We start from the raw sequence: 144,179 nt of genomic DNA, 5'->3' as shown, positions 1-144,179 counted from the left end.
TCTATACCATAGAGCCCAATGCATTTCCGACCAGGATCACATTACCAGTAAACTCAAACACGTACACCAAGCTCTGAAGGCTAATGGTTACTCCGACTACACAATCCGCAAAGCCATCACTCCAGTCATAAAGAAGGATCCTCTTTAGGAACCATTCAAAACCATCACCTTACCCTACATTGCGGGGGTCACAAAAAAGATCTCCAAAATCCTGAATAAACACAAGATCCAGGTCCGATTCAACACAGTACGTAAAATCCGTGATCCAGTTCCATCTGTAAAAGATGTGGTTCCAGACATACAGTACCCGGGCGTTAACAAACTAAAGTGCCTCTGTGGTAGCAGCTACATTGGAGAAACCAAACGACATATCTCGGACCGCATCCGCGAACATAAAGCAGACCTGAAACACGGTAGGACGAACTCCTCAGCCATGGCAGATTACTGTTATAATTCAGTGGGCTCACATGACATTGACTTCTCCAAGATGGAGGTTCTTTGCAAGCTATCCAGCTACCATGAGAGATTCGTTCATGAGGGCATCCATATATACGAACACAGAGACAATTTCAACCGAGAAGATGGATTCTGGCTTAGTAACCATTGGAAAGATGTTTTAAACCATTTCGGTTCTTTATTAATTGTATTTTACGGTGACCTTCAGACCGCAGCCCTTTCGCTGGCATTACCTCTTAATACCTCTCACACCACGGTTAATGGTATGGTTTATAACATGCGGTATAATAATTAATAGTATAACATTGTAATGTTTAACATAACTCTTTGTGTTCTCAGCCCCCTCCCTCCCCCACTCCGGAGGTGGGGCTGGTAACATGCTAATTCAACTCCGCCCACACAGTTTCAAAAGACACAGTCCTTGCTTAACAGCGCTCATTCAAGTTCTGTTTTCTTGATAGACCTGTTTCTTCACCTGAAGAAGGCCACTTGTGTTGTGGCCGAAACGTCGTGAGAATTGTATTTTGTATTACATAGTGTACATAATAAAGGCTTTTGGGTTAGATCGCGTTTATTTATAAATGTGTCGTAACCCTCCACCACCCGACACGGCCAATCAGCAAAAAAAAGTGTCACGTTGACAAAAAGACAAATAATTCACTACTTTAGCCCACCGGTGTGTTGAAGAGTGAATCCACATTTACAGTTTGAGTACGACGTTTCGCTGGTAAATACATCCAGCATCATCGGGCAATTCGCCAGAATGGTAAAGCCCTCGCTTGCTCCCGGTTTTATATAGAGCAGCAGGGTGACGTCATCACTTAACTCATTTCAGGTGCAGTGATTAGAGGCGGAGGGAGCAAGCGAGGGCTTTAGCATTCTGGCGAATTGCCCGATAATGCTGGATGTATTTACCAGCGAAACGTCGTACTCAAACTGTAAATGTGGATTCACTCTTCAACACACCGGTGGGCTAAAGTAGTGAACTATTTGTCTTTATGTCAACGTGACACTTTTTTTTTTGCTGATTGGCCGTGTCGGGTGGTGAAGGGTTACGACACATTTATAAATAAACGCGATCTAACCCAAAAACCTTTATTATGAATAATATTGGTCGCGAAAGCCTACATGTTAAACTTACATAGTGTAATCGTCACCGGTGTTGGTGGCCATGAGCAGGAATCGAACTCAGGTCGTCGGGTTCGTAGCGCTAACCGCTGCGCCACCGCTCCCCCATTCGGTCCTTCACGAGCCTCCACGCAAGCTCAGGTGCGTTACGCAGCAATCATCGCGCCCCGACTGGCAGGCTGATGCCACCCGAGGTCACTCATGCCAAGGAGACTCATCCTGGTCTCTTGGCTTCTTTCCTGCTGAAAGAAACTCACACTCAGTCGTTCGCTTGCTCGCTCACTCATCAACTCAATCAAACTGCACACTTACCCGCAATCTCACTCATTCACTCACCCACTCATTCACTCACTCACCCACTCATTCACTCACTCGCTTATTCACCCAATCTTGCGAATGCGACCCCATCCTGGTCACCCTGAGTTCTCGTCCAGCTAAACAAACCCACGGTTGAACCAAGTGACCGTTGAGGCTTTCAATCAATAAACATTGGTGTAATTAAAGCTCCCTGATTCTAGGAGATGTTAACTCCCTCGCCTGGTATGCAGGAGGGTCGCAGGTTCGATCCCAACCCTGACGCCTGCTGTATATTTGGAGTTTGCGGCATCTCTCTTTCTCTTCCCGTGGTCGCGTGGATTTTTCTCCAGGTCCTCCGTTTTTTCCCTCCACATTTAGAATCAAAATCACGCGTTTAGAGTATTTGACTGCTGCTATAAATCTCCACGTTGACAAGCCACTTTGTTGAGCTGTCATTTGTGATCGTCAGGTCGCTTCCGAAAAAGAGCTACGTCGCTCAGCGGGCCTGACCTGGTGAATAAAAGTTTTTTTTTTGTTTATAGTGTTTTATATTCTTGGTTCTTTCGGTAAAGTCACGTAGAAGGGAAACAATAAAATAATAAAAAATATATTTCTAACCAAGAGTATGAATCCCTGCAGTCACGAAAGCTTTAATCAAAATTTATAGTGTTTTAGTTGAAATGCATCAAGGACCGCTTTTAAAGTCTCACCACCATCATAATCTTCTGAAGTGTTTTTTTTTCCGAATGAGTATAGTTCCTTATACCGGATGAATCCGATGAGCTATAAAGCTCTTTTGACTTATTCCCCTTAGGCCGCCGACGGTCCCCTTCTGGGTGCCTCTCAAATCCCCTCCTCCTCCCCCTCCGCCCCGTGCACACATCTCACACGAGCACAACACTCTCCAGCAGCGATCTTGGTCAGTCTGAGCCTACAGAGCGCCTCCATCCCAATACACGGGTCCCACCGCATAGCAAACTTACGGCGATCATCGCGAGGAGTGGACTACCACTCTCCCCTGCAACTCTCCCCTGCAACTCTCCCCTGCAACTCCCCCCTGCAACTCCCCCCTGCAACTCTCCCCTGCAACTCTCCCCTGCAACTCCCCCCTGCAACTCCCCCCTGCAACTCCCCCCTGCAACACTCCCCTGCAACTCTCCCCTGCAACTCCCCCCTGCAACTCCCCCTGCAACTCCCCCCTGCAACTCCCCCCTGCAACTCTCCCCTGCAACTCTCCCCTGCAACTCCCCCCTGCAACTCTCCCCTGCAACTCCCCCCTGCAACTCTCCCCTGCAACTCTCCCCTCCAACTCCCCCCTGCAACTCCCCCTGCAACTCCCCCCTGGAACTCCACCCTGCAACTCTCCCCTGCAACTTTTCCCTGCAACTCTCCCCTGCAACTCTCCCCTGCAACTCTCCCCTGCAACTCCCCCCTGCAACTCCCCCCTGCAACTCCCCCCTGCAACTCCCTCCTGGAACTCCCCCCTGCAACTCTCCCCTGCAACTCCCCCCTGCAACTCTCCCCTGCAACTCTCCCCTGCAACTCTCCCCTGCAACTCCCCCCTGCAACTCCCCCCTGCAACTCTCCCCTGCAACTCTCCCCTGCAACTCCCCCCTGCAACTCCCCCCTGCAACTCCCCCCTGCAACTCCCCCCTGCAACTCTCCCCTGCAACTCTCCCCTGCAACTCCCCCCTGCAACTCCCCCTGCAACTCCCCCCTGCAACTCCCCCCTGCAACTCTCCCCTGCAACTCTCCCCTGCAACTCCCTCCTGCAACTCTTCCCTGCAACTCCCCCCTGCAACTCTCCCCTGCAACTCTCCCCTCCAACTCCCCCCTGCAACTCCCCCTGCAACTCCCCCCTGGAACTCCACCCTGCAACTCTCCCCTGCAACTTTTCCCTGCAACTCTCCCCTGCAACTCTCCCCTGCAACTCTCCCCTGCAACTCTCCCCTGCAACTCTCCCCTGCAACTCCCCCCTGCAACTCCCCCCTGCAACTCTCCCCTGCAACTCTCCCCTGCAACTCCCCCCTGCAACTCCCCCTGCAACTCTCCCCTGCAACTCTCCCCTGCAACTCCCCCCTGCAAATCCCCCCTGCAACTCTCCCCTGCAACTCTCCCCTGCAACTCCCCCCTGCAACTCCCCCTTGCAACTCTCCCCTGCAACTCCCCCCTGCAACTCCCCCCTGCAACTCTCCCCTGCAACTCCCCCTGCAACTCTCCCCTGCAACTCTCCCCTGCAACTCCCCCCTGCAACTCCCCCCTGCAACTCTCCCCTGCAACTTTTCCCTGCAACTCTCCCCTGCAACTCTCCCCTGCAACTCCCCCCTGCAACTCCCCCCTGCAACTCCCCCCTGCAACTTCCCCCTGGAACTCCCCCCTGCAACTCCCCCCTGCAACTCCCCCCTGCAACTCCCCCCTGCAACTCCCCCCTGCAACTCTCCCCTGCAACTCCCCCTGCAACTCTCCCCTGCAACTCTCCCCTGCAACTCCCCCCTGCAACTCCCCCCTGCAACTCTCCCCTGCAACTCCCCCTGCAACTCTCCCCTGCAACTCTCCCCTGCAACTCCCCCTGCAACTCTCCCCTGCAACTCCCCCTGCAACTCCCCCCTGGAACTCCCCCCTGCAAATCCCCCCTGCAACTCTCCCCTGCAACTCTCCCCTGCAACTCCCCCCTGCAACTCTCCCCTGCAACTCTCCCCTGCAACTCCCCCCTGCAACTCTCCCCTGCAACTCCCCCCTGCAACTCTCCCCTGCAACTCTCCCCTGCAACTCCCCCCTGCAACTCTCCCCTGCAACTCCCCCCTGCAACTCTCCCCTGCAACTCTCCCCTGCAACTCCCCCCTGCAACTCTCCCCTGCAACTCTCCCCTGCAACTCCCCCCTGCAACTCTCCCCTGCAACTCCCCCCTGCAACTCTCCCCTGCAACTCCCCCCTGCAACTCTCCCCTGCAACTCCCCTCTGCAACTCTCCCCTGCAACTCCCCCCTGCAACTCTCCCCTGCAACTCTCCCCTGCAACTCCCCCCTGCAACTCTCCCCTGCAACTCCCCCCTGCAACTCTCCCCTGCAACTCTCCCCTGCAACTCCCCCCTGCAACTCTCCCCTGCAACTCCCCCCTGCAACTCTCCCCTGCAACTCCCCCCTGCAACTCTCCCCTGCAACTCCCCTCTGCAACTCTCCCCTGCAACTCTCCCTTACATACCCCCCCACCCCAGTTCACCCCATCGCCCCACATGCGGCAACTCGTCCCATTAAATACGGAGGTGCGCCTACCAATCGTAAGCGCGTCGTCACATTTATTAAGTAACTTGTTTAAATGGGTTTAACCCGTTTTTCATAAATATGGTGGGGTTTGCCGCTGAGATGATTCAGATGCTGCCTCTACACGCGATACGGAAACACTGATTTCACACCAGCCTACGTAAGTTTACTGAGCGATCAACGATACATATATTTAGTTAGTTACACACTGCTATTGTACGCCAATTAAAACATTTATCTATTAGCGTATTCTGCGGATGATAAGACGCACTTTGTCCACTCCCTCTGCGTCTCATAATCCGATAGGTTTGTGTGCGTGTGTGAGTGTTGTATCATTGTGTGCGAGTGCATGTGTGTGTGTGTTAGCGTGTATGATAGTGTGTGCGACGGTGTCTGAAAATCAGCACTGGGGGAGACAAAGGCGGACGGGCGTGGTGTTGTCCACCCACCCACCATCGTGTGCCGTGCCGGCCTTCATAGGCGATACTCTTTAACAGCACTTGCCCCAACAGCCTGTTGGAGAGGCTACACGAGCAGCCTTTGTAGGTGGACAGATGTATAAAACCAGGCACAGGTTTGACGTGCATCTTACATTCAAGAGCTTCTAATAATTGGGTGGTAAGTGCGTTGTGTTGTCAACCTCCGTCTGGCAAACATCTCGTGGCAAGGACCGGCCCAGGAGGATGGCACCGCAGGGCCCACGTCAATAGCGGGTCTCCGCTTCATTCAGTGCCTCCTGTCCACCACGAGACGGCGCCGTCACGCTCACTGGATCGGCGCCTCTCGAAGTGATCGTCATCCGATGTATAATTTCACTCCTTCAGATCTGACTATTCCAAGCGTGCAAAACGTCAAATTATTTTGTCCAGTCGCTGGTGACCTGGTGGAGACGATTAACTCATCGCGTGAACTCTGGTCATCTGCGCAGCAGCAGCAGCGGCGGCTTTTGGTTAGCCGTCTAAGACGCGGCGCTTTCAGATGCCCTTCTGCGGCCGTCTGGAATGCTCTTCCTTCCGATATTAGGAGACCACTGGACCTCTGCACTTGTAAATAATTGAAATTGACAAATTCATTTCTTTGGAACTGCTTTGTGTTTAGTTTGTTGTCCTTCCCCCGCACCTCCGATTAGCGCAGTTGGCTACGTACGGTGCGAAAGAAGTCCTAGATACATGTATACATACGACTTACTACTGCACTTGAGAAGCCAGTTTAATAACTGGTGACTCAAACCTGGACAAGCAAACAAAACTGTCAACGGTGCTGGCTCAGTGCGCTTGACACGGCCATTATGAACTTTATATGCTAGCCGGCCACCATAATTTGTTGTAAGCGAATCGGCGCCACCACAATCATACAGGGCTCGTTGGATCAGCAGTAGGCACCGCCGGTGGAACTCCAACAAACCACGCACCGATTGGTTCAATAAAGTACGTAGGACAGGTGTGAACCCAGATCAATATATTTAAGTCGCGCGGCATTGTGGGAGTAACCAACCACACAGATCCCACAATACACAGAGCCCTCCATTGGCAATTAAAACATCACTGTGACGCTGACAAGCCACCCAATGCAACCCATCAGCCAGTGGAGTAATCGGGGTACACGAGCAGAAGACGTCTGCGTCCACATATAAGTAAGCCTTGTTGTTTTGAGTTGGTCAACCTTATTGGCTTTGCGAAGCAATATTACCCAGCGGTCACTCATTCTCCTCTGCTGCCCCGCATCGCCTGGAACTTCCTTCCCCCCCCCGCCCCCAGCCAATTGTCCCGTGCTGTCGACTGCCCGTCCCGCCTCTGTTCAAGCCCAGGCCGAGGACCTTCTTTTCTCCTCTGCCTGTGACCGACTGCCTGCCTGCCTCGCTCTGTAAAAAAAAAACAAGCGTACGCGCCCGATGCGTCTGCGCAGAGATGTGGAGGCCACTGAGACGCCCCGTATGTGAATCCACGTTTGCCTTCGAGCGAATCACCCAGAATGCACCCATCTCGCGTGATATTTTCTCAAGCTAAGCAGGTGAATTTTTTTTGTTGAGCCTGGATAGCGTTTGGATGCACAAACAGCTTGCGTGACTGGGCTACGTGGTGGTAAGCAGAGGGCAGTGAAGTCCCTGTTGTACCATACTTCTATGTTCTCGCACCAATGCCCCCCCCCCCCCCCGGCTTCATCAGCCTGCAATGACCGGCGTGGGTGAAGTATGGTCAAATCACCTCTGCGGAATAATTGCTGCTGGGTTATCCAGATGTTATTGGAAAAAGCACTCCCTTCAAAAACTACGCCCCCCCCCCCCCCCGTTCAATGCAATCTCCGATTGTGCCACCAACCCCAACCGGGCTTTTTCAAATATACCACGGCTTAAACGGAATCCCACAACGCCGCGCGGCACAAATACTGTGTACGTGTGTGTACGTCTCACGCTCGGGCAAAAAACATCGAATAAAATATAGTTCACGTTCATTTTAGATTTTATCATTTTTTTACCGTGGTCATAGTCAGGGTCAGCCGACCACCCCTGCAATATAAAGCCCCTGCCCCCCACACCCCACTCCCCCCCCCCCCAATCTCGTGCCACCCCCAAACGAAAACCCTAACGTAGGCACCCACCAGTGTCACCCGAGCCCTGGACACCCCCCCCCCCACCCCCTGCCCCTTTTATTTAAAAATGCGTAACGTATACCGGCTAAATTAATAAATAACAACTGGTTAAAAACTATACATTTCATACAGACAACAACGTTCACACCGCGCAGTGGAACTCCCTCCCCTTTTAACCGCAAAGGCCCCTTTTAGCGTTTGTGGCTCCCCGCTATCCGCGAGGCGGTGCCTGATGCGCCGTTGTTTTATTTTCCGGAGGCGCTTCGAGATCCAGGCGGCAACCCTGCGCTCACCGCTTGCGTTGTGTCGATTGCCAGGAGAATGGGCGCTGTGATGGCTAGATGTTAACTCCTTTGCCTGGTATGCGGGAGGTCGTGGCTTCGATCCCGGCTCTGACATCTGCTGCTTTATATTTGGAGTCTGCGTGTCTCTCTCTCTCTCTTTCTCTCTCCACGTGGTCGCGTCGATTTCTCATCGGGTCCTCCGGTTTTCCCCTCCACATTTAGAATCAACATCACGCGTTCTAGATGATTTCACTGCGGTGCCTTTCCACACAGATGAGCTCACTTCGCCGAGTTGTCATTCGTGATGGCCAGATCGCTTCTCAAGAAGAGCTTCACAGCTCAGTGGGGGCCTCACTTGGTAAAATGTCTAAAAAAGTTTTTGCTTAGTTAAACATTGCGTCGGTAATTATGTTCAGAATAAGAATATCTATACTGGAGGAATCCGATGAGCTATAAAGCTCTTGTTCGCACAGGGACCAGCCGGTCCCCGTGTGACGCTATCCGGGAAAAGTGGAGGCCGTCGCGCGCGGGCGTGGACGTCCAAAAACATTTGCCTGATACCCAAAAGAAGAACGGCGCAAATTCCAAATTGCGGATAACGGGAGCCATGGCGCTAAACTCAAAAATCCGCACAATTGCGCTCTCGCGCAAACCAATATTCATCACGGAGAGCGGGACGGAATCTCGTCGACATCGGCGATTCCGCTCGTCCACGTGCGCGCGCGTGTGTGTACGGATGAGAGGAGTGCCATGTGTCAAGGCCGGTTTGCGGATAAAAGGAGCGGCACTGCACGGGAGTGGGGGGAGGGAGGGAGGGAGGGGAGGGACGCTTCTTTCTCAGGGGCGGCAGGCGTGGTCATGTGATGCGGTCCGTGCGTCGTCCCGGTGAACGCGTGTCGCCTCTGTGACGTCACACGCAGTACTTCCAGAAGCAGGCTGCGAATAACGGGGGGGAAGGGAGGCGGGGCGGGTCACAAACACGCGGCGCGTCACGGCGGAGTTTAGTGCTGCTGTAGATCAGAGCGTGGTCCGGGTGGTGTGAGTGGTGGTTTAAGTGGTGGTGTAAGTGGTGGTGATTGTGATAGTGTAAGTGGTGGTGATTGTGATAGTGTAAGTGGTGGTGATTGTGGTGGTGTAAGTGGTGGTGTAAGTGGTGGTGTAAGTGGTGGTGATTGTGGTGGTGATTGTGATAGTGTAAGTGGTGGTGATTCTGGTAGTGTAAGTGGTGGTTTTGGTGCTTTAAGTGCTAGTTTCAGTGGTGGCTGTGGGGATGTAAGTCGTGGTTTAAGTGGTGGCTGTGGTGGTTTAAGTGGAGATTTTGTGGTTAGACTTGATTGTTATAGTTGTGATGGGTTTTGTGGTTGTAGTGGTGATTCTGGATGTTGTAGTTGTGGTGGGTTTTGTGGTTGTAGTGGTGATTCTGGATGTTGTAGTTGTGGTGAGTTTTGTGGTTGTTGTGGTGATTCTGGATGTTGTAGTTGTGATGAGTTTTGTGGTTGTAGTGGTGATTCTGGATGTTTTAGTCGTGGTGGGTTTTGTGGTTGTAGTGGTGATTCTGGATGTTGTAGTTGTGATGAGTTTTGTGGTTGTAGTGGTAATTCTGGATGTTGTAGTTGTGATGGGTTTTGTGATTGTAGTGGTGATTCTGGATGTTGTAGTTGTGATGGGTTTTGTGGTTGTAGTGGTGATTCTGGATGTTGTAGTTGTGGTGGGTTTTGTGGTTGTAGTGGTGATTCTGGATGTTGTAGTTGTGATGAGTTTTGTGGTTGTAGTGGTAATTCTGGAAGTTGTAGTTGTCATGAGTTTTGTGGTTGTAGTGGTGATTCTGGATGTTGTAGTTGTGATGAGTTTTGTGGTTGTAGTGGTGATTCTGGATGTTGTAGTCGTGGTGGGTTTTGTGGTTGTAGTGGTGATTCTGGATGTTGTAGTTGTGATGAGTTTTGTGGTTGTAGTGGTGATTCTGGATGTTGTAGTTGTGATGAGTTTTGTGGTTGTAGTGGTAATTCTGGATGTTGTAGTTGTGATGGGTTTTGTGGTTGTAGTGGTGATTCTGGATGTTGTAGTTGTGGTGTGTTTTGTGGTTGTAGTGGTGATTCTGGAAGTTGTAGTTGTGGTGGGTTTTGTGGTTGTAGTGGTGATTCTGGATGTTGTAGTTGTGGTGGGTTTTGTGGTTGTAGTGGTGATTCTGGATGTTGTAGTCGTTGTGGATTTTGTGGTTGTAGTGGTGATTCTGGAAGTTGTAGTTGTGGTGGGTTTTGTGGTTGTCGTGGTGATTCTGGATGTTGTAGTTGTGGTGTGGTTTGTGGTTGTAGTGGTGATTCTGGAAGTTGTAGTTGTGGTGGGTTTTGTGGTTGTAGTGGTGAGTCTGGATGTTGTAGTTGTGGTGGGTTTTGTGGTTGTAGTGGTGATTCTGGATGTTGTAGTTGTGGTGTGTTTTGTGGTTGTAGTGGTGATTCTGGATGTTGTAGTTGTGGTGGGTTTTGTGGTTGTAGTGGTGATTCTGGATGTTGTAGTTGTGGTGGGTTTTGTGGTTGTAGTGGTGATTCTGGATGTTGTAGTCGTGGTGGGTTTTGTGGTTGTAGTGGTGATTCTGGATGTTGTAGTTGTGGTGGTTTTTGTGGTTGTAGTGGTGATTCTGGATGTTGTAGTCGTGGTGGGTTTTGTGGTTGTAGTGGTAATTCTGGATGTTGTAGTTGTCATGAGTTTTGTGGTTGTAGTGGTGATTCTGGATGTTGTAGTTGTGATGAGTTTTGTGGTTGTAGTGGTGATTCTGGATGTTGTAGTCGTGGTGGTTTTTGTGGTTGTAGTGGTGATTCTGGATATTGTAGTCGTGGTGGGTTTTGTGGTCGTCACCTCTTTTGAGAGGGGGTCCATGTATTAATCTGACACCAGTCCGGCCAGAACCACCAACCTGAAAGAGACGACGCAAACTCACCACTCACCATTCACTACTCACCACTCGCACTCACCATCCACTACTCACCATGCGCACTCACCACTCACTACTCACCACTCACTACTCACCACTCACCATCCACTACTCACCATCCACTACTCACCACTCGCACTCACCACTCACCATTCACTACTCACCACTCGCACTCACCACTCACCATTCACTACTCACCACTCGCACTCACCACTCACCATTCACTACTCACCACTCGCACTCACCACTCACTACTCACCACTCGCACTCACCACTCACCATTCACTACTCACCACTCGCACTCACCACTCACCATTCACTACTCACCACTCACACTCACCACTCACCATCCACTACTCACCACTCGCACTCACCACTCACCATTCACTACTCACCACTCGCACTCACCACTCACCATCCACTACTCACCACTCACCCACCTCGACACACACCACTCCCACTCATACATCTCCGCTACTCCGTGGGGAGGCCGAGTAACGGAGTTAGCAGCAGCAATCCCACGGCCGAGACACGGGGAGACAGAGACACGGGGAGACAGAGACACGGTGAGACAGAGACACGGTGAGACAGAGACACGGGGAGACAGAGACACGGGGAGACAGAGACACGGTGAGACAGAGACACTGGGAGACAGAGACACGGTGAGACAGAGACACGGTGAGACAGAGACACGGGGAAACGGAGACACGGGGGGACAGAGACACGGAGACGGAGACGCGGGGAGACAGAGACACGGAGACGTGAGGCCGAGACACGGGGAGACGGAGACACGGGGAGACCGAGACACAGAGACGGGAGACAGAGACACGGGGAGACGGAGACACGGGAGGACAGAGACACGGGGAGACAGAGACACTGTGAGACGGAGACACGGGGAGACCCAGACACAGAGACACGGGGAGACAGAGACACGGGGGGACAGAGACACGGGGAGACGGAGACACGGGGATACGGAGACACGGGGAGACGGAGACACGGGGAGACCGAGACACAGAGACACGGGGAGACAGAGACACGGGGGGACAGAGACACGGAGACACGGAGACGGGAGACGGAGACGCGGGGAGACAGAGACACGGAGACGTGAGGCCGAGACACGGGGAGACAGAGACACGGGGAGACAGAGACACGGGGAGACGGAGACACGGGGAGACGGAGACACGGGGAGACAGAGACACGGGGAGACAGAGACACGGGGAGACAGAGACACTGGGAGACAGAGACACGGGGAGACGGAGACACGGGGACACAGCGAGGGAAACACAGGGCTCTCCACGATATACCGTGCATCTCTGTGTCCCTCTATTCTCCGGTGTCTCTGTGTCTCACTGTGTGTCCCTGTGTGTCTCTGTGTCTCACTGTGTGTCCCTGTGTGTCTCTGTGTCTCACTGTGTGTCCCTGTGTGTCCCTGTGTCTCACTGTGTGTACCTGTGTCTCTGTGTGTCTCTGTGTGTCCCTGTGTGTCCTTGTGTCTCACTCTGTGTCTCTGTGTCTCACTGTGTCTCACTGTGTGTCCCTGTGTGTCTCTGTGTCTCACTGTGTCCCTGTGTGTCCCTGTGTCTCACTGTGTGTCCCTGTGTGTCCCTATGTCTCACTGTGTGTCCCTGTGTGTCCCAGTGTCTCTGTGTGTGTGTCTCTCTGTCCTATTGAATCTGTGTGTCCCAGTGTCTCTGTGTGTGTCTCTCTCTCTGTCTTATTGAATCTGTGTGTCCCAGTGTCTCTGTGTGTGTCTCTCTGTCTTATTGAATCTGTGTGTCCCAGTGTCTCTGTGTGTGTCTCTCTGTCTTATTTAATCTGTGTGTCCCAGTGTCTCTGTCTCTCTCTCTGTCTTATTGAATCTATGTGTCGCAGTGTCTCTGTGTGTGTGTCTCTCTCTGTCTTATTGAATGTTTGTCCCAGTGTCTCTGTGTGTGTCTCTCTCTGTCTTATTGAATCTGTGTGTCCCAGTGTCTCTGTCTCTCTCTCTGTCCTATTGAATCTGTGTGTCCCAGTGTCTCTGTGTGTGTCTCTCTCTCTGTCTTATTGAATCTGTGTGTCCCAGTGTCTCTGTCTCTCTCTCTGTCTTATTGAATCTGTGTGTCGCAGTGTCTCTGTGTGTGTCTCTCTCTGTCTTATTGAATCTGTGTGTCCCAGTGTCTCTGTGTGTCTCTCTCTGTCTTATTGAATCTGTGTGTCCCAGTGTCTCTGTCTCTCTCTCTGTCTTATTGAATCTGTGTGTCGCAGTGTCTCTGTGTGTGTCTCTCTCTGTCTTATTGAATCTGTGTGTCCCAGTGTCTCTGTGTGTGTGTCTCTCTGTCTTATTGAATCTGTGTGTCGCAGTGTCTCTGTGTGTGTCTCTCTCTGTCTTATTGAATCTGTGTGTCCCAGTGTCTCTTTGTGTGTCTCTCTGTCTTATTGAATCTGTGTGTCCCAGTGTCTCTGTGTGTGTCTCTCTCTGTCTTATTGAATCTGTGTGTCGCAGTGTCTCTGTCTGTGTCTCTCTTTCTCTGTCTTATTGAATCTGTGTGTCCCAGTGTCTCTGTGTCTCTCTCTCTGTCTTATTGAATCTGTGTGTCCCAGTGTCTCTGTGTGTGTCTCTCTGTCTTATTGAAACTGTGTGTCCTAGTGTCTCTGTGTGTCTCTCTCTGTCCTATTGAATCTGTGTGTCCCAGTGTCTCTGTGTGTGTCTCTCTCTGTCTTATTGAATCTGTGTGTCCCAGTGTCTCTGTGTGTGTCTCTCTGTCTTATTGAATCTGTGTGTCCCAGTGTCTCTGTCTCTCTCTCTGTCTTATTGAATCTGTGTGTCGCAGTGTCTCTGTGTGTCTCTCTCTGTCCTATTGAATCTGTGTGTCCCAGTGTCTCTGTGTGTGTCTCTGTCTTATTGAATCTGTGTGTCCCAGTGTCTCTGTCTCTCTCTCTGTCTTATTGAATCTGTGTGTCCCAGTGTCTCTGTGTCTCTCTGTCTTATTGAATCTGTGTGTCCCAGTGTCTCTGTGTGTGTCTCTCTCTCTGTCTTTTTGAATCTGTGTGTCCCAGTGTCTCTGTGTGTGTCTCTCTGTCTTATTGAATATGTGTGTCCCAGTGTCTCTGTGTGTGTGTCTCTCTCTGTATTATTGAATCTGTGTGTCCCAGTGTCTCTCTGTGTGTCTCTCTGTCTTATTGAATCTGTGTGTCCCAGTGTCTCTGTGTGTGTGTCTCTCTGTCCTATTGAATCTGTGTGTCCCAGTGTCTCTGTGTGTCTCTCTCTCTGTCTTATTGAATATGTGTGTCCCAGTGTCTCTGTGTGTGTCTCTGTCTTATTGAATCTGTGTGTCCCAGTGTCTCTGTGTGTGTCTCTCTCTCTGTCTTATTGAATCTGTGTCCCAGTGTCTCTATGTGTGTCTCTGTTTCTCTGTCTTATTGAATAATCTGTGTCCCAGTGTCTCTGTGTGTGTGTCTCTCTCTCTGTCTTATTGAATATGTGTGTCCCAGTGTCTCTGTGTGTGTCTCTGTTTCTCCGTCTTATTGAATCTGTGTGTCCAGTGTCTCTGTGTGTGTCTCTCTGTTTCTCTGTCTTATTGAATCTATGTGTCCAGTGTCTCTGTGTGTGTGTCTCTCTCTCTGTCTTATTGAATCTATGTGTCCCAGTGTCTCTGTGTGTCTCTCTCTGTCCTATTGAATCTGTGTGTCCCAGTGTCTCTGTGTGTATCTCTCTCTCTCTGTCTTATTGAATCTGTGTGTCCCAGTGTCTCTGTGTGTGTGTCTCTCTCTGTCTTATTGAATCTGTGTGTCCCAGTGTCTCTGTGTGTGTCCCTCTCTCTGTCTTATTGAATCTGTGTGTCCCAGTGTCTCTGTGTGTGTCTCTCTCTGTCTTATTGAATCTGTGTGTCCCAGTGTCTCTGTCTGTGTGTGTCTCTCTCTGTCTTATTGAATCTGTGTGTCCCAGTGTCTCTGTGTGTGTGTCTCTCTGTCTTATTGAATATGTGTGTCCCAGTGTCTCTGTGTGTGTGTCTCTCTCTGTCTTGTTGAATCTGTGTGTCCCAGTGTCTCTGTGTGTGTGTCTCTCTCTGTCTTATTGAATGTTTGTCCCAGTGTCTCTGTGTGTCTCTCTCTGTCCTATTGAATCTGTGTGTCCCAGTGTCTCTGTCTGTGTCTCTCTCTCTGTCTTATTGAATCTGTGTGTCCCAGTGTCTCTGTGTGTGTCTTTGTCTTATTGAATCTGTGTGTCCCAGTGTCTCTGTGTGTGTGTCTCTCTCTGTCTTATTGAATGTTTGTCCCAGTGTCTCTGTGTGTCTCTCTCTGTCCTATTGAATCTGTGTGTCCCAGTGTCTCTGTCTGTGTCTCTCTCTCTGTCCTATTGAATCTGTGTGTCCCAGTGTCTCTGTGTGTGTCTCTCTTTCTCTGTCTTATTGAATCTGTGTGTCCAGTGTCTCTGTGTGTGTCTCTCTCTGTCTTATTGAATCTGTGTGTCCCAGTGTTTCTGTCTGTGTGTGTCTCTCTCTGTCTTATTGAATCTGTGTGTCCCAGTGTCTCTGTGTGTGTGTCTCTCTCTGTCTTATTGAATCTGTGTGTCCCAGTGTCTCTGTGTGTTTCTCTCTCTCCGTCTTATTGAATCTGTGTGTCCCAGTGTCTCTGTGTGTGTCTCTCTCTCTCTGTCTTATTGAATCTGTGTGTTCCAGTGTCTCTGTGTGTCTCTCTCTGTCTTATTGAATCTGTGTGTCCCAGTATCTCTGTGTGTGTCTCTCTCTGTCTTATTGAATCTGTGTGTCCCAGTGTCTCTGTGTGTCTCTCTCTCTGTCTTATTGAATGTGTGTCCCAGTGTCTCTGTGTGTCTCTCTGTCCTATTGAATCTGTGTGTCTCAGTGTCTCTGTGTGTCTCTCTTTCTCTGTCTCATTGAATCTGTGTGTCCCAGTGTCTCTGTGTGTGTCTCTCTCTGTCTTATTGAATATGTGTGTCCCAGTGTCTCTGTCTGTGTCTCTTGCTCTGCCTTATTGAACCTTTGTGTCCCAGTATCTGTGTGTCTCTCTCTGTCTTATTGAATCTGTGTGTCCCAGTGTCTCTGTATGCGGAAAAAATTCCACATTCCCATGGCGGAGATCAGTTTCTACCCTGGATGCCCATTGTAGAGAAAGTAACAGAGCAATGATGCTGCTGCTGCTGATGATGATGCTGCTGCTGATAATGATGCTGCTGCTGATGATGATGCTGAGCTTACCCGATGCGATGGCGCCACGTCGGGGTTGAATGCCACAGGAGGAATATCAGCAGGCCATGCATCTGTATGATGCAACAAAGATTCCCCCACAGAGCTTTCAACAGACTGTTGGGGCAAGCGCTGTGAGCGCGCAAGTAATGACGGCTAGCACGGCACACGAGTGGGTGGGTGACCAGCACCACGCCCGACCGCCTTTGTCTCCCGAGTGGCGATCGCATCAGGTACCCATTTGAGTTTGCGTCGACCCAGGGGTGGCCCAGCACGGGTTCGGATAATCGTCACTGGTGGTGGCCGTGGGCGGGGCTCGGCGGGTTCGCAGTGCCAACCACGACCCCCCGCCCCGCCACGCCACGCACGCGCGCTCGGCTCGCGAGCGAGTCACGTCGCTTGCCTCTCGAGTGGCGAGGAGAAGCGAGGCGGATTACCTTGGCACGTGTCACAACGCAAAGGTGACGACGACGACGATGATGATGATGATATCTATTAATTTAAACTTTAAAAATCCTTTTCCCGATTAACAAAAATCTTCCCGATTGTGCTCTCGGTTTTATTGTTGCCACCTGTCCCTGCCTTGACCGGGACAATCCGAGGCGTTGGTGTCTGGGAAGGGGTAGGGGGGGGCAGGCATCGATTCGTACCGAGATCTGGTACCGGTATTTGTGTTTAACTTCATTGTCCTGTGCAGGACCACCGGTGGAAATCCTACGACTCACTCACCTTACGCACTCATCCACCCACTCACCTCACCCACTGACCCACCCACCTATTCACTCACCCACCCACCAACTCACTCAGCCACTCACCCACTGACCCACCCACCTATTCACTCACCCACCCACCAACTCACTCAGCCACTCACCCACTGACCCACCCACCTATTCACTCACCCACCCACCAACTCACTCAGCCACTCACCCACTGACCCACCCACGTATTCACTCACCCACCCACCAACTCACTCAGCCACTTACCCACTGACCCACCCACCCATTCACTCACCCACCCACCAACTAACTCAGCCACTTAGCCACTGACCCACCCACGTATTCACTCACCCACCCACCCACCAACTCACTCAGCCACTCACCCACTGACCCACCCACCCATTCACTCACCCACCCACCAACTCACTCAGCCACTTAGCCACTGACCCACCCACGTATTCACTCACCCACCCACCCACCAACTCACTCAGCCACTCACCCACTGACCCACCCACCCATTCACTCACCCACTCGGGTTGCACATTTTCCGGGAATTGGCATCATCTCTGTGTTCGGGTGGTAGCAGCAGTTGATTCGGACACCGAGATCCACTACTGATGTCCCCATGTTGACCGTCATCGCAAGATGCTGCATAGTTCTGATGATCATAGACCTTGGTAGTGCTGTTTGCTGAGAAATGTGTGCGAGTTTGGGCTCCATTTGGAAAGGTGACACTCCTATCACTCACTCATTCATTCGCTCTCTAAGGCAATAATCCCCCGTGTAGCCTTCAACAGGCTGTAGGGGCAAGTGCTGTTAATGAGCACCTGTGAAGGCCGGCACGGCACACGAGGGGGTCACATACACAGACACACGATCTTACTTTATCAATCACACACACACTACATACACACACTCACACACACTACATACACACACTACATACACACTACATACACACACTACATACACACACACGCTACATACACACACACTACATACACACACGATCTTACTTTATCAATCACACACACACACTACATACACACACTCACACACACTACATACACACACTACATACACACTACATACACACACACTACATACACACACACGCTACATACACACACACGATCTTACTTTATCAATCACACACACTACATACACACACTACATACACACTACATACACACACTACATACACACACACGCTACATACACACATACACTACATACACACTACATACACACACTACATACACACACACACACTACATACACACACACGATCTTACTTTATCAATCACACACACACTACATACACACACTACATACACACTACATACACACACTACATACACACACACACGCTACATACACACACACTACATACACACTACATACACACACTACATACACACACACACACTACATATACACACACACACTACATACACACACACGATCTTAATTTATCAATCACACACACACACTACATACACACACTACATACACGCACATGCGCTACACACATAGACACTCACTCGTGCATTCATTCACTCACGAGGGGGTGGGTGGCCAGCACCACGCCAGGCCGCCTTTGTCTCCCTCGTGGCGATGTTTACACACCGCACCAGGCACGCATTTTGAGGCTGAGTCGACCTAGGGGAGCCGCAGGTTCGTAGGTTCGTAGCGCAGTGCACTAATCGCGACCGGCTCCTCTGCTGAGAAATGTCGTGTGCGGGTTTGGTCTGCAATGGGACAGGTGACAATCCTGTCCACTCATTCATTCACTCTCTCGCCCACCCACTCACCCACCCACTCGCCCACTCACTCTCACACACTCGCCCACTTACTCGCCCACTCACCCACCCACTCGCCCACCCACTCACCCACTCGCCCACTCACCCACCCACTCGCCCACCCACCCACCCACTCGCCCACTCAGCCACCCACTCGCCCACCCACTCGCCCACCCACTCGCCCACTCACCCACCCACTCGCCCACCCACTCGCCCACTCACCCACCCACTCGCCCACTCACTCTCACACACTCGCCCACTTACTCGCCCTCCCACTTACTCACTCGCCCACTCACCCACCCACTCGCCCACTCGCTCTCACACACTCGCCCACTTACTCGCCCTCCCACTCACTCACTCACTCGCCCACTCACTCACCCACTCGCCCACTCACCCTCACACACTCGCCCACTTACTCACTCACCCACTCGCCCACTCACCCACCCACTCTCACTCACTCACTCCCCCACTCGCCCACCCACTCACCCACTCTCACACACTCGCCCACTTACTCACTCACCCACTCGCCCACTCACCCACCCACTCGCCCACCCACTCACTCACCCGCCCATTCACCCACTCACCCACCCACTCACTCACCCACCCACTCACCCACCCACTCACCCACCCACTCGCCCACCCACCCACCCACTCGCCCACTATCTCCTGAGGGTCGCCACCTGTCCCGGAACGTGGCATCAGTGTTCGGGTGGCAGGAAGACGTCGCCGCCTTTGAACACCGAGCGAGCTCTACGGTTCAGTGGACTTCACGCGGTGACACGCAATCTCTGATCCCGTGCTGAATGCAATCCGGGTTTTCATCTGCAGTAGAATAGCTGGCAGATCCCCTATTGTCGGTGTCGCAATGTCATTCATGATCTAAAATCACGCTTCACGTTAGTTGTTGCGATTGGCCCGTGCAGATTATGATCACGGATAAGCGCTGAAGTTAAACTGAAGGTTCATCCCCAATTGCTGTCTGAAATCTCGCAGAGCATGCACGTGTCGTGTTCACGGTATATGTATGTACGGTATGTGTCCAATTGGGTGTATGTATGTGTGTGACTGTGTATATGTAGTGAAGAGGTCAGCTCGCTGCACTACAAACCCGGTGTGCCGAATTCGATTCCCGCTCACGACCAACACCAGTGAGGATTATCTGAACTGGGCCTCCCCTAGGTCGACTTAGCCGCAAATGAGTACCTAGTGCGATGTGTAAACATCGCCACTCGGGAAACAAAGGAGGCCGGGCGTGGTGCTGGCCACCCACTCTCTCGTGTGCCGTGTCGGCCTTCATAGGTGCTCGCTAACAGCACTTGCCCCAACTGTGTGTCCAGACTATACGGGGGATGTTTTCCTTTGTTGTGTATATGTATGTATGCCCTCTGTGTTATTAGAGAATAGCCCACGGAAGTGTAAATCACAGAGCTATCTCAGAGATCATTTTAACTTCAAGTGACACTGGTCCATGAAGCAGTTATCACAGAGATACCTCTGAGATCCCTTCGACACTGACACATGCCCTCGTCACTGACCCATAGCCTCAGCACTGACCCATGCCCTCGTCACTGACCCATGCCCTCGTCACTGACCCATAGCCTCAACACTGACCCATGCCCTCGTCACTGACCCATAGCCTCAACACTGACCCATGCCCTCGTCACTGACCCATAGCCTCAACACTGACCCATGCCCTCGTCACTGACCCATAGCCTCAGCACTGACCCATGCCCTCGTCACTGAGCCATAGCCTCAACACTGACCCATGCCCTCGTCACTGACCCATGCCCTCGTCACTGACACACGGCCTCGAGACTGACACACGGCCTCGTGCTCGACTCATTCAATAAGGGAAAAGCGACAGCGCTACCTCCTGATAAGGGAGGGGTGGGCGGGCTTGGAGGAGTCGTCACAAAGCGCAATGCCAATCACGTGGGTGCGTGCTCGAGGTTGAGTGGCTGTGGCCGTCTAAGGCCGTATGGTGACTCTGACGAAGTGAGGGAGGGGCTGGGAGGGGCTGCCCACTCACCACGTGTCCTGGTTGAGCCCCTTTCACACCAGACGTTGGGTAGCTCTTGGGATACATCAAGCCTCCTGTGACCCCGACCCCCCCTGCGATACGGCCTATGTCACCGAGTGTCACTCAAGCAAGGCTAGTTGCAGGAAGGTCCCGCACTCACGAATCTCTTCCCGATTCCCCAGTGCAGATTGTAATGGCCCCCGGTCGAGCGGCCCACGTGTTGTGTTTGAGCGCGTCTCAAGGCCTGAACAACGACTCGTCCGTGAAGGGGGTCGGGGGGGTTGCTCACTCACCGTGCCCCACGGCTCCCCCTCGCCACGGCTCCGCCAACAGCAGGCTCCTCCACAGCTCCACGGGCACGGAGTCCTTGCCTAGGCCCAGGCCACCTCCCAGGGCCTCCTCAAGGCCTCCCTGAGACGCCATGATCTGGCTTAGACCCCGGCGAGGTCCCAGGACCTCTGCTAGGCTCGAGCGAGGTCCCAAAACCTCCCCGAGGCGTCGGCCGGGCTGCTCGGCAGTCGCGGCGGCCAGAAAAGCCTCATCAGGGAAGGCGTCGGACTCGGACGATAGGCCGGGCTCGGAGTCTACGACGGCCTGCCTCTCTACAGGGAGACAGGGACACACGTGGACACGCGTGTACAGCAGGGCTCTGAGATGCAGCCGTGGTACAAGTGCCGCCCCCCCCCCTCCCCCCTTTCCGTGGAGATGGAGCCGTGAGAATCGTGTTCGGGAGATAATAATACGAACATTTATACGGCACTTTTCATCAAGGATCTCAAAGCGCTGGACACAGGACGCAGCAGCAGACTTCTCAGCATGAAAATGATTATTAATACATTTGAAGAATCCCATTTACTCTAATGAACTCAACGTTTAGTAAGAGGAAGGGTATATTAAAAAAAAATGCCCACAGGCTCAGAGAGATCACTCTGATGTCTCGTGGGACAGCGATCCGTGGCCTGGGGGCTTCACGGTGACAACGCCTCGGACGGTCACCCACAGAGAGAAGACGCCGTGACCTGGGGACGCAGAGACAACAGCTGCACCCTCACGTGCTAGGGGCCTTGAGGGGGACACGTGGGGGTGCAGCATGGCAATGATGGAGGCCGTGGCAGGATGGTTCACCGCTTTATAAGTTAACAAGTGATGGGGTTGTTTCGTCAGGAGATGGCGAGAATTTGGCTACGGCTTGGCGTGGCCTTCATACCGCTGTGGATAGATCGCGGCTCATGATGTTTTGTAATATAATGCAATGCTGCTAACTGTAACCGTTGTGTTTTTTTGTTACATATCCAATCAAATTCTACGAACACTAAATTAGCGAATTTAGAGTTCATTTATTCTGTAATGCTGCGGTATTTGCTTGAATTTCTATTTGTTTTTTTTTGCTGCGATGTAATTTTGCTTCGTTGGTTTCCCTTGGAATTTTCGTCATGGCCACGTTGGTGTCCCAGGCAAATGAGACCCCAACAATCGTGGTTTCTTCCTCAACAAATAAACTCTCTTCACACAACCCAGCAGGCACTCATGCTAAAGGCTGAGTCGACCTAGGAGGATGGATGCTTAGAACCGGATTTGATATCACTCGCCACTGATGGTTGATCGTGGCAGGGAATCGAACGCAGGTCGCTGGATGTGATAACCGTTGTGTCAACCAGAAACAAAGATCCCCCGTATAGCCTCAACAGACTGTTGGGGCAAGTGCTGTTAGCGAGCAGCACCTATGAAGGCCGGCACGGCACACGAGGGGGTGGTTGGCCAGCACCACGCTCGGCCACCTTTGTCTCCCTGGTGGCGATGTTTACACGTCGCGCAAAGTACTCATTTGGGGCTGAGTCGACCCAGGGGAGGCCCAGTACCGGTATAACCACGCATCTGTACAGACATCTACTGCTGACCTCCGATGTGGTTTTTTAGGGTCGTGCCACGTGTTGTTCGGCACAGTTTCCGACGTTTCGCGTCACGTGCCGGGGAGCCTCTTCAGGACACTGAACCAGTGCGTTCCTTTACAGCCCTAGCATCTGTCGTGATGACAACATACTAAGCAGAGGAATCCTGTATTCAGTTCCTGAAGAAGGGCGCGGAGCGAAACGTCGGACGTCGCGGGGCACGACCCGAAAACACAGCGGAGAGCCACGGCACAGAGTCGAATCTCAGCCGGAGAAGAGGGGAATGATGTTGGCCCAGGCCACATCCACGTCGCCTTTACTTGCTTCTAAAGCTTTTCTTAGCGTTATAGGATTATAGGGGACAATCCTATCGGTTCACCGTGTCGTGGGGTAGACACGCTTTGTACTCCAGTGAGAATCAACGACTACTCCGAGCCAGCCCTTGGCAACGTCCCGAGAGAGTAAAATCAAGCCCTGAATCAACAGATACACAACACTAACCAATAACCATATCCGTAACTCTGACCCATAATGATATCCCCAAATCGAACCCATAACCCTATCCATAACACGAACTCAATCATATCCCTGACCCATAACCCTATCCATAACTCTAACCCATAACTCTAACCCATAACCATAACCCTGACTCTAACCCATAACCATATCCCTGACTCTAACCCATATCCCTGACTCTAACCCATAACCATATCCCTGACTCTAGCCCACAACCCTATCCCTGACTCTAACCCATAACCATATCCCTGACTCTAACCCATAACCATAACCTTGACTCTAACCCATAACCATATCCCTGACTCTAACCCATAACCCTATCCCTGACTCTAACCCATATCCCTGACTCTAACCCATATCCCTGACTCTAACCCATAACCATATCCCTGACTCTAGCCCACAACCCTATCCCTGACTCTAACCCATAACCATATCCCTGACTCTAACCCATAACCATAACCTTGACTCTAACCCATAACCATATCCCTGACTCTAACCCATAACCCTATCCCTGACTCTAACCCATATCCCTGACTCTAACCCATATCCCTGACTCTAACCCACAACCCTATCCCTGACTCTAACCCATAACCATATCCCTGACTCTAACCCATAACCATATCCCTGACTCTAACCCATAACCATATCCCTGACTCTAGCCCATATCCCTGACTCTAACCCACAACCCTATCCCTGACTCTAACCCATAACCATATCCCTGACTCTAACCCATAACCCTATCCCTGACTCTAACCCATATCCCTGACTCTAACCCATATCCCTGACTCTAACCCACAACCCTATCCCTGACTCTAACCCATAACCATATCCCTGACTCTAACCCATAACCATATCCCTGACTCTAACCCATAACCATATCCCTGACTCTAGCCCATATCCCTGACTCTAACCCACAACCCTATCCCTGACTCTAACCCATAACCATATCCCTGACTCTAACCCATAACCATATCCCTGACTCTAGCCCATATCTCTGACTCTAACCCACAACCCTATCCCTGACTCTAACCGATAACCATATCCCTGACTCTAACCCATAACCATATCCCTGACTCTAACCCATATCCCTGACTATAGCCCATATCCCTGACTCTAACCCACAACCCTATCCCTGACTCTGACCCATAACCATATCCCTGACTCTAACCCATAACCATATCCCTGACTCTAACCCATAACCATATCCCTGACTCTAGCCCATATCCCTGACTCTAACCCACAACCCTATCCCTGACTCTAACCCATAACCATATCCCTGACTCTAACCCATAACCATATCCCTGACTCTAACCCATAACCATATCCCTGACTCTAGCCCATATCCCTGACTCTAACCCACAACCCTATCCCTGACTCTAACCCATAACCCTATCCCTGACTCTAACCCATATCCCTGACTCTAGCCCATATCCCTGACTCTAACCCATAACCACATCCCTGACTCTAACCCATAAACATATCCCTGACTCTAACCCACAACCCTATCCCTGACTCTAACCCATAACAATACCCCTGACTTATAACCATATACATAACTACAACCCATGACCGTATCCATAGCTCTCGCTAAGATTGAGGGTTAAATGACGGTTTTGGGTAATGAGGGTTTAGGTAGAGTGATAGGATTAGGGTTTGAGATTTAGAGTCAGAGTTAGGAGCTGCAGGGTTAGATGAAGAGTTATGGTGTAGGGTTATAGTTAGCAGTCAGAGTAATGATTCCATTTAGAAGTTAGGGTTAAATGCAGGGTGAGGAGTTGAGGTTGGAGTTGGCGAGCTGGAATTAGGGTTTATGGGCCGGAGTCAGGGTGAGGGTCAGGGTGTGAGTGAGGGTCAGGGTGTGAGTGAGGGTCAGGGTGTGAGTGAAGGTCAGGGTGTGAGTGAGAGTCAGGGTGAGAGTGAGGGTCAGGGTGTGAGTGAGGGTCAGGATTAGGGTGAGGGTCAGGGTGTGAGTGAGGGTCAGGATTAGGGTGAGGGTCAGGGTGTGAGTGAGGGTCAGGATTAGGGTGAGGGTCGGGGTGTGAGTGAGGGTCAGGATTAGGGTGAGGGTCAGGGTGTGAGAGTCAGGGTGTGAGTGAGGGTCAGGGTGTGAGTGAGGGTCAGGGTGTGAGTGAGGGTCAGGGTGTGAGTGAGGGTCAGGGTGTGAGTGAGGGTCAGGGTGAGAGTGAGGGTCAGGGTGTGAGTGAGGGTCAGGGTGAGAGTGAGGGTCAGGGTGTGAGGGTCAGGGTGAGAGTGAGGGTCAGGATTAGGGTGAGGGTCAGGGTGTGAGTGAGGGTCAGGATTAGGGTGAGGATCGCCTACCTCGCTCCAGCAGTCGCTGTTGCGGAAGAAGCAGAGGATACGCGGACGCAGAGCAGAGGGTCAGGGTCAGGGCCAGGAGCAGGGCGAGCAGGCGCATTGTGGACGAGCTTAAAGCGACGGCCGCGTGCCGGGGCCAAATGCTTCCAAAGGGATCACTGGAGTCGTCTTCAGTTCTTCTCAACTCTCTCTTATCTCTTTATCTCTCCCGTCTCTTATCTCCTCTCTCTCTCTCTGCTCTCGCCTCCCGTCGCGATCCGTTGCGAGCAAAACTGTTCCGAACCTCGGCGACCGGCTCTTACGAACAAATCTATCCGTTACCAAAACAAAATGATCTACCCGTTGCGAACGCGTCTCTGGTGGCTGCTCACAGGAAACCTGATCAAATTAGCAAAAGGACGACGATTTGTTCGGAACAAAACCGATAAAAACCCGCATTCGTTGCGAACAAAAAGGTGATTTGTACTGAACTCGCACTGCAATCCTGACCGTCTTTGTTTTTTTTTTGCAGCAACGCTGTATCTGTTCCGCACTCAGCCACCCCCCCTGCACTTTGTTCCGAACTCGTTCTCGACTGTTCCGAACCGGCTCCTGTTCCACCAACCCGCGGTTGAGTGGAGCCCCGGGGCGGCGAGTTCGTGTTTATATCGAGGGAGAGGGAGGGGTGTGCGATGATGACGTCACAGAGAGGACGAACCACCCCTCCCCCCACAGCCACCATTCCCCAATGACCAACATCCCATACCTAGCCCATCATCATCATCATTGTCACCCTTTGCCTAGCCATCAGCATCATCCACACGGTCACTAACATCATGCACCACCATCAGCAACATCGTCACCCACATCACAACAGTATATACCGACCCCATCACCACTGTCATCCACCCCATGGACAATATCAACATCCACCATCACCAACCCCATCATCATCATCTACCCAACAGCAACATTATCACCCACAGCATCATAAATATCTTCACCCACCTCATCATCCTCTCACCATCAACAACAACACCACCCTATAAAAAACAATCACCTACCTACCTTATCGCCATCACGAATGTTAATAGCCACATCATCATCAACATCATCTATCCAGGAACAACTCCATCATCATAACATCAAACCCAGCCCGTAACACGATCAGCCAGCCATATCTCCAAAATCACGACTCACTGCATCACTTACATCAACATCACCCACCTCGTCATCATTATCATCATCGATAGGCAAGGTGTGTGTGGTGTGTGTGGTGTGTGTGCGGTGTGTGTGGTGTGTGTGGTGTGGTGTGTGTGGTGTGTGTGGTGTGGTGTGTGTGCGGTGTGTGTGTGTGGTGTGTGTGGTGTGTGTGCGGTGTGTGTGTGTGGTGTGTGTGTGGTGTGTGTGTGTGGCGTGTGTGTGGTGTGTGTGGTGTGTGTGTGGTGTGTGTGTGGTGTGTGTGGTGTGTGTGCGGTGTGTGTGTGTGGTGTGTGTGTGTGGCGTGTGTGTGGTGTGTGTGTGGCGTGTGTGTGGTGTGGTGTGTGTGTGTGGTGTGTGTGTGGTGTGTGTGGTGTGTGTGTGGTGTGCGTGCGGTGTGTGTGTGTGGTGTGTGTGGTGTGTGTGCGGTGTGTGTGTGTGTGGTTTGTGTGTGTGGTGTGTGTGGTGTGTGTGTGTGGCGTGTGTGTGGTGTGTGTGGTGTGTGTGTGGTGTGTGTGTGGTGTGTGTGGTGTGTGTGGTGTGTGTGCGGTGTGTGTGGTGTGTGTGTGTGTGGCGTGTGTGTGGTGTGTGTGTGGGTGTGTGGTGTGGTGTGTGTGTGTGGTGTGTGTGTGTGGTGTGTGTGTGGTGTGTCTGGTGTGTGTGTGGTGTGTGTGTGGTGTGTGTGTGGTGTGTGTGGGGTGTGTGCGGTGTGTGTGTGGTGTGTGTGGTGTGTGTGTGTGTGGCGTGTGTGTGGTGTGTGTGTGGCGTGTGTGTGGTGTGGTGTGTGTGGTGTGTGTGTGTGGTGTGTGTGTGGTGTGTGTGGTGTGTGTGTGGTGTGTGTGTGGTGTGTGTGTGTGGTGTGTGTTTGTGTGGCGTGTGTTTGGTGTGTGTGGCGTGTGTGTGGTGTGGTGTGTGTGTGTGGTGTGTGTGTGGTGTGTGTGTGTGGTGTGTGTGTGGCGTGTGTGTGGCGTGTGTGTGGTGTGTGTGTGGTGTGTGTGTGGTGTGTGTGTGGTGTGTGTGGTGTGTGGTGTGTGTGGTGTGTATGTAGTGTGTGTGTATATGTAGTGTGTGTATGTAGTGAGTGTGTATGTAGTGTGTGTGTGTATGTAGTGTGTGTATGTAGTGTGTGTGTATGTAGTGTGTGTATGTAGTGTGTGTGTAGTGTGTGTGTATGTAGTGTGTGTATGTAGTGCGTGTGTGTATGTAGTGTGTGTATGTAGTGTGTGTATGTAGTGTGTGTGTATGTAGTGTGTGTATGTAGTGTGTGTGTATGTAGTGTGTGTATGTAGTGTGTGTATGTAGTGTGTGTATGTAGTGTGTGTGTGTAGTGTGTGTATGTAGTGTGTGTGTGGTGTGTGTAGTGTGTGTATGTAGTGTGTGTATGTAGTGTGTGTATGTAGTGTGAGTGTGTATGTAGTGTGTGTATGTAGTGTGTGTATGTAGTGTGTGTATGTAGTGTGTGTATGTAGTGTGTGTATGTAGTGTGTGTATGTAGTGTGTGTATGTAGTGTGTGTATGTAGTGTGTGTGTATGTAGTGTGTGTATGTAGTGTGTGTGTATGTAGTGTGTGTATGTAGTGTGTGTATGTAGTGTGTGTGTATGTAGTGTGTGTATGTAGTGTGTGTGTATGTAGTGTGTGTATGTAGTGTGTGTGTGTAGTGTGTGTGTGTAGTGTGTGTATGTAGTGTGTGTATGTAGTGTGTGTATGTAGTGTGAGTGTGTATGTAGTGTGTGTATGTAGTGTGTGTATGTAGTGTGTGTATGTAGTGTGTGTATGTAGTGTGTGTATGTAGTGTGTGTGTGTAGTGTGTGTATGTAGTGTGTGTGTGTAGTGTGTGTGTGTAGTGTGTGTATGTAGTGTGTGTATGTAGTGTGTGTATGTAGTGTGTGTGTCACGTGCCGGCCCTTCATAGTTGTTCGCTAACATCACTTATGGGAGCGGGGGATCTCTGTAGGTCGACTCAGCCTTAAAATGGGGAGACAAAGGCGGTCGGCCGTGGTGCTGGCCATCCACCCCCTCGTGAGTGAATGAGTGAATGAATGCACGAGTGAGTGTACGAATGAGTTTGGTGAATGTGTGTTAGTGTATGAATGAGTTTGGTGAGTGAGTGTGATGAGTGAGTGTATGAATGAATTAGTGTGGTGAATGAGTTCGTGGTTGAATGGAATGTTCGTGAGTGCATTAGTGAATGAGTCAGTGGGCGAGTGAGTCTGAGTTTTAATCAATTAAATTGATCCGGGCCAATTAATTAGGCATCCTAAGTGTGGTTTGCTCTTCTCTGCCAAAGCAAGAGACAGAGGGGGAGGAGGAGGGAGCGCTCCTGGTAAGAACTCAAACATGAGCCGCTACTTTACATAATCAAACATCGCCATTTGATATACAAACCACGCCCCACTCCATGCCGTCACGACACACACACACGCGTCATAAACATACACACACACACACACACGTTCATACAGACACGGATACAAACACACACACACGTAGACACGGATACAAACACACACATGTACATACAGACACGGATACAAACACACGTACATACAGACACACACGTACGTACAAAGACAATCACACACACACACGTACATACAGACACGGATACAAACACACACGTACGTACAGACACAAAGACAAACACACACACACACGCGTCATACAGACACGTATACAAATACACACACGTACATACTGACATGTATTCAAACACACACACGTACATACAGACACGGATACAAACACACACATGTACATATAGACACATATACAAACACACACACACGTACGTATAGACACATATACAAACACACACATGTACATACAGACACGTATACAAACACACACATGTACATACAGACACATATACAAACACACACATCTACATACAGACACGTATACAAACACACACATGTACATACAGACACGTATACAAACACACACATGTACATACAGACACATATACAAACACACACATGTACATACAGACATATACAAACACACACATGTACATACAGACACGTATACAAACACACACATGTACATACAGACACATATACAAACACACACATGTACATACAGACACGTATACAAACACACACATGTACATACAGACACGTATACAAACACACACATGTACATACAGACACGTATACAAACACGCACATGTACATACAGACACATATACAAACACACACACGTACATATAGACACGTATACAAACACACACACGTACATACAGACACGTATACAAACACACACATGTACATACAGACACATATACAAACACACACATGTACATACAGACACATATACAAACACACACACACATGTACATACAGACACATATACAAACACACACACGTACATACAGACACGTATACAAACACACACACAAGTACATATAGACACACATGATGACACACATGAAGACACACATGAAGACAAAGATCTCCCGTATAGCCTTAATGGACTGTTGCAGCAAGAGCTGTTAGCGAGTTGCTCCTCGTGAAGGTGAGAAAGGCACGGGATGGGGGTGATTGGCCAACAACACCACGCCCAGCCGCCTTTGTTTCCATAGTGGCGATCGCACCGGGTACTCATTTGAGGCTGGGTCGACCTAGGCGAGGCGCAGGACCGGTTCGGATAATCGCCACTGGTGGTGGCCGTGAACGGGAATCGAACTCGGGTCGCCAGGTTCATAGCGCAGTGCGCGAACCGCTCCACTCCGGCTCACCACACACACGCACAGGCACATGCACAGACAAAGAACCCCCGTGTAGCCTCAACAGACTGTTGGGGCAAGTGCTGTTAGCGAGCACCTATAAAGGCCGGAACGGCGCACGAGGGGGTGGGCGGCCAACACCTCGCCCGGCCGCCTTTGTCTCCCCAATGGCGATGTTTACACACCAGGTACTCATCTGAAGCTGAGTCGACCTAGGGGAGGCCCAAGACCGGTTCACGTAATCGTCACTGGTGGTGGCCGTGAGCACGAATTGAACCTGGGTCGGCGGGTTCGCAGCGCAGTGCGCTAACCGCTACACGGCCGCTCCCCAGGCATCCATACACAGACACAAACACGCACAGACACAAAAACAAACAAAGATCCCCCGTATAGCCTGTAACAGACTGTAGGGGCAAGTGCTGTTAGCGAGCACCTATGAAGGCCGGAACGGTACACGAGGGGGTGGGTGGCCAGCACCACGCCCGACCGCCTTTGTCTCCCTAGTGGAAATGTTTACACACCGCACCAGGTACTCATCTGAGGCTGAGTCGACCTAGGGGAGGCCCGGGACCGGTTCAGATCATCGTCACCTGGTGTTGGCCGTGAGCGGGAATCGAACCCGGGTCGCCAGGTTCATAGCGCAGCGCGCTAACCGCTACACTATCGCTCCCCAAAAACACACACACACACAGACACACACACACATAGACCAAGATCCCCCTATAGCTTCAACACACTATTGAGGCAAGTGCTGTGGGCGAGCACGTGCTTTGTATTCTTCCTTTTAAGGGCATGGGGTTATTGACGAACGTTCTGCGATGTAAATCTCCACAAAGCAGTCATTGACGACCTGAAAGAGTGGCTAGGAGATGTTGACTACCTCGCCTGGTATACAGGAGATCGAGGGTTCCATCCCAACCCTGACGACGCCTGCTCTAGATTGTGAGTTTGCGGTGTCTCTCGCTCTCTCTCTCGCCGTGGTCGCTTGTAATTGTATCCGGGTCCGCCGGTTTTGACCTGCACATTTAGAATCAACAACCAGACGCATTTAGAGCATTTGGCTGCTATACATTTCCACGTAATAAGCCACTTCGTTGCGCTATCATTTGTGATGGCCAGGTCACTTCTTAGAAAAAGCGACCCAGCTCAGTGGAGCCTTACCCGTAAAATAAAAACAGTAGTTTGTTGTCGAGGTATCACGGTGCGACTCCGGAAAGCAGCCCTGGTTAATACTGCGCTGTGGTGGTCACAGCGAACTACTCCACAGCGTTTGCGAATCTAATCGATATCACTATGTAACACAATTTTTGTTCCTGGATAGTAAGTGTTATTTCGTAATTGCTTATGCCTAAAAAGTACAGAAAATGGGAATTATTCCCCAAAAACTTTGCTTTTGTGACCAGGACAGTGATATTTTCAATGAGAAAACGGGCAAATGTGTCTTTTCGTTCACATAAAGTCAGAAAAAAACAACATGAATCAAAATTAACATGTATTTATACTAAACTAAGAAAAAATTACAAAAACAGATTTAGAAGCGAGTAGTTTTTCGAGATTTACGAATCAACCAGTCCGACGTTTGGCAGGGTCCACCATGCAGCGGTAGCGGTTGCTTGAGTGGTCAGTGGGTTCCCGCCAAATTTTTGGGATAGCGAACTTCATGGCTCTCTCTTCCCCTCTGTACCATCCTACAATAATACATTTATTTCACCCGTGACGAATGTGTCAGAGATCCTCGCAACATTTTTTCATATTTTATCTTTTTTCTTCAATAAACATTGAAAATTGTAAAACATTTTAAAATGAAAAACTTTAACAATTTTAACATTTAAATTTTGATTTAAAGCTTTCGTGACTGCAGTAATTCATATTCTTAGTTTTTTCGGTAAAGTCACGTTGAAGAGAAACAACAAAATAACAAAATATATTTAAAAAAAAATCTCACGACGTTTCGACCATAACTCAAACGGTCATCATCAGGTGTGTCGGTTTGCATAAATTTATTTTGAAAACGGCATATTTATTTATTTATATACATAAAAAAAATAACGTTTGCGTCACGCGCAACGATTGCCAGTTTGCCCAGGACTAGTCCATCTATTTTTTGAAAAGAGGAGGGGGGAGACGAAATTTGTTTTTATGTATGCTGTCTGAAAGCCACTGTAAGCGTGAACAATCAATCAAGAACTGAAATGATTTATCAAATCTTTCCAATGATTGCTAAGATAGAATCCATCTTCTCGGTTGAAATTGTCTCTGTGCTTGTATATGTGGATAGCCTCATGAACGAATCTCTCATGGAAGCCAGATGGCTTACAAAGAACCTCCGTCTTGGAAAAGTCAATAGCATGTGAGCCTACTGAATTAGAACAATGATCTGCTACGGCCGAGGTGTTGGTCCTACCGTGTTTAAGGTCTGCTTTATGTTCACGAATGCGGTCCGAGATATGGCGTTTGGTTTCTCCAATGTAACTACTACCACAGAGGCAACTTAGTTTGTAGACACCAGGGTATTGTATGTCTGGAATCACATCTTTTACAGACGGAACCAGATCACGGATTTTATGTAATGTGTTGAAACGGACCTGGATCTTGTGTTTATTCAAGATTTTGGAGATCTTTTTTGTGATCCCAGCAATGTAGGGTAAAGTGATGGTTTTGAAAGGCTCCTCAAGAGGGTTCTTCTTCATGGTTTGAGTGATAGCTTTGTGGATTGTATAGTCGGAGTAACCATTAGCCCTAAGAGCTTGGTGTACGTGCTTGAGTTCACTGCTTATGTGTTCCTGGTCGGATATGCATTGGGCTCTATGATACAGAGTCTTGATGAGAGAATTCTTCTGTGATGGATGGTGGTGGGAATCCGGTTTCAGATAAGCATCCGTATGGGTAGCTTTCCTGTAGACAGAGTGGCTCATTGAACCATCAGGTCTCTTTTTAATTAGGACATCCAAAAAAGGTATCTTGCCATCTATTTCGACTTCCATGGTAAATCTGATGGCTGGGTGTATGGAATTGATGTGGTCGAAGAATTGGTCTAGAGCAGGCCGGCCATGTGGCCAGATGACAAAAGTGTCATCCACGTACCTCTTCCATAAGGTTGGGTGCAGAGTGGCAGTCTGGATGGTGTCAGTCTCAAATTTCTCCATGAAAATGTTAGCTATAACTGGAGAAAGGGGGGAGCCCATTGGGGTGCCCTCAGTTTGTTTGTAGAAAGTTCCATTCCAAGTGAAGTATGTATTGGTTAAACAGTGTCTCACCAGGGGGGGTACCTCAGTGTTTAGTCCTTGATGAACCAAGTCTTCAATGATTGCAATGGTGTCAGGTACAGGAACCTTGGTGAATAAGGAAACTACATCAAAACTGACAAGCAGGTCGTCTGGGGACAGGGAAATACCCTTGATTGTTGATACCAGGTGAGTAGAATTTTGTACCGCAGAGGTGGTCTTTCCAGTGAAAGGACGCAGGATTTCAGACAAAAAACGAGCTAGTTTGTAGGTGGGGGAGCTGATAGTAGAGACTATGGGATGAAGAGGTGTATCAACTTTATGTATTTTTGGTAAGCCGTATAATCTTGGTGGCCTGGCAGCAGAAGGCTTCCATGAGAGATTCGTTCATGAGGCTATCCACATATACAAGCACAGAGACAATTTCAACCGAGAAGATGGATTCTATCTTAGCAATCATTGGAAAGATTTGATAAATCATTTCAGTTCTTGATTGATTGTTCACGCTTACAGTGGCTTTCAGACAGCATACATAAAAACAAATTTCGTCTCCCCCCTCCTCTTTTCAAAAAATAGATGGACTAGTCCTGGGCAAACTGCCAATCGTTGCGCGTGACGCAAACGTTATTTTTTTATATATATATAAATAAATATGCCGTTTTCTAAATAAATTTATGCAAACCGACACACCTGATGATGACCGTTTGAGTTATGGTCGAAACGTCGTGAGAATTTTTTATTGTTTTATATATATTTTTTATTTTGTTGTTTCTCTTCAACGTGACTTTACCGAAAAAACTAAGAATATGAATTACTGCAGTCACGAAAGCTTTAAATCAAAATTTAATCGCCTCTACGGGGAGGGTTTTCACATAACTTTAAGATCCTTCAACAAACTCCGGGATAAGAAAGCTCAGCTGATCGAGTCTCTCACCTTCCTGAAGAGATGCCGCGACTCTGGGGTAATACCAATCGCATTTACACTCACCTCTGCTACTGTAACTTCTTCTAATGCGAAACGAATTCTTTTCAAAACTAGCTTAGCTCTTATCTCAGAAAAAATCAGACTTATACGCACAGAACTAGATCAGTTAGACAAGACACTCTACAAATCACACTTATCATTGACGGCAATAATGTCCACATCGGATTGGGAACATGTAGACAATATGACTGCCTCTTCAGCTGCTACTATGTCGACCAAATGTAAGGAAAACCTGATTTCCAAATTTAACCTCCTCTTCAACAAAAGACCGGACCCACACACCAAAAAGTTAGACGTTAATAAAGTCGTAATTAATCGCAGTAACAGTTCTATTTCCGATGGTCTGAAATCCGTTTTAGCTAAAGGTCTAAACTTTGCAGTCACACCTAAACACATACCAGTTAATGATATAATTGCCCAAGTAGACGTTGCTCTCAGGGGCCTGGGTCACATCGCTGCAGACGTAGCAAGATCTGAAATCGCTGCAACCCTCAAAAACGCTAAGATGCCAGCTAGCAACCTCAGCAAAGATGAGCGTTTTGAATTATATAAATTAAAAAAGAGGAATGATATTGTAGTTCTCTCAGCTGACAAAGGCAATGCTACTGTCATCATGGATAAAATAGAATACAACAACAAAATTAAAGAATTACTCGACGATGGTAGTTATACAAAAATAAAAAGAGATCCCACCAACAGCCTCGTCACACAAACCAACAAAATAATTTCTGATTCAACCGCATTAATTGATCAATCTAAACAGTTTTCGTTGAAACCTTCTGCTGCCAGGCCACCAAGATTATACGGCTTACCAAAAATACATAAAGTTGATACACCTCTTCGTCCCATAGTCTCTACTATCAGCTCCCCCACCTACAAACTAGCTCGTTTTTTGTCTGAAATCCTGCGTCCTTTCACTGGAAAGACCACCTCTGCGGTACAAAATTCTACTCACCTGGTATCAACAATCAAGGGTATTTCCCTGTCCCCAGACGACCTGCTTGTCAATTTTGATGTAGTTTCCTTATTCACCAAGGTTCCTGTACCTGACACCATTGCAATCATTGAAGACTTGGTTCATCAAGGACTAAACACTGAGGTACCCCCCCTGGTGAGACACTGTTTAACCAATACATACTTCACTTGGAATGGAACTTTCTACAAACAAACTGAGGGCACCCCAATGGGCTCCCCCCTTTCTCCAGTTATAGCTAACATTTTCATGGAGAAATTTGAGACTGACGCCATCCAGACTGCCACTCTGCGCCCAACCTTATGGAAGAGGTACGTGGATGACACTTTTGTCATCTGGCCACATGGCCGGCCTGCTCTAGACCAATTCTTCGACCACATCAATTCCATACACCCAGCCATCAGATTTACCATGGAAGTCGAAATAGATGGCAAGATACCTTTTTTGGATGTCCTAATTAAAAAGAAACCTGATGGTTCAATGAGCCACTCTGTCTACAGGAAAGCTACCCATACGGATGCTTATCTGAAACCGGATTCCCACCACCATCCATCACAGAAGAATTCTCTCATCAAGACTCTGTATCATAGAGCCCAATGCATATCCGACCAGGAACACATAAGCAGTGAACTCAAGCACGTACACCAAGCTCTTAGGGCTAATGGTTACTCCGACTATACAATCCGCAAAGCTATCACTCAAACCATGAAGAAGAACCCTCTTGAGGAGCCTTTCAAAACCATCACTTTACCCTACATTGCTGGGATCACAAAAAAGATCTCCAAAATCTTGAATAAACACAAGATCCAGGTCCGTTTCAACACATTACATAAAATCCGTGATCTGGTTCCGTCTGTAAAAGATGTGATTCCAGACATACAATACCCTGGTGTCTACAAACTAAGTTGCCTCTGTGGTAGTAGTTACATTGGAGAAACCAAACGCCATATCTCGGACCGCATTCGTGAACATAAAGCAGACCTTAAACACGGTAGGACCAACACCTCGGCCGTAGCAGATCATTGTTCTAATTCAGTAGGATCACATGCTATTGACTTTTCCAAGACGGAGGTTCTTTGTAAGCCATCTGGCTTCCATGAGAGATTCGTTCATGAGGCTATCCACATATACAAGCACAGAGACAATTTCAACCGAGAAGATGGATTCTATCTTAGCAATCATTGGAAAGATTTGATAAATCATTTCAGTTCTTGATTGATTGTTCACGCTTACAGTGGCTTTCAGACAGCATACATAAAAACAAATTTCGTCTCCCCCCTCCTCTTTTCAAAAAATAGATGGACTAGTCCTGGGCAAACTGCCAATCGTTGCGCGTGACGCAAACGTTATTTTTTTATATATATAAATAAATAAATATGCCGTTTTCAAAATAAATTTATGCAAACCGACACACCTGATGATGACCGTTTGAGTTATGGTCGAAACGTCGTGAGAATTTTTTATTGTTTTATATATATTTTGTTATTTTGTTGTTTCTCTTCAACGTGACTTTACCGAAAAAACTAAGAATATAATTTTAACATTTTTAACAAATTTCATCACGTAAAATTCCGAGCAACAATTTGTCCATCTTACCTTCCAGAGTTTTTGTTGCATTGCTCGCAGGTGAAATGAGGTGCCCAGGGTTTGTCTTGATCCCCGACAGGCATGCCGAAATATGCCTTGTAGGCCTCACACATCTTAGCAGATGCTTCCACAGAGGAATTTTTTAAATCTCTTGTCTTGATAAATTGGCCGCAGACATAGCAATATGCGTCTGCCGGAACGCTTGCAGCCTCTTGATGCCATCTCAGAAAAAAATCAGATATGTATCCACTTAGGCAGCTGGAACTAAACTGAACTGGTGGGCTTAAGGCTCCTGTATTTATACTACTGTTAATATTACTGGAAAGTTCTAGAATGTTCTAGAAGTTGCTCCAAGTTTACTCAGCACTAAATCTATCTGGAATGTCCTGTAAAATAGGTCAATTTCTAAATATCATTGTCCTGGTCACAAAAGTAAAGTTTGTCGAGGATAATAGCCATTTTCTGTACTTTTGAGACATGTGCAATTAGGAAATGACACTTACTATCCAGGAACAAAAGAAATTGTTACACAGTGTATTTATCGAGCACCTTAGCTCAAGGCGCATGACGTGAGCTCACATAACGGGGACAGTGTGAGTCTATGGGCAGTGTTGAGTCTATGGGCAGTGTTGAGTCTATGGGCAGTGTTGAGTCTATGGGTAGTGCTGAGTCTATGGGTAGTGCTGAGTCTATGGGCAGTGTTGAGTCTATGGGTAGTGTTGAGTCTATGGGCAGTGTTGAGTCTATGGGTAGTGTTGAGTCTATGGGTAGTGTTGAGTCTATGAGTAGTGTTGAGTCTATGGGTAGTGTTGAGTCTATGATGCAGTGTTGAGTCTATGGGCAATGTTGAGTCTATGGGCAGTGTTGAGTCTATGGGCAGTGTTGTGTCTATGGGCAGTGTTGAGTCTGGGTAGTGTTGAGTCTATGAGTAGTGTTGAGTCTATGGGTAGTGTTGAGTCTATGGGTAGTGTTGAATCTATGAGTAGTGTGAGTCTATGGTGCAGTGTTGAGTCTATGGTGCAGTGTTGAGTCTATGGGTAGTGTTGCGTATATGGGCAGTGTTGAGTCTATGGTGTAGTGCTGAGTCTATAGGCAGTGTTGAGTCTATGGTGCAGTGTTGATTCTATGGGCAGTGTTAAGTCTATGGTGCAGTGTTAAGTCTATGGACAGTGTTGAGTCTATGGTGCAGTGTTGAGTCTATGGACAGTGTTGAGTCTATGGTGCAGTGTTAAGTCTATGGACAGTGTTGAGTCTATGGTGCAGTGTTGAGTCTATGGTGCAGTGTTGATTCTATGGGCAGTGTTGAGTCTATTGTGTGGTGTTGAGTCTATGGGCAGTGTTGAGTATATGGGCAGTGTTGAGTCTATGGTGCAGTGTTAAGTCTATGGACAGTGTTGAGTCTATGGTGCAGTGTTAAGTCTATGGTGCAGTGTTGAGTCTATGTGCAGTGTTGAGTCTATGGGCAGTTTTGAGTCTATGGGTAGTGTTGAGTCTATGGGCAGTGTTGAGTCTATGGGCAGTGTTGAGTCTATGGGCAGTGTTGAGTCTATGGGTAGTGTTGAGTCTATGGGCAGTGTTGAGTCTATTGTGCGGTGTTGAGTCTATGGGCAGTGTTGAGTATATGGGCAGTGTTGAGTCTATGGTGCAGTGTTAAGTCTATGGACAGTGTTGAGTCTATGGTGCAGTGTTAAGTCTATGGACAGTGTTGAGTCTATGGTGCAGTGTTAAGTCTATGGACAGTGTTGAGTCTATGGTGCAGTGTTGAGTCTATGGTGCAGTGTTGATTCTATGGGCAGTGTTGAGTCTATTGTGCGGTGTTGAGTCTATGGTGTAGTGCTGAGTCTATAGGCAGTGTTGAGTCTATGGTGCAGTGTTGATTCTATGGGCAGTGTTAAGTCTATGGTGCAGTGTTAAGTCTATGGACAGTGTTGAGTCTATGGTGCAGTGTTGAGTCTATGGACAGTGTTGAGTCTATGGTGCAGTGTTAAGTCTATGGACAGTGTTGAGTCTATGGTGCAGTGTTGAGTCTATGGTGCAGTGTTGATTCTATGGGCAGTGTTGAGTCTATTGTGTGGTGTTGAGTCTATGGGCAGTGTTGAGTATATGGGCAGTGTTGAGTCTATGGTGCAGTGTTAAGTCTATGGACAGTGTTGAGTCTATGGTGCAGTGTTAAGTCTATGGTGCAGTGTTGAGTCTATGTGCAGTGTTGAGTCTATGGGCAGTTTTGAGTCTATGGGTAGTGTTGAGTCTATGGGCAGTGTTGAGTCTATGGGCAGTGTTGAGTCTATGGGCAGTGTTGAGTCTATGGGTAGTGTTGAGTCTATGGGCAGTGTTGAGTCTATTGTGCGGTGTTGAGTCTATGGGCAGTGTTGAGTATATGGGCAGTGTTGAGTCTATGGTGCAGTGTTAAGTCTATGGACAGTGTTGAGTCTATGGTGCAGTGTTAAGTCTATGGACAGTGTTGAGTCTATGGTGCAGTGTTAAGTCTATGGACAGTGTTGAGTCTATGGTGCAGTGTTGAGTCTATGGTGCAGTGTTGATTCTATGGGCAGTGTTGAGTCTATTGTGCGGTGTTGAGTCTATGGGCAGTGTTAAGTCTATGGGCAGTGTTGAGTCTATGGGCAGTGTTGAGTCTATGGTGCAGTGTTGAGTCTATGTGCAGTGTTGCGTCTATGGACAGTGTTGAATCTATGGGTAGTGTTGAGTCTATGGGCAGTGTTGAGTCTATGGGCAGTGTTGAGTCTATGGGCAGTGTTGAGTCTATGGGTAGTGTTGAGTCTATGGGCAGTGTTGAGTCTATTGTGCGGTGTTGAGTCTATGGGCAGTGTTTAGTATATGGGCAGTGTTGAGTCTATGGTGTAGTGCTGAGTCTATGGGCAGTGTTGAGTCTATGGTGCAGTGTTGATTCTATGGGCAGTGTTGAGTCTAATGTGCGGTGTTGAGTCTATGGGCAGTGTTGAGTATATGGGTAGTGTTGAGTCTATGGTGCAGTGTTAAGTCTATGGACAGTGTTGAGTCTATGGTGCAGTGTTAAGTCTATGGACAGTGTTGAGTCTATGGTGCAGTGTTGAGTCTATGGTGCAGTGTTGATTCTATGGGCAGTGTTGAGTCTATTGTGCGGTGTTGAGTCTATGGGCAGCGTTCAGTATATGGGCAGTGTTGAGTCTATGGTGCAGTGTTAAGTCTATGGACAGTGTTGAGTCTATGGTGCAGTGTTGAGTCTATGGGCAGTGTTGAGTCTATTGTGCGGTGTTGAGTCTGTGGGCAGTGTTGAGTATATGGGCAGTGTTGAGTCTATGGTGCAGTGTTAAGTCTATGGACAGTGTTGAGTCTATGGTGCAGTGTTGAGTCTATGGTGCAGTGTTGAATCTATGGTGCAGTGTTGGGTCTATGGGCAGTGTTGAGTCTATGGGCAGTGCTGAGTCTATGGTGCAGTGTTAAGTCTATGAGCAGTGTTGAGTCTATGGGCAGTGTTAAGTCTATGGACAGTGTTGAGTCTATGGTGCAGTGTTAAGTCTATGGGCAGTGTTGAGTCTATGGGCAGTGTTGAGTCTATGGGCAGTGTTGAGTCTATGGTGCAGTGTTGAGTCTATGGGTAGTGTTAAGTCTATGGACAGTGTTGAGTCTATCGGTAGTGTTAAGTCTATGTGCAGTGTTGAGTCTATGGGCAGTGTTGAGTCTGATCATTGTACAGGGGGGGAGTTGATTCCAGTGCACTCCTCACGGTGGATGTTAAAGATGCCCTGATGTCATCGACAAGAGTAGACCATCGTGTGCCAGCTTCCGCGTCCCAATTTGCAAAATGCCATCGCAAATGACTCACAGCTGCCGCACCATCGCGTCCTCCTGGCAGACTGATGCTCAAGGTCACGTACGCACGTACGTTTGTATGTACAGAGACTCATCTACTTACGAACACTGGACTGAAGGTCTTTCAGAGATACGAACAAACCTGTCCATACCTCCATTTGCTTGTTTGGACCGAGAGTCATAAGTTCAACCACCGCGCAATAGATGGCAGTGGTGGCATCTACATCTGCAGAACGTGATGAACCAGTGACATCTACATCTGCAGAACGTGATGAACCAGTGGCATCTACATCTGCAGAACGTGAAGAACCAGTGGCATCTACAGGAGATTATACAACTTTTAAAGCCACTCCCCGTGTTTAGTTTACAAGCAGCACAACACGTTTGGAATCGACAGGAGTAAAGTTGCACTTACGAACAAATCGACTTATGAACAGTACCTCTTGAATCTAACTCGTTCGTAAGTAAAGGAGTCCCTGTATGTTGAACTCTGTTTGCACCATACGCAGCCAACCGTGCTAACCACGGTCACAAACGAGGCACGAATTCTGGGCACTTGAGTTCTCTCTCTATCCCTCACCTGGATACTAAACTACAAAAAAAATCAAATCAACGTGAGGCCGAGGGCGATCAGAACAGTTGGAGCAAAACGTCGGCCGCACGTTGGTGTTGAATGCAGAGGCAATAAGTCTCGAGCCACCGGTGAGCAGCAGGAGATCGATCGATCAGAATTTGATCCACGCATTGGGCCACGGAAAATCGCACTGTCTGTGTAAAACGTGGACATTTTTGTCGGGTTTATTTATTATTAATACATGCATCATCATCGTCGTCGTCACAATCTTCATCCCTATCATCATCACTATCATCTACACCAAGATCACCATCGTCAGCACCGCTACCATTCGCCTGGGTATCACCATCATCATAATCATCGTCTCCACCGTTATCATACTCATCATCATCATCACGACCATCACCACCTTCCTGACGCTTGGATCCTAGCTCAGAGACCTGGACACTTTGCTCGCGACCCCAGCAATCATCTCGAGGCTTTCCATGCACGCGGGCAACGGCGCATCCTTGGGATCAGGTGGTCTGACTTTGTCACGAAGGTTTACTGTGACATCCCGCGCTGGTCTCCCCTTCCGTAGAGGACCTCGTCGTCGTCGTCGTCATCATTATCGGCGGTGTCAACAATCAGTCGTTTCGGCGTCACCTCGGCCCGCGCTTGAGCGTCGAGGTCAGATGCGGAAGCAAAGCCGAGCCGGGGCCGAGTCGCCCATCCAAGGGGCAGGGCCACGCTCACCCCCGGTGCTCATCGCGGGCGTGAAGCCTGGGCAGGGGGAGGCCTGGCGGCACGTGGAGGACACGGCGGTCCCATTGGCTGGCGAAGCGACTCCGAGCACCACCTTCATCGTCGTCGCCATCGCTACCCTCTCCCCTTCTCCCTCTCTCCGTGATCCCTCTTCCCTCCTCGCCCACCACCTCCTCGTGCGCACAGCTGTGTCCACGCGAGGTCGCGTGGGACACGGGGATGGAGACGGGGGACAGATCGAGACACAGAGAGAGACAGAGGGGTAGAGACCCGTGGAGACAGGGGGATAGGGAGGAGACAGAGAGAGAGACAGAGGGGTAGAGACCCGTGGAGACAGGGGACTGTGAGGGAGACAGAGAGAGACAGAGGGGTAGAGACCCGTGGAGACAGGGGGACAGGGAGGGAGACAGAGAGAGAGAGACAGAGGGGTGGAGACCTGTGGAGACGGGGGACAGGGAGAGAGACAGAGAGAGAGAGAGACAGAGGGGTAGAGACCCGTGGAGACAGGAGGACAGGGAGGGAGGCACAGACAGAGAGAGACAGAGGGGTAGAGACCTATGGAGACGGGGGACAGGGAGAGAGACAGAGGGTTAGAGACCCGTGGAGACAGGGGGACAGGGAGGGAGACACAGAGAGACAGAGGGTTAGAGACCCGTGGAGACAGGGGGACAGGGAGGGAGACAGGCGTGACGAGGCAGAGACATGGAGAGAAACACGAGGATACAGACACGCGTACGCAGGGACACGGGAAAACAAAGCAGGGAGGGAAAGACACACGAGAGAGACACACAAGAGAGAGAGAGAGACACACGAGAGAGAGAAATAAAATGAGACGGGGAGACAAGAAGGGGAGGTAGAGAGCGAGAGACCGGGACGAGGGAGGGAGGCTGAAATTCCGGGGGGGGGGGGGGGGTGATGCAGAGACAGAATAGCCTTGGAGATGCGGACATAGAGTTAGCGAGCCCCAGGGAGACACAGGGAGAGAGACGGAGGGAAGGAGCCACAGGGAGACAGACAGAAGGGGGAGAGACAAGAGACACGGAGACAGAGGGAGGTAGAGACATGGAGGCTGAGAGACACGGGGAGCTGCACGTGGAGAGGGTGGAGTGAGGGAGTGGAGGCGGGGCGCCTGGGCACAGGTGGTGGAGCCGAGTTGAGTGCCGTGGGATGAGACGGACGCGAGAAGTCTCATCTCCTGCTGGGATAATGGAAGGGGGACGGGGGGTAAGGCTGGAGGAGAAGGAGGTGGAGGAAGATACAAATAAGAGAGGTGGCCCAGCGGGTTCACAATGGTCGTCTCGGGAGACACTGAGACAGGGAGACACTGAGACAGGGAGACACTGAGACAGGGAGACAGTGAGCCACTGAGAAACGGAGACAATGAGACACTGAGACACTGAGACAGACACTGAGACACTGAGACAATGAGACACTGAGACAATGAGACACTGAGACACTAAGACAATGAGACACTGAGACAATGAGACACTGAGAGAATGAGACACTGAGACACTGAGACAGTGAGACACTGAGAAATGGAGACAGGAAGACACTGAGACAGGGCGACAGTGAGACAGTGAGACACTGAGACACTGAGACACTGAGACAGGGAGACAGGGAGACGTTGAGACACTGAGACAGTGAGACACTGAGACAGTAAGACAGACACTGAGACACTGAGACAATGAGACACTGAGACAATGAGACACTGAGACAGTGAGACAGACACTGAGACACTGAGATAGTGAGACACTGAGACAATGAGACACTGAGACACTGAGACAGACACTGAGACACTGAGATAGTGAGACACTGAGACAATGATACACTGAGACAATGAGACACTGAGACAGTGAGACAGACACTGAGACACTGAGATAGTGAGACACTGAGACAATGAGACACTGAGACACTGAGACACTGAGACACTGAGATAGTGAGACACTGAGACACTGAGACACTGAGACACTGAGACACTGAGACAGACACTGAGACACTGAGATAGTGAGACACTGAGACAATGAGACACTGAGACAATGAGACACTGAGACAATGAGACACTGAGACAGACACTGAGACACTGAGATAGTGAGACACTGAGACAATGAGACACTGAGACACTGAGACAGTGAGACACTGAGACACTGAGACAGTGAGACAATGAGACAATGAAACACTGAGACAATGAGACACTGAGACACTGAGACAGGGAGACAGAGAGACAGTGAGACAGGGAGACAGTGAGACACTGAGACAGAGAGACAGTGAGCCACTGAGACAGTGAGACACTGAGACACTGAAACAGTGAGACACTGAGACACTGAGACAGGGAGACAGGAATACACTGAGACAGTGAGCCACTGAAGCAATGAGACACTGAGCCACTGAGACAATGAGACACTGAGACACTGACACAGTGAGACACTGAGACACTGAGACAGTGAGACACTGAGACACTCAGAAATGGAGACAGGGAGACACTGAGACAGTGAGACAGTGAGACAGGGAGACAGTGAGACAGTGAGACAGTGAACCACTGAGACACGGAGACAATGAGACAGGGAGACAGTGAGACACTGATACAGTGAGACACTGAGGCACTGAAGCAATGAGACACTGAGCCACTGAGACAGTGAGACACTGAGACACTGAGACAGTGAGACACTGAGACAGTGAGACACTGAGAAATGGAGACAGGGAGACACTGAGCCACTGAGACAGGGAGACACTGAGACACTGAGACAGTGAGACACTGAGACAGTGAGACACTGAGAAATGGAGACAGGGAGACACTGAGACAAGGAGACAGGGATACAGTGACACACTGCGACAGTGAGACACTGAGACAGTGAGACAGTGAGACACTGAGACACTGAGACAGTGAGACACTAAAACAGTGAGACAGGGAGACAGTGAGGCAATGATACACTGAGACAATGAGACACTGATACAGTGAGATATTGAGACAGTGAGACACTCAGACAGTGAGACACTGAGACTCTGAGCCACTGAGACAGTGAGACACTGAGACACTGAGATACTGAGACAGTAAGACACTGAGACACTTAGACAGGGAGACAGGGAGCCACTGAGCCACTGAGACAGTGAGACAGTGAGACACTGAGACACTGAGAAATGGAGACAGGGAGACACTGAGACACTGAGACAGGGAAACACTGAGACAGGGAGACAGTGATACAGTGAGACACTGAGACAGTGAGACACTGAGACAGTGAGACAGTGAGACACTGAGACAGTGAGACACTGAGACAGTGAGACAGGGAGACACTGAGACAGACACTGAGACACTGATACAATGAGACACTGAGACAGGGAGACAGTGAGGCAATGAGACACTGAGACAGTGAGACACTGAGCCACTGAGAAACAGAGACAATGAGACCCTGTGACAATGAGACACTGAGACACTGAGACAGGGAGACAGTGAGGCAATGAGACACTGAGACAGTGAGACACTGAGCCACTGAGAAACAGAGGCAATGAGACCCTGTGACAATGAGACACTGAGTCACTGAGACAGACACTGCGACACTGAGACAGGGAGACAGTGAGACACTGAGACAATGAGACACTGAAGCAATGAGAGACTGAGACACTGAGACAGTGAGACACTGAGCCACTGAGACACTGAGACAGTGAGACACTGAAGCAATGAGACACTGAGACACTGAGACAGTGAGACACTGAGACACTGAGACAATGAGACAATGAGACACTGAGACAGTGAGACAGGGAGCCACTGAGCCACTGAGACAGTGAGACAGGGAAACAGGGAGCCACTGAGGCAGTGAGACACTGAGACACTGAGAAATGGAGACAGGGAGACACTGAGACAGGGAGACAGTGAACCACTGAGACACTGAGAAACTGAGACAGGGAGACACTGAGAAACTGAGCCACTGAGTCAGTGAGACACTGAACCACTGAGCCAGTGAGACACTGAGACAGTGAACCACTGAGCCAGTGAGACACTTAACCACTGAGACACTGAGAAACTGAGACAGTGAACCACTGAGCCAGTGAGGCATTGAACCACTGAGACACTGAACCATTGAGACAGGGTGACACTGAGACACAGAGACACTGAGACAGGGGGACCCTGAGACAGTGAGACACTGAGACAATGAGACAGAGAGACAGTGAGCCACTCAGACACTGAGACAGAGAGATAGTGAACCACTGAGACACTGAACCACTAAGACACTGAGCTACTGAGACACTGAGCTACTGAGACACTGAGCCACTGAGACAGTGAGACAATGAGACACTGAACCACTGAGACAGTGAGACACTGAACCCCTGAGCCACTGAGACACTGAACCACTGAGACAGTGAACCACTGAGACACTGCGAAACTGAGACAGTGAACCACTGAGACACTGCGAAACTGAGACAGTGAACCAATGAGACACTGAGCCAGTGAGACACTGAACCACTGAGCCACTGAGACAGTGACACACTGAACCACTGAGACTGTGAGACACTGAACCACTGAGCCACTGAGACAGTGAGACACTGAGCCACTGAGACACTGAGACACTGAGCCACTGAGACAGTGAGACAGTGAGACACTGAACCACTGAGACACTGAGACAGTGAAACACTGAACCACTGAGCCACTGAGACACTGAACCACTGAGACAGGGGGACACTGAGACACAGAGACACTGAGACAGGGGGACACTGAGACAGTGAGACACTGAGACACTGAGACACTGAGAAATGGAGACAGGGAGACACTGAGACAGGGAAACAGGGTGACAGTGAACCACTGAGACACTGATAAACTGAGACAGGAAGACACTGAGAAACTGAGCCACTGAGTCAGTGAGACACTGAACCACTGAGGCACTGAGACAGTGAACCGCTGAGCCACTGAGACAGTGAACCACTGAGCCACTGAGAAACTGAGACAGTGAACCACTGAGCCAGTGAGACACTGAACCACTGAGACAGACACTGAACCACTGAGACACTGAGACACTGAACCACTGAGACAGGGTGACACTGATACACAGAGACACTGAGACAGGGGGGCACTGAGACAGTGAGACAATGAGACAGAGAGACAGTGAGCCACTCAGACACTGAGACACTGAGACAGGGGGACACTGAGACACTGAGACAGTGAGACACTGAGCCACTAAGACACTGAGCCACTGAGACAGAGAGACAGTGAACCACTGAGCCAGTGAGACAGTGAAACACTGAGACTCTGCGAAACTAGAACAGTGACCCACTGAGACAGGGGGACACTGAGACACTGAGCCAGTGAGACACTGAACCACTGAGCCACTGAGACAGTGAGACACTGAACCACAGAGACACTGAGACAGTGAGACACTGAACCACTGAGCCACTGAGACACTGAACCACTGAGACAGGGTGACACTGATACACAGAGACACTGAGACAGGGGGACACTGAGACAGTGAGACAATGAGACAGAGAGACAGTGAGCCACTCAGACACTGAGACACTGAGACAGGGGGACACTGAGACAGTGAGACACTGAGCCACTAAGACACTGAGACACTGAAACAATGAGACACTGAGCCACTGAGACAGAGAGACAGTGAACCACTGAGCCAGTGAGACAGTGAAACACTGAGACTTTGCGAAACTGGGACAGTGAACCACTGAGACAGGGGGACACTGAGACACTGAGCCAGTGAGACACTGAGCCACTGAGACAGTGAGACAGTGAACCACTGAGCCAGTGAGACACTGAACCACTGAGACACTGAGACAGTGAGACACTGAACCACTGGGCCACTGAGACAGGGTGACACTGAAACACAGAGACACTGAGACAGGGGGACACTGAGACAGTGAGACAATGAGACAATGAGACAGAGAGACAGTGAGCCACTCAGACACTGAGACACTGAGACAGGGGGACACTGAGATACTGAGACACTGAGCCACTGAGACACTGAGACAGTGAGACACTGAGACACTGAGACAGTGAGACACTGAGACACTGAGCCACTGAGCCTGCACCGCTGAGCCGCAGAGACACGACTCAGTGTTCCATTCCCCGCGTTGTGACCAAACAAGACGGCTGTGAAACGAAGAACCGCGCTTCGCCGTCGGTTGTTGATCCGCTGAGTCTCAAGACTTCATTCTTGAGAAGGAGCCTTGCGAGTTGAGACGCGTGGCATGGCCTCTGTGCGTGCACACGCGCAGCCTACTGCCTCTGTAACTCCACTGCTGGATGAGGGCCCTCCCTACGCCGCACGAGTTGCTGAAGGCGAGGAGGACCTTGAACTTCTTTCGCACCGTACGTAGCTAAGCATGCGATGCGGAGGTGGATGGATACTGGTGCATTGCCCTCCGCTGGCTCGGAGTACAGCACGAACCTCGACACCACCGCTGCCCCAACTGGATGCCAAACACACGAACATCCATCTCTACGTGATCCATCAACCCCACCTTCATATCGCCCGGGTGGCTCAGAGGTCTGAGACACTGAGCTGGCACCGCGCAGATCAATGGCTTCCAATCAGGGTTCCAGTCACAAGTGGTGCAACCGGGTTCTCAAGAGTGGCGAGTTGATGGTCTCAGCCTGGTCACCAATGGCTCATACAGACCCATAGACTCACAGAGACCCAATAAACTAAAATAGAGACTCATATACTCAGACAGACCCACGGACTCACATCGGCCCAATGACTCATATAGAGACCTTTAGACTCACATAGGAGACCCATAGACTCACATAGAGACACATAGACGCACATATAGACCTATAGACTTGCATAGGGATTCATAGACTTACATAGAGACTGTTAGACTCACAAAGAGAACCATATACTCACATAGACTGGGTTGTCATTAAACCGGGTTCTCAAAGCACAAATGGTCTCAGCCTGGTCACCAGTGACTGCACAAAAATCACATTACATAAGATTCGTTTTTTATTCCATTTCATAAAATTAGTTTATGATTTTTTTCATGTAATTTTCCTACAATCCAACTGGGAATTAAAGATATTGCTTTGACTGTGACATTGGGTTGATGGTTGTGTAATGGTTGTCATGCAGAGCGACTGGGAGATTGCTGCTCCCCGCTACTGTGTGGTGGACCAGAGGTCAGGTTAACGAATCTCAGAGGTAGCTCTGTAGCATCGACTTCCACGGACCAGTCTCTAACACTCAGGCTCGGTGCTGGTTCAGTCTCTAACACTCAGGCTCAGTGCTGTCTCAGTCTCTAACACTCAGGCTCGGCTCTGGCTCAGTCTCTAACACTCAGGCTCGGGGCTGGCTCAGTCTCTAACACTCAGGCTCAGTGCTGGCTCAGTCTCTAACACTCAGGCTCAGTGCTGGCTCAGTCTCTAACACTCAGGCTCAGTGCTGGCTCAGTCTCTAACACTCAGGTTCAGTGCTGGCTCAGTCTCTAACACTCAGGCTCAGTGCTGGCTCAGTCTCTAACACTCAAGCTCAGTGCTGTCTCAGTCTCTAACACTCAAGCTCAGTGCTGGCTCAGTCTCTAACACTCAGGCTCAGTGCTGGCTCAGTCTCTAGCACTCAGGCTCAGTGCTGGCTCAGTCTCTAACACTCAGGCTCAGTGCTGGCTCAGTCTCTAACACTCAGGCTCGGGGCTGGTTCAGTCTCTAACACTCAGGCTCAGTGCTGGCTCAGTCTCTAACACTCAGGCTCAGTGCTGGCTCAGTCTCTAACACTCAAGCTCAATGCTGGCTCAGTCTCTAACACTCAAGCTCAGTGCTGGCTCAGTCTCTAACACTCAGGCTCAGTGCTGGCTCAGTCTCTAACACTCAGGCTCAGTGCTGGCTCAGTCTCTAACACTCAGGCTCAGTGCTGGCTCAGTCTCTAACACTCAGGCTCAGTGCTGGTTGAGTCTCTAACACGCAGGCTCGGCTCTGGCTCAAACTTGAGCCGCCCAATGGCTTCCAAAGACTGCGTGAGTGAGCGGCTCAGCGGTGGCTTGGGACTCAGGCTCAGTCTCTATCCCCACTTCTATTTTTATTTTACCAGGTATGGCCCCACCCATTTACGACGCAATTTTTCAGAGGCGACCTTGCTATCACAAATGATAGCTCAACGAAGTGAGCATGAGAGATCTAAGAGAGAGGCATAGAGAGAGAGAGACAGGGTGTCAGAAATAACAGCTGACATAGGCAGGTAGGATGGAAACACAGTCAGTTAAGACTTTACCTGGTTAATAACGTCCTTCCAATGATTGCTCAGTTTGTACCCATCTTGTCGGTTGAAGTTGTGTCTGTGTTTATATATCTGGATGGCTTCATGAACAAATCTCTGAAGGTAGCCGGTAGGTTTGCAGAGTACCTCCGTCTTGGAAATATCAATTTCGTGTGAGCCCCAGCGTAAACACGTCGTGATTGATTTTATTTTATACCTATGCGACTTTACCGAAAGAACCAAATATTATTATTATTATTCATTATTGATATTTTCATGAAATGTCTACATGTTTGTCAGAAGTGTTTCCCAACTTACCAGGCGAGTGACCTGAAACAGCCGTGGCCTGGTGCGTCTCTGAATGCTCGTACAGCGCGTGACAATGAAACTGTGGTTTGTCACTTTGTTGGGTGGTGGAGGGCCTTGCGACATAAATTGGTGGCCATATCATTTACGTGCAGGCTTCATGCCCCACCCCCCGCGAACTCCACCAAAATTAACCCGTTAATAAATGTATTAATTTAAGGATGATGATGTGAATACAAAACAATCGCTGGCTTGCAGATTTAAGAAATCAGACAAAGCCCACTGTGATAAGAGGCTCTTGTCCAGAGGCGACCTGGCCACGCATGATGATAGCTCACCGTCGGCAGTGGCTGATATCATCATCGTTGTTATCACCGCACGTGGGAATTAATGGTAGCAGCCAATCTATCTTAACGCGCGTTGGTGCTAAATGTGGAGATACGCAAAACCGGACGTGGAATTCCAGAAAACGATCCACGCGACCACCACGGGGAGAGAGAGCACGCGGACTTCAAATATACATCAGCAGGCATCGCCAGGGTCCGGGATCGAACCCACGCACCTCCTGGCATAGCAGGCAAAGGAGATCAAATCTCCTTGCCACCATGACTTGGTTCATAATGGTCAACCGCGTGGCTGTCAGGGTCTTCCTATTCCGTTCTGGAGCGGCTGTCGAGCAATGAATTCCCATCAAGGCGAATTAAAATAATTTCATTTATTCAGCCCCTCTTCTGCTTCCTCCCACGTTCACAGACATCGAGAGGCAGCGACGTGCGGGGTAATGTGCGTGGCACAGCGTGGCAGAAAATAACCACGCTCATGAATAATAATACCAGAGACAAAGGTCCCCCATATAGCCTTCGACAGACTGTTGGAGCAAGTGCTGTTAACGAGTAGCAGCAGCACACATACACAGTTACGCATATACATAGATATACACAGTTAAATATACATCCAATTATACGCATATTGCACATACATATGTAACGGTTCGATAGAGGCGCACACACTCGTGTGGAGGCAACACTATTTATTTAACACCTGCAACACACCTGCAGCACACCTGCAACACACCTGCAGCACACCTGCAGCACACCCCAACACACCTCAACACACCTGCAACACACCTGCAACACACCTCAACACACCTCAACACACCTCAACACACCTGCAACACACCTGCAGCACACCTGCAACACACCCCAACACACCTCAACACACCTACAACACACCTCAACACACCTGCAGCACACCTCAACACACCTGCAGCACACCTGCAGCACACCTCAACACACCTGCAGCACACCTCAACACACCTGCAGCACACCTCAACACACCTCAACACACCTACAACACACCTCAACACACCTCAACACACCTACAACACACCTGCAACACACCTACAACACACCTACAACACACCTACAACACACCTCAACACACCTACAACATACCTGCAACACACCTAACACACCTACAACACACCTGCAACACACCTACAACACACCTACAACACACCTACAACACACCTCAACACACCTGCAACACACCTACAACCCACCTACAACACACCTGCAACACACCTACAACACACCTACAACCCACCTGCAACACACCTACAACACACCTCAACACACCTACAACACACCTCAACACACCTACAACACACCTCAACACACCTGCAACACACCTACAGCACACCTGCAACACACCTGCAACACACCTCAACACACCTCAATACACCTGCAACACACCTGCAGCACACCTGCAGCACACCTCAACACACCTGCAACACACCTACAACACACCTACAACACACCTACAACACACCTACAACACACCTGCAACACACCTACAACACAACTGCAACACACCTGCAACACACCTACAACACACCTACAACACACCTGCAGCACACCTCAACACACCTACAACACACCTGCAACACACCTACAACACACCTACAACACACCTACAACACACCTACAACACACCTACAACACACCTACAACACACCTACAACACACCTACAACCCACCTGCAACACACCTACAACACACCTGCAACACACCTACAACCCACCTACAACACACCTACAACACACCTGCAACACACCTACAACACACCTGCAACACACCTACAACACACCTGCAACACACCTACAACACACCTGCAACACACCTACAACACACCTGCAACACACCTACAACACACCTGCAACACACCTCAACACACCTGCAACACACCTACAACCCACCTACAACACACCTGCAACACACCTACAACACACCTACAACCCACCTGCAACACACCTACAACACACCTGCAACACACCTACAACACACCTGCAACACACCCTACACATGAGGTGGTGACCACCGTACTACTCTCGCTAACACTCGGGTGTTAGCGCGTGACCAAGCCAGGAGGGCTTCTGCTTGGCCACGATGACTGGAGGATTCTTCTCTCTTCAGAGTCTTCATGAGACATCTTCATCCCAGGCACCAACAGCCCAGCTCTCTGCGCTGAGCCCGCTTATCAGCCTCTCCGGCGTGGCCGGTCACACCCTGGCCACGCCCCCCCTTCTCGAACCCACGAGAAGGCTCCACTCCCCGACCACGTGACCCCCAGGGTCCCCCAGGGCCCCTGGCCCCCTCCTGGATCCGGTCACGTGTCCAGCCGGGGTCACTCGGAGTTTCACGGCCTGACACAACCCCCGTGGCACCCATCAACAGCCTCCATACCGAACAGGCAGTGACGTCACGCGTACAGACCCAACATAGCAGTGACGTCATGTGCCACTACATCACCCCCCCCCCCCCCCCCCGTAGAACATACAGCCATCCCGGCTGTGACCATATAAAGAACAAAACGTGTGCCTCACAACAAATCAGAATAGCAATAAATAACCGGCGAACGACAGTAAATTACGCGAACAACATATGTATACATCAGAGAGAGAGAGAAAGAAAATAAAAAGAACAACACAACAATAAAAAAATGGTGGAATAACAAAACAACAAGCATGCATGGACAGTCAGCTCACAGGACCCGCTCCATCTCCGGTGCACCCCTGTAAAATCATGCACTCACCGAACAATAAACAACCGGAGTGACAACATACAACGCGTGAGAGAGTCATTTAAAGCACGCGGATTTTGAACGGGTCCATGTGGCTGGACCCCAAGGCGAGGTGGGCCGACGCTCAATGTAAGGTTTTGAGTCTATGGGTGACAGTGTTCAGTCTATGGTGCAGTGTTGAGTCTATGGTGCAGTGTTGAGTCTATGGTGCAGTGTTGAGTCTATGGTGCAGTGTTGAGTCTATGGTGCAGTGTTGAGTCTATGGGCAGTATTGAGTCTATGGTGCAGTTTTGAGTCTATGGTGCAGTGTTGAGTCTATGGTGCAGTGTTGAGTCTATGGTGCAGTGTTGATACTATGGGCAGTGTTGAGTCTATGGGCAGTGTTCAGTCTATGGTGCAGTATTGATACTATGGGCAGTGTTGAGTCTATGGTGCAGTGTTGAGTCTATGGTGCAGTGTTGAGTCTATGGTGCAGTGTTGAGTCTATGGTGCAGTGTTGAGTCTATGGTGCAGTGTTGATACTATGGGCAGTGTTGAGTCTATGGGCAGTGTTGAGTCTATGGGCAGTGTTGAGTCTATGGTGCAGTGTTGATACTATGGGCAGTGTTGAGTCTATGGGCAGTGTTGAGTCTATGGGCAGTGTTGCGTCTATGGGCAGTGTTGAGTCTATGGGCAGTGTTACGTCTATGGGCAGTGTTGAGTCTATGGGCTGTTTTGAATCTATGGGCAGTTTTGAGTCTATGGGCAGTGTTGAGTTTACGGGCAGTGTTGAGTCTATGGGCAGTGTTGAGTCCATGGGCAGTGTTGAATCTATGGGCAGTTTTGAATCTATGGGCAGTGTTTAATCTATGGGTAGTGTTGATTCTATGGGCAGTGTTGAGTCTGTGGGTAGTGTTGAATCTATTAAGAGTGTTGAGTCTATGGGCAGTGTTCAGTCTATGGGCAGTATTGAGTTTATGGTGTAGTGTTGAGTCTATCGGCATTGTAGAGTATATGGGCATTGTGAGGCTATGGGTTGTGTTGAGTTTATGGGCAGTGTTGAGTCCATCGTCAGTTTTGGGTCTATGGGCAGTGTTGAGTCAATGGGCAGTTTTGAGTCTATGGGCAGTTTTGAGTCTATGGGTAGTGTTGACTCTATAGTACAGTGTTGAGTCTATGGGCAATGCGAGTCTATGAGCAGTGTAGGGTCTATGGGCAGTGTGAGTCTATGGGCAGTGTGAGTCGATGGGCAGTGTTGAGTCTATTGGCAGTTTTGAGTCTATGGGCAGTGTTCAGTCTATGGGCAGTGCTGCTCATTGTAAAGGGTGAGTTGATTCCGGTGGAGGGGTGCACTCCTCACGGTGGACGTCAAAGACTCCCGTGTCCCGTGATGTAATCGGCAACGAGTTGGCAATTTGGTGCCAGCGAGACGAACCAAATGCACCAAATGAGAAATAAATGACACCGAAAATGTCAACTGGTGTCGCGCTTAGCAGCAGCAGCTAACAGCATCGCAACCCTGCTTGTAATAATACCACGTTGGCTGCGTCTGTGACAGCGGTGCCTTCCTTCGTCACGTATGCCCCGTTCCACACAGGGACAGCTGCCACCGAGGATGCCCTGGGCGAGACCACACAGCAGCATCGCCCCCTACAGTCGAACTACTGTAGACTGTGTCTGTGACACAGCGGCGCCTCGATGTGTGTTGATGGCCTCGTTCCACACCGCTGCCACTCGGGGTGCCCTAGGCTAGACCACACAGCAGCAGCATCGCCAACTCCTCTGGGCTGTGTCTGTGGAACACAGTGGCGCCTTCCTTCGTCACAAGAGCCTTGCGAATGTCAAATGTGCATTATGTGAGGGCTGACGCCCCCCTCCTCCACTCCCCCTCCTCCTCGGCCCCCCACTCGCTGGGCTGCCGCCGATCGAGTGATCGGCCTCCCCGCACCAGCGTCCTCTCTCTGGGACATGGCTAGTGGCTGGTTCACCACCGCCTGGAGTTATCCCACACACTCCCCACGTACACCACCACAAATGCGGAGGTGGCTGCGTGCACGCGCGTGCCCGTGCAGGTGCACGCTGCTCACCACGGCTCGCGCTAAAAAGTAGCCGTTTTAATATGCACACGCCCCTTCCCCCCTCCTGTGGGGTCGGCTTTAATCCGCTGTGCAAACACGCACGTGGGCACAGGCACGCGGGCAAAATGATGGCCGTATTGATGATAATATACGCGCGCTTCACACGCCCGCACGTACTCACACCACACCTACGCTCTCCCCACCCACACATAAATCACACCACACGGATCCTCTGTGCTAAAGTTTATTAATGGCGCCAATACGCATTACCCGGAGGAGGAATATTTCGCGAGAAAATCCGAGCCTAACTCTGCCTATGAGCCCAGTTACCCAAACGTTCTACCTTGTAGCTGTACGCACGGCGTCGTACGGACGCTGTGAGAGTCGGAGGGAGAAGGACGAGCGAAACCCTCACTGATCATTGCCTCTTAGCAGCACTCACGGGCATCACACGGATGCTGCGAGTGGCTCAAGGAGGCAGGACAGCAGGGAGGGGTCTGGATCGTCCGGAAGTTGAAGACAACTCCCCTCACCGTCCCAGGGCACCAATCTTTATTCTCTGAACTTCAAAGGCCCAGGGTGACGTCATACCGCGCAGCCAATCGGGCGCTTACCCGTGCCCGCCGTCATCGTCCCCCTCCACCGTCTCTACCGTGGCCTAATCCCCTCACTTCAAAGGTCCAGGGTGGCATTGTACTGCGCAGCCAATCGCGTGCTCACCTGCGCCGTCTACATGGAGAGTTACGGGGTCTGCTGCTGCTGCTGCGGCCCCTCACCCATTGTCCTCCCGCGCTCATTAATTCTAACCCACTGGTCTGCCTTTCTGGCCTCTCCCAGTGTCGTGAGTAACTCATTGTAGTTGGTCCAGGGAACCTTTTCGTTCTGTGCCCAATCTTCAGCCAATTTAGGGGCACCACAATGTAACCTGTCCTGTGAGGTTCGGCCAATCTCTTAGCACCCGGGAAAACCGTGGGACGCTCCCTATAGGGGCCCTTTGGATTAAAACCCGATGTGCCAGGCAACCCCCCGTCAGGACACTACGTGGGTGCGCTGTGTGTGGGTGTGTGTTTAGTGCGGGGGCGGGGAGGTGAGTGCGGTGTTTGCGGAGTTTCTCCATGGTCATGGCACCACAATTACTATACGGTCTGTTATATACACATAACACACGCCCATACAAAGGCAAACAATCTAGATTTGAAGCTTTCGTGAGGAATCCATACTCTTTGGTTCTTTTGGTAAAGTCACGTAGGTAGAAACATAATAATAGATCACGACGTTTCGATTGCCACACAAGCAACCGTCTTCAGATGAGAGAGAGAGACAGGCTGCTGAAACAAGTCCTTATATATAGAGCCGAGAGGGGGCAGGGGGGGTTGCCGCATCAGGCAGGAGGGTGGGGGCTAGAGATTGTGCCTAAGCGAGTGGGGAATCCAAAGATGGGAACCGAGATGGGGGGGGGGCAGGGAAGATGACCTCCAAGACGACGACGAGCTGAGGAGGTGGCCATTGTCTTGTGAGAGATTAGCATGTCAATGTAAACGAACCAACGCAACGGCGGCTGTGCTAGTGCGACATCCAGCTCGTTAGAAACGAGGGAAACAAACGAGGGACAACATCACATCGAGGGAAGGAGAGAGAGACACACACTGAGAGGCACACACACACAGACACACACACAACATTACAGCCAGTTATCGTCTGCTAAAAAACGAGAACCACCGCCACATCGAGGGAAAGGGGGCAACGTTGGCTTTGTTAGTGAGACATTTAGCCCATTCATGTAAAGACATTTTACTTGGAAATGTAACTCAGAGAGTCGGAAAAAACTGCTGACAATGGCAGGAAGGATTGAAACATCAACAACCAGTTAAGGCTTTACCTGGTTAATAACGTCCTTGCAATGATTGCTCAATTTGTACCCATCTTCTCGGTTGAAGTTATGTCTGTGTTTATATATCTGGATGGCTTCATGAACAAATCTTTGATGGTAGCCTGAAGGTTTGCAGAGTACCTGGGTCTCGGAAAATACAATGTCGTGTGATCAGCCACGGCAGAGGTATTGGTTCTGCTGTGTTTAAAATTTGCCTTGTGTTCGCAATCGAAATGTCGTGATCTATTATTTTTCTACCTACGTTACGTTATCGAAAGAACCAAAGAGTGAAGGCAAACATCCCCAGGATAACCTGCACAGAATGTTGGGGCAAGTGCTGTTAATGTGCACCTATGAAGGCCGAGGGGGTGGTGTGGCCAGCCCAACCCCCCGGCCGCCTTGGTCACCCAAATGGAGATTTCTTTTTAGACACAGGACCTTGTGCTCATTTAAGGCTGAGTCGATGAAGGCGAGGTCCAAGAATGCTTCAGATATTCGTCACTGATATTGGCCGTGAGCAGGAATCGAATTCGGTTAGTGGCGCAGTGTGCTAATGATTGTGCCACCGCTCACCACACAGCGGTATGCAGAAGGTTGGGGGTTAGATTCCCACCCTGACACCTGTTTCGAGTTTGCATCTTCTCCCCGTGGTCATCCGGGGTTTTCCTCTACATTTAGAAACATGCATTTAGATCGTTGAGATCAGTTAGAGTATTTGGCTGCTATAAATGTGCACGTGACAAGCCATTTCGTTGAGCTATCATTTGTGGCCAGGTCGCTTCCGAAAAACAGCTACATAACTCAGTGGGCCTTACCGGGTAAAATAAAAAGGTATTTTTAAGCGATTTGTTTACCTGTCCCATACTTTGCACTCCTATCGTGTTCTTGTACTGTTTGTTGTTGTAATGTTCTGAACCCCTTGCCACTACTGGACACGTGAAAATAGCTTCATAGCTCATCAGATTCCTCCTGCAGTATAATTATTATCTTTCTGATTCAGCTGTAATTCCTATACTCGGCTCCATGCAGAGTTCAACTGCCTCCAACCCGATTAACGTGGTTGGCTATATACGGCGTGAAATAAGTTCAACATACATCCAGTACATATGTAATCTACTGTTCACCGCAGTGGCAACTGCGGTGGACAGTTAGCACACGCGCCATCGAGCACAGACATGGGTGTGCCAGCAGGGCGGAGGAACTGGGGCAAGGGTCACGGAAGACCTCTTCGGGAGTCCCCTGGAACCTTCTGGTGGGTTCAAGAAGGGAGGCGCGGTTAGGGTGGGGCCAGGTCACGCCGAGTAGAATAAAAGCAGCGGAGAGCGAGAGCTCCGGGCTGACGGTTCTGGGAGTGGACTCGTCGCCGCTGCCGCCTTCGCTCAATAATTGCGCGTCCGGACAGTAGTTGGCTGTCTCGGTCGATGCCGTCGGTGCAACGCGGTCAGGGTCGTGTCTAGGCCGGGCTGTATGGCAGCGTGGTCGAGAGAGAGGAGGCTGGAGTTGGTGGCGTGAACTTAATAAAAGAGAGACGGTGCCTCCTGCGACGACCTCGTCTCCGACTGAGAGTTTGCGCCGCACGCCACCCACACACACACACACGCCTCGAGGGAGCTACGACACGACACATACACACACCTAGGGGAGGCCCAGGATCAGTTCAAATAATCGTCACTGGTGTTGGCCGTGAGCGGGAATCGAACTCGAGTGGCCGGGGTTCAAAGCCAAGTGGGTTTGGCACAATCACACCCGGCGACCCGTATTGCGGTGTGCTAACCACTGCGCCACCGCTCCCCACTTAAACATGCACACACCCACGCTTATACATAATACTCAACCACAGACAAAAATCCTCCATGTAGCCTTTAACTGCTGGGGCAAGTACCGTTAGCGAGCGCCTATTGAGGTCAGCATGGCACACGAGGGTGTGGGTGGCCAGCACCACACCTGACCGCCTTTGTATCCCCAGTGGCGATGTTTACACACCGCAGCAGGTACTAATTTGAGGCTGAGTCGACCTAGGGGAGGACCAGTACTGGTTCAGATAACCATCACTGGTGTTGGTGGCCGTAAGCGGGAATCGAACCCGGGTCGCCAGGTTGAAAGCGCGACTGACTGAGATGACTGGTCAATGCACCACCTGTGCCCCCTACTGTGCCAACTTGATGTGCTTTAGCCACCCAGCGCTCCGCTCGTTGTTGTGAGCGTCGCTCCTCTGCACTCCGTTGTTGCTGGAGGGCAGAGAGTCGGGGACACCGAAAGCACGAAGAACAACCCAGAGCCCAGGCCTACTGATCGTATTTTCGGCCTTGACCAAGTCAATAAAGCAGAGATGTAGGTCTTGTTGGAATTTCCTACACTTCTGTTGTAGCAGACGGACAGAAAATATGGCATCTGTGCAGAACTGCCCTTTCCTGAAACCACATTGAGGCTCCGCAAGCCTCTCCTCAGCGTGGCTGGCAAGGCGATGTTGAATAATCCTTGCCAGGACCTTTCCCGGCAACACTGAGAAGTGAGATGCCCCTGTAGTTGTTACAGTCTGTGCGGTCCCCCTTCTTAAAGATACTCTCTGTCGGGAGCAGCCATTGCAGCTGCATGAGCCACAGTCCCAAACCTCGCCCATTTCCCCTCGACATCAGGAGGAGTGGGGGACGATGTCAACCCCAGTCACAAGTGATGATGAAATTCTCGCTTGCAACTTTCATCATAGGCCACTATGAATTTGAATGGGGTCCTGGGTGTACACCCACCACCGGAGTGCATCTTACAGATGACAAGTCGATGGTCAGTGGGCAGATCAGCTCCACGGTAGGTCCTGGTGTCAAGGACATGGGTCCACATCTGCTGTTCCATCACTATCCATGATGTTGTGTGAATGTTGTGTGAATGCGATGATGCCGGAACGGCATGTTGGTAATTACAAGCCCATGGGCTGTAAAAAAATTTAACAGCCTCCTACCGTTGTTATTGAGCTGATCTGGCTCATGCCTTCCAATCACTCCAGACCAGGTGCCAGCATCATGCTCAACTCGGGCATTAAAGTCACCCAACAAGATGCCTCTATCCCGAGGGACCACTTTAGCTAGCACCTGTGACAGGAGGTCATAGAAGGCATCTGACTCATCAGCCTTGCCTGTGTAGTGGGTAATAAATAAACTGGAGGGAACTTTAACTTGGAGGTCACACGTTTATTACAGCTCACAAGTTACAATACAAGGGGTAATGGCCCATTTCACCAATACTCTCTGTAGCCGGCTAGCTTGCCTCTCTGGCTATCTCTACGGCTACCCTGCCGGAGCTGGAATCTTCTCTGACGTCTTCACTAATTATAAGCTTGGAGCTTCACTGGTACAGCTCCAGCCTCACCCTAGCCAGGGATTCGACTTTGCCCACAGGGCTCTTCTCTTCAGGGCTCCAGGTTGGTCTTCAGTCTTCTGTCTTCAGCCGAACTATACTGAGCTGAGCCGTTCAGGACCCTCGCTTATATACAGGGTCCCGGCTCACTCCACCCCTGGCCACGCCTCCCTTCCAGAACCTTCTCGAAGGCCCTGGATAATGACCTCTCTCTGTCGGGGACCCCAGGCCCCCTCCCAGGGGCCTGGGGTCCCAACCGTTTATCTAGATGCTTCCTCCCAAGGACTGGCTCAGGCCAATTGCCCATCATCACTCTAGAGCAGGTCTGGCCTCCCTTATGCTCTCTACTGGCCTGAGCTAAAACTGCCGGCTATGAGTAGTGGCGATCATGGCCAACCATGCCACTACACCTGCATCCCTCCACGGATGTTCATCTTCGGTGGGGGCATAAGTAACCACGATCACCACTCCTCGCCTCTGGTTGATGGGAAGGCGAGCCCAAAGTAGCCTTGGGCTTACAGCTTCCCACACCTCACCACCACTCTCCCACACCCCCTTCATTTTTTTGTTCAGAAAAAGAGCCACACCCTGTTGTTTGGCAGTCTCCATCCCCGAATAGAGGACTGTCCACCCCTCATGGTGGCAGGAGACAGAGCCGGTCCACCGGACCTCCTGAATACCAAAGAGTCCAGCTCCCGACAGAGGAGTGGCAGACTCTCCTCCGAAGTGAGCGTTCGAACATTCCACGTGGCCACCCGCAGTGGTTTTTTGCTGTTTCTGGAGGAGCCCCGAGGGTAAAGATTCAATCTCCTTGCTCAGCTTAATGGGGTTTGGCTTGGAGACGTGATAGACGCCTGTCCCCCCGGGGACTCCGGCACAAGCTTTTATTAGAGTTTTATTTCGTGGTTTGGTGGTAATTAATTGAAGGTGGAGGGGTTACCAGTCCCTTGCACCCATCCAGAGCCCCTTTTGGCCGCTGTGGTGGCTACAAACGCCATGAGGGGAATGGCCAATGGCAATTTGCCCTCCCCCCATGGCACTGCTCACCACAGCGTTACCGTCCGGCACCAACGAGGAGGTAGCGGGTTGTTTTGCCGGACTCACACACACAAGACACACACACACAGAGACACACACACACATACCCACACACACATACACCAACATACACACATACACCAACACACACACCAACACACATACATACACATATACCCACACACATATACCCACATACACACATACCCAAACACACATATCCACACAGACCCATACCCACACACAACAGCAACAACAGCCGCCATTCACCACTAAGTGGCGGTGATGTCACCACGACGCTTGTGCTAGGCTATGTGCACCCTGAGACCACGTGAAGTGTCGAACGCCCGCTGGCAGGAGGTCACGGGGCAGACCCAGGTGCCACGGGTCGACTGACTGAGATGACTGAGATGACTGGCTGATGCACCACCTGTGCCCCCTATTGTGCCAACCTGCTGTGCTTTAGCCACCCGGCGCTCCGCTCGTTGTTGTGAGCGTCGCTCCTCCGCCCTCCGTTGTTGTTGGAGGGCGACTTCCTCCAACTGCCCAGTAGCGTCCTTCACGAGCCTCCTCCACAGAGGCCGATCTTGACACCGCTGGTACCGGTCATCGGCAAGTCCACTCAGCTCCACGTCCTCCTGTACCACATCACTCCATCTCTTCTCTAGCCCGTGCCGCGCCCGTTTAGCCCCCTCGATCCGGCCGAACAAAAGCTGTTTCGGCATGCGGTGGCTGGGCACATGACCCAGCCATCGCAGCCTTGCCTGCCAGAGGAGCTCACCGATGGAACCTTGCCCAGATCTTTCAAGGATTCGTGAGCTCCTCACGCAATCCAGTCTGGTTAAACCCAGGATGGATCGTAGGCAGGCCAGCCTAAATGTTTCTAACCGGCAAAGATGTTCCATTAGGGGTGTCCACGTTTCACAAGCATAGAGAAGGGAAGGAATGACCGTGGCCGAGAAGACCTGAAGCTTGGTGTGGAGCGACAGACCAGGTAGCTTCCACACAGCGTTACGCAACCGATGAAAATATATTGCTGCTCGACTGATTAGGAATGAGACCTCTGCTGTTAAACTGGAGCCGGTCACCTACACACACAGACACACACACAGACACACACCCGCACACCTACACATACCCACACAAACAAAGATCCCCCATATAGCCTTAACAGACTGTAGGGGCAAGTGCTGTTAGTGAGCACCTATGAAGGCCGGAACGATACACGAGGGGGTGGGTGGCCAGCACCACGCCCGACCGCCTTTGTCTCCCTAGTGGCAATGTTTACACACCACACCACTATCGCTCCCCACACCTAAACATACCCACACACACATATACCCACACACACATACACCAACACACACAGACATACATACATACATACCCACACACACAGACACACACCCACACACCTAAACATACCCACACACACATACCCGCACAAACACACACATACCCACACACACACGCACACACACACATACCCGCACACACACACACACACATACCCACACACACCCACACGTCCAACCCTGGCAACCCAGCACGCGAGACACCTCGCCCTGACGGCGGCCCCTACCCACGATGTCCTTTAGCGCGCATAATCGCTGCCAACCGACATAAAGGAGGCGTAGAGCAGGCGAATTAGCGGCGTAATTAGCAAGAGAATGGATGGATAGGGCAGCTCGGGATTAGGCGCGGAGATAGGGGACTTGGGTATGTCAGTGCGGGAGATAATGTCAGGATGTGCATGCGAGAGGAGGGGGGGGGGAAGAGGATAAGTGATAGCTGGAGTGATGGATCTCACCCGGGTGGATACACGTGAACACCTGCACACCGACACACGTGAACACCTGCACACCGATGCACGTGAACACCTGTACACGTGAACACCTGTACACGTGAACACCTGGTGGTGTTGGAGCACGCACGCACCAAACCGGGCGACTTACAATACTTAACGGTGAGGGTGAGTGTGTCATCCCGGACCAGGCTTCCTGAAGGGAGGGGACTGGGGGGTCTGTGGGAACCCACAGAACCCCGCCCCTCAGTGAGGAATTGTATAAAAGGTGGGACGCGGAGGGCAGAGAGGGCAGTTCGACCAAACCAAGACGAAGAGCCAGTGAAGAGAGAAGACCGCCGAGCCAGACCCTGGAACTCCTCTGACTCGCTGCCCTTTTCAGGGCCGGGCGGAGCAAGCCAGTGGTGCCACCCCAGAGAGCCGCGAGGGCCGATGTCCTAAGGGCCGCAGACTACCTGCTGCTGGATCTCCTCTCCATTTCAAAGAACAGATTTGACCTCAGTTCTTCGCTCATTTACCAGCTTCACATTCCCTATTGCCGTACAAAAACCGGAGGAAGGGCCTTTGCTATTGATGCCCCCAGGGTCTGGAATGCTATTGCCAATAAACTGCAACTTGAATCGCTACCAATGAGATCTTCTCTCAAAACTGCTCTAGAGGAGTTGTACACCCCTAGCTGCCACTGCAATTCATTTGCGCAAAATAAAATAAAATGTTTTCGCTCGGGATGACGCTGCAAAGTATCATCTGTATTGTGATTTAGCGTGCTGATCTTAAAGGTGCATTGAACAATTTGATACTCCGACCGATGCTTCTGTTGTTGTGGAGTAACTCATGCAGCCAGCTATGGCTCTAGGATTTGGTGTTACATGTTATTTATGTAGTTTATTGTAAAAATTCGGTCACAGTCCCTGTGATCACTGTTACATTGCATTTATGACTTTATTTTTTGGTGATTTCGAAAAAGTTTTTTGGTTTGGACGTTTGTTTTGTTGTAGTACGGTGTTAGACTGACGGCCTTAACCTTAGTTGTCTTGTGGTTGTTGTTGTTATTAAAGTTGTTGTGGTTGTTGTTTGACTTGCATCCCACTGGGATTTTTTGCACACAGCGTTGGTGTACGGTGCTTTTTTCAGGAATATTTTGCTGGTTTTTTTTCATGGATTTTCTGTTTGTACAGTCACACATAGTCACTTTAAGATGTTTTTCTTGTTCGTGTTTTTGTTTGTTGTGGTTGCACCCGATTCAAGAGCCGAATGGCTCACAGGGCTATACCAAAATAAATAAACTGAAATAAACTGAAACTGAAAACACTTCCCTCGATAGAACGGGTGAAGAGGCCGTTACCTCTTCAAGTGTCAAGGTCGCTACTGTTTGAAGTATTTGTAATAAATACGTGTTGCCTCAAGTCAACCTTCTCCGTCGTCATAAAGGCCACTACACACCGATACACGTGCACCCCTGTACACGGATACACGTGTGTCCCTGTACATGGATACACGTGAAGCCATGTACACCGATACACGTGTATCCGTGTAGTTCTAGTAGTTCTATGCGGCTGTATATCAGTGGAATTTCCATCCAGTGCCAATACAGTTCGCGGCACGGTGATTAACAACAATGCACCATGGACTTCACCACCCTGAGATTGATCCCCACCCTCCTCCCCCAATCACTGCTAACATCAATGTGGTGTGGACGACTGCGGGAGACAAAGGCGGTCGGACATGGTGCTGGCCACCCACCCCCTCGTGTGCCGTACCGGCCTTCACAGGTGCTGCTACTCGCTACTACCAGCACTTGCCCCAACAGTCTGTTACGGTTACACAGGGGATCTTTTGTCTTTGGTGCTGGCCACCCACCCCCTCGTGTGCCGTGCTGGCCTTCACGGGCGCTGCTCCTCGCGACTCCCACGTGCATCCGCGGGCACGACGGACAAAGACGTCCGCCACGTGCCCCACCCGCCCAGTGTGTGTGCCCTTTAACAGCAACACAATGAAAACCTCACGTTCCGTCAATCACACGCCGTGAAAGCTCAGCCCATTGCTCGGAATGGAGGGCAAGTACTGTATGAAACAACGCGTATATGATAGGCGACGTTTCGGGCAACGGGCCTTCCTCGCAGCGCGTGAAGAATGTGAAAGATTGTGCGGTGAAGGATAAGGGCCATCGACCGAAACGTCGTTTACGTTTTCCTAATAGGGCCACACGACGCGGTGTTCGTTAAGCACGTGGTTTGAACATCTGTCGCGCACCGTATGTAGCCAACCATGACGAATGTGTCACGAGTGTTTTTGTTTGTTTTGCTGCACCACGGCCAATGCAGTGTCACCGTATGAACCTTATGGCGGGACCCCGGGCTCCCGAATAAACGGGAAAAAAAACGCAATTTTTTTTTGGCGACGACTCCGTCCCACCGTGCACATAAACGCCGCGACCCACCTGGCGCGGATCGTTATGTCGTCATGTCGCGTCCAAGCGCAGCAGCAGCAGCAGCAGCGAGAATGAATGCGCACAAGAGCTGAACAAGCGAATGCACTCCATGCTCGGGTATGGGCAGGATCATAACAAGTCTTATCCAAAGCTGCACAAACTGCGTACACGACTTAAGTCCTGTATTTGTAATAACGGTATGCATAATACAGTGAAACTGCTCTCTTATCTTCATTATTATTTGTGACCTACCAATGTGAGCAGCCAGGACCAATCGATGACAATCCTATTACCTGCAGATATGTAACAGATGAGATGCGTTGCACCGTTAATTCCTCCTGTTTGATAATACTTCTCTTCTGCGTATGCATCTGTGCAGATAGGTTGTTTTTGCGGTTAAGCCATAGTCCCCACATAACGCTCGTATCAATGCGGATAAGAGGAGCGGCGACCCACTACTCCGCAGAGTAACAATGGTATAAACGCTTGTTACAATATGAATAGCGCATTGAAAACGTGTACTATTTTATGCACTGTTTACAAAGTTCACAAATCCACACTGAGCAACAAGATGATTGAGGGGTGTTTTTGTTTGAATTGCTTATGCGAGAGCCGGGGGCTTATGGGACACTCGGGGTCCGCCATAAAGTTCATGTAACTTACCCCATTAAGTGCTGTTTGCACCATGGACGACCGCCTTTGTCTCCCGTCTGGCGATGTTTACACATCGCAGCAGGTACTCATTGGAGGCTGAATCGATTTAGGGGAGGCCCATGACCGTTTCAGATCATCGTCACTAGCGTTGGCCATGAGCGGGAATCGAACGCGGGTGACTGGGTACGTGGTGCAGCGTGCTATCCGTGACTCTACCACTCGCACACTTATACACTGGCACACACCACATTCACAAGCTTGGGGGAAGACCAGCACTAACTACAGTGAGGGAAACAGATATTTGATCCCCTGCTGATTTTTTACGTTTGCCCACTGACGAAGAAAGGATCAGTCTATAATTTTAATGGTAGGTTTATTTGAACAGTGAGAGACAGAATAACAAAAATCCAGAAAAACGCATGTCAAAAATGTTATAAATTGATTTGCATTTTAATGAGGGAAATAAGTATTTGACCCCCTCTCAATCAGAAAGATTTCTGGCTACCAGGTGTCTTTTATACAGGTAACGAGCTGAGATTAGGAGCACACTCTTAAAAGGAGTGCTCCTAATCTTTAAGAGTGTGCTCCTAATCTCAGCTCGTTACCTGTATAAAAGACACCTGTCCACAGAAGCAATCAATAAATCAGATTCCAAACTCTCCACCATGGCCAAGACCAAAGAGCTCTCCAAGGACGTCAGGGAAAAGATTGTAGACCTACACAAGGCTGGAATGGGCTACAAGACCATTGCCAAGCAGCTTGGTGAGAAGGTGACAACAGTTGGTGCGATTATTCGCAAATGGAAGAAACACAAGAGAACTGTCAATCTCCCTCGGCCTGAAGCTCCATGCAAGATCTCACCTCGTGGAGTTGCAATGATCATGAGAACGGTGAGGAATCAGCCCAGAACTACACGGGAGGATCTTGTCAATGATCTCAAGGCAGCTGGGACCATAGTCACCAAGAAAACAATTGGTAACACACCACGCCGTGAAGGACTGAAATCCTGCAGCGCCCGCAAGGTCCTCCTGCTCAAGAAAGCACATATACATGCCCGTCTGAAGTTTGCCAATGCACATCTGAATGATTCAGAGGACAACTGGGTGAAAGTGTTGTGGTCAGATGAGACCAAAATGGAGCTCTTTGGCATCAACTCAACTCGCCGTGTTTGGAGGAGGAATGCTGCCTGTGACCCCAATAACACCATCCCCACCGTCAAACATGGAGGTGGAAACATTATGCTTTGGGGGTATATTTCTGCTAAGGGGACAGGACAACTTCACCACATCAAAGGGACGATGGACGGGGCCATGTACCGTCAAATCTTGGGTGAGAACCTCCTTCCCTCAGCCAGGGCATTGAAAATGGGTCGTGGATGGGTATTCCAGCATGACAATGACCCAAAACACATGGCCAAGGCAACAAAGGAGTGGCTCAAGAAGAAGCACATTAAGGTCCTGGAGTGGCCTAGCCAGTCTCCTGACCTTAATCCCATCGAAAATCTGTGGAGGGAGCTGAAGGTTCGAGTTGCCAAACGTCAGCCTCGAAACCTTAATGACTTGGAGAAGCTCTGCAAAGAGGATTGGGACAAAATCCCTCCTGAGATGTGTGCAAACCTGGTGGCCAACAACAAGAAACGTCTGACCTCTGTGATTGCCAACAAGGGTTTTGCCACCAAGTACTAAGCCATGTTTTGCAGAGGGGTCAAATACTTATTTCCCTCATTAAAATGCAAATCAATTTATAACATTTATGACATGCGTTTTTCTGGATTTTTTTATTGTTATTCTGTCTCTCACTGTTCAAATAAACCTACCATTAAAATTATAGACTGATCATTTCTTAGTCAGTGGGCAAACGTACAAAATCAGCAGGGGATCAAATACGTGTTTTCCCTCACTGTATGGTACCAATGGACATTGATGTTAGCAGTGGTTGGGAGATCAAACTCAGGTGGTCATGGTGCAGTGTGCTAACCCCTGTGCCACGACCATATCAGCACCGGACGGAAATTCCACTGATACAGCCATAAAGAACTTCTCGAACTACGTGGTGAAAAAACGATGTTAAATAATGTGGGAGCCAGAGGGCATTCCTGTTGCACCCCAAGGTGAACAGGAAATGGCTCGGACTCCCAGCCAAGCAACTTTACCCGGGCCTGCCCACCATCATGAAGGTCCTTAGTGACTGAGCAGAGGGTCAAATGACTCCAAAAGCACGAAGAATATTTCAAAGCCCTGGCCCCTTGATGGTATCATAGGCCTCGACCAGGTCAATAAAGCAGAGCTGTATGTACGATTGAAATTCCCTACACCTGCATGTATGTTGAACGTCTTTCGCACCGTACGTAGCAAACCTCTGCTGTAGCAGACATGGTATATCTGTGCAGGACCGCCCCGGTTTGAAACCATATCGGGGCTCCGCAAGCCTCTACTCAAAGCGTGCTGCCTGGCAAGGCGATGTCGCATTATCCTTGCCAGCACTTTTCCTGGCACGCCGAGGATGGAGATGCCCTCGTAGTTGTTGCAATAAACGTGATCTACCATCCACCTCACCCCCATCTCCCCAAGGGCATCCTTCCAATCCTGCGGAATCCATCCCGTGGTCCAGAAAGTCGTCATGATGTTACGCAAGGTAGCCTCAAAGCAGTCACCACCCTTCCCCGCTTGAGAGGTCATCTCTCTCGCTTTCAGCAGTCTCTGGGGATGTTGTTTAGTGGCCGTTTTGATGATGGCGGCGGCAGAAAATGCTCTAAGTTGTGCGGGCACCGGATCGATGGTTTGCAGCGCGATGTCTTTATCGGCCTGGAGGGCCGACCGGTTCACCTTCCAGGATGTTCTAGCGAGCAACTGGCTTGGATGTGATCATCAGAATTTGAAGCCCGATGCGGACGACTGCTTGGTCGTCGTTGGCTTCTGGGGAATGGTTCCGAGGATTTTCCTCGTTGCGGACAGCGGGAGGCCATGGTGATCTTTGAACACAAAGCAGAGGTCTGGATTGTACACTCCCGCCCCGCCCCCCGTTTCCATTCAGCAGAGTGGAAACTGCCTACTCTGTTTAGGGTAGCGCGAAATGTTGGACATCATGCCAAACACACGGGTAACAACCCAAAAACACGAATCGAGAGAGCTGCACTTAGCTGCTCTCTTTCTTTCATTTACGATGAAGCGCAGCCATTGGACCGGATCGTTGGCCCACGTGCAGGATGGAGGAGGGGGGCAGGCTACCTCGACGAGCGTGAGGTTGGTGACACAAGGAAGAGCCTCCTAAAAGGACAGGCATCGGCTTTACAACAACAATAACAGAGGCCACGATAGCCTCTTAACCTTGACGGGAAGCCCAGACAACCTGAGGGTCACAAGATGACAAAGTTATTGTGTAGTATTGTTTTAATCAGACTGAAAGGTGCGACGGTCACACGCCACCCCGCCCCCCCTCTTATCAACAACCACGAGCTCCGACCCCGACCCCTACCCCCGAACCAAGGAATGGTACAATCTGCATATTCAAGTCCTTACTATAATTAATATTCATTAGGGTATTCACAGTTTGGTCAGGTGGTGTGCCGTGTTCAATGCATTTCACTCCTAAAATGAAGGTCGTGGGTTCAATTCCCAACATTATTCGGGGGGGCGGCAGGTGGAGATGAACTTCATCCAGCAGTGAATTGCCAAACGGCTGAAAATTATAATTAGCGCAGCATTAATGAACACAAGTATCACCATGTTGTCGGAAGGAACGAATTTGTTGTCACTGCGGATACATATATATACTGCTCATCACCATGGGAATGTGGAATTTCTACCACTGGCTCAGGGATGCAAGCAGGTTAGCGCTAGGTCAGCGTGGGTAGAGGATATTGGTCATTCGGTCAAACTACAGGCTGCTAAAGGTCATCAGCCTCCAAAAAATGAACAAGTAAACAATGCGATTCGGGCCGTACCATTCCACTTGCATAGCGGCAGGGGTCGGGCTAATGGGTAAAGACGTTGTACCCCTTCGAACGTTTCAGGCCTCTCGCCTTAAGAGACGCAAACAAAAGTACACACTCTGCTCTTCGATGGTAACTTCACACCGAGGCCGTCCTCGGCTGCCCCACACACGAGTTTAAAGTCATCCCTTAACAACAAAAGGCTTTTTAAACTTATCTTCGCAAGTGTGCAGAGCCAAATAGAACGGTCCGTATTTGTCTTTGGGTCCGGCCCACCTTTGCGGTTCGGAGCTTTTCCGCCAAACCTCCTCGTCATGAACGCTCCACGACCCGACAACGACCGTCACGCTCTTACAAGGACATTCATCTACGGCGTGCCATTCGCATCGATCGAAATTGTGCCCCGATTACGGCACCACCTCTCCTCCACCGTGGCTCAAGACCTTTCACGACCGAATTCAAACGTCAACAACATCAATCAATGCGGCGCCGACAACCTCCATTGAGCGTGGCAGTCTTGTCGGGTGGTCAGAGGGGTTTAACGGACGCGAACGTTTGGCATTATTCACCTAGCAGCGGCACGTGGCCAAACCACAAATATTTAACAAAGACATTAAACCGACTTTTGCGCATGACCAAAACGCCCCATGCCAGCGACGTCACCAGAGGGTCAATTTAAAGTATTTTTCTTATTACGATTCTTCTACTTCTTCTTCTTACCAATGAGTATTCATATCGGCATCGGGACAGACAAGTTACAGACTATATACGATTCTGTTAGCGATGTGTCTCCATTCCATTAGGACACGACAATGACGGTATTTTTTTATATAAGTATACTTTCTTTTTTTATTCAACAATCCCAATGTGTTCTAAGCACTACGTAATCTCATTCGTTTCAAACAATGAACACTGTGCAACATTGACACGAGCAAGCTTTTTTGTGTAAGTGTGGCGGCGGCTGCCGAGGGAAAAATCCAGCAAAAAAAATAGATATTTGAAAATGTACAAAGCACATCTTACACGACGAATCTGGAAAAATACTTGCGCCCTCCTCCATTACACGAGTTCCTTTGTGAGCGCGACGCGACCGTTTCATTCCGAACCGATTCCTCGTGTTGGCACAAACTGCTTGGCTAGTACGTATGTACCGTACGACTTGTCGGCCGGTGCATTGCAGGTTGACTGTGGGACGTCAAAAGGGGGTGGCGGTCACTGGGTGTACAAACCGGTGAAACAAGTGGCCATTTGGTGGGGGAGGGGGGGAAAGGTAGAAATGGTGGCCATTTTGTGGCAATAGGGAAACAAGAGCACCCATTTTGTGGAAAGCAGGAGACAATTGCGGCCGTTAAGTTGGGGGGGGGGGGGAAGTCCGCCTTGGTGAGAGTGGGGGAAAAGAAAGATTAGGAGGTGATTTGATGGAGACGGATAGAAACGGCCGGCCGTATTTTGACGGTAACGAGCGGGGAAACGGTGGTGACGTTTTGCCGTTTTGCAAAAAAAAAAATGGGTGGAAAACATCCGCGATTTGTATGAAAGTAATTGGGGAAAATGGCGAGCGTTTGGTAAATACGAGAAATGAAGGACCGGACGGCTGCCATGTAATTTGTGCCAACACGAGAAGCGGCGTGCCCTGCATCGGGGGGCGAGTCTAGGGTAAAAGCCACCAATGAACAATCGGTACCTGCCAATGGTTAAGCACAGCAAGTAGGTCTTTACAACATGCTTTGAATGCGCGGTGGTGAGCACTGTAGTGGGTGTTCTCTCGCATGTCTGGGCTTTTCTCCGCGCACTCCCAAATAGAAAGAAAAAAATCGTAAATAATTCTCTAAACCTGCGAGCGAGAAAAGTATCGAGACAGATTTACTGGGTAAATAAAACATAATCTCATCCTTTATTTAACCATGAAGTCAAAGCCCTCGGAAATGCACTCTGCCGATTACTATTCACCTTACTCTTTTGTTGTTGTTTTTTTCGGTAAAGTTACGTAGAAAGAAAATAAATTAAATAATCATTCCCTTTCTACGTCACTTTACCGAAAGAACCAAAGAGTAATTCCTGCAGTCACGAAAGCTTCAAATCTACGATTCACCTTATCTTTTGTGACTAGTGTTGGTTGTTCAACCACATAATGGACCACTGATATCCATTACTTATTACATTTTTTTAAAGTAATTTCAAGAACCAGGTGAGAACCCATTCAAATTGATACTTGTTTTTATTTAACTGATATAGCCGACTTAACCAGGTGAGAGCCATCGAAATTCAGGAAGACATTCAGATGGACAGACACACACGTGCACTTATCTATACCAACATAAAGACAAAGCCTGGCCTACATTGAACAGCGGTGGGTGTGACCAGCACCATGCCCAGATGTATTTATCTATGGGACCTTTTTGCCAGTATCCAAAATTATGAAAAATAATAGTTTTTACCCAGATGTCTTTGTCTCCCCCATCGTAAACTTCACGCAGCACACACACTAATTTCGCATTCACAAATCTACTCCGACAGACACACACTTTAACACGTAGGCTTTCGCGACCAATATTATTCACAATAAAGGTTTTTGAGTTAGATCGCGTTATTTATAAGACACACACTATATATACACACACACAAAACACATACAAGAAACACCCCCATTGTTTAGCCATATAGATCATAGCGGCCAATGCAAAGAGAGCACTTATTAAGGTCCAGGGCCACATCACACGAGGGGGTGCTGTGGCCAGGTTATACAAAAGACAAAGGTCCCCCGTGTAGCCTGTAACAGACTGTTGGTGCAAGTGCTGTTAAGCGAGCACCTATGAAGGCCGACACGGCACACGAGGGGGTGGGTGGTCAACACCGATGTTTACACAGCAGGTACTCATTTGAAGCTGAGTCGACCTAGGGGAGGCCCAGGACTGGTTCAGAGGATCTTCACTGATGTTGGAGGCCATGAGCGGGAACCGAACCCAGGTCTCGAGGTTCGTAGCGCAGCGCGCTAACCACTACACTACCGCTCCCCACGCACACCCACTCGTAACCTCAAAGGAACACGTACACACACACACACGGTCTGTTGTGTCTCTTCTAATCACCTGCATCTCGCTAAGTGAGAGTTGCGCCCTGGACAATCTGAGGGATGACATTCCCTGCACTCAGTGCATTGGAAGCTTGATGAGCCACCATCCATTACACCGGCATTGACACTTTCACTGCTTTGACGCACACACGAGTGAACGCGTGCGTGCGCACCTACAAACATACAAACGCAATGATTCTGCCAAGTAACACCCACCGCACCGCGTAGAGCACTAACAGATTGCTGGGGCAGCTGCCATTAGCGAGCACCTATGAAGGCCATGCACGGCAAATAACGTTTAAATGTTATTTGGTTCACGGCACTCAGCAAAATGTGTTCGAGGGTTGCCAGTGGCCCCCGTGGGCGCAGAGGCCGGAAACCTCGTCTCTAGCCGACAACCTCCAAACAGCCTGCACCACTCTCCGAAACCTTTTGTCGCCCCAGTGCTCGGATTCTTTCACACCGCACCAGGTGCTCATTTTAAATTTGAGACTGGGTCGACCTACGAGAAGCCCCAGGACTGGTTCAGAAATTTTGTAACTGATGTTGACCCGTCAGCAGAAACAGAACGAGTGCACTAACCACTGCACCGTTCAGCCAGTCCACATGAACACACACTCACACATATACATACAAAGACCCCCCCCCCATATACAGTGAGGGAAAAAAGTATTTGATCCCCTGCTGATTTTGTACGTTTGCCCACTGACAAAGAAATGATCAGTCTATAATTTTAATGGTAGGTTTATTTGAACAGTGAGAGACAGAATAACAACAACAAAATCCAGAAAAACGCATGTCAAAAATGTTATAAATTGATTGGCATTTTAATGAGGGAAATAAGTATTTGACCCCCTCTCAATCAAAGATTTCTGGCTCCCAGGTGTCTTATATACAGGTAACAAGCTGAGATTAGGAGCACACTCTTAAAGGGAGTGCTCCTAATCTCAGCTTGTTACCTGTATAAAAGACACCTGTCCACAGAAACAATCAATCAATCAGATTCCAAACTCTCCACCATGGCCAAGACCAAAGAGCTCTGCAAGGATGTCAGGGACTAGATTGTAGACTTACACAAGGCTGGAATGGGCTACAAGACCATTGCCAAGCAGCTTGGTGAGAAGGTGACAACAGTTGGTGCGATTATTCGCAAATGGAAAAAACACAAAAGAACTGTCAATCTCCCTCGGCCTGGGGCTCCATGCAAGATCTCACCTCGTGGAGTTGCAATGATCATGAGAACGGTGAGGAATCAGCCCAGAACTACACGGGAGGATCTTGTCAATGATCTCAAGGCAGCTGGGACCATAGTCACCAAGAAAACAATTGGTAACACACTACGCCGTGAAGGACTGAAATCCTGCAGCGCCCGCAAGGTCCCCCTGCTCAAGAAAGCACATATACATGCCCGTCTGAAGTTTGCCAATTAACATCTGAATGATTCAGAGGACAACTGGGTGAAAGTGTTGTGGTCAGATGAGACCAAAATGGAGCTCTTTGGCATCAACTCAACTCGCCGTGTTTGGAGGAGGAATGCTGCCTATGACCCCAAGAACACCATACCCACCGTCAAACATGGAGGTGGAAACATTATGCTTTGGGGGTGTTTTTCTGCTAAGGGGACAGGACAACTTCACCGCATCAAAGGGACGATGGATGGGGCCATGTATCGTCAAATCTTGGGTGAGAACCTCCTTCCCTCAGTCAGGGCATTGAAAATGGGTCGTGGATGGGTATTCCAGCATGACAATAACCCAAAACATACGGCCAAATTAACAAAGGAGTGGCTCAAGAAGAAGCACATTAAGGTCATGGAGTGGCCTAGCCAGTCTCCAGACCTTAAATCCCATAGAAAATCTGTGGACGGAGCTGAAGGTTCGAGTTGCCAAACGTCAGCCTCGAAACCTTAATGACTTGGAGAAGATCTGCAAAGAGGAGTGGGACAAAATCCCTCCAGAGATGTGTGCAAACCTGGTGTCCAACTACAAGAAACGTCTGACCTCTGTGATTGCCAACAAGGGTTTTGCCTCCAAGTACTAAGTCATGTTTTGCAGAGGGGTCAAATACTTATTTCCCTCATTAAAATGCAAATCAATTTATAACATTTTTGACAAGCGTTTTTCTGGATTTTTTTGTTGTTATTCTGTCTCTCACTGTTCAAATAAACCTACCATTAAAAGTATAGACTGGTCATTTCTTTGTCAGTGGGCAAACGTACAAAATCAGCAGGGGATCAAATACTTTTTTCCCTCACTGTAGCCTTAACAGACTGTTGGGGCAAGTGCTGTTAGTGAGCACCTATGAAGGCCGAGGCGGTGGGTGGCCAGCACCATGCCCAGCCGCCTTTGTCTCCCCAGTGGCAATGTTTTTACACACCGCACCAGGTACTAATTTGAGGCGGAATCGACCTAGAGGAGGCCCAGGACCGATTCAGATAATCATTACTGGTGTTGACCATGAGCGAGAATCGAACTTGGGCCGCCGGATTTATAGCGTGGTGCGCTAAACGTTGCACTAACGCGTCGCATAACATATACACACATACAAAGACCCCCCGTATAGCCTTAACAGACCGTTGGGGCAAGTGCTATTAGCGAGCAGCACCTATGAAGGCCGACATGACACACGAGGGGCTGGGTGCCCAGCACCACGCGCGGCCGTCTTTGTCTCCCCAGTGGCGATGTTTACACTCCGTACCAGGTACTCATTTGAGGTTGAGCCGACACACGTACACACACACACAAACTCGTACACGCATATCCACTCGGACACCTACACACGAATTTTGTGGTAGTTTCACCGTTGTTTTCGTTGTTGTTGCAATGTTATTTGGTTCACGGCGTTCCGCAAAATGTGCGTGAGGGATGTCTGTGGCCCGCGGGTTGCAGAGAGGCCGGGAACCCCTTCCCCTTTAGCCTACACCCCTCCAAGCTAGCAAAGGGACACGGGCACACACGGCCACACACGGCCACACACGGCCACGTCATTCACACTGAGCAACCAGTCTAACCCGGCTCAGTTGCAACGCAGAGATCACTGTTCGTCTCGGCTGCCCGCTCCCCCCTCGCCCCCCACAGGCCCCCCCCCTCCGCCTCCATCCCCTCAACCCACCCGGCGACGTGTGATTTATTCTGTAATCTCCGAGACGTATCGGTGCCTCTGCAGCCGGTTTTTCCATCTCGTTACTGCCCGAGCGTCACCATCGGTTCACAATTCTCGATTAGTTTTTTTTGTTTTGGTCCGAGACGACGGACAGCGAGCCTGAGACTAAGATGATGGGAAGTAGGGAAGATGGATCTTGAACAGAGAACTTCTGGAATGAAGAGGTGGGGGGGGGGGGAGGAATATAGGGAGCAATTGGGACAAAATTAGGGGAGACGGATGGATATGGCGTCGCCAAAATATATCCCGGAACGGCGTTCAGGATTGTTCTGGCTGATATTAACGACTGATTATCATAACACATCCTCTCTCCCTCCTGTCTCTGCCTGTGTGCCGCCCGTGTCTCATCTCCCACATGGCCACCGCACGGCCGTGTAAAACTTCCATCAATAAAGCCGCCGTTGCCACTGGCACCGTGAATGATTCAGCGGAGCAAGGCAAAGCATTTCAGACAATGACTGCAGTCACAACCTCCACACGTCGCCGTGATTTTACTCGCTTGCTCACTCATTCACTCGATCGCTCACTCACTCCCTCCCTGCATCGCTCACTCACTCACTCATGAGAGAATGACTCCAGACAATTACTGCAGTCACCTCCACATGGCGCAGTGATTTTACTCGCTCGCTCGTGCCATTGCTCACTCGTTCACTCATTCTACGGAACACGGTCTGTGTCGCACACCTTTGGACACCTATTGTCTGTTTACATCATTAGTATACGAGCCACCCTATATCTAGTCGATGTTTCTGTAACTTAATTTTGCAATTGTGCTCTGATCAGTCGAAGATATTCTGCAATTTTTGCCAAAAATGACGATAGTCATATAAAAGTAAACATCAAATAAATACAGCAATGAAAAGTAAAACAATGCTTCATGGCTGTACGGTTCTTTGAATCATTATTCTGGTGACCCGGGTCTCAGCCTGGTCTCGTAAAGGTCTCACCCGATGAGACAAACTTGACTTTCCTGTTGGTTTGCCTGCCCATCTGCCTGTAACATGGGGTCCAAATAACTTTGGGAAAGATGATTAAAGACAAACCTCGAGTTTAATGTTACGTTACTCTCAAACGTTGTACCTGTGGCAAAATGCAGGAAGGGGAGTAGAGTGATGCACGGTATCTAGAGAAAGAATGGGAAGGGATGCCGGGATGGAAGTCCTCAGGATGGACAAAAGGGGAGAGGGGGCACGGCTCAAGATATGAACCAGAGAAAAAGGAGCGCTGGGCAGGAAGGGGAGGAGGTTGAGGTAATGACCGGACCAAGATATTGGGGATGATGAGAGTGAAGAGAGGGAGAAGCTCACTTCTGCGAGACGGAAGTGAGCTGCACGGAGCAGTGTCCGTTGTCATAATGGGCGGGGAAAGATTCAAAGTGGGATGGGCACACACAAATCATATGATTTATGAGAGGCTTGAGCGGATTGAAATGTACGGTAGAGATGATTGAAAACAGGACACACGTTCATCAAATGCTAGCCCAAATCCTAGATACACAAAGTGCCAGGGGTTTGCGTCGCCCGTAGGCTGTGCTCCCAGACAAAGGGGGGCACGGTTCCCCTTCAGTGCTGCATTCAAGCGAACGAAACAGTGAGTTTTCTCCACAAATCTGGCTGTCGCCTGATTAAGCTAGTTATACTGGTGGGAAACGTCGTGGACTGGGAAGCCCAACCGGGATTAATTCACAGGAGGCAGGGGATTAATTGTGTATGTCTGTGGATGTCTGTGCACGTGTATCCGGACACCCGGATAAAATAGGAGGGGTGGGGCTGGGTGGAGAGGGGAGGGTGGGGAGGGGCTGGGTGGGGAGGGGCTGGGTGGGAAGGGTGGGGAGGGGCTGGGTGGGGAGGGTGGGGAGGGGCTGGGTGGGGAGGGTGGAGCTGGGTGGGGGGTGGGGAGGGTGGGGCTGATTGGGGGGTGGGAGGGGTGGGGCTGGGTGGAGAGGGGAGGGTGGGGAGGGGTTGGGTGGGGAGGGGGAGGGTGGGGAGGGGCTGGGGAGGGGAGGGGCTGGGTGGGGAGGGTGGGGAGGGGCTGGGTGGGGAGGGTGGGGAGGGGCTGGGTGGGGAGGGTGGAGCTGGGTGGGGGGTGGGGAGGGTGGGGAGGGTGGGGGGTGGGAGGGGTGCGGCTGGGTGGGGAGGGGCTGGTCACCCCGTGGTGCCCTTATAAAACTCAACGTTTAACCTACTCACGCAGGCTTGTGCCCGCGCTCACAGTCGGGCATATTTGCGGAATACACCACGTGGTGCCGCCGTTGTTGACCCTGGCCATTGACCGAGCAACCCAACGTTCCTACCAGCTCCCTCCGCAGGAATGTGTTAATTACTGGTGAAACGTCGTACTCAGATTGTAAATGTTGTGGCTTGGCTCTCCAACACACCGGTGTGCTGTACTAGTGACGAACTGGCCACGTTCTGTTCACGTGACAACCCTTACTAGTTGGCTGTGTAGGGTGGTGGCGGGTTTTAACGACACATTTAAATATTTACGCGATCTAACCCAAAAAACCTCTATTACGGCCACACATCTTGGAAGGGCTGGGAGTTACCCACACTTTACCCCACCACACGCGACCTGCTGATCGACCGCCTGCCGAGTAGACTCATCTACACACTGCCGAGTGGACAGAGCGTGGAGGGATTTGATAAACTAGGCCCCTAATTGTTTCAAATACGACGCTCGAACCTGCAAAGCACTGCATTATTATGCTAACCATCGCACCACCGCGGCAAGTTTCCCTGTAACTGCGTAGGCATTAAACCGTGGTGGTGACCCTGGCCCAGCGGTAACACGTTTGCCGCTTGTCGCGGAGGTTTGCGGTTCGAGTGCGGCAGGCCGCCCTGGTCAACACCGTGTGGGGGTATTATAGGCGTTGAAATAACACCGCGTGCCGGGCCGCTTCCCAGTGGACATCTCAAGGTCCCGCCGCGTCATTGCCAATGGGTGGGGCCACTTGTGCGCCGCCATCGCGGTCCCAAGCTTGCCGAATTGGAAAGATTCCGCCGCAGACTACTCCACTGGGATCGCACGTGCGCACACACACACACACATCCACATGAGCAGCTGAAGCGACATCGCACCCCCCTGCCCTCGCGAAACTTCGGCAGGCCGTGTCCACGAAACATAGCGGTGGCGTCCTTCCTTCGCGGCAACCGCCCTGCGCTATTAAGAAGGACAGCGGCAATGCCAAACATGAACCAAATATATAAAATTGTCAACAAGATCAAATGAAAATGAAAAAGGGTAATTTCCCGAACGGAAGCGCGACCCGGAGTCGTGAGCTGTGATCGGACACCGCGGCTCGATCGTCACCACATGCCCAGCCACCTCCCTCCCGCACGCGCACGGCAATTGTCTTGAGTGCATTCCGGGGGCTCATGGGTTTTCAAATAAAATTCAATCAAACGTAATAAATAAATAAATATTCCCTTCGCCCGCACTGGCAATCATCAGCGCCACATGGCGCAGCTACCCTACTCCGGAACACTATTGCCGAGGTTTTTTTTTTAAACTCCCACATGCTGTGCAGCCTAAATATATATTTGCATGTATTTATATGTTATAATATTTCGGTTTTTCCCTGCCTCAGATGGCACGGCGTACGGAGAGGCGCATTCATCCGACACATGGGGGACACGGGGACAATGCGGGACACGGGGGACAATGTGGAACACGGGGGACACGTGACCAACCTGGAACACACGACCTGAGACACGGGGGGATACCGGGACAAGTGACGTCGGCACACAGGACATCTGACCACAAGGACACACACAGAGTTCGGTGGGACATGGGAATAAACAGCAATCGGTACATTGCAGTGGGGAATAAATACACTGCAAGCACACACGGTGCAGACACGGTTCATACAGAACACTCAGTGAAGGCACTGAACACACCGGCAATGAAGACACTGAACACACAGCACCACTTTTTCGCCGGCACAACTGAGCCAGGGCCGTCGTGTGCCGAGACCAGCCAGCCTGGCAACGGCTCAGGAAGCACCGGGTTTGTTTTTTTTCCACTGCAGGAGCCGAGCCGTGCTGCTGAGGTCACGCGAAATGAACGCGCAACAACTCGAGCGTAACGACTGATGCAAAGTGATGACAACGAATAATAACCTCGCTCCTTGGCCCTGCCGAGCTCCCGAGTCAGATTCAGAGGTCTTGCAAGGCCAGAGTTTCACGGTCAGGCTTTGCGGCAGGGCAAATGGCCAGTGGGAAACCACCCAGTACTGAGGGCCCTGGGCTGGCTTGGATCAGATGTTCCGGTGGAAAAGGTGTATTGGCGAATACACTTGACATAGGACACTTAGTGACAAAGTCACTGTCATGTACACAGGAGACTCACTGAAGACACTTACAGTGAAGACACTGTTATAGTCACAAGGGGACTCCGTAAACACAACACTTACATGTACAGAACATTCGGTGAAGAAACTCCTTACACGCACTTCACACACCGCACACTCACACATTTCACACCACACCAAACCACACGCGCACCCACCCCCCACCTCCTCACACGTACATGTGAATGCGCTTTTGTATGACCTGCCGGCACAGCGGGCACTGCGCCAGGCCCGGTGCGCAGGCCCCGCACGCACCGTGCCCACACAGGAAGACGATGTCGCGGATCTGGTCCATGCACACGGGACACGTGAGCCGGCTCTCCATGTCGCGGCACCGCCGCACCAGCTCTGCCACCTCCTCCGCGCCTGCGCCGCCGCCGGCGCCGGGGTCGCCCACCGCTGGCAACACCGCCGACGGGGCGGGAGCGCCTTCCCCACCCCCCACCATCAGCGGTAGCCCCGACGAGGACGGCGAGAGCGACGACGATGGCGTCGGGGGCGTCTGGAGAGACGCGATGTCGAGCTCCGTGCCGTCTGCTTGGAACAGAGGACAGGCGGACGGATGGACAGACGGATGGATAGTTGCATGGACAGACGGATGGAAAGGACAGTCAGACAAATGGATGGATGGGCAGATGGGCAATGGGATGGATGAACGGACAAGTTACATGGACAAATGGATGGATGGGTGGATAGTCGGAAAAATGGAAACATGGACAGACAAATGGACGGATGGATAAATGGATAAACGTACGGATGGATGACCGGACGGACAGACAGTTGCATGGACAAATGGATGGATGAAGAAATGGATAAACAGACAAATGGATGGATGGGCAGATGGACAAACGTATGGGTGGATGACCGGATGGATGGACGGACAGTTGCATGGACAAATGGATAGAGGGACAGTGGAACAAACGAACAGATGTTCAAGATAGGCCGCACCCATTCGAAAAAAAAAACTTTTAAGGGCAAATGAATGCTGGAAAGCACTACATAAGGTTTTTTAAAAAAACAAGTTGTATATGGCGTCGTTCGTGCCACCTGCATCTCACAAGGAACTGCAGTCGAGCAGGAAGGCAGCAGCCAGGCGGGGAGCCGACTATAGCAGCGCTTCCCCAAGCTCTGCAGTCCCCTATGCATCAAGGTGTTCTCAATCAATTAAGGCACATTCATACATGTGGGAGGAAACTGTAGCCGTGTGAGCGAGGGGGCAACACTCTATCCCACACAGAAGGGTCGCATGATGATAAGCCCGCACTTTGCCGCACTGCCTTCTCCTGGTATGGATACTCCTCGACGCCCACCCGCGGGAAGGCAGTTGCTGTGACATTGAGAGATCCGACAATCCTCGCTGCTTCCATAATGCCGGGTTACACGTGCACGCGAGCGCGTGTGCGTCAACGCCGCCAACGCGTACGCGCGACTTTTTCCTTCCTCGTTTGAAACAAATAAACCAAACATTCCCTTTTTCGCACATTCTATTCCATTCTATTCCATTCGTGCTGTTGTCGGGCGTCGTGATCACAGAGACGCGATGGGGAAGCTATCGCTGGGATCTCGAGCAGCGAGCAGTGCACCACCCTAAGTGGTGGAGGAGGAGCGTAGAGATGTCACCACTCACCTGATCGCAACTTCTTGACAATGGTCACTTGGCACGAAATGCATTTCTTCATCTTCACTGTGCACTCTGTAAGGGTGAGTGCGGTGGGGGGGGGGGGGAGAAGAGCAGGAGTCAGGTTAATGTGGCAAGAACAAAAATCCCCCGTGTAGCCTTAACAGACTGGTGGAGCAAGTGCTGTTAGCGAGCACACACCCACACACCCACACACCCACACACAGGTGAACAAACAAGTGAACGAGCGTGCAAGTGAGTGGGCGGATGAGAGAACAATTAAGAGAGCGAGTGAATGCCTGAGCGAAATTTGTTCGTTCATGAATTAATTCAGTAGGCGAATTAATTCATGAACGAGCAAGCAAGCGAGCAGGGAAGTGCAGCAGCGGGCAACAGAAAAAAAATCGTGAACAAACGAGTGAACAAACAAGCGAGCGCGTGAACAAACGAGCGGGCAAGCGAGCTCGGGGAGCAACATGGCCTCAGCCGCGATGTTGCTGCCGCACCTTCGCACGCGACGCTGTGCTCGCACGGCAAGAAGCGCACCAGCGCCGCCACCTCGTTGCACACCAGGCACTCGGCGTGCTCCGCCACTGCTATCGCCGCCGCCGCCGGCGCCGCCGCCGCCGCCGCCACCGCAACCATCACCGGGGGCTGCTGGGGCGACGGCGTCACCATGGCCAGGTTGGTGACGGTGTTGGGCGGGTTGGGAGGGGGCACGCGGCGCGGGCTGGGCGCGTGGCTCCCGGCGAGACACTGCAGCGGCGGCCCCGCCGACGGCCCCGCCGACGGCCCCGCCGACGGCCCCGCGCCGCCACCGGCGAGCGTGGCCTCCCGCCGAGCCTGCTGGGCCCTGCGCGAGAGAGACGAGCCGCGTGACCGTGCCAGTCGCGGTCCATGCGTGTCTGTGCGCTTGTTGTGTCTTTTGTGTGTGTGTGGCTGTGCCTTTTTCTTCGTAATTAAGGCGGCCGGGCGTGGCGCTGGCCACCCACCCCCTTTGTGTGCAACAGTGGCGATCTTCATCGGTGCTGCTCGCTAACAGCACCCGCCCCTAAAGCCTGTTAAGGCTATAGGGGGATCTTTGTCTGTGTGTGTCCCCGTGTGTCTTTGTGCTGAAAGCGGCTGCGCGTGGTGCTGGCCGCCTACTTGCCCCAAAAGTATGTAAAGGCCACGCACGGGGAATATTTGTTTTTGTGTGCGTCTGTGTGTCTCTGTGTGTGTCCGCGTGTATCTTTGTCTTTAAAGGCTACACAGGGGGGGGGGGGGGCGGGGGGGAACACCTTCGCCCATCGCACCAGTCAGCGAAGTCCTTGAGCAGCTGCGCCAGGCGGGGGTCGTGCACGAGGTCGAGCGGCGCCTTTCCGCGCACGTTGGGCAACGCGATGTCGGCGCCCTCCTGCGCCAGGAAGCAGGCGATGGCGGCGCCCGTCGTCGGGTCCGTGGGGCCCAGCAGCCCCGTGCTCTTCAGCTGCACACAGGGACGGGAGATCCCCCACAACGCTGTAGCCGGGCATTGTTAGCGAACGCCTGTTAAGGCTGGCGCGGCGCACGGACGTGGCGAAGCGGTCGAACGCCACGCTCGGCCACCTTTGTCTTCCCACTGCTGGAGGTCAACACACCGCAACGAGCACTCATTTGTTGAACTGCTTTCCCTCCGTACGTAGCCAAGCGGGCGAATCGGAGGTGCGGGCTAGGGGAGAGGGTGGCCCCAGGACCGGTCCAGACATTCGTCACCGACGTTGGCCGAGAGCGAGAATCAAACTCGGGTCACGCCGGGTTCGCAGCGTGGGGCGCTATCCCTTCCCACGCCCCGCACCTCCAACGAATACGGCATGGGCTACGTACGGTGTGATACAAGTTCAACGTACAACAACAAAAACAAAGATTCCCCGTATAGCCTCAACAGACTGTTGGGGAAAGTGCTGTTAGCGAGCACCTATGAAGGCCGGCATGGCACACGAGGGAAGGGGTGGGCTAGTCCCACAACCCAACCGCCTTTGCTTCCCCAGTGGCGATGTTTACATACCGAACTAGGTACTCATTTGAGGCTGAGTCTACCTAGGGGAGGCCCAGGACCGGTTTAGATATTCGTCACTGATGTTGGCCATGAGCGGGAATTGAACTCGGGTCGCCAGGTTTGTAGCGGTAGCGTAGCGCTAACCGCTACGCCACCGCTCCCGACAACAACAAACACGTGCGCACACACGCACATTGCACAAGCACTAGCGAACGCGCGAGGAAACCCCACGGATCCCCGCAAAGTCACCGTCTTCCCCAGCGGCTCACCCGGTTGACGAGCGAGTCGTTGGCGGCGCGAGTAGAAGACTGGGCGCACTGCCCAGTGCCGGCCGCACCGGCGGCACCGCCGCCGCCGCCGCCGCCGCCGCCCGACCCTCCGGCGACTCCGGCGACCCCTGCGGGCGCCATGGCCGCACGCATGGGGCCCAGCGCGAGGTGCAGCGCCGTGTCGCCGTCCTCGTCACGCGCGTTCACGTCGCAGCGCTCCGCCACCAGCAGCTGCACCAGCTCAACGTGGCCCTGCAGCACGGCGAGCAGCAGCGGCGTCTGCGCCCGGTTCGTCCGCACGTCCACGTCGCACTGGCCCTGGGCGCGCCGCGGCGGGGCGAGGCAACGGGGTGGGGGATCGAGACGATGTGGGCGCGGGCGGAGCCGTCGGTGCCACCGCCGCCACCGCCGCGGAACCTCGTCGCAACACAAACGCGTTCTACGCAACCCCCGCCCCACCCCCGCCAGATCCCCCAGCTGCTGTGCAGGAGACAAGCGGCGACCTCCAAGATCTGCCCCGACCGTATTCATCCTGACCTTAGATAGACTCAGAGACCCACACTCGCACAGAGACCCATAGACTCACGTGGAGACCCACATAGAGACCCACAGACTCACACAGAGACCCACAAACTTACAGAGAGCACCAGAGACTTATATAGAAACCCATAGACTCACATAGAGATGCACAGACTTTTATAAAGACCCACAGACTCACATAGAGAACCACAGACTCACATATAGACCCACAGACTTACACAGAGACCCACAGACTCACACAGAAACCCACATACTTACACAGAGACCCACAGACTCACATAGAGACCCACAGACTCACATAGAGACCCACAGACTCACATAGATACCCACAGACTCACATAGAGCCCCACAGACTCACATAGAGACTCACAGACTCATATGGAGACCCACAGGCACGAAAAAACCCCACAGACTCACAGAGACCTACAAATTCACAAAGACACCCACAAACTCACATAGAGACCCACAAACTGACACAGAGACCCACTAACTCACAGAGGCCCTATAGGTCTGTTCTAACAGCATTCCCACAATCTGGTCTTCGGTATTTTCTTTCCCTCGGTCGTGGAGACCGCTTCAATGTCCAATCTCGGTAAATCGGCTCTCACCCATCCGGCACGTACGTCTCACGCAGCGCTGCTGCGATTGTGCACACGCACGTATGGACGTTGAACTTCTTTCGCACTGTACGTAGCCAACTGTGTTAAATGCACCTGAGGTTGCCTAGCCTTATCTCCAACACTTACCACCCCTGCCCCATTCTCTGCTGCACGTCTGCACTGCTCATCGTATCTTGCCAAGATATTCCTCACATCTGTCTCAGACACCTGCGGTCAAAGGCTTGCTCTCCTTTTTTTCTACAGCAATAACAATTTAAAGTTATAAAGCGCCCTTAAGCAATCGTTCCCAGAGCGCGAGTCGTACAGATGGAGGAAGTGGAAGGTTCACAGTGGCCGTGTCGGAGACAAGCCGGCACAAACCGCCACTAGAGTCCTGCATCACGGCCAGGAGTCGAACCTGCATGACACTTTGGCAATAGGCCACGTGAAGGGATCATGGGGGTTGTCCACCCACCCCACGATGCCTGGGGCTGGGTGTCTCTCATTCTCGCTGAATTGATTCACAATGGCCGTGTCGGCTGACACTCGGCCGACACCAAGCCCACACTCACCGAGGTCGTGTGACGGCCAGAATATCGAAGCTGCGTCATTGAGGCGCGCAGAGGGGCAACCCACCTCTGCAATGAGTAGGCGGGCGACCTCTTGATGGTTGTTGAGGGCGGCGAGGTGTATGGGGGCGAAGCCGTCATCCTTCTTGACGTCCACCAGCTGCCGCGCGCGACCCAGGATCTTGTGCGTGGCTCTGTGGTGCGTGGAGGGTCGGAGGTTCTCAAGTTGATTTTGTTTAACCTAGGGGAGAACTCAAGAGACCAGGTTGTACGAGTGGCATGGCTCAAACGTCAGGGTCAGCAGTCAGGGTCACAAGACGTGCGTGCCACCTGCGTGCAGACGCTCAGCCAATCACACCCAATCACACCCGCTCTCACACAAAGACCAAGATCCCCCGTATAGCCTGTTGGGGCAAGCGGTGTTCGGGTGCACCTATGAAGGCCGGAAAGGGACACGAGGGAGTGGGTGGCCAGCACCACGCCCGGCCGCCTTTGTTTCCCTAGTGTCGATGTTTACTATACACCGCAGCAGGTCCTCATTTGAGGTTGAGTCGACCAAGGGAAAGCCCAGGACCGGTTAAAATTATCTTCAATGGTGTTGGCCGCGAGCGGGAATTGAACTCGGCTCGCTGGGTTCATAGCGTAGCGCGCCTATCGCTAAACTACTGCTCCCCACACACACACGCACGCACACAACAACTGCCATTCGCCACTAAGTGCCATTGACGTCACGGCGCTTGTGCCAGAATATGTGCACGTTAAGGCCCGCTGGCAGGAAGTCACGGGACAGACCCAGATACGACGGGTTGACTGACTGAAATGACTGGCCGATGTACCACCTGTGCCCCCGACTGTGTCAATTTGCTGCGTTGTAGCCGCCTGGCACTCGTCCTGAGCGCCGCTCCTGCGCCCTCCGTTGTTGCTGGAAGGCGACTGCCCCAAACTGCCCAGTAGCGTCATTCTTGAGCCTCCTCCACAGAGGCCGACCTTGACACCGCTGATACCAGTCATCGGCAAGTCCACTCTGCTCCACATCCTCTTGTACCACATCACTTCATCTCTTCTCTAGCCCATGCCACACCCGTTTAGCCCCCTTTATCCCGCCAAACAAAGTATGTTTAGGCATGCTGTGTCTGGGAATGCGGGCTACATGACCCAGCCAACGTCGCCCTGCCTGCCGGAGGAACTGCCCAGGTACGGACAGTGTGCTCATAACATTCGCACGCACAAATACACGCACGCACGCACACAAACGCACTCATGTTCACACACGCACTCCCTCACGCGGCAACTCACATGGCACTGCCCTTAAGTGCCGCCTGGTGGAGCAAGTTGAAGCCGCGGCGGTTGCGCAGGGAGAAGTCAGCGGTGGGCACTGCGCTCAGCTGCTCCACCACGTCACGGTGGTGGCGCGAGATCGCCTCGTGCAGCGGTGTGTCGCCGTCCACGTCCTGGCCGCACCACCGCCGGCGGGTGACAGAGGAGGGGGGGGGGAGGGCACGGGATCACGAAAGGAGTGAGGGGAGTGGGCGTGGGTGGCACAGTGTAGGGACGTAAGGGGCACACGGGTGAGAATTTGGCCAAACCCATAGCTCCATTTACGTTTGCATCCGTTTGTCTTTCCATTCGCTCGTGTTTCCTGTTAGTCTCTCCACCTGTCTCCAATCATCCACCTGTGTATCTGTCCGTCTCTATTCATTCGTCTGTTCACTAACCGGTCCGTCCGTGTGCGTCCGTCTGTCAGGTCTGTCCACTTAGCTGCGCGCATCTGTCCGCCTCCCCGCACGCGCTTGGAGGTCCTTGTCGCTCACCTGCGCGTTGACGTCGGCTCGGTGAGCCAGCAGGGCCATCACCACGTCCGTGTGCCCGATGCTCGCCGCCACGTGCAGCGCGGTGGTGCTCGCTTTGTTGGCCGCGTCCACGTTAGCACCGGCGCCCAGCAGCGCCGTCGCCGCCGCCGCGCGGTTGCTGCGTGGGGGTGAAGGGGAAGGTCATTAACAAGCGCCCATTGAGGCTGGCACCACACAGCACCCTACGACACGAGTGTTGACCTGGCAAGGCCAAATCCAAGCCACGTCGCCACTGCGTGGCGAGCAGCATAGTATCGGACTCAACTGGGACACGCAGTGAGCCGTCAGCTCCTTCCCTGATCTGTCCTGCCCACTGTCATGTAGCCCTGCCCACTCGGTCGCCAGCACCGCCCACTTTGAAGTAGCCCTGCCCACTCGGTCGCCAGCACCGCCCACTTTGACATCGCCCTGCCCACTCGGTCGCCAGCACCGCCTGCTTTAATGTAGCCCTGCCCACTCGGTCTCCAGCACCGCCCACTTTGACATCGCCCTGCCCACTCGGTCGCCAGCACCACCCACTTTGACGTAGCCCTGCCCACTCGGTCGCCAGCACCGCCCACTTTGACGTCGCCCTCCCCACTCGGTCGCCAGCACCGCCCACTTTGATGTAGCCCTGCCCACTCGGTTGCTAGCACCGCCCACTTTGACGTAGCCCTGCCCACTCGGTCGCAAGCACCGCCCACTTTGACGTAACCCTGCCCACTCGGTCACCAGCACCGCCCACTCTGACATAGCCCTTCCCACTCGGTCGCCAGCACTGCCCACTACTCAGGTAGCCCTGCCCACCGCTCAGTCAGCTCCGCCCTTTGCCCAAGTCGTTGCGAGTTGAGCATGAGGTCCAGAACATTTTAAACCGCCAATGAAGGCAGATTTTCACAGGAGCTTCAGGACACCGGGAGAGGTTTACTGAATCCACTGCAACTGTCCCAGCCAAAACGGGACATTTGGTAATTTTTAATTAACCAGGCCCCATCAATCCTAACTTTCCTAATCAGACAGAGTCAGTGGCGCATGTATTACTAGTTATCTGAACTTGGTCTAGTTGAAACCCAAGACAGTCCAAATTTAGAGTATTTGGCTGCTATAAATGTCCACGTGAGGATAAGCCATTTTGTTGAGTTATCATTTGTGATAAACAACGTCGCTTCTGAAAAAGAGCTACATAGCTCAGTGGTCCTTATCTGGTTAAAAAAATAGTTTTAGTTTAGTTTATTCTCAGTAAAGTCAGGTCTTTTTTTCAAATCAGCCCCTGTCAGTCTCCAGGTGTTCCTAAGCAACTGTGAAGCAGTTCTAGGCTCGGCCTCCAACACTCAGGCTCAGCTCTGGCTCGGCCTCCAACACTCAGGCTCAGCTTTCGCTCGCCCTCTAATACTCAGGCTCGGCTGTGGCTCAGCTTCTAACACTCAGGCTCAGCTTTGGTTCAGCCTCTAATACTCAGCTCTGGCCTGAACTGCTCGGTGATTCCCAAAGACTGGGTGAGTGAGCGCCTCGGCTGTGGCTCGGGGCTCATGCTCGTAAGAATCCTGAGCACGGCTGGGACCGTGCTCAGAGCTGGCTCAAGTGAAGCGTGGTGCCTCTGAGCCGACTCACTGCGGCCAGAGCCAATCCTGAGCCGTGCCGCGGCCAAGAATACCGGGGCCGTCCTTCGTCTTCCCGGCGGTGCCGCCATTGCCAACTCCCCCCGCCTGCCGGCCCGCCCACACGTGCCAGTGGGGGTCAGAGCCGGCGGAGCGGCACTCACCCGAAGGCGGCGTAGTGCAGCGCGGCGTCACCCTCGTCGTCGCGCACGTCCGTGCGGGCCCCCGCGCGGAGCAGGGCGTCCAGCAGGGCCCCGTGGCCCGTGAAGGACGCCACCTGCAGTGCAGTCTTTCCCTGGCTCCGTCCGTCCACCTGCAGGAAGACAAAGACCCCCCCGAGTAGCCTTAACAGACTGCTGGGGCAAGTGCTGTTAGCGAGTAGCATCTGTGAAGGCCGGCACTGTGGCAGACGAGGGGGTAGGTGGCAATGTTGAGGCCCAGGACCAGTTTAAATAATGTTGTATTTGGTTTACTCTCTAACACACGACCGGTGTGCTGAATTAGTAACGCACTGGCACACTTTGTTTACGTGACGAACTCCTTACTAAGTAGCTGCGGCGGGTAGTGGTGGGTTTAACGACAATTATATTTGCACAATCTTCAAACTCCTATTGGAATAGTGAGTGGGAGAAGAGGGAGGAAAGAGAGGAGAGGGAGGAGTAGGAGGAGGAATCGAATTCGGGTCGCCGGGTTCGGAGGGCAGCGCGCTAACCGCTGCACTCCTGTTCCCAACATACACACATAAAAGACAAAGATCCCCCGTATAGCCTTAACAGACTGTAGGGGCAAGTGCTGTTCGCGAGCACCGATGAAGGCTGGAACAATACACGAGGGGGTGGGTGGCCAGCACCACGTCCGACCGCCTTTGTCTCCCCAGTGGTGATGTTTACACACTGCACCAGGTACTCATTTGAGGCTGAGTCGACCTAGGGGAGGCCCAGGACCGGTTCAGACACACACACGCACACACATACACAAACAGACACACGTGTACTACTAAAACAACAACAGCAGCCGTTCGTCACCGAGTGGCGGCAATGTCGCTACGGTGCTTGTGCCAGGCTAGGTACACTCTGAGGCCGTTGCGTGATGTGCAGAAGCCTCGTTGGCAGGATGTCACGGGGATGTGACCGAATGAGATGGCTGGCAGATGCATCATCTGTGCCCTCCGCTAAATTGGCGCGGCATGGGCTAGAGAAGAGATGGAGTGATGTGGTACAGGAAGATGTGGAGCTGAGTGGACTTGCCGATGACTGGTACCAGCGGTGTCAAGATCGGCCTCTGTGGAGGAGGCTTGTGAAGGACGCTACTGGGCAGTTGGAGGCAGTCGCCCTCCAACAGCAACGGAGGGCGGAGGAGCGACGCTCACAACGAGCGGAGCGCCGGGTGGCTAAAGCACAGCAAGTTGGCGCAGTAGGGGGCATAGGTGGTGCATCAGCCAGTCATTTCGGTCATCTCAGTCAGTCGACCCGTGGCACCTGGGTTTGCCCCGTGACTTCCTGCCAGCGGGCGTTCGACACTTCACGTGGCCTCAACGTGCACATAGCCTGGCACAGGTGTCATGGTGACGTCACTGCCACTTAGTGGTGAATGGCGGTTGTTGTGTTTTTATTTGTGTTTTTATTTGTGTGTGCGTGTGTGTACGTTTGTGTGGCTCACCTTGTCTGGATATCGCTGCAGAATCTCCACGACCCTGCCCACGTTGCCGAGCGACGCCTCGCTCACCAGCTCCGACACGCCGCTGCTGTCCTCTGTGGCCACTCCGTGCACCGCCATGCCGTCCTTCTGGCACACCATGGCTGCCCCTGCGCCACCGCCACCACGGCACACGTGCACGCCGCTCCTGGTTCGACTCCTTGCCGTGGCTCAAAGCTACACGGTCAAACGATTGAACGATTCCTCCCCACTGAATGTCAGTGCGCGTGTAGGCATGCATGCAAGCATGCGTGTGCGTCTGTTTATATGTATGTGTAATAAACAACTTCCACAACGATCTTTGTCAGAGTGCTTCTTTATTAACTGTGGTACTGCACAGCCTTCGCTCCTTCGGTCTCTGGGTAGTTTCCCTTGCACAACACCATAGACGAGCGTCTCTCTCTCTCTCTGGCCCACCAGCGAAGTTCGCTCCGCTCCCCCGGTCTCGCCGTTGGCTGGCGGCGCACCGGAGAGAAGAGACGAGCCTCGCTGGGGAACCCGCCACGCGGTCAGTGGCGCAGACAGGAGTTGAGGAGCAGCGACCCAAGGCTCCCCACACCGACCACGAGTCCTCCCCTGCCTCTGCTTATATTCACCCCGGCGGAGCTAGGCTCCGCCTCTAGCCACGCCCCCTCGAGGAACCTTCCCGATGGTTCCCGAAGCATCCTTCCCGACTCCGCCCGTCACTTTTGGCCCAGATGTTATTCCCTCTTAGGATTGAATGCCGATTACATAATAGTGCCTGTACCCAGTTACCCTCTGGCACCCACTGGATGGCGCTCTCTCATTACATCACCCCCCCCCCCCCCCCCCCGTAATAAAAAGACTAGCCATCCCGGCTAGAGATAAAACCCATATAAGTGTAGTGGGTAATAAACTGGAGGGAGCTTACTTTGAGGCAACACGTTTATTACAACACCAACAGACTACAACACGAAGGGGTAACGGCCCCTTCCACCCGATGCTCTATGTAGGGAGTCCCCCGGGCTAGCTCGCCTCTTACTGGCTATCACTACGCCTACACTGCTGGGGCTTGAGTCTTCTCTTGAGTCTTCACTGGTTATAAGCTGGAGCTCTCATTGGTACGAGCTCGAGCCGACCCTAACCAGGGGTTCGGCTCTGCCCATTGGGCTCTTCTCTTCAGGGCTCCAGGTGAGGCTCTTCGGTCTTCGGCCGGACGATGACTGAGCTGGACCCCTCGGGGCCCTGGCTTCTATACAGGATCCTGGAGGGGTAACTCCGCCCCTGGCCACGCCTCCCTTCCAGAACATTCTCCAAGGGCCTGGAGAATGACCTCATCCCCCAGCCCCCTGGATACTCGAGCGTGAGCGCGTCTGACAATCGTTCGCAAAGGGCCAAAAACGCCCCATTTAAATCTCTGATTTTTAGCAGTTCACGCAAAATGCGGCACAAACCTACGGTAATAACACAAATCCGACGAAACTGCGCACATCACCCACACACGTGGGGGTCAGCCAAGCACGAACACAGGCCGTTTTTTTCCGGGTCCGTGGCGATGCCCTCGGAGCTGACAATGCGACCCAAATAACGCACCGAATTTTGCAGCAAGTGAGGTTTAGCCGGTTTAAATTTCAAGTTAGCAAAGCGCATTCTATCGAAAACGGAGGGCAACCGCCGAAGATGTTCATCAAAAGTGCGGCTAAAAACTATAACATCGTCTAAGTAAATGAGACAAGTGTCTCACTGTAGGCCGGTCAAGACGAGCTCCATCAGCCGCTGAAAGGTAGCCGCAGCCGAAATCAAGCCCATCGGAAGGCAATTAAATTTAAAGAGTCCAAGGCGTGCGAAACGTGGTTTTCGGCTTAGATGAGTCGTCCAGGGGCAGTTGCCAAAACCCCGAAGACAAATCGAGAGTGGAGAAATATCGCGCCCTGGACAAGGCGTCTAGACAATCGTCCATGCACGGCAGCGGATATGCGTCGGCTACCGAAACTTTGTTCAACTTGCGGAAATCAACGCAAAATCTGAGGTTACCATCCTTCTTCTTGACGAGCACAATGGGCGCGTCCCCAGGGCTGTGAGACGGGAAAATAATATCGGCGGTCAGCATGCCGTTGACCGCTCGTTGCACGCGTTCCTTCTCCACCGGGCTCAACCGGTGCGAATTTTGACGAATAGGGCTGGCCTCACCCGTATCAATGTGGTGAGACAACAGGGATGTACGACCTAGATCGAATTCATTCTTACTAAATACGTCCGAAAACTCGCATATAAGTGAACGCAATCTGTTCCGTTGCTCGGAAGACATAACGCGGCAGCCCATCGATCATCCGCAATGTGACAAGGGTGAGCCGCTCCCACCAATTGCTGCAGCTCAACCTCGTCGCGGTCAAAAAACGCGGTGGTGGCATGAGCCAACACTGTACCAGCGGGAACTACAACAGCGTCCGGGCCCCCGTTAAGAACCTGCAAGAACGGGGCTTGCCCGGAGCGAAGGATGGTCTGTGCACCGACAAGAGCCAGACCCCGGGTCGCAGTATTAGATGGGGTCAGAAGGACCCCAGCCGTCGAATCAACACATCCGATTCCCTTACGATAACGCAACAGCACAAGCATTTGGTATCCCTGTGGAATCTCGACCGTGACATCAACGAGGGCTTGTACAGCAGCGCTCGGTGAAGAAGGCAACAACGGCGATGGCAAAAAAAAAACGTGCGACCCGAGGGCATTTCCAAGCAACCCTGATCTACCAGGATCTTAACGGGCATCATTCTAAGAAAATCAGTACCAAGCAAGCAGGGCACAGCCAACGACCTAGAAATCAGAACCGGTTCCGATACGGCCACATCACCAATGACAATGCGGGCTTCCACCTGCCCAATGATGCCCATGCTACCCCCATTCGCTGCAACACAAGCGCCAATGACCGGGCGGATTTGAGAATAAGGGATCGACAGCAATTGAAGAACAACATCAGAAATAATCGTAGCGGAAGCCCCCGTGTCAACTAAGACGCGAACGTCTACTCCCTGTATCGAACCAGGCAGCGCCGAGGATCCCGCAGCCGCCGCTACAACGCGACGCGCTCATTTCTTCCACTGTGTCACCGAATTAGGCCAACGCCAAGTAACCGAACCCGATTGCATGGCGTCAGCAAACGAATCGTGCTGTGAACGAACGAGTCCCATGTCATAAGATGCAGGGGGTTGCGAAATGGGCCGGGTGTCCAACGTGTACCGACTCGCCTGTGGAGGTGGAGGTTGAGCCGTCGGAGGAGCAGCAGGAGCCGGAGCAGCAGCCAAAGTCGGAGATCGAGGGCGACTCCGGCATTCCCACGAAGTGTCCCAGCCGGCCGCATGGGTAGCAGGTTACGGGCGGCCGTTGAGCCCCCCAGACCTCACGCTGACGTGGTCCCTCGAACCGTTGGCGACGTGCAGTGTCCCCCCGTCTTCGATTCCACAGAGGAACCGCAGCGGCGGATTCACCTTCAGAGGACGTGTCAGCGGGCGGAATGTCGACGACTTTGGTCGGCGACCACCCCTTCAGTTCCCCGTCCCGACTAGGGTCGCCTGTCCATGCCGCCATCTGAGACCACCGCTGCAAGCTCTCGTGAGCGTGAACACACCTGGCGGCCCAACGGGATGATTGTACATCGTGGCCACACGCAGGCAAAACCACCCCCATGACCCTCGCCAGAGCCAGCATACGGTCCATAACAAGCGAGTCGAGGGCTTCTTGTTTCACGTCAGGGTAGGCGGCCGCAGCCAACGCCAACAGCGCACTACGGTCGACGAGAGGTGACTCGGAACTCCCTCGCCTAGGTTGCATAAACTTTCGTCAGGTGGTGGCTCGTAATCTTCTGCCATCTCGGCATACGCACCTTGTAAAGTTGCCTTCTTGTCCGGAGGGATCAACCTGAACACCGCCAGGGCATCGTCATCTAACACAGTCGGTAGAGCGACTAGCGCCTCCCTCTCCGACCAGCGCACCGAACGAAATGCTGCCTCAAACCTCCAAGTGAAGGCGCTCCAGTCGCCGCCGGCCGCGACAAATTCGTTAACATGAGGGAGTCGTCAGGTGCGATCGGCACCGCCTCGTCTCACCTCCGTGGCGGCCCCCGCACCTTGCACACCACGCGGCCCGTCCAAAATGGCGAGCTCCGACCGCGCCTTCGCCGCTCCTTCCAAAATGGCGGCGTCTTGCCGCGTGGCATCCTCGGCGCGTAAAATTGCGGACGTCTCTTCAGCGCCTGTAATGGCGGACGTCGCCTCTATAGGAGAACCTGCCGAGACTCCAGCCTCGGACCTCCTGTCGCCATCCCCGGGCGATGCTTCGGGTGGACGCCCCGACACTGTAGACGTCGCAACGAGCGACAACACCTGAAGGAGAACCGTCCGCAGCGACTCTAGCTGCTCCTCCACCCTCCTCCAGCCGTCTTCGGCTCACTGGGGCGGAGATGCCGCGGCCGCGCCGACCGCCTCCGGTGCAGCAACCTCACCAGCCGTGGTTCCTGTGACCGGGACCGCAGATCCCGGGCTCGGCAGGTCTTGGGTCCCCGCCTCATCGTCGTCGGAAGACGCTGCAGGTGGGTTCTTCTTCTTGAGATGTTTAGACATTGCTCGCGACTGGTAAAATTTATTCTATTGAAGGACCACTTCTGACACCAATGTAATAAATGACTTCCACGACGATCTTTGTCAGAGTGCTTCTTTATTAACTGTGGTACTGCACAGCTCCGCTCCTTCGGTCTCTGGGTAGTTTCCCTTGCACAACATCAGAGACGAGCGTCTCTCTCTCTCTCTCTCTGGCCCACCAGCGAGGTTCGCTCCGCTCCCCCGGTGTCGCCGTTGGCTGGCGGCGCGCCGGAGAGAAGAGACGAGCCTCGCTGGGGAACCCGCCACGCGGTCAGTGGCGCAGACAGGAGTTGAGGAGCAGCGACCCAAGGCTCCCCACACCGACCACGAGTCCTCCCCTGCCTCTGCTTATATTCACCCCGGTGGAGCTAGGCTCCGCCTCTAGCCACGCCCCCTCGAGGAACCTTCCCGATGGTTCCCGAAGCATCCTTCCCGACTCCGCCCGTCACTTTTGGCCCAGATGTTATTCCCTCTTAGGATTGAATGCCGATTACATAATAGTGCCTGTACCCAGTTACCCTCTGGCACCCACTGGATGGCGCTCTCTCATTACATATGAATGGGGAGCGGTAGTGTAGCGGTTAGCACGCTGTGCTACGAACCTGGCGACCCGAGTTCGATTCACGCTCATGGCCAACACCAGTGACAATCATCTGCACTGGTCCTGCACCTCCCCTAGGTCAACTCAGCCTCAAATGAGCACCTGGTGCGCTGTGTAAACATCGCCACTAGGGAGACAAAGGTGGCCAGGCATGGTGCTGGCTGGCCACCCGCCTTGTGTGCCGTTCTGGCGCTCACAAGTGCTCGCTAACACTTATGGGGAATCTTTTGTTTGTTGTTGTGCGTGCACGTGTGCGCACGTGTGCGCACGTGTGTGCGTGTGTGGGCGTGTGTGCACGTGTGTGCGTGTGTGTGCGTGTGGGGGCGTGTGTGTGCACACATGTGCGTGTGTGGGCGTGTATGTGCGTGTGTGGGCGTGTGTGCCCGTGTGTGTGCACGTGTGTGCACGTGTGTGCGCGTGTGCGCGTGTGCGTGGGCGTGTATAGGCGTGTAATGGGCGTGTGTGCACGTGTGTGTGTGCACGTGTGTGTGCACGTGTGTGCGTGTGTGTGTACACGCATGCGTGTGTGCGTGTGTGGGCGTGTGTGCGTGTGTGGGCGTGTGTGTGCCCGTGTGTGCGTGTGTGGGCATGTGTGTGCACGTGTGTGCACGTGTGTGGGCGTGTGTGCACGTGTGTGCGTGTGTGTGCGTGTGTGTGCCCGTGTGTGCGTGTGTGCCCGTGTGTGCCCGTGTGTGCCCGTGCCACCCACCCTCCCTATGCTCCGTGGACATGAGGTTGTTGGCGTCGACGTCTCCGAGTCTCACAGCGCTCACGCACAGCGCATTGAACGTCCACACCTTGTCCCGCACGCACACACGCAGGTCCCCGTCCGTGTACACCTTGACCACCTGTCCCACTTGCCCCACCGCCTGTCGACACACGCACACCAACAAAATAAACGAACCCCAAATAGCTTTCAACAGACTGTTGAGGCGAGTGCTGCTCGCGAGTAGCGCCTATGAAGGGTGGAACGGCGCACGAGGGGGTGGCTGCCGAGCACCACGGTCGGCCGCCTTCGTCTCCACCGTGGCGATGTTCACACATCGCACCAGGTACTCATCATTGAGGCACACACACACACACACATTAGTCACACACTAGTCACACACACACACTAGTCACACACTAGTCACACACACACACACTAGTCACACACTAGTCACACACACACTAGTCACACACTAGTCACACACACACACACTAGTCACACACACACACACGTACAGATCCCCCGTGTCGCCTTTACCAGACTGCAAAGTTACTGCGTTGTTACGGTGATACAACTACGGTGATAGGATGTATCGTAGTATCGCTGTGTTACGGTGATATTACGATACATTGGACAACATAAAAATCCACAATAATGGTACTGTCCATTTAGCAAAGCAATCATGCTTACACAATTCCGACAAAATACAAACAGGCGATTACTCCTGGAGGGATGAACGGGGTTCGCGATCGCGATTACAACGTCCTAACCTCATAACTGCCCGCCGAGTGTGGGGCGGCACTCATTTCCAAAGCCCGTTGGTGGAAATTCCACGTTGCCATGACAGGGGCTGTTGGGAGGAACTGACCGTTCGCATGGCCTCATTCCACTCGCCGTGGCCGACCTGGAGCTGCTTCACGCGATCCTCGTCATCCAGCACGCGCACAAGGTCACCAACGCTGAACGTGTCCACCTGACGGCACGCACGGTGAGGAGACATTGTGTACACACGTGTGTGTGTGTCTGTGCAAGTGTGTGTACGTGTGTGTGTACGTGTGTGTGTACGTGGTGACACAGTAGGGGGCACAGGTGGTGCATCGGCTAGTCATCTCAGTCGACCCGTGGCACCTGGGTCTACCCCGTGACCTCCTACCAGCGGGCGTTGGACACTTCACGTGGCCTCAACAAGAACATAACCTGGCACGGGCGCCGTGGTGACGTCACCGCCACTTAGTGGCAAATGGCGGTTGTTATTATTGTTGTGTACGTGTGTGCGTGTGTGTGTACTTACGTGTGTACACGTGTGTGCACGCCTGTGTGTGTCTGTGCAAGTGTGTGCATGTGTAAGCGTGTGTGCACGTATAGAGGTGTGTGTGCATGTATGTGCACACACACCTCTACAGGGGCATCACTCCTCAGTGTGCTGGGAAAGGTCCTGGCAAGGATTATTCAACATCGCCTTGCTAGGCACGCTTAGGAGAGGCTTGCAGGAGCCCCAATGCGGTTTCAGGAAAGGGCGGTCCTGCACAGATGCCATATTTTCTGTCCGTCTGCTACAGCAGAGGTGTAGGGAATTCCAACAAGACCTACATCTCTGCTTTATTGACCTGGTCAAGGCCTATGATACCATTAGCAGGCCTGGGCTCTAAGTTGTTCTTCGTGCTTTCGGAGTCCCTGACCCTCTGCTCACGATCATTAAGGACCTTCATGATGGTGAGCGGGCCGTGGGTAAAACTACGTGGCCGGGAGTCGAAGCCATTTGCTGTACACCTTCGGATGCAACAGGGATGTCCTCTGGCTCCCACATTATTTAACATCTATTTTAACGATGTAGTTTGTGAGGCCTTCAACAGCTGTACCGGAGGAATTTCCATCTGGTACACATACAATGGGAGACTGATCGATGCCCGAGTGCGGTCAAGGGATGGCTCCCTATTGCTCAACCATGTTATGTATCCCGATGATCTGGTAATCGCTGCTCACTCAGAGGAGGAGTTGGAGGCGCTGCTGCTAAGCCTGGAGCTTGCCACTAAGAGGTGGGGCCTTACCATCAGCCCCACCAAAACTAAGCACCTGCCAGGGTATTTTGTACCATCGAACACTCCACCCCCACAACTCCCAATTGGTGATGGGGCAGTTGTGGAGAGAGTGAAGAATTTCCCATATCTGGGCAGTGTGCTGATGACTGGCTCCAGTTTAACAGGAGAGGTCTCACTCCGAATCAGTCGAGCAGCAACATATTTTCATCGGTTGCGTAACGCTGTGTGGAAGCTACCTGGTCTGTCGCTCTGCACTAAGCTTCAGGTCTTCTCGGCCACGGTCATTCCCTCCCTTCTCTACGGTTGAAAAACGTGGACCCCGCTAATGGAACATCTTCACCGGTTAGAAACATTTAGGCTGGCCTGACTACGATCCATCCTGGGTTTAACCAGGATGGATTGTGTGAGGAGCTCACCATCGGTGAGCTCCTCCGGCAGGCAGTTCAGTTCCATTTATTCAGTTTCCACTTATTTGGTATAGCCCTATGAGCCATTCGGCTCTTGAATCGGGTGCAACCGCAACAAACAAAAAACAAAAACATGAACAAGAAAACATCTTCAAGTGACTATGTGACTGTGCAAACAGAAAATCCAGGAAAAAACATCAAAATATTTCTGAAAAAGCACCGTACACCAACGCTTTGTGCAAAAATCCCAGTGGGATGCAAGTTAAACAACAGCAACCACAAAACTTAGATTAAGGCCATCAGTCTAACTCAATACTACAACAAACAAAAACATGGCCAAACCAAAAAACTTTTCGAAATCACCAAAATAAAGCCATAAATGCAATGTAACAGTGACCGAATTTTTAACAATAGCGAAACATTTTATTTTATTTTAGGCCACTGAATAGCAGTGGCAGCTAGGGGTGTACAACTCCTCTAGAGCAGTTTTGAGTGAAGATCTCATAGGTAGTGATTCAAGTTGCAGTTTATTGGCAATAGCATTCCAGACCCTGGGGGCATCAATAGCAAAGGCCCTTCCTCCGTTTTTGTACGGCAATAGGGAATGTGAAGCTGGTAAATGAGCGAAGACCTGAGGTCAAATTTGTTCTTTGAAACAGAGAGGAGATCCAGCAGGTAGTCTGCGGATTTTTTGCAAGTACATCGTAAATAAATAAGATCTGGTGCACAAGCCGTCGAACATTAAGAGATGTTAAGTTTGACCCAATGTAGAGATCACAGTGGTGAGTCCTATATGGGCAGTTCAATGCAAATCTTAAGGCCGAGTGATAGATGGAATGAAGCTTCTTCAGTACAGTACTTGAGGCTGATTTATACACAGTATCATAGTAATCAAGTAGAGGCAGTATGGTAGCTTTTATCAATTCCAAACGGAACATAGGGGGGAAGCAGTGCTTGTGTCGATACAGAAAACCAATTTTTTTGCCTTTTTACCAATATAATAAATGTGATCTTCAAAATTCAGTTTTGAATCCAGGATGACCCCAAGAAACTTATAGATCTTGACTTGCTCTATTTGATAATTATTTAAGGAATGTAATTGGGGAAGAATAACTTCCTGCTTTAGTCCCGGTGAGAAGCATAGCACCTTGGTTTTGGAGGTATTCAGGACTAATTTAAGAACTAGGTGATGTTGCAGTTTGTTGAAATCACCCTGGAGCTTAGCAATCACGTCATCCGGAGAGCGGCCAGCAGTAATCAGTATCGTGTCATCTGCAAAAAGATTTACCCTGGAATGATCCAGGTCAGTGCCCAAGTCATTGACATAAAGAGAGAACAAGAGGGGGCCAAGGATGGAACCCTGTGGAACCCCTTTTGTTATCTTAACACTGTTTGACCTCCAACCATCTGTGAATACAGTTTGGGTGCGAGAAAAGTGGTAATTTTTTAACCATTTTACTGTGTTTTCGGAAAAACCGAAGCAACTTAGTTTACTAAGCAGGGTGCTGTGGTCTACTGTATCAAAAGCTTTGGACAGGTTAAGAAAAAGACAGGCATATTACTGCTTATTATCAAGGCTACTGTAAATGTGATTCAGAGAGTCTAATGCAGCAGATGTGGTGCTGTATTTTTTTCGGAACCCAGATTATTTTAGATGTAGTAGATTGTTGGTGGACAGGAAACTGCTAATTTGGTAGTTCAATAATTTTTCAAACATTTTCATCAATGGGGACAAAATTGAGATAGGTTGGTAGTTATTGGGATCATCTTTAGGGCCCCCTTTGTGAAGTGGACGGACATAGGAATGTTTCCATTCTAGAGGAACTGATGCTTCTTTGATGGACAGGTTGAAAATATGGGCTATAGGTTTGTATATTAGGTGACCAACAGTTAGTAGAGCAAAGACGGGAATACTATCTGCTCTGGTAGAGGGGGACCCTTTGAGGTAGGACAGTTGTTTCAGAACATTACTTTCGTGGATTGGCTGGAAAATAAATGTGTTTCATGTTTGGACAGGGGTGAAGGAATTTGCATGAGCAGGGGTGACTACCAATACATTATCAAAAAGATTACCAGCTTCAGAAAAATGAAGGTTAAAATTGTCAACTATTTTTTGGGGATCTGAAAAATATTCCCCATTTCGGTTAAGCTCAACGGGCAGATTGTCTGTTTTGGATGCCTTTTCGATACATTTGATTGTTTTCCAAAACATCTTGGCATTTCCATGTGATTCCAGGAGATTGGAGGAAAAGTTGGCCTTTTTTGCATGCCGTATTTTTTTGACGCATTTATTCCTTAAAATCCTGTATTCTAGCCAGTCAATGACCAAATTACTTTTTCTGAGCACATGCCCAAGCCTTGTCCCCAGTTTTCATGAGCTTTGTAATCAAAGGATCATGCCATGGTGGGCGGTTGCCTTTGGTTTTAAATCTAACCAACGGAGCATGTTTGTTAAGAATTTGGAGAAACGTGTACCTGAAAGTCTCCCAAGCCGTAGTCAGGTTGGGGATATCACAGACCTTGTCAATATCCGAGTGAAGCACATCATTAGTAAATGCCTGAGTGCTGAAGTGCCTCAAAGAGTGCTTCTCAACCAATTTAGGGGGGGCTTTGGGTCTGGCTGATGATCTCATCCCAAAAAATGGAGTGGTCACTAAGGTTATTACCCAGAACAGTCAGTGCGAAATTGTGAGGGGCATTTGTCAATAGGACATCAAGCAGAGTTGACTGTCCCGGATTGTTTTAGGTTGGGTCTTGTGGGGACATTTATTAATTGAAACAGGTTAAAATCATCTGTAAAATTTGTGGCCACGGCCGGCGGGTTTAGCCAATTCCAATTTAGATCACCCACTAAAACTATTTCACCTTTAGGGAGGCCCCCAAAAGGCTCTCTCAGTGCAGATGCAGCTTCAACATCCTTCCCACTAGGCGATCTATAGCAGCACACTACCAATATCTGTTGATTATTTGGGAGAGTTATTCTGACAGCCAAACCTTCAAAGCAACATTTTTTAAACAGAGAGTGAGCTGGTGAACATGCAATAGTATTATGAACATAGATAGCAATTCCACCTCCTTTAGATCCTTGGTCAAGCCGAAAAAGGTTGTAGTTGACAATCGTAATCTGCAAGTCATTGATGGCAGGAGTGAGAAATGTTTCTGTTAGGCAAGAAATGTCCGGGTCAAGATTTGCCACTTCTAGTTTTAGCTGACTTAATTTAATCACAAGCACTCTGATGTTGACATGTAGAACACCAACACCTTTTCTGCCAGAAAAATCTACAGAATTATACGAGTTCTTTACATATGGGCTAGGATGAAGCTCAACACCACCCAGAAATAAGAAAAGTAGAATTAATAGTTTGCACAAGTATTTTCTGTGAAAGGATGAAGAGCGGTGAACCATGGACGAATAGCAGCAGCTCGCAGATGGTGTTATTTTTAAGAGCAAAATGAAGTTTGGAAGGAGTGCTGGTGAAGTAATGGGACAAATATAGGGTTTAAAAGGATACAATGATGGAGTGTAGAAGTGTCTATGAGCTTTGATTTAAAGCTTTCGTGACTGCAGGGATTCATATTCTTGGTTCTTTCGGTAAAGTCACGTAGAAGGGAAACAATAAAATAATAAAAATATAAAACAATAAAATTCTCACGACGTTTCGACTGCAACACAAGCAATCGTCATCAGGTGTGAAAACCACAACAAGAAAATTTGAAAAAAGTGTCGCTTTTTTAACGTTAGCACCACAGAGCGATTTGACAGTTTGTTCAGATGGACGAGTCCATCTATGTTCGGAAAAGAGGAGGGGGGAGACGAAAAATAATGGATGCGGTCTGAAAGCCACCTTAAGCGTGATCAATCAATTAAGACCCGAAATGGTTTATCAAATCCTTTCAATGATTGCTAAGCCAGAATCCATCTTCTCGGTTGAAATTGTCTCTGTGTTTGTATATGTACCGAAAGAACCAAGAATATAGATGGACTCGTCCATCTGAACAAACTGTCAAATCGCTATCTGTGGTGCTAACGTTAAAAAAACGCCTTCAAATTTTCTTGTTGTGGTTTTCACACCTGATGATTGCTTGTGTTGCAGTCAAAACGTCGTGAGAATTTTATTGTTTTATATTTTTATTATTTTATTGTTTCCCTTCTACGTGACTTTACCGAAAGAACCGAGAATATGTCTATGAGCTGTTTCATTTGCAGGTGTAGTGGCAATTCGAGCAACAAGTATGGACGCAAAGTAACGACGGTAGCCGTTTGTAGAGTTGAGTGTGGCACTAGATATGGCCGGGAGGGACAGCAGTATGATACACAGCAGGAGAATTGCCATCTTTAAAATATCCGGGGTAAACACAGATTGACACACAAGCGGAAAAGAAAAAAATATATATACTTGTAGGCCGAGCGCGAGAAAAACGTCTTGCCGCACTCGGCACACATGCACGGCTTCTCGCCCATGTGCTTGGGTTGAACAGCCCCCCACCAGACAGGGACAGCAGATTCTTGGCTGTTGTGGGCTCGGCTGAACCGCTTGCACCGCCTCCTTTCTCCGCCACAGGATGGTGCTCGAGCTAGCCCTCCTTGAGCTCAGCCCACAACTGGAATGTCGTTTTTTGGCCTCTCGTGTCTCTGCTGCCCGACCAGACGGCCCCACTGAAGCCCACACAGGGGACTCTTCATTCACGACCCTTGGCCGTCTTGACGATCTCCGTGAAGTTTTCCAGGATGGAGCGCACGTCCGCCTTGAGCCACTTGTTAAACGACTGCAGCAGCGCCTCCTTGCTCTGGGGCAGCGCCCGCGACATCTCGGGGCAGCAGCAGTGGAGAGAGCGTGACTCTCTCTCAGGGCAGCAGTGGACGGAGCACGGCTCTCCCTCAGGGCAGCAGTGGACGGAGCACAACTTTGCCTCAGGGCAACAGTGGAGAGAGAGAGTCTGGCTCCCTCACGGCAGCGGTGGAGATAGCGCGGCTTTCCCTCAAGCGAGTAGTGGAGAGCACGTGGTTCCCTCCGGGCAGCAGTGGACGGGGCACGGCCCTGCCTCAGGGCAGCAGTGGAGAGAGCACGGCTCTCCCTCAGGGCAGCAGCGGAGAGAGCACTACTTTGCCTCAGGGCAGCGGTGGACAGATCATGGCTTTGCCCCAGGGCAGCAGTGGATGGAGCGCGTCTCTCCCTCAAGGCAGCAGTGGACGGAGCACGGCTCTCCCTCAGGGCAGCAATTGAGAGAGCGCGGCTCTCCCTCAGAGCAGCAGTGGACGGAGCACGCACTAGGCCGCTACAGTAACTGGAAGCCTACGGCCTTACCTAGTTATGCCCGCCGGGAAAATGCTCACTAACCACCAAAACACAAAATAAGCGACACCGTTACGCCACAGCAGCAAATCACTAGTGGATAATCAATTTGCCGCAACCACAAAAATACCACCCACTAACAATGGCCCTTACAACACGCAAGCATTATAATCACGTCTCTCTCACATGGCTCACGTCTCACTCTCACACGGCTCACCCTCACCCACACGGCTCACTCAAACACACGGCTCACTCACACACACTCACACGCAGCTCACACACAGCTCATTCTCACTCACATTCTCACGCACAGTTTACACTCACGCAGAACTCACACGCTGCTGCACACGCCACCGCCATCTTGTGTACTGAGGCTGCGTTGGCTGGGCCATGTAGCCCGCATGCCCAGTCGCCGGATGCCTAAACAGCTTTTGTTCGGCCGGATCGAGGGGGCTAAATGAGCACGGGCTAGAGAAGAGATGGAGTGATGTGGTACAGGAGAATGTGGAGCTGAGTGGACTTGCCGATGACTGGTACCAGCGGTGTCAAGATCGGCCTTTGTGGAGGAGGTTTGTGAAGGACGCTACTGGGCAGTTGGAGGAAGTCGCCCTCCAACAACAACGGAGGGCGGAGGAGCGGCGCTCACAACAACGAGCGGAGCGCCGGGTGGCTAATTCACAGCAAGTTGGCACAGTAGGGGGCACAGGTGGTGCATCAGCCAGCCATCTCAGTCAGTCGACCCGTGGCACCTGGGTCTGCCCCGTGACCTCCTGCCAGCGGGCGTTCGACACTTCACGTGGCCTCAAGGTGCACATAGCCTGGCACAAGTGTCATGGTGATGTCACCGCTACTTAATGGCGAATGGCGGATGTTGTTGTTGTTGTGAACTTGTGTATGTGCAAGTGCGTGTTTGCACATGTAGTCCGGCAAAACAACCCCCTACCTCCTCGCGGTGCCGGACGGGCAACTCTGTCGTGGACAGTGCTGTGGGGGGAGGTCCAATTTTGATTGGCTCCTCCCCTCATGGCATATGTGTCCACCACAGGGGCTAAACGGGGGCTCTGGACGGGTGCGAGGGGCTGGTAACCCCTCCACTTTCAATTAATTACCACTAAACCACGAGTTAAACTGAAATATGTAACTAATAAGCTTGTGCCGGAGGCCCTGGGGGGCCAGGCGTCTATGACGTCTCCTTGCCAAAACCCAATTGGCAGAGCCAGGAGATTGAATATCTACACTCGGGGCTCCTCCAGAAACAACGAAAAGCCACTACGGGTGGCCACGTGGAATGTTCGAATGCTCACTGCGGAGGAGAGGCTGCCACTCCTCTGTCGGGAGCTGGACCGGTACCGCCTGGATCTATGCGGCATTCAGGAGGTCCGGTGGACCAGCTCTGGCTCCTGCCACCATGAGGGGTGGACAGTCCTCTACTCGGGTCAGCAGACTGCCAAACAACAGGGTGTGCCTCTTCTTTTGAACAAAAGAATGAAGGGGGCGTGGGAGCGTGGTGGTGAGGTGTGGGAAGCTGTAAGTCCCAGGCTACTTTGGGCTCGCCTTCCCATCAACCGAAGGCGAGGAATGGTGGTCATGGTTACTTATGCCCCCAACGAAGATGAACATCCGTGGAGGGATGCAGGCAAAGCCGATGAGTCAGATGCCTTCTATGACCTTCTGTCACAGGTGCTGGCTAAAGTGGCCCCTCGGGATAGAGTCATCATGTTGGGTGACTTCAATGCCCGAGTTGGTCATAATACTGGCACCTGGTCTGGAGTGACTGGAGGGCATGGGCCAGATCAGCTCAATAACAATGGTAGGAGGCTGCTAGATTTTTGTGCAGCCCATGGGCTTGTAATTACCAACACGCTGTTCCGGCATCGGCGCATCCACACAACATCATGGATGCATGCCGGGTCCAAGCAAGAACATCTGCTGGACTACATAGTGACGGACCAGTGGATGCGAGCCCATGTCCTTGACACCAGGACCTACCGTGGAGCTGATCTGCCCTCTGACCATCGACTAGTCATCTGTAAGATGCGCCTGCCATTCTTCCACTCCGGTAGTGGGTGTACACCCAGGACCCCATTCCAACCTAAAGTGGCCTGGTCTCAGTTATCTGATGAAAGTTGCAAGCGAGAATTTCATCATCGCTTGCAGCTGGGATTGGCATCGTCCCCGACTCCTCCTGATGTCGAGGGTAAATGGGCGAGGTTTAGGACTGTGACTCAAGCAGCTGCAATGGCTGCTTTGGGTACGCGGTCCAAACCTCCCCAGAGACCCTGGCTGACAGAGGAGGTGTTCAGGATGGTTGAGAAAAAGCGACAGGCCCACTGTCATCGGCTACAGAATCCCACGTCAGAGAATGAGGAGGCTTACCACAGCCTTCGCTCGGAGGTTCGGAGAGCCGTGAGGTGCTGCAAGGATGGGTGGTGGTCGCGGGTTGCTGAGGAGATGGAGTCTGCCTCAGTGGCCCGTGATCACAAATCTCTATTTAACTCCATCAAAAAAGTAACCTGCAGCGCCACACCTATTACCATCATTAGGGGAAAAAACGGTGATCCAATCTCCGACCCCAGGAACAGGTTTGCAGATTTGCTGAGCATTTCTGTGAGGTCCTGGGGGAGGGAAAATCCCTCAGCCAGGAAAACATCGTGGCACAAAGTGATGATGACCCTGCTGAAGCTGCGGTGCCTCAAATATTGGAAGAAGTCACCCCCTGTGAGTGGCTGGCTGAGGTGCCATCTGTTGAGGAAGTACTGAAGGCGATCCGGAGTCTGAGACCAGGAAAGGCAGCGGGCAGAGATGATCTCCCAAGCGAAATGCTGAGGGAGGGCGGCGTTTGTGCACAGACTGCCCTATATGACATCATAACAACAGTCTGGACCACTGGACGGGTTCCGCAGGATTGGAAGGATGCCCTGGTGGTCCCCCTTTTTAAGAAGGGGGACCGCACAGACTGTAACAACTACAGGGGCATCTCACTCCTCAGTGTGCCGGGAAAGGTCCTGGCAAGGATTATTCAACATCGCCTTGCCAGGCACGCTGAGGAGAGGCTTGCGGAGCCCCAATGCGGTTTCAGGAAAGGGCGGTCCTGCACAGATGCCATATTTTCTGTCCGTCTGCTACAGCAGAGGTGTAGGGAATTCCAACAAGACCTACATCTCTGCTTTATTGACCTGGTCAAGGCCTATGATACCATCAGTAGGCCTGGGCTCTAGGTTGTTCTTCGTGCTTTTGGAGTACCTGACCCTCTGCTCACGATCATTAAGGACCTTCATGATGGTGAGCGGGCCCGGGTAAAACTACGTGGCCGGGAGTCAGAGCCATTCCCTGTACACCTTGGGGTGCGACAGGGATGTCCTCTGGCTCCCACATTATTTAACATCTATTTTGACCACGTAGTTCGTGAAGCCTTCAATAGCTGTACCGGGGGAATCTCCATATGGTACAGATATAATGGGAGGCTGATCGATGCCCGGGTGCGGTCAAGGGATGGCTACCTATTGCTCAACCACGTTATGTATGCTGATGATTTGGTAATAGCTGCTCATTCAGAGGAGGAGTTGGAGACGCTGCTGCTTAGACTGGAGCGTGCCACTAAGAGGTGGGGCCTTACCATCAGCCCCACCAAAACTAAGCACCTGCCTGGGTATTTTGTACCATCGGACATTCCATCTCCACAACTCCCAATCGGTAATGGGGCAGTTGTGGAGAGAGTGGAGAGTTTCCCATACCTGGGCAGTGTGCTTATGACTGGCTCCAGTTTAACAGCAGAGGTCTCACTCCGAATCAGTCGGGCGGCAATATCTTTTCATCGGTTGTGTAACGCTGTGTGGAAGCTACCTGGTCTGTCGCTCTGCACTAATCTTCAGGTCTTCTCAGCCACGGTCATTCCCTCCCTTCTCTACGCTTGCGAAACATGGACCCCCCTAATGGAACATCTTCGCCGGTTAGAAACATTTAGGCTGGCCTGCCTACGATCCATCCTGGGTTTAACCAGACTGGATTGTGTGAGGAGCTCACAAATCCTTGAAAGATCTGGGCAAGGTCCCATCGGTGAGCTCCTCCGGCGGGGAAGGCTGCAATGGCTGGGTCATGTAGCCCACATGCCCAGCCACCACATGCCGAAACAGCTTTTGTTCGGCCGGATCGAGGGGGCTAAGCGGGCGCAGCATGGGCTAGAAAAGAGATGGAGTGATGTGGTACAGGAGGACGTGGAGCTGAGTGGACTTGCCGATGACTGGTACCAGCGGTGTCAAGATCAGCCTCTGTGGAGGAGGCTCGTGAAGGACGCTACTGGGCAGTTGGAGGTAGTCGCCCTCCAACAACAACGGAGGGCGGAGGAGCGACGCTCAGAACAACGAGCGGAGCGCCGGGTGGCTAATTCACAGCAAGTTGGCACAGTAGGGGGCACAGGTGGTGCATCAGCCAGTCATCTCAGTCAGTCGACCCGTGGCACCTGGGTCTGCCCCGTGACCTCCTGCCAGCGGGCATTCGACACTTCACGTGGCCTCAGGGTGCACATAGCCTGGCACAAGTGTCGTGGTGACGTCACCGCCACTTAGTGGCGAATGGCGGTTGTTGTTGTTGTTGCACGTGTGGGGAGTGAGAGTGTAAGCGGATAACGCGCTGTGCTACGAACCCGATGACCCGGGTTCGATTCCCGCTCACGGCCAACACCAGTGACGATTATCTGAACCAGTCTTGGGCCTTCCCTAGGTCGACTCAGCCTCAAATGAGTACCTGGTGCGATCACCACTAGGGATGTGTAAGTATCGCCACTATGGATACCAACGTGGTTGGGCGTGGTGCTGGCCACTCACCCTCCTGTGTGCCATGCCGGTCTTCATCACGTGAACTCCGGTCATCATTGCAGCGGTATTTGGCGACCCATTGAACAAAGACGGTGACTGCATCGAGCAATTTCAGATCTGCTTCTGCGACCATCTCGAACGCCAATTTAGCTATGCACTTTTAAATTTTGATTGAAAACTCCGATTAAAATGTTTGGCTACGTACGGTGCGAAAGAAGTTCAACATACAAACGTATGTAGTGACATAGAATGGGTTACTAGGGCGCGTAGCTGGTTACTGGTAGAGAGCGAGATTGTGGGTGTAGTAGCCCAGTCTGCCAGCAGGGCAGGTGAAATGTGCCACTGGAGCGTGTAGCGCCGGTTGCTGGCAGAGAAGGGGGATCTGAGGACACGGCAGCTGGTCTGCCAGCAGGGCACATGATAGGCCGGGGTAAGGGATGTAGGGTAAAGGTGACAAGAGGGGACACGTGGGGCGGAGCCCAGAACCTTCTGGTAGGTTCCAGAAGGGGGCGTGGCCGAGGGCGGAGCCAGGCCACGCTGGGGAAGATAAAAAGGAGGTCCCGACGCTGAGTCGGAGCTGTCGTTTGGAATGGAACCCGTCGTCTACGCAAGTCTTCATCCCCATCTTCACCTCCTCGGCGTTGTGGGTCAGGCAGTGTGCCGGCTGTCCTGACCCGTGTGTAGTTATCCCCTGTACTGTGGACGTGTAGAATAAACTTGTGTGCCTCCTACTATTAGTGTCTCTGAAGTAACTACTACACATACATAGGTGGTCGCTAACAGCACTCGCCCCAACAGTCTGTTAAAGCTAAACGGGGGATCTTCGTCTTTGTGTATGTGGTGAGCGGTAGTGTAGCGGGTTAGCGTGCTGAGCTAACGAACCCGTCGACCCGAGTTCAACGGCAGTTACTAATATCAGAACCGTTCCCGGTACGATGTGTAAATATGTAAATATCGTCATTCGTGGTGTTGGCCAACCCACCACCAGTGTGGGGAGTGGTAGTGTAGCGGTTAGCGTGCTGTGCTCCCAACCCGGTGACCCGAGTTTGATTCCCACTCACGGTCAACATGAGTGACAAATATCTGAACAAGTCCTGGACCTCCCCTAGGTCTACTCAGCCTCAAATGAGTACAGAGGATGGTGTGTACTCATCGCCACTGGAGAGACAAAGGTGGCCGAGTGTGGCGCTGACCACCCACCCCCTAGTGTGCAGTGGCAGCCAGAATAGGTGCTCGCTAACAGCACTTGCCCCAACAGTCTGTTAAAGGCGACACGGGGGATCTTTGTCGTTTGTGTGTACCCGCTGTCTCTCACCTTGGTGAGCGCCCCCGAGTGGTAGGTCCACCTCATCTTGGTTCCCCCGTACTCTACGCGCACGTCTCCTCGCTCCGTGATGCGGTGCACCGTGCCGACCTTCCCGATGAACTAGCGCGGAGATGCAGGGACACGCGGGGACACGGGGTAACGGGGCAGGGGGCAACAGTCAACGGGACATGTGAGGACAACTTGGAAACACCCAGGGGGACAGCAGGAGACACACGGGGGCAGGGGGACAAGTCGCACGGCACATGGATATACGCAGGGACAGTTGGAGACACAAACAAAGACAAAGATCCCCGAATAGTTTAACACGTAGGCTTTTGCGACCAATATTTTTCATAATAAAGGTTTTTGGGTTAGATCGCGTTAGTTATAAATGTGTCGTAACCCTCCACCACCCGACACAGCCAATCAGCAAAAAAATGTCACATTGACAAAAGACAAATAGTTCACTACTTTAGCCCACCGGTGTGTTGAAGAGTGAATCCACAACATTTACAGTTTGAGTACGACGTTTCGCGGGTATTTACATCCAGCATCATCGGGCAATTCGCCAGAATGGTAAAGCCCTCACTTGCTCCCGGTCTTAAATAGAGCAGCAGGGTGACGTCATCATTGCGCAGTGATTTGAGGCGGGGGGGGGGGTATTGTAATTATATAATCGATTGGTAATTGGTCAATGGTTATGATTAGTAATGATGACATCACCATGCTGCTCTATTTAAGACCGGGAGCAGGCGAGGGCTTTACCATTCTGGCGAATTGCCCGATGATGCTGGATGTAATTACCAGCGAAACGTCGTACTCAAACTGTAAATGTTGTGGATTCACTCAACACACCGGTGGGCTAAAGTAGTGAATTATTTGTCTTTTGTCAACGTGACACTTTTTTGCTGATTGGCCGTGTCGGGTGGTGGAGAGTTACGACACATTTATAAATAACGCGATCCCCGTATAGACTTAACAGATTGTTGGGGCAGGTGTTGTCAGCGAGACACACACACACACACAGGACGGCAGTCACACCATGAGAAACGCAGAGACGTCCAAAATCATATCGCACACAGTGGAGACAGAACGCTTATTATTAAGTCCGTGCAGTGGACCAGACCATCAGAGACACACAGATACAAATAAACCATCAGTGACACACGGAGAGATACGAAGACCCACGAAGAAATCCAGACCATCAGGGACACACAGAGACACACGAAAATACGCAGAGACACACAAAAGAGATGCGGGAGCCAACCACTGGCCTCCCGGCTTTGTCCACACGAATCCCCCACCTCAGCCATCTTGGGGTTCCAGCCACCGTGTCCGTCCTGCATCTGTCTCAGAATGTCCTCCTCCAGGAGGCACTTCACCTTGTCGCCCACCTGGAAGGCGCGCTCCTCCTGCATCTCCTGGCCCCGCACCTCAGCCGGCTCCCCTGGGCACCGCCACACGCGTGACAACATGCGTGACAACATGCGTGACAACATGCATGACAACATGCGTGACAACATGCGTGACAACATGCGTGACAACATGCGTGACAACATGCGTGACAACATGCATGACGCGCGCGGCACTCGTGTCAGTCATGCCGTCCCCCCCGTGCGTCTCCATGCTGCTGTCCCCACTTCACGCACCACATGCAGCTAGTGCCACCTAAGAAGGCAACGTACTGTAAGCTGCAGGAGATTTGCGGTGGGATGGGTGGTGGTGGTGAGGCGATGCTGCTGCCGTGCATAATCACAGCGATTTGCGGTGTGGTTTTTCAAAGTTGCCAAATGTGGACCATGATGGCAGCACACGATGACCCGCTGCTGCTGCTCGTTTCGAACGACGCTGACGTGCGAGCGAAGCAGGCGGCGCGTCATAGTGCCGTCATCACGGTTAACATGCAGCCGTAGTGTTAACAAGGGCGGCCCGCCGGATTCGAACTGCGAACCTCTGCAACAAGTGCCGACCACGCCACCACCTGGCCATGTATTCCGCCCCTGTTTAATACTGATATTGTTCATGTAACGATTATTATTTATCGATTTATATATCCAGGAGAGCCCCACAGAGTGGGTTGAACTCTATATAACTCGCTGACCCACCCCTGTTGGACATATGTGACCCCCTACTGGACATCTGTAACCCCTACTGGACATCTCTGAAAAAGAGCTTCATAGCACATCGGCACTTCAGGCTAAATAAAGATTCTGATCTTGATTTCAGGAGTGTCCTGCTGCTACATCGGGGATTTTCAGCCAATTAACGATGTTGATTATTACTGTAGTATTATTATTACTGTACATGCGAGGAGGAACCAGAAGAAAACCCTTACATAGTAAAACAATACTAATATATATCATTTTTATTATTATTTTGAACCCAACGTGTGGAAGGCACGACCACTGGGCCGCATCACTGGGGCCAGGGCCCCCCCATCTCCGCCTCATCGGTGGCGAGATGTCAACTACTTCACCTGGTACGCAGGAGGTCGTGGGTTCGATCCTGACCTTGACACCTGCTGCTGTATATTTGGAGTTTGCGGTGTCTCTCTCCCAATGGTCGCGTGGATTTTTCTCCGGGCCCTCCGGTTTTTCCCCTCCACATTTAGCATCAACGTCACACGTGCAGAGCGTCTGGCTGCTGCTATCCATTTCCATGTGATGAATACGAGCCAACTTCGTTGACCTATACACTTGTGACAGGCAGGTCGCTTCTTTAAAAGAGCTACGTGGCTCAGTGGCGCGCCTTACCCTGGGGTCAAATAAATAGCAGCAAATAAATGGTGAGGTGTCGCCGTACCCAGCAGGGGCAGGTGCTCGGCGAAGTAGTATCCCCCGTGGGAGTCGGCGATGCACTTGAGGTCGACCTTGCCCTTGTGCCCGACGCGGTACACGTTGGTGGAGCCGTTGGCCCAGGTGACGCAGGCAACGCTGCGCCACGACTCGGCGTCCCAGCCCCGGATTTCGTTCACCTTGCCGTGCTTCCCATCGCCGCCTGCAGACAAACACAAAGGTCCCGTGCCACCATCACCCCACCCCCCAAATGGCATCGAGCCTGAAAAGACAGCCGGGGCAATTGCTGGCAAACGAGTAGCAGCACCTACGAAGGCCGACATGGCACACGAAGGGGTGGGTGGCCAGCACCAAGCCCGGTTGCCTTTGTATCCCAAAGTGCTGATGTTTACACACCGTACTAATTTGACGGCTGAATCGCCCCAGGGGAGGGCCCAGGACGGGTTCGGATAATCGTCACTAGTGTTGGCCGTGAGCGGGAATCGAACTCGGGTGGCCGGGATTATAGTGCAGTCCGCATACCAACACTAAACCTCCCGATGATGACAACAACAGCCGCCATTCACCACGAAGTGGCAGTGACGTCACCGCTTGAGACAAACACAAGTGCCCTTTGAGGCCAAGTGAAGCGTCGAAGGCTCGCTGACAGGAGGTTATGGGACAGGCTGAGGTGCCTTGCATTGACAGACCGGGATGACTGGCAGATGCACCACCTGTCCTCCCTACCATGCCACCTCACTGCGTTTTAGCCACCTGGAGCTTCGCTCGTTGTTGTGATCGTCATTCCTCTGCCCTCTGTTGTTGCTGGAGGGCAACTACCTCCAACTGCCCAGTAGCATCCTTCATGAGCCTTCTCCATGACAAAGTTAAAAGACTTGGGGTAAGTGCTGTTAGCGAATAGCACCTATGAAGGCAAGCATAGCAAACGAGGCGGTGGGTCACCAGCACCACACCCGGTCGCCTTTTTTTCCCCAGTGGTAATGTTTACACACCAGGTACTCAGTTTGAGGCTGAGTCTACTTAGGCAAGAGCCCATCACCATACTCTTTGGTTCTTTCGGCAAAGTCACGTAGGTATATTATTTATTTTATACTTATGTGACTTTACCGAAGAGTAAGGATTCCTGCAGTCACGAAAGCTTCAAATCTAGATTGGCCCATCACCAGTTCAGATAATCGTCACTGGTGTTGGCCGTGAGCGGGAATCGAACCCGGGTCGCCAGGTTCATAGCGCAGCGTAGCGCTAACCGCTACACTACCGCTCCCCACACGCGTGTGTACACGTGTCCGCAACACGCATAACTTGCATCGTGTAACTTGTCGAGGTGGTAAAGGTGCAGATCCCCCTTGGGGGAGCATGTGAGGGGGAGTGCGGAGGCAGTGACTTCAAAGTCCTCTTTCTCATCAAGCATGAGAAAGAGGACTGGCGTCAGACAGCCCGGGGACGCACGGGCCTGGGCGTGTACACGCACGCACGCACACACGGACACACACGCACGTCCGTTCCTCTAACATGCCTCTTTCTTTCAGATTAATTTACGGGGCGGCAGGGAGGGAGCGGGTGGAGATGGTTGCCAACATAAATTAGCTCTCAATCTCATTGCGCAGTGACGCACGGTGGGGGGGGGGGGGGGGGGGGGCGGCAGGCAGCCAAGCGTCGTTATCGTTGCCCGCTCGGCTGCAATTTACTAAATTGGCGAGCAGGGTGGGCAAGAGGGGAAGTGGGGGACAGGTAGGGGAGGGGAGGGGTTGTGGGGGGAGTACGTGTGACTTTCCTTGCGCCTGTGCCACTAATTAATTGTCACGGGGAAACGGAAGCCAGCGGAGGGGTGATGTTTTACTGGCGGGCTGACCGAGTGGGTGGTGAGCGAGCACGCCGGTGAGTGAGTGGGTGAGCGGACGAGGGAGTGAGTGAGTGAGAATGTGGGTGAATGCGTGGGTGAATAAGTGGTTGAGTGAAAGAGAGTGGGGCGAGAGTAGGACAGTGCACGAGAGACGAGTGAGTGTAAGAGCGTGGAGTGAGTGAGCGGGCAAGTGAGCAAGTGTGAGAGTAAAGAAGGTGGATGCTTTGGGTGAGCGAGCGGGTGGGGGCGAGTGAGCAGGGGAGCGGGAAAGGGGTGCGGTGCGTAGAGCAGAGAAAGTCTGGGGAATCAAGAGGGCAGGAAAAGAAAGGGCATCAAAGTAGGGCAGGGGGGCAAATGGCAATGAGTAGTGGGCAGCACAGCAGTGGGCAGCGCAGCAGTGGGCAGGCAGGGCTGTCCGTACCATCCTGGTTGCCCCAGTCCCAGTCGGGTCCCCGCACGACCTTCGCCCCCTGGAAGAGGCCCCGCAGCTGCACCCGCTCCAGCCCAGCACGGGAGCTCACGGGGACCCTGCAATACACCGCACAGCGTCATACCACGGTGTACTCTACAGCACCGCGTTTATCCACAGTGTTCTCAACAGCACCAAGTGACACCACAGTGTACTCGACAGCACCGCACCACATTATACCATACCACATCCTTTGTAACACACCGCACTACACTACACCACATCCTTTGTAACACACCGCACTACACTACACCACACCTGTTGTAACACACCGCACCACACTACACCACACCCCTTGTAACACACTGCACCACACAACACCACACCTGTTGTAACCCACCGCACCACACGACACCACACACCATGTAACACACTGTACCACACGACACCTATTGTAACACACCGCACCACACTACACCACACCTGTTGTAACACACCGCACCACACTACACCACACACCATGTAACACACCGCACTACACTATACCACACCTGTTGTAACACACCGCACCACACTACACCACACCCCATGAAACACACCGCACCACACTACACCACACCTGTTGTAACACACCGCACCACACGACACCACACACCATGTAACACACCGCACCACACTACACCTGTTGTAACAGTGGCCCACACTACACCACACACCATGTAACACACTGCACCACACTACACCACACCTGTTGTAACACACCGCACCACACTACACCACACCCCTTGTAACACACCGCACCACACGACACCACACCCCTTGTAACACACCGCACCACACTACACCACACACCATGTAACACACTACACCACACCTGTTGTAACACACCGCACCACACTACACCACACACCTTGTAACACACTGCACCACACGACACCTGTTGTAACACACCGCACCACACTACACCACACCTGTTGTAACACACCGCACCACACTACACCACACCTGTTGTAACACACCGCACCACACTACACCACACCTGTTGTAACACACCGCACCACACTACACCACACCTTTTGTAACACACTGCACCACACTACACCACACACCATGTAACACACTACACCACACGACACCACACCCCTTGTAACACACTGCACTACACTACACCACACGACACCTGTTGTAACACTGCACTACACCACACACCATGTAACACACTACACCACACCTGTTGTAACACACCGCACCACACTACACCACACACCATGTAACACACTGCACTACACTACACCACACGACACCTGTTGTAACACTGCACTACACCACACACCATGTAACACACTACACCACACCTGTTGTAACACACCGCACCACACTACACCACACCCCTTGTAACAGAACGTGGGGCGTCCCGGGTCCCCGAATCATCGCTGAGCATGGCCAATGGCGCAGCCGCCGACGCCACACAAACATTCACAGTGCTCACACCGACGGCGCACTCCCCCGACTTCCTGCCAAGGGCAAAATTGAACATTCATCTTCATCCGCTTCCCTCCCCAATTACATTACTATTGTTCCGCTCGCGTTCATTGTTGTCATCTAAAGGAGGACATTTTCATTCAGAACCTCTGCAGTGACATCGCCCCCCCCCCGCCCCCCCGGTGGACCCCGCCGTCCTTCACCCCCTGAAGAAGGCGACCTCTGGAAGTGGATATCACAGAACTCATTTCTGAAGTCCCTGTCATTGGCCTCTTTACCCACACGAAGGGAGAAGGGGGTGGGGAACAATCTTTTTGTACACGCTGCAAGGCGCAGCTGCTTGCCCTATGACAACTGCAGTGGAAGCCGACCGGGATTTAGAAGCCAGCCGGCTTTGGCGATGTTGACGATGTTGCAACAGGGACGTGGACGTGACCGTCCTATCGCTAAACCCGAGAAGCCGGTTTTAGTACTGGTAGGAACCAAGTTGTAAACTGAGTGTACCAGCCTGCAATAGATTAATGTGTCCGTCCGTCCGTCCGTCCCCTTTCAATACTTGAACGAAGTAAAATCTCGTGCTGTTGGGGGTGTATAATTTGTCCGAAGAACCCTCAACGATTTTGAGGGCAAAAAGGTGGGAAGACGCTCGCAATTTGCACAATTTTACGTAATGTCATAAAATTGCGCGAAATTCCAATGTTCCTACCAGCCCACCCTGCAGGGACCTGTTCAGTTCTTGGTCGGTTGGTTGGGTGGCTGAATCCCAGATTGCAACCCAGAATAGGTGCCACGGTGGCTATGAGATGTTAACTGCCCCGCCTGGTATGCAGGAGGTCATGGGTTCGGTCCCGACCCTGACGCCTGTGTTGTTGGCGTTGACGTGAATCTCTCTCCCCGTGGATTTTTCTCCGGGTCCTCCGGTTGTTCCCTCAACATTTCGAAACGTGCATTTAGAGTATTGGACTGCTACGAATGTCTACGTGATGATAAGCCACTTTGTTGAGCTATCATTTGTGGCTAGGTCCACTTCGGACAAAGAGCTACTGCACAACTCCGTGGGCCTTGCCTGGTAAAGTAAAATAAAAAATCTTAACGCCACCGGCTCAGCAACGTCTCTACGTAAATGAAGCGTACCAGCCGAGTTGGCATGTGCCCTCATGTTAGCAATGAAACAGGGGTAGGCAGGGGTGGGTGGCAGACGGGGGGGGGGCTACCTCCTCTGTCTCCGCTCGGTGTCCCTCCCAGCCCCCGGGCCCCAATAACCGGGCCACACCCCCCCCCCCCCCGGTATTCCCCCTCCCCCACCCCTCGTCTCCCACCTCCGCCCCCCCCCCGCCCGTCATTCCGCTGACGATGCGCGAGCGATAGAGAAAGGGGGGGGGGGGGGGGGATGTGCGCATCTCCTCCTCCGTAAAGCGAATTGAAACGTGATTGATGGGCACACGGGCACGGCCCATGTCCACCCCTCGCTGCCTCCTTGTCCGCCCTCTCCTCCTCCTCTTCCGCCCCCTCCTCCTCCTTCTTCTGCTCGCCGTCTGTCTCTGGCACTGACGGTGATGCCCGTGTGCGCCCCCTCCCCCCTGCAGTGGGTGTGTGATGGAGTAAGTCTGAAGTTGCAGGCGTGTGCGCCGAGCGTCTGAATTTATCGGGATGATGGAGCAGTTTGCCAGCCCCCCCCCCCACAGATGGGGACAACAGGGATGAGTGGCGGCAGGAAAGACAAAGGGGGATGAACGGACGGGCGTGACGATGTGGACGCACACGCACGCTCACTCGGGACAAACGGACGCAGAATTACTCATGCACACAAATACTCTCACAAATTTAGCTGCAGGCACACACTCAAACACATGCTTGGATACCCAGAAATGCTCACAGAAACTCAGACGGGCTAACACGAAGATCCCCCGTATAGCCTTTAACAGACTGCTGGGGCAATGCTTTTAGCGAGCACCTGTGAAGATTGGTATGGTCCACGAGGGGGTGGGTGGCCAGCACCACGCCTGGCCGCCTTTGTGTCCCGAGTGATGATGTTTACAGATCGCACCAGGTACTTATTTCAGGCTGAGTCGACCTAGGGATGGCCCAGAATTGGTTCAGATAACCGTCACTGATGTTAGCCGTGAGCAGGAATCAAACTCAGGTGGCCAGGCTCCTAGCGCAGTGCGCTAACCGTGATGCCTACGCTCCCCACACAGGCTAACTTACATACAAAGACAAAAATCCCGATGTTGGTCGTGAACGGGAATCTACCCCAGGTCACCGGGTACTCACTCACATATGTACCCACTCAAACAAGATCTATTCCTATACACACACATACACACAACTCACACTCAGACTCACACGTGTAAAGCCATCTACAAAAGAAAAGGCTTTCCCCATCTAGCAAATACACACGGGTCACAATGTTCTAACAAAAAAGGTCTCTGTCACACTCACACTCACCGTGCAATTCACCAACCCCCCCCCCCCCCACGGCATCCCAAGTTCCACACCGCGGGGGCCTAATTCACCACGACCGGCAGGGTGAGTGTCACCGGGGCCTCACCATCACTGGCAGGGTGAGTGTCACCGGGGTCTTACCACGACCGGCAGGGTGAGTGTCACCGGGGTCTTACCACGACCGCCAGGGTGAGTGTCACCAGGGTCTTACCACAACCGGCAGGGTGTCACCGGGGTTTCACCATGACCTGCAGGGTGAGTGTCATTGGGGTCTCACCATCACCGGCAGGGTGAGTGTCATTGGGGTCTCACCATCACCGGCAGGGTGAGTGTCACCAGGGTTTCACCATCACCGGCAGGGTGAGTGTCACCGGGATGTCACCACGACTGGCAGGGTGTCACCGGGGTCTCACCACAACTGGCAGGGTGAGTGTCATTGGGGTCTCACCATGACCTGCAGGGTGAGTGTCATTGGGGTCTCACCATGACCTGCAGGGTGAGTGTCATTGGGGTCTCACCATGACCTGCAGGGTGAGTGTCATTGGGGTCTCACCATGACCTGCAGGGTGAGTGTTACCGGGATGTCACCACGACTGGCAGGGTGAGTGTCACCAGGGTCTCACCACGACCGGCAGGGTGAGTGTCATTGGGATCTCACCATGACCTGCAGGGTGAGTGTCATTGGGGTCTCACCACAACTGGCAGGGTGAGTGTCACCAGGGTCTCACCACAACTGGCAGGGTGAGTGTCATTGGGGTCTCACCATGACCTGCAGGGTGAGTGTCATTGGGGTCTCACCATGACCTGCAGGGTGAGTGTCACCGGGATGTCACCACGATCGGCAGGGTGCGTGTCACCAGGGCCTCACCACGACTGGCAGGGTGAGTGTCACCAGGGTCTCAGCACGACCGGCAGGGTGAGCGTCATTAGGATCTCACCATGACCGAACGCTCCGCAGACACCACGTTGGCAGTGACGGCCGTTTCGTCAAATCAATTACGGGCGGGGAAATCGCGCCGCACCAAGGCGTGGCGTGATTTAAAATCGTCGGCATTCGAAAAACCGGCGTGGCGAAAACCGCTTTCGCGTACGGGGGAGGCGAGTGACACGGGCGCTGGAGCAGAGGCACAAACGACATTCCACTGCTGGATGATGTCCTCCCTCCGCAAGCCGTGTTGGGTCATTGGGCACGCTGTAACGACTCAATTTACCACCCTGGGCCACACGGGTTGGTCCAGGATCAGTTAATCACTGATGGGGCGCCACGGTGGCTATGAGATGTTAACTACCTCGCCTGGTACACAGGAGGTCATTGGGTTCGATCCCGACGCTGACGCCTGCTGCTGCTCCCGTGGTAGCGTGGATTTTTCTCCGGGTCAACGTCACGCGTTTTTAGAGTATTGGGCTGCTATAAATTTCCATGTGATGATGTCAGCCACTTCGTTGGGCTACCTGTGGCCAAGTCGCTGAAAGAGAAGCTAATAGCTCAGTGGGCTTTTTCTGGTAAAAGTTGTATTTTTCTTCGTAATTTACTTTCCTTACTTATACTTTGCACTCCAATCGTACATAGCTCAGTGGGGCTGAGCTGGTGAAATGAACATAGTTAAAAAATTGGAGTTGGATGCGTGCCGTGGCCACAAACTAACCTGCGTAGACCACGGGGGCCATTTGACCATACTTCACCGTGCCAGGCTCAGTGTGGGTTGGTGAAGCGGAGGGAGCGGGGGATGGGGGGTAAGCCCCGACGATCGAGTCGGATATCGATATTGCTCGCTACAGGTGCGGTGGCCGTGGCTGGGAATGGAACTCGGGTCACCGGTTTCGGAGCGCGACGCGCTAACCACCGCGCCACGAGACGTCCCTGACCGCGACACCGGGGTAAGCGTGAAACCAAATAGAAATGGGTTCTGACACGTCGAGGGATGGTCTCACGATTCTTGCCAGCACCACCTTCCTGTGCTTTCACCTGAGCGCCAGCGTCTGACAGGGGTCAGGTTGGATCCCCCCCTCCTCTCATCCCCCCCCTTCACCCCTCACTGAACAAACAAAGAAAAATTACCGAGTCTGGACCACCGAGAAAAACAAAATAAGGCGAGGGCCGCTTTGGCCGCGATTTGCTATCGATCCGAGTCCTGCCAAGCCAGTGGGTGATGTGTGAGTGAGTGACCGCCGTGGTGTGCGTGAGTGCGTGCGGGTGAGTGCATGCGGGCGTGTAGGTGCGGGCGAGTAGGTGCGGGCGAGTAGGTGCGGGTGAGTAGGTGCGGGTGAGTAGGTGCGGGCGAGTAGGTGCGGGCGAGTAGGTGCGGGCGAGTAGGTGCGGGTGAGTAGGTGCGGGTGAGTAGGTGCGGGTGAGTAGGTGCGGGTGAGTAGGTGCGGGTGAATAGGTGCGGGCGAGTAGGTGCGGGCGAGTAGGTACGGGTGAGTAGGTGCGGGCGAGTAGGTGCGGGTGAGTAGGTGCGGGCGAGTAGGTACGGGTGAGTAGGTGCGGGCGAGTAGGTGCGGGTGAGTAGGTGCGGGCGAGTAGGTGCGGGCGAGTAGGTGCAGGTGAGTAGGTGCGGGTGAGTAGGTGCGGGTGAGTAGGTGCGGGTGAGTAGGTACGGGTGAGTAGGTGCGGGCGAGTAGGTGCGGGCGAGTAGGTGCGGGTGAGTAGGTGCGGGTGAGTAGGTGCGGGCGAGAAGGTACGGGCGAGTAGGTACGGGTGAGTAGGTGCGGGCGAGTAGGTGCGGGTGAGTAGGTGCGGGCGAGTAGGTACGGGTGAGTAGGTGCGGGCGAGTAGGTGCGGGTGAGTAGGTGCGGGCAAGTAGGTGCGGGCGAGTAGGTGCAGGTGAGTAGGTGCGGGTGAGTAGGTGCGGGTGAGTAGGTGCGGGTGAGTAGGTACGGGTGAGTAGGTGCGGGCGAGTAGGTGCGGGCGAGTAGGTGCGGGTGAGTAGGTGCGGGTGAGTAGGTGCGGGCGAGAAGGTACGGGTGAGTAGGTACGGGTGAGTAGGTGCGGGCGAGTAGGTGCGGGTGAGTAGGTGCGGGTGAGTAGGTGCGGGCGAGTAGGTGCGGGTGAGTAGGTGCGGGTGAGTAGGTGCAAGTGAGTAGGTGCGGGTGAGTAGGTGCGGGTGAGTAGGTGCGGACAAGGGCGTGCTGGCCAGCATATGTTGTGCAGCGGTAATGTAGCGGTTATCCGTACTGCGAACCCGGCGACCCAAGTTCGATTCCCGCCTATGGCTACCAACACCGTTGACGATTATCTGAACTGGTGCTGGGCTTCCCCTAGGTCGACTCAGAGCTCAACTGAGTACCTGGAGTGGTGTGTTAACATCGCCACTGGGGAGACAAAGGCGGCCGGGCGTGGTGCTGGCCACCCACCCCTCGTGTTCTGTGTCGGCCTTCATCGGTACTCGCTAACAGTACTTGCTGCTACAGTCTGTTAAGGCTACATGGGGGATCTTTGTCTTTTTTGCGCTGGGGTGACTCACAAAGAACCCCCTGGCCCACGCAGCCGCCCACTCAGCCGCCCACTCAGCCGCCCACTCAGCCGCCCATTCACTCAGCCACCCAACTCGCTCAGCCACCCACTCACTCAGCCACCCACTCACTCAGCCACCCACTCACTCAGCCATCCAGTCTGCTTCATCCTTCGCACCGCTCAACTTCGGAAATTCCCTCCCGTCATCTCTTTTCTCTCCCAAATCTTACAATAACAACATCACTTAACTCAAGAAACATCACACGCTCTCACCGTCATCTACATACGGATGTTGAACTTCCTTCGCGCCGTACGTACACAGCCAACCGTGCTAATCGGAGGTGCGGTACAGTGGTGCTGGTCGTTGCTGGCCGTTCATCACTAACTTTGCGATGCATGCATAGAGCATGCACCACAAACATATTATCAGAGCATGTTTGTATGCATGTTCACCACAAGGACGTGTGGCTAATGCAGACTTGATGCCTTGCAAAATGTATCTATTTGGTATTTGAACATCTAAACACCTGGTTTATTCTTGACTGTTTTATTGCCAGCAAGGGTAAAATAGAATTGTAAATATTGTGGTTTTGATCTCCAACACACCGGTGTGCTGAAGTAGTAACTAATTGGCACGTTTATTTTACGTGACAAACCTTACTAATAGGCTGCGTTAGGTGATGGCAGATTTAACGACGCATTTTCATTTACGTGACCTAACCCAAATAAACCTCTACTGTGGATATTGATCGCGAAAGCGTGCTGCGTATTAAACTGAGGTGCCATACCCACAAGACAGAACTGCACAATAATGTAGACCAACAACATCTGCCCGTTCTGTATGGGACATGTAAACACTCATTCATTGGCTGAAAACATTTCAATATTTAAGATGACCGCAGAGCTTTGGCAACTTTTGGCAGCACCGGCTCACCGCCGTTCGTCTGTGGCTCCTCCCAGCTGCCAATGAGTCGTTCTCTCTCTACGGGAGCGAGCGAGCACAGTTTGGGCTGTGCGTTGCAAGACGACGTTGTTATCGCCATCATTACATTTGGGCCTAACCCAAGAATATATTTAAGAATCGTAATCACTGGCATGCGAAAAACCCTACGTGTTAAGTCATTCCTTCCTCTTCCTCCGACAAGCCTCGTCCTTCTCCTCCGACAATCTTTGGAGTTTCAAGGACAGGAGCTGCCATGGGAGAGCACGCTGGCTAAGCGGGGGGGGGGGGGGGGGGTAGTCACCGAGGCGCCCCGCCGGAGCCGTTACGTCCATCCCAAATGCATCACCACGAACAACAACTATGATCCATCACAAACCCCATTACGGCACGCGCACCCCTCTCTCGCCACAATCCCCCCGGCCACACAAATTAATGTTCCCGGCGTGTGCCGGCCGAGATTTGCCGGGATGATCGATGGTGATTGAAGAGGAATAAGCTTTGATCCGTCAGACTTCCGCTGCTGCCACTGCTGATGCTGCCGGTGACGGTGATACCCTCCGAGTTGTTTTGTTTTTTAAGATGCCCTCCGAATTGGGTGCCCCGGTGTCGAGACGTTAACTACCTCACCTGGTGTGCAGGAGTTTGCGGTTTCTCTCTCCCTCACCGTGGTCATGTGGATTTTTATCCGGGGCCTCCGGTTTTTCCCTCCACATTTAGAATCAACATCGTGCATTTAGAGTATTTGTCTGCTATACATTTCCACGGTGATCAGCCACTTTGTTGTACTATCATGTGGCAAGGTCGCTTCTGAAAAAGAGCTGCATATCTCAGTGGGCCTTACTGGGTAAAATAGAAATCGTTTTTTTTATCTTGATTGGAAGCTTTCGTGACTGCAGGAATCCATACTCTTTGGTTCTTTCGGTAAAGTCACGTAGTTAGAAATAAATTCAATTATCGAAAGAATTAAATTAAATTACCGAAAGAACCAAAAAGTATCGTTTTTTTTAATCACGGTTTTCCAAGTCATTAATTCAAAGGCCCAAAACGTCCTGTGGCCAGCAAACAAAAAGCACTATTGGAGGAGTGATACGTCACGTGCCTTCAGATGCGCTTTCTGCGGCCGTCTGGAATGCTCTTCCTTCCGATATTAGACATCTGCTGGGAGCTATGCACTTTCATCTACATTGACGCACTTATTTCTTTAAAATTGCCTTAATGTTTAGTGTGTTGTCCTTCCCCCTCCGTACCTCCGATAAGCACGGTTGGCTACGTACGGTGCGAAAGACGTTCAACATACTTACAGATACGTACACAACAGAGAAGAGGTGATATGGTTTTGTAATACGTGGGTTTCAATGCTCACCCCCTCCCCTGGGGGACTGCGACCCATGGGTTGAGAACCACCGCTCTATGCCGAAGTGTCTCTGGGACGTGAGCTCGTACGCTGCGCCATGCACTCTGTGCTGTATGTGCCAGGGCAAGGGAAGTTTTTGTTTAATCTGCACGAGGCAGCGCGAGCGCCACGTCGCGGTCGACGCACAACGTGAACACAAAACACGCTCATAACACAATACGAACACAAATGCCTTCCGAACACAACACAAAACTTGCTCCTCATATACAGCACGAACACAAATGCCTAACACAACACATTTGAATGTACACCACGATCACAAATGCCTTACTAAAAGCGTGTTGACTAGAGACGTGGACTCTCTGTGTACTGTGGCCTCAAAAGTCACCTGATGGGCGTGGGGACCCAGTTGCCTTGATTGGGGGGGGGGGGGGGGTGGTTGCCGGGGTACAAAGAGGGTTTGAATGGTCATGTTGCTTTCTCTCGGGAGAGAGTCATTCCTTCCTGAGGGATGATGGCCACAGCAGTGTACGAACGGATTAGCAGCCACACTCGACCTGCAACGCTGAGCGCCACCGGTTCGACCCCATGCACCTGGTGTGGTGCGGCAGTTGAAACAACGGGAGCCGAGTTTCTCTAATCACACCCCACCCAACCGCCCCCTGCCACCGCCCTCGCCAACCGCCTGTGTCCACCCAGCAATGTGAATGGGTACAACCGCAGTGAGTCGATTGGCAGGTCGCGTGCGGTGGGGAAAAGTGTGGGCACTTTCGCCGCTTCAAAAGACATCTGGCCAATGCAAAAGAGCAGGCCTCTTTCGAGCGCCCTCTCTCACGGAGGGTGCTTCCGCCAGCAGGACTGTGAGCAAGCAAATCCTGGGCTGCGCCTTTAGCTATTGTCTTAAAGGGTTACGCTGAGCTATAAATGGATCGCTTCGTATATATAATTTTTTGTGTGCGTGTCTGCGAGACGGGAAAAAAGCGAAATGCAATTACGCGGGATGAATTGCCCCTGCGTGTGCGCGAGCGTGCGTGTGCGCGTGGGTGTGTGCGTGTGTGTGACCCCTGTGCACTCACAAAGATACAGAGACGGTCTCAGGTCGCCAAATCCCAAGGGTGGAGTACAGCGGGGAGCTATCCACGGGGAGGAGCGGTGGGGGGGGGGGCAGGCCAGCGAGAGAGTGGGGCAGTGAGCGTGGAGACAAAGGTAGAGGGGGAAGCCAGAAATCCTACCGACCCCACATGACCTACCGCAGAGGAAACCACGTGGCATCGCACAGCCACCGAGGAGCAGAGTCTAAGGTTAGGATCCGGGGTCTGGGTTAGAGTCAGGGTAAGGAAAATGATTTAGACTCAGCGTTAGAATTAGGACTATGGGTTAGAATCAGCATTAGGGTGAGGGCTATGGTTCTGACAAGGGTTACAGTCAGTTGGCTTCAGTATGAGGAATACGGACACCGCGCCTCCTGTGTAGGGTGTGGCGATACGTAGCCTCATGCAGGTGTCACCCAGGCTCGCAGGGGCCTGGGCTACATTTCGGACACGGGCGCATCCCTGCGTGGAGTGCGCACGTTCTCTAAACCCGGTGCTGTGTGGGTATCCTCCGGTTTCTCCGGTTTCCTCCCATAGAAACATAACAATAATATTCTTAGCTCTTTCGGTAAAGTCACGTTGAAGGGAAACAATAAAATAATAATAAAATATATGTAAAACAATAAAAAAATTCTCACGACGTTTCGACCATAACACAAACGGTCGTCATCAGGTGTGTCGGTTTGCAAAATTGCGGTTGGGCAACCAGGGGGGCAGAGGGGCGGAGGGGCGGGCGGGGGGGTTACTCACGGGCGGGAGAGCGCCGTCTCGTGCCTCTCGAAGGCGTGGCCCAGATCGTGCTTGTTGCCCATGTAGCACTGTGTGCACAGGTCGAAGTCGTAGCACACGCTGCAGCGCCAGCGCATGCCCACGATGCCGTGCTTCTTGCACGAGTCACAGATGATGTTGGGGTGGCGCACGCCTGCTCACGCGGGCAGCGGAAGGGGGCGCGTGCAGGGAGACGAGCACGGAGACGCGTTGAGTTCCGCGCGTGACGGGGCACGAGGATGAGCGCGTTTGCGAGTCACCCCCCTGCGGTGGAAGTAATCAGCTTGGGTTGCCGCGTGCGAGCGAGGATGTGAGCGAGCACGTGAGCAGAGGCACACAGGCATTCGTGGAAACATGCAAGCGGACATGCGGAGACACACGGTGACACAGGCAAACGGCGATAAGGCAGACACACACCCTGCACTCAGATGATGGTAAGAAAAATGGAAACACCCCGCTGCCATCATTGTCCATGATCTATGCAACTGCTGGCTGAAGGCCATTCAGCTCCTGCACACGACCGGATCGTACGCCCTCCGTCTCCGCGGCGGGTGTGCATCTTGAGTGCATTCCCTCCTTTAGCCGCTACTCCGGCATTCATCTCTACCACTGGTCATCATCCCTCCTGGTGACGTGTCCTGCCCAAGCCCCATGTAATTACAGTAGAACCCCTGTTCACGACTAATCGCCTAACGACGGACCTCCAGAGAGCCCAATGTGTAGGGCATAGTGTAGTGGAAAATAGTCTATAGTAGTGTAGTGGATAGTAGTGTAGTGTGTCGCCTATAGCGGTGTAGTGTACAGTAGTCTATAGTGTTGCGTATAATCTTGATTTGAAGCTTTCGTGACTGCAGGAATCCATACTCTTTGGTTCTTTCGGTCAAGTCACGTAGGTAGAAATAAAATAAAATAAATCACGACATTTCGATCGCAACACAAGCAATCTTCATCAGGTGGAACAACCACAGCAGGAAAATGCTGAAGTAGGTGAGAGAGCTGCCGTGGCAAGAGGTTATATAGGTAAGAAAGGGGGGAGGTAAGGGGGGAGAGAGAGAGGGGGGGGGGCAGGGGGGCTGCGTGAGTGCTCGTGGGAGAGGAAGTGAGGCTGGGGAGGGAAGTGGGCGGGGCTTAGAAGTGGGAAGCTGAGTGTAGGACACGGGGGGAAAGTAACTAGGAAAAATGTACTAGTAAACGGCAGGTAGGATGGAAACAACCACAACCAGTTAAGGCTTTACCTGGTTAATAACATCCTTCCAATGATTGCTCAATTTGTATCCATCTTCTCGGTTGAAGTTATGTCTATGTTTATATATCTGGATGGCTTCATGACAAACCTTTGAAAGTTGCCCGAAGGTTTGCAGAGTACCGTGGTCTCTGAAAAAACAATATCATGCAAGCCCACAGCGTTATAACAATGGTCAGCTACGGCGAAGGTATTGGTTCTGCCGTGTTTCAGATCTGCCTTGTGTTTGAGAACACGGTCCGAGACATGTCGTTTCGTTTCCCCAATGTAGCTGCTACTGCAGGTACAACTGAGTTTGTAGACTCCAGGGTATTGCATGTCAGGAATTACCTCCTTCACAGATGGGATTAGATCACGGATTTTGGGTGCTGTTACTCTGATTGATAACATTCTTGTTAACATCTAGCTTTTTAATGTGTGGATCTGGGTTCCCCCTTATCACCAGTGATAGCTAATGTTTTCATGGAGAAATTTGAAACAGATGCCATCCAGACATCCACCCTACGTCCTTCCTTGTGGAAGAGATACGTAGATGACACTTTCGTCATTTGGCCACATGGCCTGCCAGCATTGAACCCATTTCTCAACCACATCAATTCCATTACACCCATCCATCAAATTCACCATGGAAGTGGAGAAGGATGGTAAGCTACCATTCCTGAATGATTTGTTTGAGAAGAGACCTGACGGCTCGTTGCGACACTGTCTACAGGAAAGCCACCCACACAGATTCCTATCTAAAACCTGATTCCCACCACCATCCGGCCCAGAAGAATTCCCTCATCAAAACACTACACCATAGGGCCCATTGCATTTCCGACCAACACCACCTAGACAGTGAACTGGAACACGTGCTCCAGACCCTTAAGATGAATGGGTACTCAGACCGCATTATTTGCAAAGCTGTTTCTCCAACCATGGAGAAACAATCTCCTGAGATTCCATTCAAAACCATCATTTCACCATACATAGCAAGTATTACCAAAAATATTTCCAAAATCTTAAACACAAGATCCAGGTCCGATTCAATACAGTATACAAAATCCGTGATCTAATCCCATCTGTGAAGGAGGTCATTCCTGACATGCAATACCCTGGAGTCTACAAACTCAGTTGTACCTGCGGTAGCAGCTACATTAGGGAAATTAAACGATATGTCTCGGACCGTGTTCGCGAACACAAGGCAGATCTGAAACACGGCAGGACCAATACCTCTGCCGTAGCTGACCATTGTTATAATGCTGTGGGCTCGCATGATATTGTTTTTCCTGAGACCAAGGTACTCTGCAAACCTTCGGGCAACTTTCAAAGGTTTGTTCATGAAGCCATCCAGATAGAAAACAGACATAACTTCAACCGAGAAGATGAATAAAAATTGAGCATTCATTGGAAGGATGTAATTAACCAGGTAAAGCCTTAACTGGTTGTGGTTGTTTCCATCCTACCTGCCGTTTACTAGTACATTTTTCCTAGTTACTTTCCCCCCGTGTCCCACACTCAGCTTCCCACTTCTAGCCCCGCCCACTTCCCCCCACGCCTCACTTCCTCTCCCTCTAGTGTTCACGCAGCCACCCCCCCTTCGCCTGCCCCCCCCCTCTCTCTCCCCCCTTAGCTCCCCCTTTCTTACCTATGTAGGGGTAATCGTCACTCACCACTCTGTGGGCTGGTAGCTTCCCCTTATCGTCAATAGGGGGCGGAAGCGCTATCACGCCAGGGCTAATGTCCATGGCCCAAAAAGGGGCCAACGATAAACCCTAGCAAACGGATCCTGGGAAACATTCCCCGGGGCCCCGGGAGGGGGGAACCGGGGGATGATGTCACCTTCCAGAAAGTTCTAGAAGGGAGGCGTGGCTCGGGTGGAGCAAGCCACGAACCAGTATATAAGCCGGACCTCTCAGAGGTCTGGCTCAGTCATCTGCAAGCTGAAGAACAAAGACCTGGCCTGAAGATAGGACCCTGGACCCCAAGCTCCGTTGTCCTTCTAAGGGCCAGAGCTCAGTGAGGCCCATGGTCAGGACCCACGGACCGGGTACGGTCGGGTCAGATAACCTCCCCTCGGGCCCCAGCCGGAGGACGAAGGGGAATGGGGTACCCAGTGATAGGGCCCGTGTAGTCCGGAGGCCATACCTCCCCAGGGATCGAGTAAAGGGACCGATATACCCTTTGTGTTAGGCACTTGTAAGAAAGACAATAAATATCGTGTTGCCTCATTAGACGTTTATTCGTTAATTTATACCCACTATACCTATATAACCTCTTGCCATTTTCCTGCTGTGGTTGTTCCACTTGATGAAGATTGCTTGTATTGCGATCGAAACGTCGTGATTTGTTTTATTTTATTTCTACCTACGTGACTTTACCGAAAGAACCAAAGAGTCTGTAGTGTATAGTAGTGTAGTGTATAGTGTAGTACAGTAGTGTAGTGTATAGTAGTGTAGTGTATAGTAGTGTAGTGTATAGTGTAGTGTATAGTGTAGTGGCTCCGCCCCTGCTGACCAGCCCCTACTGGACATCTGTGAAAAAGAGCTTTGTAGCTCATAAGATTCCTCCTGCAGTCTAAATAAATATTTAAATATTTCTATTCAATGATTATGATAGCAACGACGACGCTTATGATGGGCTGAGTAAACCCTCGACCCCGAATGATGGGAGGTCGACAGCTTTGACCACAGCGCCACTCTGTGGTCACGAGAGGCAAAGAAAACATGACTGAGGAATGACAAAAACATACAAGACAACAACTTGTAACAAGCTCAGCAGTTTTCATTCACTCTCAAAGAGTGATTCAGAGGCACGGGAAAGGACAGACAGGCCGGAAGGTAACCAGAACTGCCACCACCAACAATCTTCCCAAGCTCCGCAGCCCAATCATTGAGACGTTTGTCAAACTCCGTTGACGAGCGTTTAGACATAATACACAATGTGACGCAGGCCACCGCGTGGACGAAACGACGGAGAGAATATCGGAGAGAATATTCAACTGGTACCTAACAAAGACAAAGACCACGCCCCCCCTCCCCCCCCGAAAAGCCTTAACAGACTGTAGGGACAAGTGCTGTTAGCAAGCACCTATGAAGGCCGGCGCGCCACACGAGGGGGTTGGTGGCCAGCACCACGCCCGGCCGCCTTTGTCTCCCCAGTGGCGGTTTACTCCACATGGCACTGGGTACTCATTTGAGGCTGAGTCGACCTAGGGGAGGCCCAGGACCGCTTCAGATCATCATAAACTGCTACCTAACACACGCACAACTGAAAATAATATTCTACTGCAGCCAAATGGACAAACGCAACAACACATTACTACTGTGCACGTACGGCTGCACACGCGTGCAATGTGAGTGACGTGGGGAGCGGTAGTGTAGCGGTTAGCGCGCTGCGCTAAAAACCCGGCGATCCGAGTTCGATTCCCGCTCACGGCCAACACCAGTGGTCGTGGGCCTCTTCCCCTATGTCGATTCAGCCTCAAATTATTACCCGGTGTGCTGTAAAAATCGCCACTGGGGAGATTAAGGCAGACCGGGCGTGGTGCTGACCACCCACCGCCTCTTGAGCCGTGCCGGCCTTCATAGGTGCTTGCTAACAGCACTTGCCCCTACAAGTCTGGTAAGGCTATACGGGGGATCTTTGTTTGAAGTGACGTCACCGCAGCGTTGCCACCCTGGTTTATACTCTGTGACCCTCGACACTCCAAGGCACTTATTGTGTCATTCGCGGAGCTCAGGGATTCACGCAGGACAGCACAGGGCATACGGAGCCCGCGTGACGTGGCTGTGCGCTGGTGATCTTTTGGCACACGATGTCTGATGTTTCGCTCCAGGAGCTTACTCAAGAAACTGAACTCCGGAACAACATTCAGCAAGCGAGCTGCTGCATTCTGATGCAGCTGCATAGGATGACTGAGAGAACGAGGCCGTCTGAGGCAGAGCGTGCTGCAGTCGTCCAGTCTGGATGAATTTATGGATTGATGAATCTCGCAAGGTCCCTGCGGACTGGCCTTGGCTCAGGAAATGAATTCAGTTTCCTGCGCGAGCTCCGAGGGAGCGGAACGACGCGGGTCGTGCCGCGCGTCCTTCGGCACTATTTCCGACATGTTGCAAAACGCGGTGGGAGATTCCTCTTCAGGAACTGATCCGATATTTGATGAGATCAGAAACTGTTCCAGAAGCAGCTCCCAGGGCGTGTAGGTATGTATAATGTTTAACTTCTTTCGCCAGCATACGTAGCTGACCGTGGTCATCGGAGGTGCGGGGGAAGGACGTGGAATGAAACGTCGGACACTTGTGCCGAAGCACACGTGGTACAACACGAAAAAGCTACGCAGTAGTACAACGCATCATTCTACTGCCACCTAACAGTCAACGCAATCAACCGACGTGCAGAGCGCAGGAATGGACATCGGAGAAACACGCCAAACATGCGGTGCTGGTTGCTGGCATTGTACATCACGGCCGCAAATTGAACCCCGACAGCTGGGATTGTGGCACGGAAATTAACACACACACACACCCACATATTGTTCATGCCCATCCATACACTCGGCGTGTAGAGGTTCGCTCCCTGCACGTCAATGCGTTTCAAACCGGTGCTCATGAAACTGGAACCGAAAATCGGAGAGTTAATTTCTACACGTACAGCCCGATTGTCAATCCACTGCTACATGGAGCAGTGGATTGACATGGGGGTTATTTGATCATACTTCACCGTGCTCGTCACTGCAGGTTGAAGGGGGGCAGCATAGGAGAGGGAGTAAAGATGTACAAAACAGTGGATGTTGCTGCACTGCCCTCTGCTGCCCACGACATGGCCCGGCAAGCCACGTAGCTTGCTTAGCGTGGTGGGAACCCACGTACAGCAACTATCCACACTCGACGCGGCTCATCTCCCGAGAAGTGTTTATTACATGTGGGAGGAAACCGGAGTACCCAGGGAAAACCTATGCGTGTAAGGAGAGTAACACTCTATCCCCATATAGATGGAATGCAGATGGAAATGAATCCTCTTACTGTACTGCCATCATACCCTGGGATGACAGAAGATGTCGACTCCACAAATGTGTACGATCTACCAACCCAGGGCACATGAAGCATCGTCATCAGCGCCTGTTTTGCTTCAATGCGAAGCATCACGTGCTTCGCGGTTAACCACATTTCTGGTTCAGGTCGTGTGGTTTGGGAATCAAAAGAGTGTTGCGAGTATTAAACAACTTGTGTTAAATGGTTTCTGGCCCATGAGGGTGAAGGTTGAATGTAAAAACAATAGTAATAAAAATACACACATCAAACACACACACTACACACTTATACAAACACAAAGACCCCTCTTGTAGTCTTAACAGACTACTGGGGCAAGTGCTGTTAGCGAGTAGCACCGATGAAGGCCGACACGCACACCGACGCACACAACGTCACCACGACGCTTGTGCCAGGCTATGTGCACGTTAAGGTTAAGTGAAGTGTCAAATGCCCGCTGGCAGGGGAGGTCATGGGGCAGACCCAGGTGCCATGGGTCGACTGATGGGATAATTGGCTGATGCACCACCTGTGCCACCTACTGTGCCAACTTGCTGTGTTTTGGTCACCCGGCGCTCCGCTCGTTGCTGTGAGCGTCGCTCCTCTGCCCTCCGTTGTTGTTGGAGGGCGAATGCCTCCAACTGCCCAGTAGCATCTTTCACGAGCCTCCTCCACAGAGGCCGATCTTGACACCGCTGATACCAATCATCGGCAAGTCCACTCAGCTCCACATCCTCTTGTACCACATCACTCCATCTCTTCTCTAGCCCGTGCCACACTCGTTTAATCCCCTCTATCCGGCCAAACAAAAGCTCGTTAGGCATGCAGTGGCTGGGGATGCGGGCTACATGACCCAGCCAATGCAGCCTTGCCTGCCAGAGGAGCTCACCGATCTTTCAAGGATTTGTGAGCTCCTCACACAATCCAGCCTGGTTAAACCCAGGATGAATCGTAGGCAGAAAAGCCTAAATGTTTCTAACCGGCGAAGAAAATCCATTAGGGGGGTCCACGTTTCGCAAGCGTAGAGAAGGGAGGGCATGACCGTGGCCGAGAAAACCCGAAGCTTGGTGTGGAGCGACAGATCAGGTAGCTTCCACACAGCTTTATGCAGCCAATGAAAAGATAATGCCGCTCGACTGATTCTGAGCGAGACCTCTGCTGTCAAACCGGAGCCGATCATGAGCACACTGCCCAGGTATGGAAAATCTCCACTCTCTCCACAAATGCCCCATCACCAATTGTGAGTTGTGGGGATGGAGTGTCTGATGGTACAAAGTACCCAGGCAGGTGCTTAGTATTGGTGGGGCTAATGGTAAGGCCCACCTCTTAGTGGCACGCTCCAGGCTCAGCAGCAGCGCCACCAATTCCTCCTCTGAGTGAGCAGCAATCACTAGATCGTGGTTAATAGGGAGCCATCCCTTGACCGCACCCGGGTATCAATTAGCCTCCCATTGTATCTGTACCAGATGGAAATTCCTCTGGTACAACCATTGAAGCCTTCACGAACTACGTGATCGAAATAAATGTTAAATAATGTCGGAGCCATAGGACATCCCTATCGCACCCCAAGGTGCTCGCTGTGTGTGTCTTTATGTGTGTATCTCTCTGCATGTGTGTCTGCCTATGCTGTTCCCGTGTATGTGTTTAATCATTCATTCTTACCTGATGATGGTTGCTTGTGTTGCAACCGAAACGTCGTACTTTTATTATTTTATTTTATACGTGACTTTACCGAAAGAACCAAGGAGTAATTCCTGCAGTCACGAAAGCTTCGTATCTAGTTTGAAGGTCCTTAATGATCGTGAGCAGAATCAGGGACTCTGAAAGCATGAAGAACAACCCAGAGCCCAGGCCTACTGATGGTATCACAGGCCTTCACCAGGTCAAAGCAGAGATGTAGGTCTTGTTGGAATTCCCTACACCTCTGCTGCAGCAGCCGGACAGAAAATATAGCATCTGTGCAGGACCGCCCACTCCTGGGGCTCTGCAAGCCTCCCCTCAGCGTGCCTGGCAAGGCGATGTTGAATACGTTGCCAGGACCTTTCCCGGCACACTGAGGAGGGAGATGCCCCTGTAGTTGTTACAGTCTGTGCGGTCCCCCTTCTTAAAAAGACAGACCACTTGGGCACCACGCGCACACACAACGCACGCACACACACACACACACGTACGCACACACGTACGCACGCACACACGTACGCACCGATCTGCGCGTTGTCATAGAGCCGCAGGTCGTACGCGCCCTGGTAGCCGGCGCGGTAGTTGGTGCGCACGCCGCCGTCCCACTGCACGACGGCGGTCCGGTCGGGCGTGCAGGCGCTGCCCTGGCGACCGACCTCCACCACGGTGCCCGCGTGGCCCTCACCCTCGTCCTGCGCGGCCCACTTCCAGTCGGGCCCGCGCACCACGCGCATGCCCACCTCCATGGCCGCCGCCACCGCCACCGCTTCGGCCGGCGAGGGGGGGGGGGGTGCCGAGACGGTGCACGTCGTGCGTGGAGGGCACAGGTGGGCAGGGGGATGCTCGCGTCCTAAGGCACGGGTAAAGACGCAGCACAAAGGGGAGGGGGGAGGCGTGGGGGTGGTAGGTGATCGGTTGTTGGGATGGTCAAACGTTATGAAGGTTAGGTAGGTCAACTGTTAAGAGTGTGCAGTTTGGGTAATTTTATGCAACGGCTCTTCTCTCGTGAACAGGGCGTGTGGGAAAGTTCGTAATTCTATGGGTCTCTGTACAAGTGTCTGGGTCAGTCTATATGGGTCTTCATAAGAAGTCTCTGTGCAAGTCCATGGGCCTCCATGTGAGTCTCTACGGGTCTCTGTGTGAGTGTATGCGTCTGACTTGGATTCACAGAGAGTCTTAATGTGCCAGCATCTCAAGATGCTGTACAGAAAGTGAGTACACGGGATTGATTTTATAGAGGCAGTCAGTCACAGGCAGAAGAGAAGGGGAAGGAAGACCTTAATCGTGGACTTTAACCTTAGCAGGGAGTCGACTGCACGGACTACTGGGGGAAGGAAGTTTCAGACTATGGGGGCAGCAGAGGAGCATGAGCAGCCTCCCACTGAGAAAACATTACCTTGAAGCTAATGGAACAAATTAGAAATTAACTCGACAGATGTAACGATATTATACAATAACACGATTTGTATAATGCAAAATACCACTAAAAGCTGTTTAATTAGAATTGTCAAGAAAAGTGTCAGTTTAACTACCACGTCCCCTACGAGTGTAAAAAAAAAATTGTCTGTGAATTATAATTAAAGTTTGTTAACAAGAGTGGGTGGTGTTTGGGCAGGACGCATCACGGCTATAGACAGGATGATGGCCTGTGGTCTTAATAGAGCGGAGAGTAATGAATGGAATGCGTTTTGCGATTGCGAGAGATGGGGGGGGCTTGGGTAATCCATCATCCAGCAGTGGAGTGATCATGGCTGATGAGGATTACATTTCATTCTCTTCACCTATTATGAATATTAAAAACAACATAATTGAACAGAGTGCTTGAAATACTGTGGTATCTCTCTCTGCTTATGTGTCTATGTGTCTCCATGTCTGTGTTTTGTCTCTCTCTCAAATTTAGCAATCTTTGGAAGAACGTAATCAACCAGGTGGGGTGTTGACTTATGTTAGCCGACTCTCTGTGTCGTATTGCATTACATTTCTAAGTTTACTAGGTTTGTTTTATCTTTCATTTGTACCTGATGATGATTGCTTGTGTTGCAATCGAAACGTCGTATGCTATTATTTATTTTATTTCTACGTGACTTTACCGAAAGAACCATATATTATCAGAGCATGTTTTTTTGTTTGCATTCTGACCACAAGCATTGTGGTTAGTGCAGACGTGATTCCTTGTAAAAGGTTTCAGTTTGGTGTTTTAACAACTTAACATCTGTTCTGTTGCCAGACAAAAAGGGGAAAAACCTAGTATCCTATTTGTTTGTGTTTCTACCTTGTGATGGGCCTTTATAGGATGAACGTTGAGAATTATAAGGGCACGGGGTGACCAATAAGGTCTGACTTGGTATGTAGTAAGGTGGGCACTAATAAAGGGTTGACAGGTATGAAACGCGATTAATAATTAGTACAATGTAATCAATACCACGGTTATTCATTAGTAAAATTTAGTTTAAAACACGAAGAGGACCACGATGGGCTGCACCTGCACTCGGTTCTTTAAATGAAATCGTGAATTGTCACGCGAGGCGACGAGGCAGTGTAAAAAAGTTCAACTTCGTTTGGCTTTGTAGATTCAAAGATATTAAGCCTCAAACATTCCAAAGAATATAAACAAGACAACACGGCAAGTACAATGAAAGTGTGTAATAATAATAATAAAAGTGTGGAATAAAAAGTGGCAAAGCCTTTAACGTTGCAGCACCACCAACGTTTTTGAACGAGCTTGTTTCCTCCCTTAACGTCATAGATCTTCCTTTGAAAAATATATTCTGAGGTCGATGACTGGTGCTGAATACAGCCACATTAGCAAATGCGATTTGTAGATTTGATTCTTAGAAATGTATCGTGCAATTTTTATGTACAATTTTTGTGTTGTCTTGGTGTGGTCTGGGACTGTTCTTGCTGTTGTTTCACTGCCTTGGGAATTGATGTACTCACGCAAATTGAACTTGTATGGTTGAGATGTTAACTACCTCGCCTGGTACACAGGAGGTCGTGGGTTAGATCCCGACCCCGACGCCTGCTGCTGCTGTATATTTGGAGTTTGCGTGTCTCTCATCATCATCACGGTGGCTATGAGATGTTAACTACCTTGCCTGGTACACAGGAGGTCGTGGGTTAGATCCTGACCCTGATACCTGCTGCTGTATATTTGGAGTTTGTGTGGTCTCTCTCATCATCATCACGATGGCTGGGAGATGTTAACTACCTCGCCTGGTACACAGGAGGTCGTGCGTTAGAACCCGACCCCTACTGCTGCTCTATATTTGGAGTTTGTGTGTCTCCCCGTGGTCGCGTGGATTTTGTGAGATTATTTTGCTGCAATACATTTCCACGTAAGCCACTTTGATGATCTATAATTTGTGGCCAGATCGCTTCTGAAAAATAGGTTTATAGTTCAATAGTAAGATATTTGTTTACGTTTCCTATGCAGTATTTTGCACGATTTGTGTTTCTGTAGTTTGTTGTTGTAAACGTTTGACCCGCCAACTACTGGACATCTGTGGAAAAGAGATTTATAGCTGATTGGATTTCTCCTGCACTATAAATAGATTCTGAGTGACGTTTGTTTAAATCAAAACAGCAGCACCGCGGCCTAGCAGCACGAGGCCTGCGGCAAGCACGCCCTCGCCTGGAACCACTGCCGCCTCCCACGCGTATAGCACCGGCCGCACTCGTTAGGTCCCCCCCCCCACTCCCGCCCCCTCTCAAACGCATCAAAATAAATCACAGTGGCACATTTAACAGAAACAAAACTGCGCGACTTTGCACTTCTAATTAGCTTCGGGTAACGGTTGCTATACCTACACGTACAGTACATCACTGTCCTGTCAATATACTGGAGCGCTTTCGAGAGGACGAGCACATTGGGTGAGCGGGGAGGAGACGGAGTGACATCGCGGGATCGTTGAGGAGGGTGACGGCTCTCATCCAGCAGTGGAACGACCATGGCCGTGGCACCAAACGTCAGAAGGTGGCCGTGGTTATAAACACCAGAAGCGCGGGTCACTCACCGCACAAGACGGGGAAGGCAACTCGGCCTCTGCAGCAGCAGCAGCTATCGCTGTTTATTAAACCCTCTCCTCCTCTCGCTCTCTCTCTCTCTTGGCTGTCGCTGACGAAATTAAGTTGTAGTTTATTAATTTGCAGGAAACCGCGAACGCGATTTGAAGATCCGTAAATTAAAACGCGCGAGGCACGCGCGGCCCCAACGGACGCCGCGGCCTCCGTAGCGACGTCACGCGGGAAGTGGAGTCACTTCCGGGATGCGCGGTGACGTCAACCCCTAGACGCCACGTGCGAATTGGTCCAAACAATATCGGTTCATAATGATGATCTGTCATTCATGTTATCGATCGTTGTGAAAATGAAGCATATTTGGTATTCACACACTATTCTTAAAGCGCAAGGCTATGATCACGAAAGGAGGCGCTTGCTGTGTCTTCACTGACGCAGCTCACGGGAGGGTTCGAGAAGCTTTGGTGTTTGCTGTCATCCCTAAAACATTAATTGTCGCTGTGATCGTTTTCTAATTTGACGCCGGCACACAATGGCCTGCTTTGTGATGACCTCGCTAGATCTTGAGCATCCACCGTAAAGCAGGCGGCGCGTATGCGCATGGTACGTGGTTTTGTAAGCAAGCGCAGTGTTAACTCGGGCGGCCGGTCGGAATGGAGCCGCGAACGTCTGCAACAAGCGGCGAACTTCCCTAACTCAAACCGGGCAAAGCTCGCTGACCATAAAAAAATAAAATTAATTTGCAAATAATATGGGAGTAACTGACGTAATACCAGGCACTGCAATATAATAATTTCATAGAAAATAACTCCATGAAATGAAAGTTATTTAAAAGTACTGTATACCAAATAAAGATGCAACAACACAATAAAAACTGCAGTCACCGTGCTGAGCACACTTCAGCCCCAATTTTACTCTAGGCCCACAGCTTCATATATCAGTCGCAACTGATAACTGGCCACGCCGTGATTCCTCAACCGAGCGAATCAATTAAAACTTGGTCGATCAACAACCCCTTGACATTGAACGATGTCTGTCTTTGATTTTATAAATGCGGCCCGTCAGAGACAGGCCTACTCGACAAATAATAAAAAGCTTATAACCAGTGACGAATGAGTGCCGCGCAAAGCTTATATAGGAATCCTAACAACCTTTACGCCATGGGGCCCGTTTAAAGTGTTTTTTTTAATATATTATTAATTGAATGCCAAATCAATAAAAATGTTAAACAGTATTAAACAAAACTATTCAGGGTTTTATTATATGAACAAAAAACATGGACTTGCTTTCATTTTAAATCGTAACGTTTCTAACCTCTTCTTTACAGCATATGATAATGTACCGCGAAAGCGCAATTCCCATTGGTCGCAGCTGTAAATGGGCGGGGTTTCCTACGTCACGTGCTTGATGTTATAATGAGAGGCGAGGGGGATTTTAACTATCGCGTCTTTTGCAATGCAGAGTTACTACAAGTTCATTTTTCATAGTTCCATTGATTTGGTATAGCCCTGTGAGCCACTCGTTTCTTGAATCGGGTGCAACCACAACAAACAAAAAAACAAAAACATGAACAAGAAAAACATCTTAAAGTGACTTTGTGACTGTGCAAACAGAAAATCCATGGAAAAAAAACATCAAAATATTCCTGAAATAGCACCGTACACCAACGCTGTGTGCAAAAATCCCAGTGGGATGCAAGTCAAACAACAACCACAAGACAACTAAGATTAAGGCCATCAGTCTAACTCCGTACTACAATAAACAAAAACATGGCCAAACCAAAAAACTTTTAGAAATCACCAAAATAAAGCCATAAATGCAATGTAACAGTGGTCATAGGGACTGTGACCGAATTTTTAACAATAAACTACATAAATAACATGTAACACCAAACCCTAGAGCCACAGCTGGCTGCATGAGTCACTCCACAACAACAGGAGCATCAGCCGGAGTATCAAATTTGTCAATGCACCTTTAAGATCAGCACTCTAAATCAAAATACAGATCATACTTTGCAGCAGTCATCTGGAGCGAAACATTTTATTTTATTTTAGGCCACTGAATAGCAGTGGCAGCTAGGGGTGTACAACTCCTCTAAAATAGTTCTGAGTGAAGATCTCATAGGTATAGTAATAGGCTTTACCCTTTTAACTGGCACCAAAAGGAGGTCTCATAATGTAAATCTCATAGATAGTGATTCAAGTTGCAATTTATTGGCAATTCACGACGTCTGGCCAACAGAAAAACAATCTGGTAATCTGAAATGGTCCCTACGGGGGAACCAATAAACGAGCGTACGTTCAAACAATTTGATTCAGGATGAAAATATTGTATTTATACTGCAGGAAGAATCCGATGAGCTATGAAGCTCTTTTTTTCACAGATGTCCGGTAGGGGCGCGGGGTAAGAACGTTACAACAACAACAAACAAACGAAAACACGACATGATTGTAAAGTGCAAGAAAGGTAAACAAATCACCAAAAACATACACATTATAATAACCATAGTGGCCGTCCATAAATGACGTCACGAACCTAGGGGGGGGGGCGGGGTCAGACATTTGTGACGATGTGTGACGAGGGGGGGGTGAGAAATGTGACGTCACATCAAAATGCGCAACTTTAAATAAATATAGACAACACGTTCTACTTCATTAAATAGACATTTTAATAAATGTTTTCTCCTACAACATCAGAGTGCAGCGCCACATTAAATACGCACTACAATGACAATAGTTTAAAGCGATTTGAAGCATGTTTTATTTTTTTGGGGGGGGACAGAGCTTTGTGACGTCATTTTTGAAGGGGGGCTCTGACTTTTTGCGACGCCGTGTGACGACGGGGGGGGTCAAAAATCATCCAAAATCGCGTGACGTCATTTATGGACGGCCCCATACGTGTGAACAAACAAAAGTGAATAAATAACACAAATGCACAACACATTAAAGAGACGTTGATCTAAAACTAAAAAAAAAATATTGCTGAACAGTTGAGATGGCGCGGTTAGTAATTCGCATGCCCGTGTACTTATACAACACTGAGGACCCGAGTTCGACCCCAGGCTACGGCTTAACATCATTGACAACTGCTAAGTGGAGGAGTGATTGCCTGAACACTGTCCCGATTTAAAGTAATCTTGGTCACACAACAACAACCCCCTTTGCATTCAAGGAGGTAAAAAAACTTCTGACTTTGGGTTTTGTGAATGCGGTCCATCAGAGACAGACCTACTCGACAAATAATTCTAAAGTTATAACCAGTAATGAGTGAATGGCCGCACAGAGCTTAGATAGGACTCGATACTACCTCTACGCTAAGGGACCGGGGTATCTTCTTTGATTGAGGGCAACATCACTTTAAACGTCAACATTTCACATTGTCCCCATGGAACTATTAAAATCTTTTGAAATGTTAATTACGGGGACAAATAAAAGTAACTGTTCGATCAATTATTTCATACACATTACAAAATGAAAGTGGTGGAATATAACAATTATACATGAAATAACATTACTATATATAATTATTGCTAAGCTGTTGACATGGCACAGTGATTTGCATCCCGTACTTATATACACCTGGCAACACAGGTAAGAGTGCTTTACAAACGGCAGAAGAAGCAAAATATTAACACAACAGCATTTGCAAATGTGATTTGTTAATGTCATCCTCA

The 144,179-nt window shown here is 51.4% G+C and overlaps 1 protein-coding gene across 2 annotated transcripts; it reads right to left on the bottom strand.

The window, feature by feature from the left end:
- Positions 1-79,217: 79,217 nt before the first annotated feature.
- Positions 79,218-140,743, bottom strand: MIB2 (MIB E3 ubiquitin protein ligase 2). Of its 2 annotated transcripts, XM_032968441.2 has the most exons (19): positions 140,503-140,743; positions 137,013-137,339; positions 128,540-128,711; positions 117,033-117,139; positions 114,776-114,970; positions 113,278-113,420; positions 111,983-112,093; positions 98,982-99,086; positions 98,114-98,273; positions 92,173-92,318; positions 90,678-90,826; positions 88,898-89,054; positions 88,383-88,537; positions 87,154-87,280; positions 85,379-85,696; positions 84,388-84,560; positions 83,599-83,945; positions 83,102-83,167; positions 79,218-82,008 (listed from the first exon to the last, which is right to left on the bottom strand). In XM_032968441.2, exons 2-19 carry the CDS (start codon positions 137,233-137,235, stop codon positions 81,644-81,646), a joined length of 3,219 nt encoding a protein of 1,072 aa, XP_032824332.2. In that variant the 5' UTR covers positions 137,236-137,339; positions 140,503-140,743; the 3' UTR covers positions 79,218-81,643. The 2 variants fall into 2 exon arrangements, with proteins under 2 accessions (XP_032824332.2, XP_075928947.1); XM_076072832.1 differs by lacking the exon at positions 140,503-140,743 and having other exon boundaries at positions 137,013-137,334.
- Between the last annotated feature and the right edge of the window lie 3,436 nt (positions 140,744-144,179).

This window comes from Petromyzon marinus, chromosome 39 (genome assembly GCF_048934315.1).
Source record: "Petromyzon marinus isolate PM22_M1 ecotype Great Lakes invasive population chromosome 39, UKy_Petmar_22M1.pri1.0, whole genome shotgun sequence".
In the NCBI taxonomy this organism is placed as follows: domain Eukaryota; kingdom Metazoa; phylum Chordata; class Hyperoartia; order Petromyzontiformes; family Petromyzontidae; genus Petromyzon; species Petromyzon marinus.
Note: the sequence above shows the minus strand (reverse complement) of the source record. Positions and strands in the feature narration are given on the sequence as shown.

Coding starts and splice junctions, on each gene's coding strand:
- MIB2 (XM_032968441.2), bottom strand. CDS start 137,235: ATGGAGGTGGGCATGCGCGTGGTGCGCGGGCCCGACTGGAAGTGGGCC. Junction 114,971..117,032: donor GGACTGGGGCAACCAGGATG/GTACGGACAGCC, acceptor GTTTGTCTGCAG/GCGGCGATGGGAAGCACGGC. Junction 82,009..83,101: donor TGTCAAGAAGTTGCGATCAG/GTGAGTGGTGAC, acceptor TGTTCCAAGCAG/ACGGCACGGAGCTCGACATC.